The sequence below is a fragment of the Varanus komodoensis genome, unplaced genomic scaffold (genome assembly GCF_004798865.1).
Source record: "Varanus komodoensis strain SLA01 unplaced genomic scaffold, ASM479886v1 scaffold6_4, whole genome shotgun sequence".
Classification (NCBI taxonomy): domain Eukaryota; kingdom Metazoa; phylum Chordata; class Lepidosauria; order Squamata; family Varanidae; genus Varanus; species Varanus komodoensis.
This window is the reverse complement of record NW_025336347.1, coordinates 20,894,898-21,031,645: the sequence shown is the minus strand read 5'-3', so window position 1 is coordinate 21,031,645 and position 136,748 is coordinate 20,894,898. Positions and strand designations below refer to the sequence as shown.

At 46.2% G+C, this 136,748-nt stretch overlaps 8 protein-coding genes and 3 non-coding genes across 13 annotated transcripts; 7 read left to right on the top strand and 4 right to left on the bottom strand.

The window, feature by feature from the left end:
• The first annotated feature begins 6,036 nt into the window (after nucleotides 1–6,036).
• LOC123034416 (vespryn-like) lies at nucleotides 6,037–7,370 on the top strand. Its single transcript, XM_044451739.1, has 3 exons — nucleotides 6,037–6,106; nucleotides 6,638–6,733; nucleotides 6,880–7,370. The coding sequence occupies exons 1-3, from the start codon at nucleotides 6,037–6,039 to the stop codon at nucleotides 7,368–7,370; spliced, it is 657 nt and encodes a 218-aa protein (XP_044307674.1).
• Nucleotides 7,371–17,039: 9,669 nt separating this feature from the next.
• On the bottom strand, nucleotides 17,040–18,019 carry LOC123034591 (histone H1-like). The gene has a single exon (XM_044452046.1). The coding sequence runs from the start codon at nucleotides 18,010–18,012 to the stop codon at nucleotides 17,503–17,505; it is 510 nt and encodes a 169-aa protein (XP_044307981.1). The 5' UTR covers nucleotides 18,013–18,019; the 3' UTR covers nucleotides 17,040–17,502.
• A 4,217-nt stretch (nucleotides 18,020–22,236) lies between these two features.
• TRNAV-CAC lies at nucleotides 22,237–22,309 on the bottom strand. Its single transcript has one exon. It is a non-coding gene; the product is annotated as a tRNA-Val (tRNA).
• Nucleotides 22,310–25,158: 2,849 nt separating this feature from the next.
• RACK1 (receptor for activated C kinase 1) lies at nucleotides 25,159–34,996 on the top strand. Its single transcript, XM_044452045.1, has 8 exons — nucleotides 25,159–25,393; nucleotides 27,163–27,334; nucleotides 28,340–28,487; nucleotides 30,368–30,463; nucleotides 31,573–31,683; nucleotides 33,171–33,311; nucleotides 34,066–34,176; nucleotides 34,862–34,996. The coding sequence occupies exons 1-8, from the start codon at nucleotides 25,285–25,287 to the stop codon at nucleotides 34,925–34,927; spliced, it is 954 nt and encodes a 317-aa protein (XP_044307980.1). The 5' UTR covers nucleotides 25,159–25,284; the 3' UTR covers nucleotides 34,928–34,996.
• A 4,349-nt stretch (nucleotides 34,997–39,345) lies between these two features.
• TRIM41 (tripartite motif containing 41) lies at nucleotides 39,346–48,736 on the bottom strand. The gene is made up of 6 exons (XM_044452032.1): nucleotides 47,386–48,736; nucleotides 45,838–45,933; nucleotides 44,004–44,234; nucleotides 43,548–43,570; nucleotides 42,803–42,930; nucleotides 39,346–41,170 (listed from the first exon to the last, which is right to left on the bottom strand). Exons 1-6 carry the CDS (start codon nucleotides 48,331–48,333, stop codon nucleotides 40,650–40,652), a joined length of 1,947 nt encoding a protein of 648 aa, XP_044307967.1. The 5' UTR covers nucleotides 48,334–48,736; the 3' UTR covers nucleotides 39,346–40,649.
• Nucleotides 48,737–53,597: 4,861 nt separating this feature from the next.
• TRNAV-CAC lies at nucleotides 53,598–53,670 on the top strand. The gene has a single exon. It is a non-coding gene; the product is annotated as a tRNA-Val (tRNA).
• A 485-nt stretch (nucleotides 53,671–54,155) lies between these two features.
• On the top strand, nucleotides 54,156–54,228 carry TRNAK-CUU. The gene has a single exon. It is a non-coding gene; the product is annotated as a tRNA-Lys (tRNA).
• Nucleotides 54,229–55,723: 1,495 nt separating this feature from the next.
• LOC123034464 (zinc finger protein OZF-like) lies at nucleotides 55,724–58,376 on the top strand. 2 transcript variants are annotated; one of them, XM_044451823.1, is made up of 2 exons: nucleotides 55,724–55,810; nucleotides 56,815–58,376. In XM_044451823.1, the coding sequence occupies exons 1-2, from the start codon at nucleotides 55,801–55,803 to the stop codon at nucleotides 57,942–57,944; spliced, it is 1,140 nt and encodes a 379-aa protein (XP_044307758.1). In that variant the 5' UTR covers nucleotides 55,724–55,800; the 3' UTR covers nucleotides 57,945–58,376. The 2 variants fall into 2 exon arrangements, with proteins under 2 accessions (XP_044307758.1, XP_044307757.1); XM_044451822.1 differs by having other exon boundaries at nucleotides 56,812–58,376.
• A 13,471-nt stretch (nucleotides 58,377–71,847) lies between these two features.
• On the bottom strand, nucleotides 71,848–97,067 carry LOC123034415 (zinc finger protein RFP-like). Its single transcript, XM_044451738.1, has 16 exons — nucleotides 96,604–97,067; nucleotides 95,729–95,824; nucleotides 95,420–95,635; nucleotides 94,109–94,131; nucleotides 93,504–93,616; nucleotides 92,963–93,028; nucleotides 91,303–91,500; nucleotides 91,087–91,146; nucleotides 88,963–89,008; nucleotides 81,728–82,160; nucleotides 81,283–81,378; nucleotides 77,904–78,134; nucleotides 76,864–76,886; nucleotides 75,007–75,122; nucleotides 73,483–73,602; nucleotides 71,848–72,660 (listed from the first exon to the last, which is right to left on the bottom strand). Exons 1-16 carry the CDS (start codon nucleotides 97,003–97,005, stop codon nucleotides 72,146–72,148), a joined length of 2,754 nt encoding a protein of 917 aa, XP_044307673.1. The 5' UTR covers nucleotides 97,006–97,067; the 3' UTR covers nucleotides 71,848–72,145.
• A 2,399-nt stretch (nucleotides 97,068–99,466) lies between these two features.
• Nucleotides 99,467–115,723, top strand: LOC123034414 (zinc finger protein RFP-like). The gene is made up of 7 exons (XM_044451737.1): nucleotides 99,467–99,877; nucleotides 107,332–107,427; nucleotides 109,429–109,659; nucleotides 111,227–111,249; nucleotides 112,939–113,054; nucleotides 113,455–113,487; nucleotides 114,378–115,723. Exons 1-7 carry the CDS (start codon nucleotides 99,467–99,469, stop codon nucleotides 114,887–114,889), a joined length of 1,422 nt encoding a protein of 473 aa, XP_044307672.1. The 3' UTR covers nucleotides 114,890–115,723.
• A 2,249-nt stretch (nucleotides 115,724–117,972) lies between these two features.
• On the top strand, nucleotides 117,973–132,013 carry LOC123034462 (zinc finger protein RFP-like). 2 transcript variants are annotated; one of them, XM_044451820.1, is made up of 7 exons: nucleotides 117,973–118,392; nucleotides 119,884–119,979; nucleotides 122,409–122,639; nucleotides 124,862–124,884; nucleotides 126,028–126,152; nucleotides 127,092–127,148; nucleotides 128,890–132,013. In XM_044451820.1, the coding sequence occupies exons 1-7, from the start codon at nucleotides 117,973–117,975 to the stop codon at nucleotides 129,405–129,407; spliced, it is 1,470 nt and encodes a 489-aa protein (XP_044307755.1). In that variant the 3' UTR covers nucleotides 129,408–132,013. The 2 variants fall into 2 exon arrangements, with proteins under 2 accessions (XP_044307755.1, XP_044307756.1); XM_044451821.1 differs by lacking the exon at nucleotides 122,409–122,639.
• Nucleotides 132,014–136,748: the final 4,735 nt, after the last annotated feature.

Genomic DNA, 136,748 nt, shown 5'->3' with positions numbered 1-136,748 from the left:
AGAGTTCAATCATCTGCACCTAGCTATCTGGAAATAAGTCTCATTGAATTGAATAAGCCTCTTGAGCTTACTCCTGCTGCCCAGTCAGCAATTAAGTCTCATTGAACTTAAATAGATTGCTCTGTCCCCACCCAAAGCCCCAACACATGGAACTGGAGTTCTGTCAAAGAGAACTTTAGCTGTCTGTAGAACGACTCAAGCTTCGTCCTATGACAGAGACAAATAAGATAGGCTCCTTTCCCCAAACTTTTTCTTTCTCTACATTTCTATATATTCCACTGCAACTACCACTGTGATATACTGTGGCTGTGCAAATCCATGAGGGTTTCATGCTGCCATTTGGGGGTGTGCCAGACTTTCCTCCTTAGGGGAAAAATTCCACAGAGAGAGGGCCTGGATCATGTCAAGCACCCACCAACCAGCACGATGTTATTGACCGTCTTAAGTGTTTGTGTGTCCAACTCTTGACTCAGTATGTATAATTGTACCAGTTTTGTTACAGTAAATAAGCAAAAAACAAATCTTGCCTGACATTTCAGTATGACCTATACCCAAGGTACAGAGAGTTATCTTATCCTGTAATGGTATCTGGGTTTGAGAGGGATCTAATTATGTGCAGCTAGGCAGGTAATTTGAGGTTGCCTATCTAGTGAGATGGAATGTGAAGTCAAATGAGCCTTAGAAAGTCTGAGCAACAACAAAGCTAGTGGAGGTGACAGTAATCCAGCTGAGCTATTCAAAATCTTAAAAGACAATGCAGTAAAAGTGCTACACTCAATATGCCAGCAAATTTGGAAAACTCAGCAGTGGCCGCAGGATTGGAAAAGGTCAGTTTACATTCCCATCCCAAAGAAGGGCAATGCCAAAGAATGTTCTGACTACCGCACCGTTGCACTCATTTCACATGCTAGCAAAGTGATGCTCAAAATCCTACAAGATAGGCTCCAGCAGTATGTGGACCAAGAACTACCAGAAGTACAGGCAGGGTTTTGAAGAGGGAGAGGAACTAGAGATCAAATTGCCAACATACGCTGGATCATGGAGAAAGCTAGGGAGTTCCAGAAAAACATCTGCTTCTGCTTCATTGACTATGCTAAAGCCTTTGATTGTGTGGATCACAGCAAATTGTGGCAAGTTCTTAAAGAGATGGGAGTAGCTGACCATCTTATTTGTCTTTTGAGAAACCTACATGTGGGTCAAGAAGCAACAGTGAGAACTGGACATGGAACCACTGATTGGTTCAAAATTGAGAAAGGAGTTCAGCAAGGCTGTATACTGTTGCCCTGCCTATTTAACTTATATGCAGAGCACATCATGAGAAAGGCGGGGCGAGATGAATCACCAGTTGGAATTAAGATTGCTGGGAGAAATATCAACAACCTCAGATATGCAGATGATACCACTCTCATGGCAGAAAGTGAAGAGGAACTAAAGAGCCTCTTGATGCGGGTGAAGGAGGAGAGCACAAAAGTTGGCTTAAAACTCAACATTAAGAAAACTAAGACCGTGGCATCCGGTCCTCTCACTTCCTGGCAAATAGATGGGGAAGAAATGGAGGTAGTGACAGATTTTATTTTCCTGGGCTCCAAGATCACCGCAGATGGGGATTGCAGCCAAGAAATTTCAATGTATTTTATCATGTTGTAAGCCGCCCCGAGGTTTCGGCAACGGGCGGCATAGAAATGTTATAATAATAATAATAATAATAAAAAATTAAAAAATGCTTGCTCCTGGGGAGGAAAGCTATGGCAAATCTAGACAGCATACTAAAAAGCAGAGACATCACCCTGCCGACAAAAGTGCATATAGTCAAGGCTATGGTTTCCCAGTTGCAATGTATGGCTGTGAAAGTTGGATTTAAGGAAGGCTGAGCACCAAAGAATTGAGGCCTTTAAATTGTGGTGCTGGCGGAGACTTCTGTGAGTCCCTTGGACTGCAAGGTGATCAAACCGGTCAGTCCTAGAGGAGATCAACCCTGACTGCTCTTTAGAAGGCCAGATCCTGAAGATGAAACTCAAGTACTTTGGCCACCTAATGGGAAGAAAGGACTCCCTGGAGAAGAGCCTAATGCTGGGAACAATAGATGGCAAAAGAAGAAGGGGATGGCAGAGGATGAGGTGGCTGAATGGAGTCACTGAAGCAGTTGGTGTGAGCTTGAGTGGACTCCGGGGGACGGTGGAGGACAGGAAGGCCTGGAGGAATGTTGTCCATGGGGTCGCGATGGGTTGGACATGAGTTCGCGACTAACAACAACAATCTACTGAGAACATACTTTGAGAGCACCTCTGGACCAGGTCATGTGCCACAAGCGGTGTTGAACCTCTTCAGCTCAAGGGCTGAATGCAAGTTTCAAGGAGCCATGACCTATTGCTTTGCAAGGTCGATGGCAAAAAGGCTGATGGCAAAAGGGCAGGGCCAAAACTATCAGTATATTTTGGCCTAAAGCTCTTACCCCCAGAATCTAAGCCTTGTCAGAGGAATTTCAACATGTTTGAACGGGAGAAAACAAACAATTGCACCAAAGCTGGGAACACACCAAATAAAAGGGGGTTTGGCCATCTGGGCCATCTGATGTATGAACCTGAAGTTCAACACCCATTTTAAGGATTTCCCTTTAACCCAGATAATGGTTCTTTTGTGCTCTTGCTGCCCTTAAGTTTCATCTGCTAATGGTTCTGATTTGTGTTACCTCTACTTTTCCTTATACATAAACTTTAAGGTGGCATGGAGGTCTCTGTAATAAAAAAATTATAGGTGTCATCTGCAGCACAGAAATTTGCTCTATTGAGGATGGAGGAGATGGGACATTAAAGGAGACAGGAAGAACCTGTTACCTTACTGTTACCGGCTTCCAGTAACACTTGTAATGTGAATTGGGAGGCCAACTCTGTTTTTCTTCCCCCAGTAGCAACAGAGCACGCAGTTTGCCAATCATTCTCAGCAACCACTAGAGTTGCTATACATTGTGCTAACAGGAAAGGATTTAAATTAAGCTTATAAACAGGTTTACAAACATTGGGAGCTGCCTTATGCTAAACCAGAGCAATGATGCACCTTCAAGCAGGGGATACTTCAGGCAGGGGAGTCAACCAGGGGTCTTAGCCCTATTTTGGGCTGCTGCCTTGAATCTAGAACTTTCTACATGCAACAGCTGTGCTCCAAACTGGGCTTTTGACCTGTCATTCCATGATGGATCACATGCTTGGCATACAGAAGGTGCCAGTTCAATTCCTGACTTATTCAAGGATCTCAGGTAGGGCTGGAAAGGATGCCCTACCTGCTTGTGACCAGAGAAGGTTGGTACTCGGAGCTGGGTGGAACGACGTTTTATCTTGGTTCTTCACCAGCCATCCCCACAGGCTCCAACCATAGCCATCGCTTCATGTGAAGGTGGCTGATAAATGGTCTGATGATGCTTCCTTTTGGTAGGTAGATTACAGGCCGATAGCCTGGATGCTTGAGTGATGTTTCCTCCATGGGAACCCTGCTTTCCGTAATCGCCACAGCTTGAACAAGCTACTGCGGATTGTTTAAGCCACCATGCTGGCTGCAGTCTGAGTAATGATCATCCAGGCATGCCTTCTTGAGTTGTCCGCAACACAACAAACCTGGGTGGAATGGCTTGTGAGAGGGTTTAGCAACACTCTAAAAAGCCATGGACTGCTGTGTGGTTAACTGAGAGTGACTGAACCCCCAAACAAGCCATGCCATCCAACATGAGTAGCCACACTTGACCAGTGATGATTCAAATCACGCCCAGCACATGCCGTGGCTTTAAAAAGCTGTCGCTGAAATAAGTCAGAGTGATTATGCCAACTGCCCCGCCAAGTCAGAGCTTTGGTCCATCCAGCCCAAAATTGTTGGCCGTGACCGGCAATGACTCCCCAATGGTTTGGATGGGAGTGTCCCCAACTGTAGTTGCAGATGCAGGGACTGGATTTGGCATCTTCTGCATGCAAAGGAGATCCTCTGCCCCTGAACCACAACCCCTTCCATCCCGGCAGCAGGGTGGGAGTGCCGATAGAGTCTGGAAGAGGTGAGGACTGCATCCCATCTCATCACACTTGAGGGTGGGGAAAGAGGTGAGTGCATATGTATGCACATGGGAATGCAGCTTACAGCACTGTGGGCATCTCTGGCTGGAGATCTATTGTCCAGTAGGATTGCTTTTGCTGTCCCAGAATATTTGTAAATCAAGTCTTCGATACCCTGCCTTCTAAAAGAACTCAAAGTCCAAACTAAACCCTGAAACATCTCACTACTTGGAGAACTGGGGAGCTAGTGCTGTAACCATACCATCAATCAGCAATTGGTGCACCTCTTGAAAGAAATGGCATCTCTCTTCCTAGGTAATGTAGCTTGGTCACCAGAATGCAACATCTTTGGAAATTTCATCAACCGTGATTTGGATAAAGGAAAGAAAAAAGCAAACCACACCCCCCTGCATTCCCTCCCTCCCTCCCAGCATGGAGAATGCTGCAATTCAGGTCAGACAGTTGAGTTTGGAGTCTTGCAAAAGAGGAAATACAAATCTACCTCCTTGTCAGGAGCCTATAAGAGCCATCCATGAAGTGGGTTGAAACCATTAGCCACAGAGAAGCTCCATCATCGCAGAGTCCCCCTTGTGCTATCAGTGCAGGATACTTTTCTGGACAGCAAGGTAAGACCTTATGCTCAGCATTCTTTTCAAAAGTGCTGCTTGCCCAGCAAATGCTCATGAAATGACAAGCAGTCTCTGCGGAGCATCCTGAAGGGGTCTTTTCTGTGTTTCCTCTTTGATGGGAATGGGGTGGCTTCAAAGCCTTCTCAACCACTGCCAAATAGCAAAGTTCCCCACCCAGCACAGCAGAAGTTGGCTTTTGGAATGCTGAAGGCTTTTGCTGCTCACCCTTTGAGAAGAATGAGGGATCATCTCTTCAGAAGAATGTCAGTGCATCATCTATCCATACACTGCAAGAGTCACCAGCACCATTTGCATGTGTGAAGGTGAACTTGCACCTTAAAACCTGAATCCTGATGATTAAGAGAGGTATTGAATTACCAAACTTGGTCTGTCTTCCTTACTTTTAATTCTTTTATTATTTTTTATTGCTATTTCCTCCACAGCAGGAAAAAAGCTGTCGTGGTGAAGAATTCATACTGGGGGAAAGGGGTAGACATAAATTTGAATTATTGAAAGACATCTGAATTAGAAAAACTGTAGGCTGCTCTTCTCTTTCACACATGTGCAAATACACACACACACACACACACACACACACACACACACACACACACACAAAGCTTCATTTCATTCCCAGCTCTGAGTTTCCTAAAACTGCAGTTTGGATCCAAAGATGTGCAAGCAGCCATACAGCCGTTCCATGCACTGTTGTGTAAGGGCTCCTAAAAGACACTGTGGCAGTGTGCAAAGATTTGCACGAGCGTTAACCTTGAAACATTATAGATGACCTTGTGCAAGAAAATATGCAAGCAAGACATAGTGCAAGGGAACTGACACCTCTTGGAACACACGCTGTGTCAGGAGAAGCCCTTCTGCGTGCAGAAGGGGCCTTCTGCTCATGGGCAGGCATCTCTGGCTCTAAGCCTGGGTCCCAAGTGATCCACCCTCCCCATAAACACAAAGGAACAGGAGGCAGTGAAATCCAACACGTACTCCTGGGTTAATTGGGCACATGTCGGGGGGGGAGGGTATCCCTCCACCCTGCAGTGAAGTTCTGAGTCAGATATCTCCCTGGCAATTGCTATTCGCTGCTTCATAATCTCCTGCAGCTCCATCTGCAGAACACACAAGGGTTCTTCTCCAGCTGTGGAGCCACAAATGATGGGGAAAGCACAGCCCTCCATTAGGATCCCCCGAGGATGGACCCCCGTCTGCTCCACAGCCTGGTGCTCTAAACTTCAGAACAAGAAGGGATCTGCGTGCTCTTCACCCATGAAGTTTGAAGATAATATCAAGGTTGATATGAACCACTGGACAGAAAATCTGCTTTTTTCTTTCTCTCCCTCCTTCAGAAGGAAGATCTTCTGGCTGCCATGCCTGCAGGCTCTCATCTCAGGTTCCTGAATATCCCACCAACAAGCCATGTCCTGCAGAAATTCACAGGTAATGAATAAAAACTCTGCCATTCCTTCCCTCCCCACTGCTTCACAGTGCAGTGCTGGCACGGTCCCAGTGGGGGTGAACATGCCAGGCCTGGCCTTGGGGATGATAGACACAATTCCACCCACAGTCAAGCAAGCTGAGGACCCTTGTGTCCTGCAGTGAGCCCAGTGTCTGATGGCTTCAAGATTTGGGGGAGCACAAGCAAATTATCCCCCTTAAACTGAAAGAGGGGGTTGTGCAAGCTGGAACACTTCTTGCATAGCCCCTGAACATCTTGTGTGCCCCAAGCAAAATGAGCCGCAACTGGTGCTGGACTTGTGGTCTCTTTGCTGATCTTGAGAGCACAACCAACGCCAGGTCCCACTGCCCCCTGGAGACAGCAGTGGACGAGTTGCCAAGTCTCAGCTCACTCTCTCTGTAGTCTAGGGAAAAATAGTGACCCACCTCACAGGGTTGGCGTGAAGGCAACCACCATAAAGATGGCAGAGCACTCGCAAAGCCCGTGACTTGCTTCTCTCTATCCCTCCACAGGACTCGGCTTCCTCCTGTGGCTGTCGTCGTGCTTTCTTGCGGCGCAGGAAGGTGGCGGAAAGGCCCTGGCTGCAGCACCGCTGAAAGCCTACACGAGTAAAGGATGGGCCTGATAAGATGGGGCTGAGGGGAGCTGGAGAAGGGCCCTGAGGACGGGCTTGCTCCTCCCGCACTGGCGTCGCCACACTCCCTCCCGGGCTCGGCTTGGCTTCTAACAGGCCGCTCTTCTGTCTCCCCTGCAGCTGACGTGACTTTCGACCCAGAAACGGCGCATCCCTCCCTTGCCGTCACGGAAAATAACAAGAAGGTGGAGAATGTCCCTAGACCGGAGCATGTGCCTGACAATCCAGAGAGATTCAACAGCACGCCCTGCTTGCTGGGGTCTCCCGGGTTCACGTCAGGGAAACACTACTGGGAGGTGGTGTATGGGAATCAGAGGGAGTGGGCCGTGGGGGTGGCCCGGAAGTCCGTGAAAAGGAAAGAGTACCTCCGCCTCTCCCCCGAGGAAGGGATTTGGCAAAAGGGTCTCTGGTGGCTTTCTCGGGCAGAAAGTGGCTTGTCCAGGCCTCCCCCTCCAAATCCAACTGGAACCATCGGGGTCTTCTTGGATTATGATGAGCAATTAGTGACTTTTTACATGGGAAACCAAGTCACTGAAGTGCAGGCCTCTTTCAATGGGGAAAAAGTTTTTCCCTTCTTCTATGTAGGGGGAACGGTTGTCCTCTCCTTGTAACGCTGACATGTTAGAAGTGATGTGCCAAGCAGGAATGGAGTCTGAGTTTCCCTAGAACTCCATGCAGCTTCATAGTCAAGAGCTTCACAGCCCCTTTGCCATTCGGAGGGCAAAGAAATTTGCCTAAGAAATGTTAGTCTTCTTAATTAGCTGTACTTTACACCTTACCCTTTGCAGACCTGGGCACCTCCTTTGACATCCCTTTCATGCTTCCTTGTATAAGTTCTGCCAGAACTGTAGGCAGGAGTGCATTTTCCCAGAAAGTTGACTTCAGTACAGAACAGGAATTGTGGCCTGTTTAACCAGTGGGACAAAATGGGTGAATGCAAACATCACGCACAGCAAAAGTCCGTGTTATATCACCGTCAGCTCCTAGGAGTGTTTGTCCACCACCTGGGGTGATCCTGCAAATGCAGCAGGGCTCCTCAATACCTTTGAATACTCTGAGGGGCTTTCCATACCCGACACGCATAACCTGCTCCTGAGCTATTCTCCTTATTTATAAAGGCTTCACCATTTTGCTCCCAGTCAGTCTTCTGGCTTCTCTGCAGGAGGAGTTTAATCCACTGATTTATTGAGGCTGCTTCCCCTCTTTGCAGGAGGAAAAATGGGTCCTTTACACAGCTTTCCCCCCCAGAGTATGACTTTCTGGGCCTTTTAATGTTTTCTGTTAACCAACCACAAGATAGCATTGCACTGCACCATAACAGATTTGCAATTTCTCAGGAGGCTTTTCTTCCAATGTGATGCAGTTTAAAATTTAACACCAGGCTTCAAAAGAAAAAGGCTGGAAACCACAGGAGATGCTCTGTAGGGCAAAGATGTTGTGAAAAGGCCCCACAAACTCCAGTGAGTGCGGGGTCATGAGAACACAATAGATGCTTTGTGGAGTGAAGCCCCCCAGAAAAGGCAGATGAGACACTAGGAATGCCGAGCATGTGTATAAAATGAGAAATGTTAGGCTTCTTAATTAGCTGTACTTTACTTCTCTGAAAAATGCAATGTTAAAGTCCTTAAACTCTTGTGTTTGGGTTCCTTTATTTCTGAAGTCCTTCAGCTACTGGAATATGACTCATGTGGGGACATGAGGAACAGCTCTCCCATGCCCCTCAGGCCATAGGCGAGTGGTGCTGCTTGCCCCTTTCCCACTGGGGCATTTGCCCACAGGGAGAGCCAAGAGGAAATGGTGCTCCAGAGGGCTCCAGAAGCCCCTGTGGCCCCACTGCTCCCCTGAGGCAGGTGCCACAGGATGGGGGCACCAGCAGAGCTCTCCAGTGTAGCCTGCCCACTTCGGCTTGGCCTCAGATGCCCTCTTCAGAGCGCCCACCCACTGCCCGGGAAGATGCAGCAGGGGCCTGGGGGAAACACTGGGAAAGGGGGAGCAGGGCTTGCTCTGGCCCTCCGAGATGGAAATGAGCGTTTGTGGGTTCTGTCCACAAGCTGAACAAGCTGAGACATTAATAAACAGCTTGTTTATTGAGCTGATGAAATACATTCTTTGAACCCTGTCCACTTCATCAGATAGAGGCACGACATGTCAGCCTCAAACAGGTCTGTCCAATTTCAGTTGCTTTATGGACAAATATATAGGCAGAGCATAAGTGCTGCTCCCAGGTGGAGGAAGTGGAATGTGTGGCTCACCTTCTTGAAGCACTGATGGCTCTCACATTCAAAGCACTCAAGAGAGAAATTCCATAAGCTCCTACTGAGGAAACATCTTCCAACCATCCTGACTACCACACAGTAATTTTAGTGAGAAAAGGAATTGTGTGGACCAACCAGAGATCAGATGTATTCCCTGTCCACAGGGCACACGAAATGACACAGTTAAGAAGAATCTTAAAACATTCAGCCAGTTCCAACAAAGCCTTCTTGTAGGGCTTCAACTTTCCCTAGAAGCAAAAATGATAAAATTGAGGCTGTTGGCCTGTGGACACACTGTAAAAAGGCAAAACTCCCTGGAGAAGACAATTGTGCTAGGGAAAATCAAAGGCAGAAGAAAAGGAAGACTAAACATGCGATGGATTGATTCCATAAAGGAAGCCACAACCTTGATTTTGCAAGAACTATGCAGGGCTGTCAAGGACAGGCCATTGTGTGGTGGCAGTGGGGGAGAACCTTGCCAATCCATCAGCTGACAGGGGAGGAAGGGATGGGGCTTGGACCTTCCCCTCCAAATGACTGGATTGCGGTGTTGCTTTGCAGGCGCACAGCTTCCTGCTAAACAGGACAGAGCAATCGTGTGTGCAGGCAGCTATATGTGCACCTGGCTGCGTCAGACTGTTGCAGCAAGAACAACAAAAGTTCTCAGTCTGCATTTCTGCATTTGAGTTCCCTGACAGTATAGTTCACATCTCTCCCCATAACCCCAGCATGTGTGTCTAAGTTTGCCATTTGAAGGACAGAGTTCATGCATCTGATCGAGGCTCCACGAAAGATTATGCTGCAATAAATTTGACAGGGTGCAATCTGATGGGGATGCCCCCCAGAATCCGAATTTGGAGGATTATGAGCATCCTGTGCAGAGGAAGGTCCACCAAGGCCATTTGCTCTGCTGCCCCCACCTTGTCAATCAGCTAAATGGCCAACCTTGCCCACCTCGCTGTGGCGCTTCAGATGGGGTGGGAAGGAGGATGGTGCACCATGGCAATAGGCTGTATCCTGTCAGACCCAATTTCTGCCCTTCCCACCCCCAGAGCATGCTCTTCACTACCCCTCTATGGTCACCTCTATGACCTCCGAGAAGCAGCTGGTGCGGTTCTTTCTGCACAAGCTGCAAGGAGAGAAAAACGATCCAAGCGGCTCCTCCATTGCTGTGGGTGAATTAAAGCTGACATTTCTGCTAGAAGATTACACTTTGTAATGCCACCTTCCCATTCAATAAAATTGATGAAACCTCCCAGCAGCTGAGAAACTCTTAGGGGCCTGAGAGACCGGACTTCTAAGGCTTCTCTATGTGGGACATTTAATGTGCACTTGTGATTCCTCGGTAACAGTGGTTTGTGGGTGCTTTACATGGCGTCCTCCTCCAGGGCCTCTCCAGAAATGTTGGCCTACAACTCACAACATCTCTTACTGTTGCTTATGCTTGCTAAAGCTGGCGGGAGTTGTGGTCCAAAACATCTGGAAGGCCACAGGTTGCCCACCCCTACCAACTCTAGCCTGGCTAATCTGCACACCTGTAGCCCAGCTGACTATTTATTGAACCACAGACAGAGATACTGCCCAGATGACTGCATCACAATCAACATTATGATGATACAATTACTCCTAGCAACAAGGCACATGTCTTCAGTTGCTGAAATTAGGGGCTCCTTTTCTTTATATAAAACTTTTATTATCATCATTGTGCCATTTCAGAGCAAAATGAGATTGTTGGTGTGGGTGACGAACAACAGAATTGTGCTTGCTGGACCTGTATACACCATCAACACTGAAAGGTCCTGCAAAGAACCAGGAGAATACGTGAAGGTCAGAGAAGGGGCCAGTGAATGCAATTCTGCCCCTCCCTGGCTAACACACATTGAGAGACCCTCATGTTGGTCAACTGAACACGGTTTCCATATCATTTCATTTCTGTACGGCTCAATAGACAAAGATCTCTGAGAGGTTTCCAAAGCTTGATGAAGACTGATGAGATTTATACTTGTTTCCTTTACAGCATTAAACCTCAAGCCTGCAGTCCAAATCTGGTCTACCTGGGTGCCTACCAAGTCCATCCCAGACGGCCATGCCCTTTCTCCTGACTATGGATCATTTGGTGATTTCCCAGCTCTTGCACTGTCACAGTGCCTCTGCTGGGGCTTGGTTGCTTGGAAGTAAGAGGTCTGCTGATATTTTTGGTACTTTGGTCCTGCCTCATTTTGCCTTTGCCCCTGCCCACCACTGGAATGTGGTCTCTGAGAACTTCTCCAAAATGGCATTTGGCTTTTGGGCTGAAAGGTTTTGACACCCCTGCTTTAAATGGAAGCAGGAAGAAAAAACATTTCTAAAGGGTTCTCAAGCATGTAAGCAGGAAGCAGAGTTGTTTCGAGAAAGGCATTAACACCATAATCCACACTCAAGGGTTGAGTAAGGGTTGTGTGTGGGTTATTGTTGAAATGTGGGTTATCATGTGCCTGAACCCAGCTATGCTAAGAAGCCAAGGCTTGTGAACCACTAATAACCCATGATTTGTGGACATATTGTGAACAGTGGGTTGTTCACCATTGTTTGTTAGGGTGGCTGGGTTCAGACAATGCAATAACCCATGTTTCAACAGCAGCCCATGGTTGAACCTCAACCCATATTCAACCCTTGACTGTGGGTTAGTGCGTTGTCTGAACCTAGTCACTGTCTTCCCAGCTGCTGAAGACCCCCTTCTTGCAGGAGGGCCTATTAGAGGAAGGCTAGTGGCTCCCATGCAGGGCTGCTATAATTCCCCTGGATTTGCTACAGGTTTAAAGAAGCCTATTTTCTTGGTAGGGAGATAAGGAAACATAGCGCCTATTCAATGGCTGTTCTGATAGGATGAAAATAATGTGGGCGGGGTAGGTTTCTGAAAGGAGAGTTCTCAAGAACAGAATAGAGCGAGGTGATTGGCTCTTGGTAACAGACGCTAGAGAGGTGGGTTCCATTGTGTTTGCTGCAGAGACATAAATTGTTCAGGTAGGAGGCCCAGAGCTCAGTCTCAGCAGAGGCAGCAGATGGTGAGCAATGGAGGGGGCGGTGGCAGCAACCTCGGGAGAAGAAATGGCAGTGCAGGAGGTGATGGTGCCTGCAGGAACGCAGACCCCAGACCCTGGAGGAAGGGAGCCCGGTCGGAAGAAGAAAAGAGCAACGAATTTCATTGGAGTGCCAACAGTAACTACCAGATCGATGGAAAAACAGAAAAGTCTGATTCCTTGTAAGTCGATTGAGACCCTCCCTAGTATCTCAGGGGTCCTTGTCCGAGCTATTGCCTCGTGTGAGTCGGACAAGGGCTTCAGCTTTGCAGAGCTGAAGGAAGTGCTCAGCACAAAGGGCTACAACGTGAGCAAGCACTGCCCCAACGTTAAGAAGAGGCTACACTCACTGGTGTCAAAGGGGGCCTTGGTGCGTATGACGCGGAGCAAGGGCTCCACCTTTTTTGTAGTCAGAAAGTATCTGGAATCAGACCGCAAAACATTTGAAAGCTCTGAGAAAATCGTAGGGATAAAGAAGGCGGGAGCAGAGAAAAGTACCTTGTGTGCTTCAGAAAACATAAGAGGACAAGCCAAACAAGGAAGGAGCTCTAGAAGGAAGATTGGAGAAGCTCGTGGAAAGAAGCTGCAGCCAGGAGAAACGCAGCCAAAACAATCCACCAGCAAGGGCGGCTCTGCGAAAAGATTGCAGATGCTCCTCAAAAGAGCCGTTTCTACTGCTAAAAGATCAGTCAGTGCTGGTAGCAATGCTGTGTCCAAAACAAAACGACCCCACCACTCCAGTGGACAGACTGCTTCTGCAACTAAGAGAGCCAGGAACACCAAAGGCAGAGGAGCATCGTCTTCAAAGAAAGCAGGAAGGCCTGCGGGCAAAACAACTTCCAAAAGTTCTAGGTGTCCCAGCAGCCAGGTCACGGCCTCAGCACTGGGGCAGGGAAGTCCCTACAGCAAAGAAAAGCTCAACGTGAAGAAGACTGGCTATTGCAAGGGTAAGAAGGCAGCAGCAGCTCAGGGGCACAGGAGTGCCAGGGGGAAGGCGGCTTTTCCTCAGCAAAGGCTCAAGGCCAGTGCTTCCTCCAGTACTAAACGGCTCAGCAGGAGCTAGGGTCACCCCATTCCAAGGCAGACGACCTTAGAGTGCATTTTTTTTATTAAAAAGCAAACAAATGATATCCAGAACCACAAAAATGCTTAATAAAGATAACTACTATGTCCACGTAGCAGTGTGCAACTGGTAATTTTGTCTTGTGATTAGAAGCCTGGCAGTGTGATGCACTGCAACAAAATATTGCAGCATTGCTGTCTGTGTATTAGGGATGCTCATCTCCTTGGTTTTTCTTATCCACCAGACAGCATTTCATGACTAGTGGACAGGCTCAGTCTGCATTTCACTGTTTTAGGGTTGCTGCTTTGTCACTATAAGGGTTTTTGTTTTTGCCTGCATGCACATTGCAAACCTTGGTGTTTCCCCTGAGCGTGCAATACCTCTCTCTCGTTTCTCAATGGTCCCCCTCTGTGGTGCAACTTCTGTCATCACATAGCAGGGAAAAACTGCCACATAGATAATATCTCTTAAAAGTGGAATAGTTACTTTGCAGGTTTTCTGCCATTATTTGAGTCCTACACTTTGGACCTAACTACACGGGGCATTTAACCCGCAGTTTTCTGCAGCTTCTTCCAAGAGTGCATCTTTACATAGTGGTTTTTCTGGGATGTGTCTTTATCTTGCCTTTCCATATATTTCATTATCCAGACACAAGCTGGTGCTACTGTACAACTGTAATATACTGCATTTGCAGCAACATGAGACTTTCATTCTACTTTCTTGCACAACTGAAATGTAATGGACTTCTGTGAACAAGGCATTTATTATGCACTCATGGAATTTCACCCGGGCCCTTTCACCAGCTCATCTCCAACGGTCTCTCCCAGGTTCTCCAGCCATTTTCACAGTTGTTTTAGAGCAAGGAAAAGCAAAAGTGAGGAGGGAATCTATATTGAGCTGTGGAGGCAAACTTGACCATCAAAGAAAGAGAAAAATGTATAGAGTGAGTGGATTTCATGTGTTAAGAGGTAAACATCTCTCAGAGAGGGGGGAATGTGGATTCAAAGCAGTTTGGTGGTCAGACCACCACCACCCCCCTTCCATGTACTCAGGAATGGTAAGTTGCTTTTCTTTTAAAAACACTAGCTTGCATCCTGTAAAAACAGGTCCAACGGAGAGGAGAACCAGTTTAAAGTATGGGATAGTTAGTGTTGGACTAGGAGTCAGGACATGCAGGTTCTAGCCCCCACACAGCATAACTGGGTGACTTTGCATCAGTCAGTGCCTCTCAGATTAATCTACTTGACAGGACTGCTGTTGTAAGGAAAAGAATCTTGTAAACTGCCTTGGATTTCTTGCAAGAGAAAAAGGTAGGATAGAAATATATTACTACAGATGATGAGGAGGAGGAAGAGAGGTTTTGGGTTCTGGGGCTAAAACCTCACTTCTGGCTCGGTTTCAATTTCCTGCACTTGCCTGTAGACTCACTACAGTGAAATGCGTGCTTTGTGATCAGATGGGCTGCCACGGCAGCCATTTTGTGAGCCTGCCCTGCCAGTGGCATCCATTTTGTAACAACAGACACTACACTTTCTCAAAATTTCAAATGGGTCCATGGGCTGAAAGAGGTGGGGGCTTAGTTCAAGAAGCCGCAACACAGAACCATGTCTGAATTGATTCAGACGTGGTCATGTAAAGGGGCCAGAACATTCCTGCTTGTTCCAACTCATCCAATGACTTGATCCTCCAGGCTAGGCCTGAAAACACTTTAGACGCAGAGCAAGTGTTGTCTAAGCTAAACCTACCTAGATGTTAAAACATATGATCTGGCCTGGGCAACTTCTTCTTCCTTCTCTTTCTCCTCCTATATTTTTATTTTATACTGATAATTTTAATTTTGTATTTGTAAATCAATGTATTTTTTGTATTTTTATATTTAATGGTAATTTATTATGTACTATTGTATTTCAATGTATTTTATCATGTTGTAAGCCGCCCCGAGGTTTCGGCAAGGGGCGGCATAGAAATGTAATAATAATGATAATAATAATAATAATATTCAAATATGAAATGATACATTGAACTCGTCTTTTGAACATTTCATATGTATACTCCAGCTTTTTCCTTCATGGAACTTAAGGCAGAATTCATGGGGTAATCAGGTAGTCTCCTTTGCAGCCATTTTATTTTATTTTGCATTATAGAATTAGTATGGTGTAGTGGTTAGAGTATTGAATTAGGACTTGGGACAAATTCAAAACCCTACTGAGCTATGAAGTTTCTGTGTTTCTGGCCACTTTCTCTATACTATGCATGCTTTGATATGCCTATCACATTCCTCCTCCCTTTTCAGTTCAACTTAAAAGGCTCCATTTTGTAGCCCTTTTCTTTCCAGAATATTCTCCAACCACCTGATTATTCTGGTTTTAACTTTCTACACGAAAACTAAATCTCAGACCAGGAAAAGAAAATCTGTGCCATGCATGCTTTCTTACTTAAATTGCTAGAATTTGCTTGAAAACCTAGGGCAAAAATATTTTATTGCTGCAAATCTTAGACCAATTTAATCTCGCAAAAATCTTACTGGTTTTTGCTTCCCATGGGACAGAACAGGCTCTCCTTCCGTAGTCGTTCATGGGCTCTGCCTAATCATATTTAGGAGGCTTCATTTTCTGGACTATAAAATTAGGCAAAGGCATGTGCTTTTTAAAATTCCTGCACCATCGTAGGCAAAGAACGTCGTACGATTAGGTTGTGGCTAGATCAGAAGTAAAGGGCAAGCCCGGGCTGCAAGAGTGGCCGCTCCTAGTGCACCGATTGCTTCAGAAAAAGAAATGCGTAGGTAGGATCGGAGCTTTCGGATACGGTTCCTGAATACGTCCCTGTCGAAAGCTGGCCGGCAGCGCTGTTGGGGCAACGAGAAGAGCCGGAAAATAGCGCGCTATCTCCACCTGGCGGTGCAGACTTCTGGGGAACGTCTCCGATGGAAGAAGGCGTTCCTGCGCAGAGCGCGTTGCCGCCTAGCTAGCATTAGACTGCGAGTTTGCGAAAGAAAGCTGGGACTACCTGCTGGATCGCTGAGTCTCTGCTCTTGCTAAAGTGACTCAAGTGACTCAAGCTCTTGCTAAAGTGACGGCAAGTAAAGACTTGGCCGCGCGGTATAGAGTAGCGGACCCTCAAGGCCCTTTTCAGGGGCGGCTCGGCTGTTCTTAATAGAGCGCATGCAGGACTGTTGTAAGCGATGTGTCCATAGGGGTAAAGTAGTTTTTAGATAAAATGGGAAGGAAGGAGCTTGTTGGCTGTCCCATTTTTTAATGCTGCTGTCCTACATACAGTGTTTGCTTGTAAATAAGTTGCCGTTATATTTGGTGGACTTAGTTCTGCGTAAAAACCACGGGGTTGAATTTGAGTCAAAATGGTGTAGAATAAATAAGTTTGAGAAAAGATAATAGAAAGTGTTTAGGCCTTGTCCTATTATGTGGAAATGGAGTCCCGGTGATGGAATGGATTCCCCGGAGTGGTCCACCTGGCTGTTGACGTTGGTTGAAAACCGAATTTTAGTGTCAGTCTTGGTTGCTTGGAATCCTTTATTTAAATCTTTGTACTGTTGGTAGAGTTTATTTTATTTTTTGGCTATTTCATACTCTAGTTTTAAATTTTTAAAATTTTACACGTTATTTTGTGCTGTATCTTAAGAGCAGCCCAGACAGCTTCGGCTCCTCAGCAATATAGAATGTACTTTTTGGATCACAGGGCTGATAAATTTGCATACAAGGAAGCTGGGAAGAAGTTAAAACTCCTAATTAAATTTTAGTTTCTGAAAATTATTTAACAAGGGCACTGCAGCTGAAATCAGTCTATTTCTAGGTTTGGAAATTGTGTTTAATTCAGAACAATCTCTTTGCCCCTCAGTGTCCTGTTTAAGCTTGCAATAGAATAGAATACTTTGTTTTGACAATTGGGTTAATTGAGGCTTATTTTTATTCAAGTTTGCAGTTTCAAAGAATGTGTAACCAGTGGAAAAAAAATAAACGGTAAGAATCGAGCCATAGGAACTTTTGTGTCATTTGCCTCAACGGAAGAAAGCATGATTTTCTTTTGAAATAGTTTAAAATCAAAACGGTAATTTTCATTTCTTAATTCTAATATTCCACGAGACTTGTAAAATTACTGGTCAGTATTATTACCACCCAGCTCAGTGAACGTACACCAGCGTATATGGCATGCAACACGCTTAACTAAACTTAGTCAAACAATGTAAAGATCCGGAGGAATACTCGAATTTCAAAAGATTTTTTTAAGTATTAGATTGTAGAAGCCTCGGATGGAGAAAAGGTGTGGGCCTTCGCTAATGCGCCAGCCCTTCCCCAAAGTCGTGAGTGGCTCTTAAAAGAGCCTTTTGGTGACGGCGAAGGGAGGAGGTTGGTTAGCAGACACGCTCCGCTGAGGGATGCTTGTTGAGCAGGCGTTTCCTACCGAGAGCAGCTGATGTTCTGCTCTGGAGACCTTTGGGCTTATTAACCGCTGACTGCGTCTTCCTGGGTTTCTTTGTGGGCTCTTTGTTGCCCGCCGCTTTTTTGCGTTTCCCCTTTTGCGATTTGCCCGTGGCCTTTCTCTCCCGACTGCTGCTGCGCTTGAAGGAGCCCGACGCGCCGCTGCCACTTACGCGGACCAATAATCCGCTAGAAACCAAGTTGTGCAGCTCCCTTTTCAGGCGGCTGTTATTCCTCCTTACATTGTACCCAGCTTCAGCGAGCAACTTCTTGAGCGCTGCCAGCGACAAACCTTTTCGCGACAGATTTTGGGCTTCGAGGGTCTGAAGAATAAGATGAGACAGCGAACCAGAAAGACGGTTCTTCCTTTTCCCCAGCTCAGAAGAGCCCGTGCTTGAAGGTCCCGCCGAAGCCGAGCTTCCCCGCCGCTGTCCGTGGGCCATTCTGCCACCTGCTGGAAGCCCTTCTGAGAAGCCAGCGCGGCGAGTGCTCTTTATATAGCGTTGGGTGTGACGTAGAGCGAATCAGCTTGCTGATGTTCGTTTTCTTCCTCGCTAGTTGGTGAGGTCCATAGTTTTCACTCAGGTCCAGCTCCGCGTACAACCCGAACTTTTATGAAGCCATTAAAAAGGGGGTGAGGTCGCTCTTCCAATCTGGCGGAAACTATTACCTCCTCTGATCATGCACGTTTCACTGGAGTTTTGGGGTGTTCTTCCCCCCCTTTCCAAGTGGAAGAAAATGGAGAAGTGTCATGTGTGATGGTGGCAGTTAATATGAAGGTAGCCAGTGTATATGTATTTATTATTTAAAGTTTTAAACAACAAAAACATAAAATCAAAACATATACATACTAATAAAAAAATAAACCGCATAAACCAAGTCAATAGTAATAACAACAAAAGGACAAGTGATCCACAGCAACTGATTATGACATAATAAACGCCAGCATAAAATTAAGCTACAAGTAAGCAATTAAAATGACTGGCAAATAAAAAGGTACCAAAATGTGAAAAGAGTTGGCATAAAGGGATAAAATACTATAGTGTCATTAAAAGGTATGAGTGTTCCTGAGATGTTATTCTGCATCTCAAGGATGCAGGGACCTTCCCCATTCATGCAGAAATGATAGGAAAAGCAGTTTAACTGCAAAACTCATCTCACCCATTTTCTTTCTTTGTTTCATGTTTTCAGTTATCAGCAATTTTCTACATTGCCATGCAAATACTACTACCAATGAAATCCTGCTCAGACATTCTCAGAAGAAAGCCCCATTAATTTCTGAACTCTTGGCAAACTATTGTAGCTGTACAGTCGATCATACACTGGCCCCACCGTATGCACAGGATGGCAGCTCTCTACTATATAATCAGAAGTAGGTTGCACTGAGTTCAGGGTGTTTTACTCCTATCTAAGTGGTATAGACTGGCCACCCGTTTTGATTAGGAGTGCTAGAGGAGTGCTAAAGTCTAGAATTCTAGCCTTCATTTCATCCAGTAATGTTAGCGTGCTTGGAGGAAGTACCTGATGTTCTGACTACATAGAAGCAGTTTATAGCACGGCAGTCGTGCTGCATTTATATGGACTTTCATCCCATTTTATGCAGGGGGCTGAGGACCGTTTGTGACACCTGACAGCCAGTTGTCCTAAGACGGGGGAGGGGAGGGTTTGTGCGAGCCTATAAAATGTGAGCCATTAATTTACATGCCTATAAAATTAACGAAGCAAAATTTGTAAGTGTAACAGTCTGTTATTTATTTAGTTATTTAAAATATGTTTCCCCCTCTCCTCAACCAAAAAAATATCCCAGAGCAGTTTACATATGATCATTAAAACAACTCTGCCACAGGCTTACAATGTAAACGAACGCACCATAAAAGGAAAAATGAACAGGGGAAAGGGGAAAAAAACTTCCGTCAGAGTTGCTTCTCCCTCATATCTTCTTCAGTTGGAACAGCTTTTTATTTTTATTATTAAAACATGAAGGGGAACACTTAATAGGGCAGATCTTTCAAATTTTTCAGTGCTTCAAATATCAACTCTTAGCTGCAAAATACTACATGTCCCTGTGTGTCAGCTATGTATAACATTATTGGTACTTTAGGTACTTTATAGAAAATGTTCAGGCTTCAAATATTTTCTTATCAAGTAGGCCTACTGGGAAAATAGCCATGTAAACGCCTTTTTATTTCAGTGAAGTTTCTCAAGAAAAGAGAATGTATGGAGCAGAATAAGGAACAGAATGTAGTCCCTGGAGATAAAGAAGCAGAATGGATTAGGTTGTAGAGCAGCTTGAAATTCAGGATGCGTTCTCTGTATGTCTAATAGAATTTTTCATAGAATTTGCTCCAGGAAGGGTGGTTTTCTTTCAGATAAGAAGCAAGGTGTCTGGCTTGGTCTTTTTAATGCCTTCAATATTTATTTACAGTATCTAGATGCCTCCTATAAAAATTAAACAACTAAAAATGTGCAAAGCAACAAGCAGAGAAAGTCTCTGAGCATTTACTGTATTTGAGATTGTAAAAATGTTTTAAACTTCGGGCTGAAAGCATTTCTGTTTGGCTGGCATCCTGTGGTTGAATTTGGAGCCTCTCCATTCCCCCAGACTGACCAAATCGGAGGCCATGACGGATGCACCAGCACTGGGGCTGGCAGAGCAAGCTTCTCTCCACTGCTGGCAGTGTGTGTGTCACAGCTCTGCTGAACTGAACAGCCAGATGGCGCCTGCCACGCACTCCACAGCCAGATTGTGTGGTCTGTATGGGCCATGATGTCCATGGGTGGCAGGTGGTATATGCAGCCCCCACTGGGGGTTGTCTTGTTGCGCAAGCCCTGGGAGCAAGGATTTTAACCCTCCTCACAGAAGCCAGGTTTACACAACACAGCTTGTTCCAAAGGGTAGGCACCTGAGCTGCAGCCTCCCCATGGGGTAAATAATTTGCATGACAGCCCACCAGGGGTTAAAAAACCTGCAGCAAATTGTCCTATGATAGGAACAGCCCCAGTCTGCCCTGGCCAGCAGAAGCAGAGCTAGGAATGAGATGACAGATCCACTTCTTGGTCCCCACAAACAGACTGAACTGTTCATTCCCATTGGAATCAATGGGAGTATGGGCACAGCTAAATTGACTCAATGATTTGGCATCCAAGTCCAGCTAGCTTGGTCTGGAATCAACCCACTGTGTCTCACTCAGTCACATAAACTGAGCTTTGTTTCACTGGCTTATGGGTGCAAAGCAGCCTTTCTCAACCTGCTGCCCTCTGTATGTAGGACTACAACATCCATCATCCACAGTAATGCTGGGCAGCTGAGTCGTGAATTGAAATGAGAGGGATCAAGGTCAAAAACAAAAGGTAGGCGTCGTCAAGGTGATAGGTGAGATCATAGAACAGAGCTTTCAAGAGGTCAGACAGGAAGGGTCATAATTTCAGAATATATTGGAGGGAGAAGTGACTTGAGTTGATTAGATGTTTAGGCAAGAATCAGCCCTGTTGATTTCAGTGAGGTTTAGGACTACAACTTTATAGTGCAGGCCTAAGGATGACAACTCAGAAGTAAGCCCCACTGAGTTCAATAGGACTTTCTTCATATATGCCCGCCCGCCCGCCCCTTGAGATCAGCGGGAGAGGCCCTCCTCCGGGAACCCTCCGGGAACCTTCTATGAAGGATATTAGGAGGGTGCATACTCGGAGGAGGGCTTTCTCTGCAGTGGTGCCCAATCTATGGAATGCGCTCCCCATTCGCCTGGTCCGCCTGGAGAGGTCCGCCTGGCGCTGTCGTTATTTGTTTTTCGGTGCCAGGCGAAGACCTTTGTATTCAAACGCTATTTTAATTGTTGATATTATTTATTTATTTTATTTTTCGGGCCAGGTCGATTCATATTATAGTTTTATACTGTCCTTATTTATTATTGTGAGCCGCCCCGAGGCTTCGGCGAATGGGGCAGCATAGAAGCCTAATTAATTAATTAATTAATTAATTTTAAAAAGTATATTTGGGATTGCAGCTTTTCATAGAAGCCTTCTAAATAAATAAATAAAAGTGTCTTTGGGATTGCAGCTTTTCAGTACAATCCAATGCATGTTTAGACCGAAAAAATGTTCAAGACACGCTGGCTGGAGAATGCTGTGAGTTGCAGGTCTTTGGTCTAAACATGCATAAGATTTCATGCATGAACAAATAAGTGATCGACTTGGTAAGTGAACACACTCAATGAATCAGTCTGTATTCAGAGTTGATTGTGTAGAAGTAATAAAACCATGACTGCAAGTTCTTTCTTTATTACATTTTATACCACCCAATAGCTGAGGCTCTCTGTATGGTTAACAAGTTCTTTAAATTCATACATCTTTTTTACAAAATAAATTCACATATTTTATTTCTTTTTTTCAGATCTTCATCAGAATGCTAGTACAATTAATGTAATTGTTCAATGTCAGAACAAAGTCCTGTATCAAAACATGACAGATTTCTCTTAACGAATTTATAAATTCAAATAATCCTTAGAAAACAATGGAAGAGATGTGTAATTCAAGCACAGTGATGATTTGTCTGTTTAAACTAATCTATACAACACCAGGCATTTTCAAACTAAATTTTCAACCAAAGCTTCATTCTATAGCCTCTATAAGGCAGATGGCAGAAGAGTGGAAAAAAAGCTATCTGTTGTTGTTTCTGCCCGGTTTCGAACCGGGGACCTTTCGCGTGTGAGGCGAACGTGATAACCACTACACTACAGAAACTCAACTATAAGTGTTCTGTGAGCCGGTCTCACTGATAGCAAAGCATGGCTGGAATGCAACCCACAACTGTCAAGAAGACCGCTGACACATCATTCTTAGGTCTGACTCACTCCAATCTAATTCTCAGTGGGGGTTAGGCATGCCTGCACTTAACTGCCTCTAGTGAGATCTTTAGGCTATTAGCCGTGCGCTTATGGTATATATCAGAGTGAAGCTTGAGCCTAACCTTAGAACAGCTCAGTAGTATCGACATGCAGCTGTAACACTGCAGAAGGACAATTCTGTGAATCCATAGCGGCGGCATGTATATGTTTGTGTGCTAAATGTACAGCATAGTGTGGCAAGAACAGGGACTCTGCACTATTGTTTTCTTTTTTGTCTGTATTTGGAAATGGAATACATTCTTATTTTATAAAAACGGGCCATATCAAAATTCCAAAGTAATGTGGTAAAGGTTGTTTTTCCAATGGTGATTTTGGCCTAGAAAATCGCTCTCTCTCCCCCCCACCCCTTATTTTTTATGATCCATTTTTATGGATCACCTAGAAATCCTAAACCTCCCTTGTACTCAACAACTCATTTAGTAGCTCTATGTGAAAAGGAATTACATGCAGGCAAGGAAGCAGGTTGGCAGATAGAGCACTGAACCCAGAGGAAGAAAACCTCTTCTGAGGCAGCTGGTAGGAGGAGGACAGATGGCTCCATCCCAGCCAGCTTGATGGAAGGCCTTCAAAAGAATAACAGCCTGTGTTTCCATACCAGCCATGGGAGACAGGGCCTCTTTCCTTCCTCTGCAACCAGTATCAAAACATCAGGCTAAAAACAGGGTAGTGAAGAGGTCAGTAAAAAGAAAATGCAGGTTGGTGCCCTGTGTGAGCTTATTGACAAGGTTGCCCTCATGGTGCAATCCTATATATGTATATTCTACAACTCCCAGCATGTCTCAGCTGGCTGTGCCTAAGATTTATCCATATACCAATGAAATATTGCTTTTAGTCAGAAATCACCTGTTGCCTCCAATTCCTTGTTACATAACCAGTGTGAGCCTAAATATTTTTACTCTGACATCGCTCCCAGAGTTATCAATGGGACTTTTTAGTAAGTATGCTTTAAAATTCATACACACATACAGAACATTCCCAATGTGGTTCCCTGGAACACAAGATTCCAGCATCTCATTTCTGGATCCCAACATGACTCTCTGTGTGTGTTTAATTCCTGTTTAGAGACAGAGGCCCAGCTTTTCAGAAGTCATCAATATATGTCAGAACAACCTAGACAGCATCCTGGACTCACTAAACACATAAGCACAATGTGTTCCACTTGAATCACCACCTGTTCTAAACCAGCCTGATGTACACTAGTCTCCAACTTCCCCAGCTATCCATTGTTTGCCAACCGCCATGAAGCCCTAAATGGTGAAAAGGAAAAGCCAGAAACCAATTAAAACAGCATTATTTTAACTAACAGTATTGCTTGAATGACTTGTATTCCATTTTTTACCTAAACAAGTTTTGAAGGCAGCTTCCACCACTATTAATTACATGGAAACAGCAATAATACAACTAATATATCATACTAAAACCTAGCTGATAAAATTAAAGAGCAGCAAATGAAAATTAAAGATTAGCAGCAGCAGTTAAAGCAGCATTATTATTCACTAAAAGCATGGGTCAAAATTTAGCAAAGTAGGCACCAGGTGAATTTTCCTGGGGAAGGTCTGAAGTACCACAGATAATGCCCTACCTTAGGTTGCAAAGAGCTTTCAAAAGCACTCCAAAAAAGGTCTCCAATAGCCTTACCCATGCAAGTGCTTTCCAGATGTATTACAACTTCCATCATCCCCAGCCTGCACATAGCCCACATCTGGAGCACACTAGATTAAACTAAGGTGAATTGGAGTAAGATTATCTACCTAAGGCTGCAATCTTCAGTCCTCTTTACTGGAAGTTAGTTTCACTGAAATCAATGGGTCTTTCTTCAGAATAGCCACGCATAGACTTGCATTTGTAAAACAAATACAGACCACACACAGGTTTAAGTTCCTGATTTCCACCTGCCCTAGAGAGCTCCATTTTTCAAACTTAATCGGCAATTTGTACACGTCTACTCAAAGTAAACTCTATGGCACTCACTAGGAATTGTTCCCAGGAGGCTGCTTATCCATTGCAGGCTTTACTCTGATCTTAATAAAAGCTCTCCATGGTGTTGGATCTATTTGGGGGATGGAGTTCAGCAACATGCACAACTCCTACAAAGCTCAGCCTAAAAATTGCTTTGGATCAGGAGCCCTTCTGACACAGGAGTCAACAGCCCCACCCAATGGGTCTAGGAATGCAGCTGCAGCGCTTCCAAGCCGCTAAACGTAGACACGTCTAAAGGGAAAAAGCGCCGATCCCGATTGGCGACGAGCCGGGTCTTTGTGGGACGGGGCAACCGGGACGCCCTTCCGGGCAGCCCGGAGTCAGAGCAGCCCATCAACCCGCCGCTTCCCGTCCGCCACGAGCCTCTCCGGGAGGACGCCTTGTGCTCGTCGTGCACTGCGATGTCACGTGCCAGAACGTCGCGATGCGTAAGACACCGCCGCGCCGCCATGCCCGCCGTCTCGGAGGCTCTAATTCCAGCGCCACCGCCTGATGGAAGAAGCGTGTCGCCCAGTGTTGCACTTATGGCGGGCAAAGATTAGAGAATTGCAATCGCCATGTGACTCCGAGTCGTTGACAAAGTGCTTTCCGCGGCGGGGGCAGGGAGGCTTCTCAGGCCTTCCGCACCGATGCGGTCGGTGGAAGCGGCCATGTTGTTGTACGGAGACGGCAAGCGAGCGGGCGCGAAGCTATTTCCGCTTCCGGAACGGGCTGCCGCTTCCTTTCCCTCTCTGGGCCTGAGCGAGCTGGCAGGTCCGGGCTAAGGGCCGCCACCGAATCCGCCGCCATCCTCCGTCCGCCGCGGGAGCTCGAGCCTTCTCAGCCGCCGCCATGACGGAGCAGATGACCCTGCGTGGCACCCTCAAGGGCCACAACGGCTGGGTGACCCAGATCGCCACCACGCCGCAGTTCCCGGACATGATTCTCTCCGCCTCGCGCGGTAAGCAGCAAGGCGAGGCCAGCTCACAAGGCGGCTTGGGAAGTTGGCTGTAGGAAAGGAGCAGGAGAGAGCACTGTGCGAGGGAGCGGGGACTGAGCTGCCTCTTAGTCGACTTGGCGGGGTGGAGGTGCCCCGCTCCGGCGCGATGGGGTGCGATGCTTCCAGAGACGAGCAAAGGCCAGTGTGGCTAACTCATCTTTATGGGGGGAAAGGGCCTCATTTATAATGGGAGGCAGTTTGAGAGAGCCACCATCATCTTTGGGGAAGTTATTGTGGGTAGTAAAGTTTGGAGCATTGGAACAAACCAGATAATAGCCGGGAATCTCTCAACCTATAACAGTTCCACGTGAAAAAGCAAATGGAAATGTGTGTGTTCAGCTTCACCCCATCTGCTTTTTTTTTCTCAGTCCCGATGATTAAATCTGACATTGTCTACTGATCTTGCTTGAGGTCTGAAGACATGTCCTGCAATTATGATGGGACAGGCGAGGATTTGCTTAGAAAACAGATGGCTTCGTTTGGGTCCAGTGTATTCTTCAAAACCTTCAATTGGAAATTTGCCAGCCCAAAAATTAACAGATAGGGCCTCCAGTGCAGACACTGCACAGACCTCTCAGGCTTTGGTGAACTATTCTGTGTTTTATTACAACCCTGAAGTCAACATCCAGAGGCAAGTATAACCTAGTACTTGCAAGTGGACATAAACTGAGAATTAAGGAAGAGTGCCTCTGATCATATGCTCAACCCAGGAATTTGTGAGCAGTGCTAGAAATGAACTCACAAGTCCCTTCATACAAAAATCTATTCCTGTTTTCTGTTTCAAACAGTTCTGTGTCAGAAGCCTCGTAGGAGGGATTATTGATCTTAGGGGGGATAATGTAAGACCTTAGGCCAGCCTTCCCCAGTGTAATGTTCTTCAAATATATTGGACTTTATTGCCTGTCAGCCCCAGCCAAGATAGGAGCTGTGGTCCAGAAGGTTCAAAAAGGCTGTTGTAGGTTCTTTGCTACAGAAAAGGGTGACCAATTCGGTCAATTCGTTCAGCATCGAATGCCACACTAGGAAGAGGAGGCAAATGCTAAATTGTTAGCAGTAGGCCAGAGGCATTCCTGCAACTCTTGACAGGCTCTTGAGGTTGCTTTTCACTGGGCCTCTGCCTGTGCTTTCCTGGTCTGCACATAGAAGGCTTCAGGGGGTCAGGTTAACACTGGCATGTACAGGAGCGTATTGTTTCTCAGTCACAGGATGTCGAGGCCTTTTGCAAGACAAGAAGGAAGGCTCTGGAGTTAGATCCTGGTACAGCAGCTAAGGTGTAAAACATGGATCATAACCATGTTTGTGTACAGAATAGCTAATTGTTTTAAGAAAATTGTGATTATGATTGCAGCTCTGAGGTAGATTCAAGTGCAAGTATCTTACAGTTCTTACTGAGGTGGTAAAGCTGTGCCTGGAATATAACTCATCAGACTACAGGTGGGGATTGAATTCTGCCCCAGACAAGAATTTCCCTTTACGTAGAGAAGTAGATGGCAAGGAGGAGGGTTCTGTCTGTATCAAGATTCCCTTGTGCTTGTTTTTTGTATTAACAAATGTATTTGTGCAAGGTTTCTGCCAGGGACAAAATCATGATGAAATGTAGGTTCTTGGGCACAGTCCTCTTTCTGTCCAAGGGAGCAGGTGGTAAGACGGGAAAGCCTGCCACACAAATCGCTCTCTGAATTTCTGAGGAAATCCAGAGGAGAACTGTTTGCTATCTGCTTCTCTTGTAGACAAGACCATCATCATGTGGAAGCTGACCCGGGATGAAACCAACTATGGGATCCCTCAGCGAGCCCTGCGGGGCCACTCCCACTTCGTCAGTGATGTGGTTATCTCGTCTGATGGGCAGTTCGCCCTCTCTGGCTCTTGGGATGGCACCCTGCGTCTCTGGGACCTTACCACGTGAGTCCTGGTTGGGGAGAAGGAAATGGGGGGCACAGCGGGACTTTTGCATGGTGCCAGTTGCCTCCCCGCTAGTTTCCCACTTTCTGGACCAAGCTAATCCAGCCTACCACCCTGCAGATGTGTTGGCCTGCCTTTCCTGTAATCCTGCATGATGGGAGCCATAATTTAATGCTTCTGGAGGGGAACCACATTAGGGAAGTCTAATCCAATTTTTTCTTCCCTGTTCCATGCTGCACTCACACCACATATACTGAGATGCTTTAGAATTAAGGTTGATGTTGGCTTCCTTCTGTCCCAATGATTAGATCCGACACATCAGCTGACTCCGTTGGGGTCTGATGAAAAGTCCTGCAATTATGATGGGACACTACAGAGGAGACTAAAGAAATTGGAAGCTTGCTAGCATTGTTCCTGGGAGTAGTGGTGGGAGGGGGTGGAACTGTTTTGTCTGAAATTTTGGCTACATCCTTGCTGTGCCTGTCAACTGGTTTGAAAGGAGCATGGCTGTCAGTGTTCCCCGATGAGGGAGTCAGACATTCTCAGATCTGTTATGCCCCTTTTGTTTTCCAAAGTTCGGAGCTGGAAAGAGCCATTAAATTGCTTTGCGTGTCTGTCGGGGGCCCATTCATCAGGCAGTGATGGGTGTGAGGTCATAAGCCCTTTCTTGCCATCTTGTTATTTCTCATCCCACCAAAGCTGCATTAGTTGGTAGGATACACTTTGGTCTCCCTCCACCTCAGCGCTCCAGCTGCTGAAATTGCAGTGGGGAGCTCAGTTCCATCAGCGTGGCCCCGCTGCTTCATTCCCTGTCTTCTCCGGGGAATGAAACAGGAGAACCTTTTAGAAAGTTTTCCTTGCTCTCTTCTAGAGAGCCAAACTCAGAGCTGGTGCCATAGAAGCATTGCAGGTAGTGAAATGGCCAGGTAGGGAAAGGAGTGATCTGGCCGCCTCCTTTCCCACCTCGAACCAGAAGGCCACTCAGGTGTGTGTTCTCCTTCATAGAGGCACCACCACCCGGCGTTTTGTGGGCCATACCAAGGATGTGCTGAGTGTGGCTTTCTCCTCTGACAACCGCCAGATCGTCTCGGGCTCCAGGGACAAAACTATCAAGCTCTGGAACACACTGGGGGTCTGCAAGTACACCGTGCAGGTGAGTCCTCCCTTCCTCCCAGAAGGGAGCAACATACCGGTACAGTTTGGCAGGAGGTGGGGTGAAAGCCTCTGGTGTTATGCAAGAGATCGTTGGGTGGGCCGGGCTGCATTTTACTTCAGAAGGGAAGAAAGTGGAGTACCTTGAAATGAAAGGAACAGCATCCTTTCTTTGGTGCTCCCTTTGATGCTGTTACAGTTTAGCTGGAGGTGCCTGAGCTGCCCTGGATTTTGTAAGGCATGGAAGGAAGGCGAGGAAAAGCTCTGCCAATGTTAGCAGTGCTCTTGGGGGACCGGATAAGCCCTGGGTAGATGGCTGGGTGCCACTGCGCTAGTCCCACCTTCGTGCACAAGAAAAGCAGGCAGGGGAGCCCTGTGGTTCTTTGGAATCGGGCTTGGTGTTGTGCGTGTTCCACGGTGCAGCAGGCTGAGCCACGGCTGCCCACGCAGGGTCCAGCACATGCGTGGGTACCCAGGGCTCATCTCCAGGCACAGCCCCACGGATTCTGTGGCTAGCCACGGGCAACTCTGCCATTGACACGCAGCAGCCTCTGTGAGGAAAGCAAGGTGGCTTTGGGTCTGTTGACGGGTGGGCATGCTGGGAGCCCCCTTTATGCAAAATCAGCAGGATGACACCACAGTGTAGATTCTTCTTAGAAGCCCACCCTTCCCCAGGCCAGAGCCCTACAGATACTTTGGACTTCACTTCCCATCAGCCCCTAGCCAGCAGTCAGGAATCCTGGGAGTTGTAGTCTGAAAGCGTCTGGAGGACACCTGCCAGAGGAGGGCTGCTCCAATCTTACAGGATTCCTTAAGCAAGTGATCCACTTGAGCTTAAGCTAGCAGGCTTTTCAAAAGTGTGAGCTAAAGGACTGGGTTTGCAGAATCGCTGCAACCCACCGTAGTTTACTTAAGCCACTGTAGATTTTGGTGAGTGTCAACTGCTGTTTTGAGTGTGCAAGCTGAGGCACATGGTAGGGCTTCCTCGGTCATGGGAACCCAGGCAGTGTGGGTTTTACGAGGGTTGTGCCACTGTCATATAACCCATGGCTGGTTCTAGGGTTATCCTAGGATAAGCTTAACCCTTGCTTAACACACGCTGCCTTGGTTGTGTGAAATGCTAGTTCATAAGCAATTTGTGTTCAAAATAGCAGCTAGCACGCGATGCAAAGCCCCTCGGGTTAAGTACCCTGTGTGACTTAGCATTACATGCAAACATCCCCAAAGCGCACTCCTTTCAGGTGGCTTTTAGCAATCCTTTTGTTGCTGTTTCACCAGGCATGTACACGGCACTTTACTGAAGTTCTTACTTAGGGCAAACAAAGTGCAACCCTGAGGAACTTGCATGCTAAGCTTTGACAGGAGATTGATTGATTTTATTCATTTATTTAGGGGACTTCTATGCCGCCCCATTCGCCAAAGCCTCGGGGCGGCTCACAAACTATAAATAAATAGAATTCAATAAAACAATATAAATTAACAATATAAATTAAGTCGCCCTGGCCAAAGAATAAAATGAATAAATAATACTAACAATTAAAATAACATTTGAATAAAAAGGTCTTCGCCTGGTGCCGAAAAACAAATAACAACGGCGCCAGGCGGACCTCTCTGGGGAGCGCATTCCATGGATGACAGGAGAGGGGCAAGAGCAACGGGAGGAATGTGTGTGAATGTAGTACATGGGTGGAGTCTTGCATTTCATAGACTGTGAGGTCTGGAAGTCTAAGCTTGTAAAGAAAAAAAAAAACTTGCTTAAATGCTGATTTCTTGAAAGTGTCGTGTGTCCCCCCCCCCCCATTCATCATAAGATCGTGTGGCCATCTTGTATGGAGAATTGTCGGGTTCCCCCTGATCTTTTCCCCTTTCCCTCTCCTCCAGGATGAAAGCCACTCTGAGTGGGTGTCGTGCGTGCGCTTTTCTCCCAACAGCAGCAACCCCATCATTGTTTCCTGTGGCTGGGACAAGCTGGTCAAGGTGAGTTGAGGATCTGGCTCCACAGCCCCACGTTCCCCCCCGCCTTTGAAAAGTTCCGAGAAGTTGCAATCAGCCCAGTGAACCTTGGCACACAGAGAGCTCTTCTGCGTTTGAGGGCAAGGTGGGATGCTCTCCTCTCCCTCCGCTGACTGCGGGCTGAGCTAGGGCATGGAGCCTTCAGGGGCCCGTCGGGTCTGTGCGACAGGCACACAGAGGAAGCGCAGTTTGTGAGCCAGGGCTGGGCACCTTGTCCCCTCCTCCCCACATTTGGGCCTACAGCTCCCGTTAACCCCTTGGTTGGCTGCACTGGGTAGGACTTTCAGGAACTGTGGCCTTCCGGATGCTTTGGGCTCACAAGTTCCCTGCCCCTGCTGTAAACAGAAGGAAGTTCTGGTGGCAAGCCCTCTACCCCCAGCTCCGACAGCCTTGTGAACAGCACGGCCTCTTGTGAGCATTAGCTGGCAGTGGGGCAGGGATAGGGAGTTTTGCCGGTCTTTTTCTGTACAGGGGAGATGCATTGGAGAACTCCATCTCTGTTAACTGGCCCACATCAATCTGTAAATGCCCTTGTTCAACGCAGGGCAGTACAAATAAAGGGAAACGGATTAAGTCTTGGAGTTGCTACAGGACAACATAGTGAAAAGCTTTTCTAACAGTCCAGTTGCTTTTCACATGCATGTCCTAGTTGTGTATTTCCAGGCTTTCCTCTGTAGTTGGAAGTCACTTCTTTCCTGGCTGATTCAGGGGCCATGATGCACTGGCCAGGTGCTTGGTTCAAGGAGTCTGTTTTGGGTAGGCAAACTTCATAGAACTCGTAACCAAGACGTACTCATTTCCAAGTATTCGAAAAACGGAATTCCATACTATTGTGGCTTTCTCTACCAATATGAGGTCCGAATTGTTCTTTTAATGCAAACTATCTTGGGATGCTAGGATTCTCATTTCCAGTTGTCTGAAGCTGCTGATTTTCATGGAAGTATGATTGTGCAGATTCCTGAAGCGCGCAGTTGGCCAGGTCTCTGACCTTAAATGATCGCACACAGCCTGTGGAACCCCCAAGCATTTGTGTCACGGCTCCCTGATCTGCTTCTGTGTCCTCCAACCTGCAGGTGTGGAATTTGGCCAATTGCAAGCTGAAGACCAACCACATTGGGCACACCGGCTACCTGAACACTGTGACCGTCTCACCCGATGGCTCCCTGTGTGCTTCCGGTGGCAAGGTAAGCCTCCGGCATAACGGGGGAGCAGGGCAGGACTGCCCCTTTGTCTGCATTTCTGCTCATCTCGAGTTTTGCTCAGCTCTTCCACTCAAGGCTGCCTTGGCATTTGCTTACTGGAAAGAGAAAAAAGGTTGGGTTCATATCTTGGAGCCAGGCATAGCGTGACTCGAGACACCCATGGTTAGCGTTTTCGTGGGATGTGGAAATGATGTGGAAATGTGCCCTGTGGCACATTTGCTAAATGCGATCCTTGCTGAGGTGGAGAAATAGGAAATGCACTTTTCTACATAGCTATTACGCACAGCAGGAGAATGGTGCAGTTCCCTGAGCTCTCTTCAGAACAGAAATGCACGGCTTGGGAGTTCGACTTGAGCGTGTAGATGACAGTAAGAACGGGACATGCTCTTTAAGAGAGTGCAGTGAGAGAGTGAGAAAAAGGATACATGTGCATGCAGAATGCACATCGTTGTTGGTACTACTACATTATATTTCTGTACCATCCATAGTCGAAGCTCCCTGCATTTCAAGACACCCATCCAGATTTCAACCAGGCCTGATGCTGCTTTCCTTTCAAGATACATACATGTATCCCCAGACTAAGCAAAAGCTTCAAAAGGAGACGCTAAAAATAGGATTAGGGGAAATCTGAATTTTTTAAGTTATTTTGAAGCTTTGCAGCAAGCCATGCTGTGAGGTCTTGGCAGTTGTTCAAGAAAAAGTTCAGTAGTTCTCTGTTGGGGATACTGCACAGAGGCTGATGGCTCTGTCCACCCAGCACAAGCAAGAAGCAACAGGGTTTAGCTGGGATGGCAAGTAATAAGAGAGATTGCTGTGGACTTCATTCTAGTCTACCTGCCAGAAACAGTTCCAAGTGATCCCGGGAGTGGTGGTTTTGAGGTAGCTGATAATTTCAGTTACTGCGTGCGGTGTTTGTAACATTAATGAATCTTAGTACAAATAGCCAAAAAAGAAAGTTGCAAGAACAATTTAGGATCAGAACAAGCTTCCCAGGCAAGTTAGGAAATCCCATTTGAGGAAGGTTTGCTTGATGTGCCTTGGGGTTGAATGTCCCATCCCCTTCCCCGTAGGAGCTGTGGCTCTTCTTGGTGATGCTTGCTCCCTGCCTGTCTTAAGTCTACTGCCAAGAGATCTTGGCTCAGCTGTGATGAAACTTACGAGCGCCATCTGAATTGATTAATATGCTGATTCTCAGAGGCTGTTTCTGAGCTGCCCAAACTTCAGATGGGAGTTGTATTTCTTTGAAGGAGGGTGTCTTTTGGCAATTGAATTAGATCATTAAGTTAAATAATTAACCAGACTCCAGACTTGTTTTGTGATTTAAGCGACTAATATGCTTGCTGGACTGGGGGAAGGGACAGTGCTATGCTGTTTGAAGCTCTGCTTAAAAGGAACAGGGAGCTGCTGTGTCACGTGCTTTTGCCCTATTTTGCTGAAAATGGTGTTTTGCCTGGTGACTTCCATTCCAGGATGGCCAAGCCATGCTATGGGACTTGAACGAAGGCAAGCATCTGTACACGCTGGATGGTGGGGACATCATCAACGCCTTGTGCTTCAGCCCCAACCGCTACTGGCTATGTGCTGCCACTGGGCCCAGCATCAAGATTTGGGTGCGTTACAATTACTCTTCGTGTGCCTTTATCCCAAGAGAGTGTGAGGAGAGAGAACTGTGTTTATTCCATCTCTGAAATAAACAGATAAGACCCTCCCTGCCTGCTGGTTCACCATCTAATGGATACAGTACAAAAAGGAAAAGCACCAAGGAAGAAAGCGAGCAGTGCAGCAGGAGCCCTTGTCTAGTTGAAGGGAGTGTACAGTCTGCCTGTGTCAGTAGAGGGAATGGGAATGGGGGGAAGAAGGGAGGGAGGCAAGGAAATGCTAACAGAACAGAAGTGCAGTTAATCTGTGTTGAGGCTCAGTTATAGTTGGTGATGGGGCAGTGGCCTTTGAAATGAGCACTGTAGAAGACTGACCCGCTCATGTGATGGGGAGGATTTACTGTGATTTCTTGGGCTTGTTTGCTTTGATGAAACACACTGTGCCGTCTGACATTGCTTCCATGTGGAAACCCAGAGGCTGTTTCTGAGCCTGTTGCCCAGATGAGGTTGGAAGTACGAATGAGAATCACTGGTGTGCTGAGCAGAATGTTGGACTGGGATTCAGGAGGTGGCGATGTTGCTCGGTGGTGACTTTGGGCGGCTCGGTTGCACTCTCGCACAAAGCCTGGCTGTTGTGAGGGTAGAACAGGGAGAAGCGTGCAAGCCACCTCGGGTTCATTGCAAAAGGGGAGAAAAGGCAGGGTAGAAATGACTGGTTGGTGAAACGAGAAGCCTGTGACTTGATTGTGACCTTTCTTGTGCTCAGGACCTGGAAGGCAAGATCATTGTGGATGAGCTCAAGCAGGAGGTGATCAGCACCAGCAGCAAAGCAGAACCTCCCCAGTGCACCTCATTGGCTTGGTCTGCTGACGGACAGGTAAGAGGCGGCACGTGCAAAATCGTAGCTTCATTTGCCCAAGAAAGCAGGGTCTGCCCCCGTCTGCCCTTGGACAAGTGGTGCAGTATGGAGGCTGTGGCATATTCTCAAGGTAAAGTGCAGGGTGTTACCCTGCAGCTCCAGGTAGCAATGACAGGAGGTGTTAGTACCTGACTGCTAGGCTTCTACACCTGGACAGTGACCGACTTTGGTGGATGGAGGGATTGATGTGTTGGGATTGGCATTTTTCAGTGTTGGAAGGAAGTCTTAAATGGGCGGAGGGGCATGAGGGCAAAGCCCTCGCACTTAGTGCCTCTTCTGGGTAGGAATGTTTGTATCTTACCCCTTTTCACTTTACTCATCTCAAGTTTAAGTAGTTTCCTGTCAATTGTCACCTGCCTCTAATCCTGGGCATCTGTTAGCCTGAACAGTTGCAGGAGTGATGTGCTGAGCAGTTTTGTGTTGGGCTGAGGCAGGCAGACCACAGTTTATTAATAGGTTTCCATAGTTAGGAAGGATTTTAAAGTGGCCATTGCGTGCCTTGGTTTGCCCAAATCAGCCTTTTTTCCCCTTGCAAGTGGTGATTTCTGCTAAGTATTGATGGTGCCTTGCCAGTGTTTCACTGACTCAGTTGTTAACTTTGCTTCTCTCTTTGTCCGTTTCCCTCCCCTCCTCCCACAATCAGACTCTGTTTGCAGGCTACACAGATAATCTGGTTCGGGTCTGGCAGGTCACGATCGGGACTAGATGAAAGAGTGCTACTGACCACAGGACACACGCTTCTTACTATGTAAAAAAAATAAAATCAATAAATACCTTTTTTCTGTGTGCTGAAGGTGATTTGCTTCCTCCTTGCAAAGTGGCAGGAAGTCTGTTCAGTTGATAGAGGCTCCTAGCCATTGTAAAATGGCCCCTTCACCGGGAAAATGTGTTGGCTTCTAAAGTAATCTTACCCAGCCTGCTGCTCTTTAGACGGGTTGGAATAACAACTCCCAACATCCTTAGCTGGACTGCTGCAGGACACCAGGTTAAGAAGCCTCTCTTAAGTGACTTGGCAGTAGAACGTAATCCTGCTTATCTTGGATGAACAAAGTGGATGAATCACAACAAGCCCAGCTTGATGCTCTGGTACATATTTATATGCTCCTGCCAGAAGCCTCAGCAGTAACATTAGGGACTTGGAACTGTTGAATCCAAAAAAGAACACAGATAATGGAAAATGAGAATCGGTCTGTTCACAAGTGGCAAAATATCCAGAAAAATTTAACATTTTTATATTTATATTTTGTTCTCTAAAATAAGGGCTTGGCTTCAAATGAAGCTGAAAGGGAGAAGCACTCGGTTAATTAAAACCTTGCTCGTACTCTCCACTACAATACACACTAAAGATACACAACATCTAAGATGATTCCAAGACAATTAAGCAGAATGTAAATGGTGCTATAAAAGCCAATGTGGCATAGTGGTTAGACCAGGATTTGGGACATGTGGGTTCTAGTCCTCGGTCTTCCAGGAAGAAGCTTACTGGGCAACTTTGAGCCAGTCACTAATTCAGGGAGTATTGTGAGGATGAAATGAAGAGGATCATGTAATCTGTCTGAAAGGTAAAAGTGGGTGTACATGTAATACAAATTCAGAAAGCTTCCATTGAGAAGACAAAGTTACCCTGGTGAGAACAAAAGAGCAGGAAACCTTTGGAAAATGTTAAAACATGTATATAGACATAGATCTATGCCTAGTAGCAGGTTCTAGTTGGCGAATTGCCAGATCCTTTCAAAATGGTCCTGCAGTCTTGGCATCTAACACAGGGTTAGGTTGTTGAGATGATGGAGGGGAACATAGCTAAACACATGGGGCACCTTTGCATGACACAAAAAGTCACGATGGCGTCTTGTGCGGGGTGGCCTGCTGTGATGTCCGATCCCTGTTCTAATATTCCAGTGTGGTACATTCGGCTTTTTGAAAAAAGACACAGTGGTCAGTTACATGATTTTTCCATGGCTTCACCATGGTTTACCTGGTTATCTGGAGCCGGCATCATGAGCTCCATGGTCTCGGTATGCAGCTACCACAGAGCCCCTGGAAGGATGACAGCCACGGACACTACTGCAGCTTCCCAGCATGGGACTGAACCACAGTGTGAGTGACCAAGATGAAAACCACGCCAGCACAGAAACCGCTTGATCATCTGTCAGGCACTTCTGGGAGGAAAAAACCTTGCACAGCAGAAATAGCACACAGCTGCTTTTCCTGACACGCAGCCAGCCTGCTTGCCAGTCATTGGGTTGGATCCAGTTCCTTCTCACGGTAAATAGCACAAGCTGTAAACAAAGGCTAGCAAAGTGGCCAAGACTAGGTGACTTCTCTTCCAGCACTTCAGGATATGAAACTACCTTCAGGTGCAAGGGGTGCTGCTGTTTTGAGTCCAGCCCCCAAAATAACAGGAAACATCTTGAAATGCATCAGAAAGTGAAAAACGAGGTTAGAGGATCCTGCTGCATACCAAAACACTGCTAAGCTGAACAAGCAACAAAACGGTCAGTGAGACTTAGTACAAGTCAAAAAAGTGAAGCCTACGGGAATTAAAAATCCCCAATAAATACCGACTGGATTGGAACCAGTCGCAGTTAACTAGCGAGAGAATAGGAAATTAATAACCTATATGGGTTTCTGAGCTTCTTACACTTCATACCAATTTTCATTAGCAAGATGTTTCTACTCATCACTACAAAAAGTTTAGAGTGAGGGCCCACCTGTCATAACAGGTACCTCATTTTCATTTTGCAAGTGTAACTGGGTACAAAAGTGGCATGCTTAAAGAGAAGATTCTCCTCTGGAAACCTAGTTTGTGCATGCCACGCTGCCTTGTGTTTGTGTGGCTTTTCTACTATTGCCTATATACTACACTTTGTGCCAAAACACTCAAGGAAGGTTGAGGGGGAGGGTCAGCAAGACTAGCTCCTCCTGTGACTTCTCCTCCTGAACTGTTTCCTATAGGAATTCTGTAAACTTGAGAACGGGTGCCTAAGCTGATTTACTCTCCTCTTCCTGCTCCAGTCCCCTTTTTGTTGTGTCTTTAGAGAGGAAGCCAGAGGGCAGGGACTGTCTTGTGTGTTTTCAACTGCTCTGGGAGCCTTTGCAGTTTAAAAGCAGGATAAAACTTATATTAAATATTAAAACACACACAAGCAGGATAGAACCGTGTTGAGTGCATATTGCCCAGAGGGGAAGAGTGGAATGCTTGACTTCGCCTGCCCGTGACGTGGCTTTGGGCCGTTAGCTCTTGTGGGGGCCACTTGTTGATGAGTTCCTCCATAATTTACTTCTTTCCCTCCCCTCAGGTGTGCCAGTAACAAGTCAGACTCCTTCCAGTTCATAGCATAGAGTAACCCTGGAGTGTGGATGGCTGCATTTAAATAGAGGCAACTCTGTGATGGGCATAGTAGCAGCATCCCAGACTACACCACCCTCAGCGAGATCAGATTTCCACAATTTAATGCTTTCTAGATGCTCTGAAATACAGCTCCAGAAGTCTGTCCACTAGAGCCTGGTAGGAAACATAGATCTTCATCTACCTATCCATTTGTTTTTCGAAAGAATTTTCTGCGTATTTTTCGTTCTCACTCAGGCAAGATTTTTTATTTATTATTATTATTTTATTAGAACATTTCTATGCCGCCCCTTGCCGAAGCCTTATCTTTCCTTATTACACCCCTTTTTGCTTACAAGAGCCTCTTCATTTTATCTGAGGTAAACTAGGCTGAATCGGTGGCTAGCCCAAAGTTGTCTAGCAGAGTGGCTTTCAACCTTTCCGCAGCAGGGGACCAGGAAAACCACCTCAGGAACTGCTGAGGCAGAAACAAAAAGCACCATACACACAATACAGAATTTTGTGTATTAGTTTCCAAACATAATGCCAAAAAATGAACGTTCTCCAAAACAACCGGAAACCGAGCAACACAAACTGCCAACAAAAGAACAAGATACCGAAATGGGCATGGCGTGGTACCCAGCTGGTTCTCACCAAGTTGGTGTCTCCCCACCAGCCCCCGCTGCCCCAGTGGCACCAGCACCCCCCCCCCATGAACACCCTGCCAACTGAGGAAGAGGTGGTGGAGCACAGGCAGCCCCTGTGCCAGTCTGCGGCAAGCAGGATGCCCCCACCCCCGACCTGTGGGAAAATCTCCCTTGCACTGGTGCCGGTCCACAGACTGGTGGCTGAAAACCACTCCTCTAGTGAGCTTCCTGGCAGAGTGGGAACTAGAACCAGTTTCCCAAAACCTGGTCTACCCCGTGCAGCACACTGGCTCTTATACTGCCCTTCACCTGTCTTCTATCTTTGATGTCTTCTTAGAAGTGGTACAACTTGAAAAGGCAGTATTTTAAGGTGAGCCTGTCGCTGAATCTTGAGCAAGCCACTGCAGAGTTTCCTTTTCGAACAGGCCTTAGCAGCTGCCTCCCCCTTCGCAAGATTCTGCTTGGAAAAAACAATCTTCTTTACAGAATGGTCCTGGCATGAGGGGGGGAGGAGATCGTCTCCAGCAGCTCCCTCTCCCCACCACCCTCGCTCTCGCCAGTCCAGAGGGACTCTGAAGCCTCTAGGCATGAACACAGCAGGATAGGGTACCATCTACAAAGACCATCCTGGCCCATTCTGCCAGCGGTATCTCACCAGTGAATGAGAAGCCAATGGTGCGGGAGATATATGCAGCTCCGACCCACTAGGTATCAACATTCACTGTCAGCTGCTTGCAGGACACGTTTTAAAGGAATGCTGCCATTTTGGTCGGCGGCACTTGCAGAAACCTGTTCCTCCTGTCAGGTCATCTGTTTCGCAGGAAACGGCGAGGGACTTCCTCTCCTACCCCTTCCAGTATGATTGGTATGAGGCCCCGGACTAGGCCTGGGAGGCCACAGCTGGGAAAAGGCACCTGGGAAAGGGATGTGGCTTCATGGCAGAGCAGCTCGTTTCTCACACATGGGTGGTCTCAGCTCCTGTTGCTGGCATTTCCAAATAAAACCGAGAAGAACATTGGCGATACTGAACCAGGCTGACTTGTTGGCTGATTCAGCGTGAAGCTCCTCCCTTCAGGGGCACCAGCTCCATCTTGAGTCTCCCCCTCTACCCATTTTCAACATTAGGACAAATCATAGAAGCAAGACAACTTGTACAATTGTTTATGTATTTATTTCTCTCAACATTTCCCAAAAAACTAGATCTCCATTTTAAGTCTTTTTTTTTTCTTTTTTAGCGAAAAATAGTTCAAAAGGAGCTCTGTAATGCCAAAAGGAATCAGAAAAAACATATACAGCTGGCACAACTAAAGCCTCCAGTGGTCTGCAGGACAAAGAGGATTCCACACTGCAAGTCTGTGGAGTGACGGGGAAGCTAGTTAAAATAAGTTAGCTACAGCAGGGGTTGTGGGCAGGGCAGTGGGGACGCCGAGCAATCGCCACAGCTCTGGGGTTGGGGTTACACTCGTCTCTGGAGCCAGGGCCCTCCAACGAGCACAGACGCATCTGCATGTGTCATTAATTAACAGTATTAATAAAGATCTCCTGCTCCAGGAAAAATGGGTGGGGTCAACATCAAGATATGAGAGACAAACAGGATGAGACATTACATCAAACCACATTCATGAAGCAGTGGGACCGAACTGGCGGGCTGGATCATTTTCTTAAAATCGGACATTAATAAAGAGCAAAAAGGAGATCAGAAAAAAGACATCGGGGTGACCGAAGAAGCTTCTATCTGGAAACCAGGTAAGATGCTTGCATAAAGTTGCATTCAGATGTAGGCAGCACCATGAAGTTTTCAGAGGGCTGCAGGAAGAACATCAGTCTTGGGGAAAGACAGAAACAAGTTTTACAGCATGGATTGGATCCTTCTCCACGGACATGTTGGGACCACTTATCCTGTTTGGGCATCAACATTCAAAGAAGACAGCCAGGCACTCGCAGGTCAAGTGCCTGGCTTAAGAAGATCCAGGTGGCTTTGGAATGTCAAAGACTAACCCTGGGCAGCTCTGTCCCAGTCCCTGTGCTATCACAGATCCCACCAAGCAGAGAGCCAGAGAACCACAGGCTGAATCAGCTTCAATTCACACCCTTTCTGAATTAAGAAAGGGCAGGTACTCAAAAGATCCTCAAGCAGAGGGAGAAAGAGTGATTTAGTCAACTGCCAAAAGTGGGGGGAGCATAAATTATTCTTGTTAGGGTGGATCTGAGCCAATAAAGAAAATTAGATCTGGTCAAGTACCATACAAAGACAACTGTGCAATGATTGGTACATAAAAGGGGAGAATCCCTGCCAGGATAATTTCACAGAGAGAGAGAAATCGGGAATCCAAAGTCCAAGAGTTATGAGGATTAGGGATCTCTCATTGAAGATGATCAACTGGGACAAGAGGACTTGTGGGACCCTCATGGGGAAGAAAATCCAGCTACGTGCAAGGGCAAAACCAGGGCTGGTTTCAGTTGCAGATTTTGATGCGGGTCCCCTTGGAGAGGATGCGGAAGAAAGGGAAGATGCGCTCACGGAATGAGGCATTGAAGGTGTGGATGTGGGCCATGCTCTCTGCGTTGTAGAAGCCCAGCTGGCCCCGCTCATAGTCCAGGTAGACGCAGAACCGACGGACCTTCTCGGCGGGAGAGAGGGACGTCTGCTCAGTGGGGGTCAGGGCCTGGTACTTCTTGCCATTAGTCCCCACGCACCAGATCTCCCGCTTCTGGTGGGGGCCTCCACTGGACCTCTCCTTGCGCCGGGCTGATTCACGGGCTGCACCCACGGCCCACCCCCGCCGGCCACCCACTTCCACCTCCCAGTAGTGGCGGCCATAGGTGAACCCTTGCAAGGCCAGCACACAGTAGTCGGAGTCAAAGCGCTTGGGGTTCTCGGGCAGGTCCCGCCAGCGCTCTCCCAGCCGGACGCTGCGGCAGTCTGAGGAAAGGGTGAGCCGCGGATGGGCCGTCTCTGGGTCCAGGGTCAAATCAGCTGCAGGTGAGAGGAGAAGCACATGAAAACCCACGTTAAAGGCTGTGTATTTATTCCAGGAGGAGACAACGTGGGGTGAACATGGAGGTTTTCAGATTCACAGCAGCACACATGAAAATACATTTTCTGCTTAGCTCAGAACAAGGTGGTCCAGGTGGGGATTCTCTTGGGCAGAGATTCCTAGGCACGCCTCACCCGCTTAGCATTCCTCAAGGGCCCGCATTCCTGACTACAGGAACTGCTGACCCTGCTTTTGCATCTTTTCCTTCCTCTTCAGCTAGACAAATGTACAGCTGCCATGTATAACCACATTAAGCATATGAATGGTTTAGTGTACAAAGTAACCATGTGGCCTCATGCAAGAAACAGCAGTTCCAGGTATAGCTCACATCCATCCATCTAATGCACATTAGCGGCTGTCAGGACTTAGCCCGGACACCACTGCTTCAACATTAACCCTTCCTGCCTTCAGTCTTTCTGTAGGCATCTGATCCGAGTTTTGTTTGGAAGAATGCAGGATCGCGACCCCCATGTACAACAGAACAGATTTTTTAATGAGCAGGACGACATCAGGAAAATGTGCTGGCTCTTTAAACTATGGAATCACGTTGTTTACATGCAGATGGAAGAGGAACAAGCAGACATCCTTGTACAGCTGTCCATCTGTAGTTCATTAGTGACGACAGAACCGGGAACTCTGATTCATTTCTTCCCAGAGTAGCCAGAGACATAAACCAAGAACAAACCATGGCTCAGGAGTCTGGTTTGTGCAGGGAGAAACATGCCTGAGTTCCTGATTCAGACATCACAGACAAAATCCATGGACAGAACGATGGATGGATGTACACGTGGCGGCTCTGGCTAACAGCTGGTGCCTAGAGGACGGAGCAAACCAGCAGCAGATGACAAGTCAGGAAGCTTCAGAGCGCTGGGAGCACTCTGCACGCGTTCTCCGTACCCAAGCCCCAGTAACAGGGGCCAGGGGTCCTTATGCAGCCATTGCTGTGGTAGGGCTGAGGCTTGCAGAGGCACCCCTTGCCTCAGCCCGTCAGGGCAGCTCGTGGCACAGGTAACGCTCGCTGACTCTCCTCTCAGCCAGGCCGCTACATTGCCCCCGCAAGAGGGGTTCTGCATTGTGAACTTGGTGCCCTTATGCTTGAACTGCATCAGCTCTCCTCCCCACACCTGGCCCTCCAGCCAGCACTGCCTTTGCCTCTCCTTCTCACTCAGACACCCCCCCCCACTTTCTGCACAACATCACGCCTAGAATGACCCTCTTGTCCCTCCATCAGACCTTTCCACCCTTCCACATTTGCTTCTTTACTGCAGCCTCCCCATAACCTCCTTAGACCAGGTCTCTCACTCCCTGCCCCACCCAAACCTCTCAGTGTCAATGACCAGCCCCACCTCCTCCCCATCCAAAGTCAGGTCCAGCTAATAGTTTTAGGCCCTCTGGGCAAGGACTAGAACACACTGAGAAGCGCTAGTCATTTTCTGAATTTCATGATGCTGTTGCACAGAGAAGATTTCTAGCCTTCAGAGACCACAGGACAGATGGCAGCACCACATTCTGCAATGGCATCCCTAACCTGCAGCATCAGGAGGAAGGGAGCCAGACCCCGCCCCCCTTACCTTGAGGAGCTTTGCAGAAGACCTTCTCCATCTTCCTCATTAAGACGTCTATAAGGAAGTAGTTTCGGTATTTCTTTCCTGTATCCACTGACACCATTTCTGGGTCCTGGAACTTAATATTCTCACACCTGGCAAGGTGATCATGTAAAAAACCCACATGTAAGGAATGGAAATGGCAACAAGGAGAGGAAAACACAAGACAATGATACAGGAAACTATTCCAAACTCAGTTCTTCCAGTCTCCTCTCTAGTGCTACTACATTTAGATTGGCTTACTGTGAAAAAAGTTTGAAGCAGAAAGCAGTTTTACAGTGCAGCAGATAGACTCCATTCTGGCAAACATTACAATTCTATTTGCACTTTACTGATTTCATGATGGTTCCATTTCACAGCAGCTAAAAATAATAAATTATACACTAACATTTTTCCATGAAAGAACTTAAGGGTATGAAGGATTCCCAGGATGGATGCTTGGTGAAAAAAATAAAAAAAACTTCAGTTTATATAATGCTAAGCAAGCTAAAATTACCTTAAAGTTTAGTGCAACTTCCTTTGAGAAAGCAGTACTGTGGTATTTATTGGTTCTCTGGAATATCAGATCTTTATCACCCATAGAACTTATTTAAAGGAGTCTGTTGCAAACGACAATGTCACAAGGACACTTTCCAAAGGTACCCATGCTACCCACAAAGCACAAAATCAGTGAGAAATTTAAAACAAAAGCAGTATAAGAAATTCAACCAACCTGACTAAAGTGCCTTTGAAATCCTATAAGGAAGAAGAAGAATAGATTAAAAAGGCAAGCAATGTGGGAACAACAAAAGAAAATGTAAACATTCACAGCCTCTTTTAAGAAATATTAATCCGACTAAGAGGACTGGACACAGGATTATATGCCCGTGGAGGTTGTAAAATCTACTAAATTAGAATTTACGTATCTCTAGCATTACTGTTTCCCATTCATATCTAGGACAGGGGTCAGGGGAAATAAGTCTTCGACATCAGTCTTTCCAAGGCAACCTCATCACACGAAACTAGCCAGGCAGCTCTTTGGAGACTGACAAGTCCTAGAAGGGACACTGGCTTTTTAAAAGACCCCAAAGGTTAGAGACTCACATCTGAAGCCCCTACACCACTTATAAACCAGTGCCACAATTCCTGGTCAGACGCTATCCCAAACCCGGGCAAACAGGGAAGGCACCTTGAGCAGCTGCAAGCCATCCTGTTTGCTCTTGTCTTCAGCCTCGGCGATGAGGCGGCTGAGCGCGGCCCCTTGATCCTCAAGATGGGTGACGTTGCTGCTCTGGTTGGCCAGCAGCACCTCATAGCGATCCTCCAGCTGGTGCAGCAGCAACGCCTGCTCCCCAACGAGGAACTGGTGGAGCCGCTCAAAGTCTGACTCAAACTCTTTCATGTCCAGCTTCATCTTGTTCTGTGGAAGGTAGAAGACAGCCAGGAAGGCAAGGCTGAGAGCGGCTGCAGCAGAGGTCTGAGACTGCGCCAGCTCATGGCAAGGCAGAGCAATACTGCACGTGGCCTTCTTGAGCAGGTATTAGGATCTGTCGGTATGGGCATCAGTGCTCATTGTAAATATAGGGATCCTGTATTCTCCACTGAAACCAAGCAATTAGGGCCACAGCGTCCAACTGTTAGCCAATTAACATTTTGATCAACTAAACGTTAAAGCGTTGTCAATACAACAGCCAAGAAAGACAAACGGGACAGGGACACCTTAAGAAAGGCATTTACAAGCTGCCCAGAGAACCTTTAGGTTATGAGAGCGGCATAAAAATGGAAATAAATAAATCCCCTTTTTCTCCCACACATAAGGACATGCCTTTTCCTAGAGGTCAACCAGAAGAAAGGAGTTCATCCTGTATGAAGCAAGGACCTTTTCCCTGTTATTCCACTCCCCTACTGCTACCTATTCCAGGGCAACTTGTTTCTGAATATTTGAGCTTTTCTTTTAGCAGATCAAACCTGTAAGATTCCTAGCAGGTGCAATTAAAATAAGGTATACTTTTGTTTCAGAGTTCTAACTTCTGCAGGTTCTGAGAGAATATGTATAATGAATTATCCAATAATTTTGGTATTGCTATCTAATATAAATTATGGAATGTATTAAGTTTATTTTAACTATGTACATGTTATCTGTTTTTATTTAAATATATATTTTAACACATATTTTATATGCTATGGCTAATACAAATAAAGATTGACTTGACTTGCCCCTTCAGAAGTCTTGCTTTAGCTGAACATAACTTTAGGATGCAATCCTATGCAATTTTAGAAAGAAATAAGTCCAGTGGCTGGAGGAAATGCTAAAAATTGGAGAACTTATTTCTGTCAACTGGACAATATGCCTAAAGATTACAAATTTACATGTTACAGTGAGAAAGCTCCATAGTCAACAAAAACAATATAATATGTAGATCTGACCTATTTCATTCCATCATTTATTGGTAGTTTTTCCCTGAGCCAGAATATGAAAGGTTGTTGTAAGGCTACCACTGGGTAGGCAATGAAGGGAAAATTAAAACAGAAAACTATTGTGTTTGAACTGAAACATCTACACCAGTTCCAGTCCCTTTGATTCCACCCACTATTAAGATTAACAGCTAGTACCTGGAGGTGTTCCCATGGTGCCTTCATGCACATGAATCTTACAATCCTTGACGTTAGCAGAAACAGCTTGGTGTCTCCCGTGAGCCACTCCCCACAGAATACAAGTAAGAGAGGCCTGTTTAGCGAGCACAGAGTTTGCCTATAGTGCAGATCAAGACCCAGGTGTGTCAGTTAGGAATCCGGGTTTTCCACCACTGGGAACCCAGTCTCAAGTCATATCCCCAAAGACAATATTCTTGTGAAAGATGTTACATGTGCCTCAGGCCAAAAAAAAGAGACTCTTACACCTTTTCCTCAAGGATTCATCTGCTCAAATGAACAACACACCAAATACAAGGTGGTCAGCTATCAAACAAGAGACTGACTGGTCCAAATTGTAGATAGAGAAATAAGGGATACTTGGCATATACCTTGAGATCTGCTATCTTCTCCTCTTCACTTGATTTCTGCTTCATAACAGTCTCCAGTTTCTTCTTGAGAGGATCCAAGTGACCCTGGAGTTTGGCCTTAAAACAAAAATCAGCTTAACAGAACAGTTCATTTTGAAGAAACAACCATGAAAGCTGTTGTAGCATTTCAATTAGGAAAGCACAGCATGTAGGATAAAAATGCAACTAAGTGCTATTATAATCGTCAGGACTCCCCCCCACACCCTGGATTATAAGCAGTAAGAACTTGGGTAGAATCTTTTTTACTTCATACAAATCCCTTTTGGGGGAAGTTGCATCATGCCTCTGCTTCCTGGCCACCAAGTGTCACATTTGAATACAACTAGTATAAATAGATTTCATACGCAGACCATAAATTGCACCAGCTTCTGAAAAATCTTGAATCTCTCACCTTATGTATGAAGTGAGAACCCATTTTTTCTATAATTGAGGGAGAGGGAATACCCCAAAGAGTTTATTTTGCATGTTTGCTAAAGAACAGGAAACCAGAGAGCATCCATTAGAAAGCCTCCTGGCCTATCTTTCAGGCTCATATTGATCTACATGCACGCACACATGCATAAAGATGTATCATCTTTCAGAAGACTTAAAAAAAATCTGATTTACAAAATTCTAAACTTTATAAGTGTTGGACTACCCTCGCTGAGTGTCTGGGTTCTAGCCCCCACTTAGCCCACTATTATTATTCTCATTTCTATACCACCCCACAGCCAAAGCTCTCTCAGTAGTTCAAAACAGTCCAGCAAAAGGACAGCCATGAAACTCACTGGGTGACTGGGCCAATCACTGATTCTCAGCCTCACCTCCCCCACGGGGATGTTTTTGTGAGGATAAAATGGAGCTATGTAAGCTGCCTTGGGTTCTTCCCAAGCAGAAAAAAGGCTGGATAGAAGTACAATATAATAATAATAATAATAATCCCTTAAGCATTTAATGGTTACACACACACACACCTCCCAAACACAACACAAGTATTAAGTGCAAGCAGAATATGCATCCCTAATCTGCAAAGAAATGGAACACAGAATTCCATACATTCTTAGCACAGGTTTTCTTGAAAATATAACTGATCTTCTGGAAGAAAATGCAAAGAAAATGCTTCAGAGATGGTTGGAAGTTTAACAAGGGAGCACATATACCCTGCTATTGCTTTTTGTTGACTCCAAAATGCTAATGATTAATATATGAAGCTGCCTCACATGTCACAACCAAGCCCAGTAGGATCTACTGATCTGAGTGGCAGAGGTTCTCCAAGATCTCAAGCAGAAATCTTACCTCTCATGAGATCATACCTTTCAAATCCTTTAACTGGAGATGTTGGAGTTTGAATCCAGGACCTTTTGCAAGCAAACCATGAGCTCCACCACTAGGCTATTCTCCTAACCCCACACATTTGTCAATATTACAAGCACAGACCATAGTTACTTTTATAACCAAGACAGACATACTATGGGCTCCTATAGACAAGATTAAAACCCAACATTCATATTGCTTCATCTGATGACATACCTTGTATTCTTGCACAACTTCTCCCAAGGGCAAAACACTATGGTGTTTATGGGTTCGTGATTCCCTGCATACCACACAGATGGGCTCCTCATCCGTCTCACAGAAAAGCTTGAGGGGCTCCTGATGTTTCTCACACAGGGTGCGCTCAACACATGGAGTCTGACCTGCTGCTAAAGCAGATGGTGCTCCACAGGACTCCCCTGCTGCAGCTAATTCGACAGCCTCAGTTGATGCTGTCACAGACTTGTAGGGCTGCGGATGCAACTGTTGGATGATCTGCACCATATTTGCCAGCTGGAGGTTGGGGCGGAAATTGCGGTGGGGGAAAGTTTTGCGACACTGTGGGCAAGTAAAAGGATGGCGCTGTGGAGGATTAGGTGGGGTTGCCGGCACAGTATACTCTACCTCTTCCTCTGGTTCATCTTCCTCATCCATGACTTCTTCCTCATCATCATAATTATCAAAGAATAATTCACTCCCCATGGCATCATCCCACATCTCATCTGAACCAGGGTCCTGGTCCCAGTACTCTCTGTCATCTTCCTCATCCCACACATCATCTTCATCATCATACTCATCCCTGGACACGTCCTCGCCTTCTTCCCCCATGTCTCCATCCTCCAAGAACTCATCATCCAGATCATCATCATCTTCATCATCCCCATCTTCCTCAAGTCCCAATTCATCTAGCCCTCCGTCATCAACAGCCCCCTCAGAGTCTGGCCCATACCCTCCATCCGAGCCAGATGCTCCCACATCATCTTCTCCTTCACCCTGACTTTCTTCCGAGCCCCACAGCTGGGTGATGCAGACACGGCAGAAATTGTGACCACAACCAATGGACACCGGGTCTACGAAGTAGTCCAGGCAGATAGCACAGACAGCCTCCTCGCGTAGGGTCGTCACGGGGTTCAGGAGGCCCCCATGGCCACCGCCTGCTGCTGCCATGGGATCCCGAATTCCTTCCGAGCAAGCTCCGACGCCTCCCTCGCTGAAAGCGGCCCCTCAAGGAGCCCCTTCCTTCCCGAACAGGTCGCCTCTCTCTGCCCTGCTAGGACGGCCGAGCTCCCTCCTTCCTCCTCCGCACGACCCCTCGGCCAGTCCAGGGACCCTCGAGAGGAAGGGATGGAGCACTTACCGGCCTTCTGCCGGCGGAGGTGCTTTCCTGCACTTCCCTATAGCTGCTTTCCTCGTCCCTGCCTTCCCAGCCGGCGGCCCAGGTCCGCCAGCCCCCTCCTGCCCTGGCGGACTCGCTCTCCCCCGCGGGGCAACAGCAGCCTCGAGTACCCAAACGGAACGTCCCCCGACCCAACTCCCACCGCCAAAGTAGCCACACAGGCGCTCTACCACTCTCCGCACCTGCGACTCTATTGTGGTTAAGAACGGCTTCGGACCGGAACTGAGGGGGGAATGCTAGGCGCCTCCAGCTGCTCGCCTCTATGGTCCGAGGGCGACCGGCCGAGGGGGCTCGGGAACGCCCCGGGCCGTTGGAACCTCGAGCGCAGCTCTGCGGTCCGGGGCTGCGGGCGAGGCCGGCAGCACATATTTTAAACAGGCCTCGCGTACAGAACGGGCGGCTCTCGAGCCGCAAACAACAAGCGTTAATAACGCCACCACCATTCACGTCGCTATGGTCTCTAACAAGGAAACTTGCCGGAAATGCACCGGAAGGCTGAAAGACGCTCTGCATTTATCTTTGTCTCTATGGTTCCCGAGATGCCAGGTCCAGGCTAGAGCGTCTTCATGGAGATAGAAGACGCCTTTTATATAATTATGGTCGTGCCCTGGAAGTATCGTTTCATTTGTCCTACGCTGCGCTTCCCCTCCCTCCTGCTGCTCTCTTCCCAGTTGCGGATTTTAAAGATGGCATTAACTAGGGGAGAGACCCGTCAATGTCTTGCTTAAGAAACTGTTTAATCCGGATGTTTAAATATTATTGCTTAAAATAAATTATTGTTTATTCTTCAACTACACCCCCCTCAAAGCAACAACCCACACCCTCCTTAAAGATGTAATATGTGGTAGGAAGGAAGAGGACAACGGAAAGGAGGGGAAAACATGGACTGTGGGAACAGGAGAGGGAGATGGGTATATAGAGAACCGTTTTCTTTTTATATCTCAGAACGCTTTGTTGTTTTTCAAGCAATGAACCAAGAAGCAAGTTACAATTATTATGGTGTTTGTGATGCAATAGTATTAATGTGGTTGCCTTAGATTATTTATGGAGGACGTATTATTATCTGTAAACATTTATAGTTAGGACAGAAAGGGAATATGTGAAACCATCTCTAACCATCTGCCAGTGATGCATCCTTTGGCACAGTAAAAGTGAACAAATGTAAGAACATCAGAATAGAGACCATCTAGTCCACAATTCTGTTCAAACAGTGGCTCATGTGTAACCTACAAGCAGGTCATGAGTGCAGTGATGCCCTCCTGCCCAAGTCCCCAACAACTGGGATACTTTGCTTCTACAGAAGATAGCATAGAGCAATTAGTACTGGTAATCTTCTCCATAAAATTTGTCCAGTTCTGTTTGAAGCCACTCAGATTGTCACCATGACTCTATCACATGGAAGTGAATTCCACAGTTTAACTTCACTGTGTGAAGAAGTACTCCTATGGATCTGACCTGAATCTCCCACCAATAAAATTCAGCACTTAGCCCTGCATTGTAGTACTGTAGGAGAGGAAGGAAATGTCTCCCTTTCCACTTTCTTCACACTAGGCAAAATTCTGTACACCCCTCTTATGTCTCTACTACTCACCATTTTTCTAAGCTAAGCAATCTCAGCTGTTCGTACCATTTCCACATAGCAGAGTTGCTCCAAACCCTTGAGCATTTTAGTTGCCCTTTGCTGCACTTTTTCAGATGCAAAGACCAGAACTGTGCACACTATTCTACCTGCAGCTGCGCCATAGATTTGTATAAAGGCAATATAACATTGGCAAGTTTATTTTCAGTGCCTTTCCAAATTATGCCTAACATGGAGTTTGTCTTTTTTACAACCATTTGGGATTGATTTATTTGCCCCAGATGTGCATCTTTTACACTTACTAACACTGATTTTAGCCACAAGATTCAAGACATTTTGCTGCAACAGACTTAACACAAATATCCCAATGGGAATATTAAAAATTTTCCAGCGATCTGGTCAATTTGCAATATTAGTCTGTAGGTGTTCAGTTAGAATAACCTCTTCAATAGTCTTTGTCCTGCAGGTGCAAAACTGTCTTGTGTAGAATTCTACTGCTATTTCAGCCTGAGCATCTGTTAGAAGTATGCGTTCTTGTTCAGTCGCAAAGTCGTGCCCGACTCTCCATAACCCCATGGACCACAGCACACGGTGCTCTCTTGTCCTCCACTATCCCCCAGAGTCCACCCAAACCCACAAGTCCAAAAGTTCTGAGGCAGGCCGGAAAAATGAGCATGGCAGGCCATATCCGGACCACGGGCCATAGTTTGAGGACCTATGCCATAGTGGTTATCAGGGACATTAAGGTCTTTCTTGTGTAGTTCCTCTGTGTAATCTTGCCACTTCTTCTTAATCTCTTCTGCCTCTGTTAGGTTCCTGGTATTTTTGTCCTTTATCATGCCCATCTTTGAATGAAACATTCCATTGATATCTCCAGTTTTCTTGAAGCTATCTCTAGTCTTTTCCAGTCTATTGGTTCACCCTGTTTCTTTGTACTGATCATTTAAGTAGGCCTTCTTATCTCTTCTAGCTATTCTCTGAAATTCTGCAATCAGTTGAGTATATCTTTTCCTATCTCCCTTGCCTTTCACTTCCCTTCCTTCCTCAGCTATTTGTAGAACCTTCTCAGACAGCCACTTTGCTTTCTTGCATTTCTTTTTCTCTGGGATGGTTTTAGTTGCTACCTTTATGTTGCGAACCTTGTTCCATACTTCTTCAGGTACTCTGTCTATCAGATCTGATCCCTTAAATCTATTTGTCACCTCCACTGTATATTCATTAGGAATATGATTTAGGTCATACCTGAGTGGCCTAGTGGTTTCCCCTACTTTCTTCAATTTAAGCCTGGATTTTGCAACAAGAAGCTCATGATCTGAGCCACAGGCAGCTCCAGGTCCTCTTTTTACCGACTGTATAGAGCAGGGGGGTCCAAACTTTTGGCTTCTCTGGGCCATATTGGAAGAAAAAAATGTTTTGGGTTTTACATTAAATACATAAACGCTAACAAAAGCTGATAAGCAAAAGAAAAAGAAAAAAAAAGGCTGTGCATCTTTTTCATGATATCTGCCACCACAGATAAGCAGAAAAGTCCTCACATAATCCTAATTATGTGGCACCCTGCTCAGAAAATCTTTTAAAATTGTCGAGCAAGTCCAAAGTTTGTGATCGCTAATAGAGAAAATGAACATATCTAAGTAATAAAACTTCATTGATTTTTATGATTTTTAATATAAATCTAAAAGAAAAGAGGGCAACATGAAACTAGTGAGATATTTGACATTGTATTTGAGAAACTAAAATATCAGTAGTTGCAATTCTCAGTGAGTTCTCAAGGTGCTCATAAGACATTCTGGTTCTAATTTTACTCTTAGTGTGCTTCATTCTTGAAAATAGTTGCTCACAAATATATGTGAAAATCATGAGATGCTTCTTCCACTTCCTGGGAAATTGTGGTTAGCAGCGAGTTGTATGACAAAAGGGTTATGTATGCAGGTTTCACAGACTTTTGCCTAACACATTTGTGGAGGCGAGCAACACTGCACGCTGACTCCTCCCACCCCTATGCCAAGTATGCCCCATTGAACTTAGTATATTAAGGTGAAAATTCACAGACAGTAAGGAAAGGCAATTGTAGGGTCAGGAGCCAGTGGTGGTGGTGGGGCCTCCTATTGGAGTGTGGGTCTCATCTGGTGCCCTGTGATGCCAAGCCTTATACTGTCCTACACAAGGCCCTTTTAGGAAGGACAGAAGATCCAAGTGGAAGAAAGTTCTTAATGGTATGTTTGCTAAAGCTGGAAGTAAAACAGAATCTGAGAGCAAGACAGGTAGTTAGAAGCAACAGGGCTTCGTTTACAGCCGGCTTGCCAAAGGTCAGTCCTGGCAGCTGCTTTGAATGCCAGGGCTCCCCTGGGGGAAAAGAGCTTGAGGTCATGGAGGGCAGCATGGTGAAAATCTTAGCCTAGTGAATGAATGATGTGGAAAGGGCAAACCCCATGGCAGGCATGATTGGGAAAGGAACTGAAAATAAAACCGCCGGGATAATACTGCCCCCATACTATGATGAGACTTCACTTGAAATGCTATGTAAAGTTCTGGTCATCTTGGAGAGTTGCAGGGGGAAAGTGCAGTAAAAAGCAGCAAAAATGACCAAAAGGTTGGAGCAGGTACCCAGGAAGAGTGGTTTGAGTTTGGGGGGAAGCAAATCAAGGGAGACATGAGAGAGGGGTTTAAAATTATGCCCAGGGTTGTAGTATGGCACATTTTCTGATGGACACCAGGTTTCTCTGAAGACATCTGCTTATGGGCAAGGGCAGTGCTAACTCTGGAGAAATCTGGGGCTCAAGTCCACAAAATCAACAGAAAGAACAAATTTATATATGCTAATTTACGTGTACTCTGACGTGTGGGTGTTTGTAAAGGACCCTGTCTCCTAAAAGGGATTGTGGACGGAAGAGAGGAGAACATTTGATTGCAGAAGAAAACTCAGGCAGAACGATTCAAGACAAAAGGAGAAGCACCTATTGGTACAAATCAGCTAATCCGGGGGGATCAGGCGTAACCAAGTACCCACAAGGAAAGATTTGGGGGCTCCTGCTCTCGTGGGCCTTCAGCTAAGACCAGCTCTGTTGTGCCAACTTTTCTGCAGGGAAAGAAAGACTCTGCCTTCCGATGCTTTAACAAGAACATTGATGCTCCTGTAGATCACACAGTTTCAGAGAGTTACTCAGAGTTAGTACTATACTGTACCATGATATTAACGACGCTGTTTCTTCATATGCCAAGCCCTGGTCGGACTCTGGCAGCGAGGTAAAATTTGCCACTCGTCATACTCCAGGTCTGCGTTTCCGGCATCTCAGGCACTGATAATTCTCGCTGCCATTATGGCTTGCAGGATACTCTGGGGGCTCTCTATTGCTTAATTGAAATCGAAAACTGCAATGAGAACCATTTTTGCTAGGGCAAATACGTCCATTTGCAGAAAGTTGTAGCTTGTACAGAGCAAATGGGAACCAGCTGGTTTCTGTAGTGTAGTGGTTATCACGTTCGCCTCACACGCGAAAGGTCCCCGGTTCGAAACCGGGCAGAAACAGCCCTAGAATTTTTTTCCCCCGTCTCCAAAGCGATGTTCTTCAAATATTTTCTCGTAAAAAAAGATTGCTCTACATACATCATATGTAAAATCAGCAAGCGAAATTCTAATTGACCTTGTTAAAATAGGCAGTGGTTCACGATTCTACTTATTATTGTTATTATAAAGTTCTTATAGCAACATCAACAAGACGTGGGAATATTTCGGAATACGGTAGACTTAAGAAAAAATAAAAAACGATCTTGGGTTCATCTGAGAAATGGATTTTATTTTGTGGATGAAGTAATTCATCGAAAGCTAAAGAAAAGTGGCGCCATGCAACAATTCGGCACAAGTAATTCATTTATACTATATATATTAGAGTGCATTTTTTGTTATAGTTTATATTATATATAGGACCAACAATAACAGCATTTGAACACAAGGGCAGCGAGGTGGTAATTTTTGCGTACTAACTAGAGTATTTGGAAACCACAGAGTCAGGAGCCCGGCTAGCTCAGTCGGCAGAGCATGAGACTCTTAATCTCAGGGTCGTGGGTTCGAGCCCCACGTTGGGCGCGGCATTCTTTTTCGGGAATGGTTCAGGCAAATAAATAACCAAAGGTGATCCTTTGTTACGGCAGTGACAGAAAGCCTCATATTTGATAACATCGATAAGCTTTGTGACTTTCCACAGCAATTTAAAAGGAGAAGGAAAAAAGGTTGTTTTTAACCTAAAAAAAATCATGTGATAATACATACAGCACAGTTCACACGCAATCCTTCTCCATCTTTGCTTGCAAGCTGAAGCGGTGAGTACGGGAGTATCCAAGAAGATAATACAGGGGCGCTTCCTTGTTTAATTCTGGATTGTTTGGATCAGGCACATAACGAGAAGGCAAGACTGTCTGAAGAAGACAACCATACCAGGGAAAATCGAAGGCAGAAGAAAAAAAGAAGGCTAAATATGAGATGGACTGACTCCATAAGGGAAGCCACAGTCTTCTTGAATTTAGAACACGAAAGCAGGGATGGCATCGATAGGGCATATTGGAGGGCTTTCATTCCTAGGATCATCACAAGTGGAAGACGACCTGACCGCACATAACAACAACTCTTCCATATTCCGTTTTCTCTCTCTCTCCTGCATACAGCCCGAAAGCAGATCAAATGCTGCTCTTGTCCCAGGCTTCATTGTTCCATGGCTTTTCAGAACGTTCTAGATTTTGCCAGGGCTCAGCACAGGGACATATATTCACAATCGAAACGTAGCCTTGGAGCATATTCTTCATACGAATTTTATTTATTACATTTCTATACCATCCAATGGCCAGAACTGTCTGTGCAGTTTACAAAGATGAAAATCTTAATAATAGAATGTTGTACATACTTATTAAAATCGTCTATATACAAACATGTAGACAGAATGCACACCTCAATTTTAACGGTCAAAGTATGAAACAATAATAAAAAAGAAAAAAGGGCTCTTGTGCATGTGTAAAGCGGCCACTAGTACATTCAAAGATTAAGGGAAAGGGATTTCTGAGCAGATCATGTGACCTGCGAAGCTTGCATTTTCTGACAGTGATGCGATTAGGTAATTTTAGACTCTTGAGCTGGGGTGCCATTCTATGCACAGTTAGATACCTAAAAAAGCTCTACAACTTTCATTGGAAAATGCTGGGAAATGTTCCCTTTTCTTGTCAAAACTTCAGAGCGCGTAGGATTGCACCATTGCTTGTCCAATTGCGGTGGGATGGCTTGCCTTTGAACGGAGGAACTTTACAAGGGGATCGTTTCAGATCGCAACATTCATGCCTTCCAACTGTGCTCCATTTGTGGGCGCCCCTGTTCCTTCTGCCGAGCGAGGCCTTTGCGCTTCTGCCCTCCCGTCCTGCCTTCAAGGCACCACCGTCTTCAAAGAGCCCACGACGAGCTCAGGGCCGCGCCGAGCGTGCCATCCCCTGCCGAACTACAATTCCCAGAGTGCCTCGCCGCCAAGACTGCATTTCCCATGGTGCTCATCGGGAGCGACACAAAAGGCCACAGGAATTCGGCCGGAGGCTGAGCGTGCGATGGGTGTTCGTTGTGCAGCTCCGCGCCCCGGATCCTCGTCAGGATAAAAGCCTAAACAAACTCCTGCACACAGGGATGGACCCCGGTAAGTGCCCCAAGCGGGGCTGGAGGGAGAGGAGTGGCGCGGGCAGCTCTGTGGGTGCCCCCCAAGGAATCTGCTTGTCGCTGGAGGGTTTCGCTGGCCGCTCTGCCGCCTCAGTCGGAACCGAGAGAGGAGTGCCTGCGTGGGCGTTGAAGCACCGGGCCAAGGCAGGTGAAACCTCTTGCAAGCAGGCACACGGATCACTGCCCAGTGCTCTTTGTTAACCTTGGCTCCCCCAGAAACTCCCTGTGACCATGTTGTGATACTTTTATTGTATGATATTTACAATATGTCCGTTTTTTCCCTGCAAGGGATCCAGCGTGGCTTACATAAACATCATCTCCATTTATGTTTACAACAGCCCTGTAAGGTTGATTAGGCTAAGAGTCGGTTACTGGCCCGAAGTTACCCAGGTAGCTTCATGACCAAAAGGACTAGAACCCAAGTCCCCTGTTTCCCAGCACTGTGACCACTGTGGTACAACCAGAATGAGTGGCCCAGATACATCTACTGTTCTCACAACTGACTTGGTTTGATTTCCATTCCCAGGCTGTTAACTTTCAACTTGTGAGTTGGGGTAGGACCCTTTGTTCATCTGTTGCCAAGTATTGGAAGGGTTAAAAATTCCATCCCAATTTTTATCCTGCTTTTTAAAACTACCCATATCACAGCAGTGGTACAAAAGGGCTAACTGACTGTGTGCTAAACTAGAGTGTGTGCCTCTTAGAGGAAACAGAGGTTATTTGGAGGTTATTTGGCCCTGTGGGCAAAAATGGAGGAACACAAAACTCTTGATAGAGCAGAAAATAAAGGTAGATAAGGACAGAGTGCATTCTCCATCAGTGTTCGGCTGTCTGTCTGGGGATCTTAAGATTGCTCCCTTAATCTTTTTACACTTGACTCACTCAGACCTGCCACCCTCACAGCCTTACTATCTCAGATTGTCTTTGGCCACATTGTAGAGAGTAAATGGGCTGATGGCACTTTAAAACAAATTGTCATAGCAGGTGAAGATTGGATTAAGAGAGAAAATGAGGAGGAAAGTCCCCAGCAAACAGATCCTGTACCAGTGAATCCTGAACAACCACCTGAGCCGTTGTCAGAGGAGAACGAGGATTTCCTGGATTCTGAGCAGCCAGAAATCTGCCAGAGGGATCTGGCACCCCACGGAGATACGTTTGCAGGAGACATGTGTCTCAGCTACGGGAATGGCCCTCCAAGGATCCACCCAAATGACCGGCCGTTCAAGTGCGACGTCTGCGAGAAGAGCTTCCGCCACAGCTCCAGCCTTCTGACCCATCGACGTCTCCACACTGGGGAGAAACCATACAAGTGCACCGACTGTGGGAAAAGCTTCAACACCAGCTCAGCGCTCATTGTGCACCGCCGGACCCACACCGGGGAGAAGTCGTATGTCTGCTCGGACTGTGGCCGGTGCTTCAGCGAAGGCTCTGTGCTCATCAAGCACTGGCGGATCCACACGGGGGAAAAGCCGTACAAATGCGCCATCTGCGGCCGCGGCTTCCGGCAGAGCTCGCAGCTCCGGGCCCACGAGCGGACGCACACGGGCGAGAAGCCCTACGAATGCCAGGACTGTAGGAAATGCTTCAGCACCAGCTCGAACCTCTCAGCCCACCAGCGGACCCATACAGGTGAAAAGCCCTATATCTGCACTGAGTGCGACCGGCGGTTTGGGCACAAGTCACACCTCATCTCCCACCAGAAGACGCACACGGAGAAGCTGCATGCTTGCCCCGACTGCCCTGCCAGCTTCCGCATGATCCACCAGCTCCTGGTCCACCGCAAATCCCACCAGGAAGACCGGCGCTACAAGTGCCTGCTGTGTGGGAAGACCTTCAGCTACAGCTCTGCCCTGCTGGCCCATCAGCGGATGCACACGGGGGACAGGCCCTTTAAGTGCCTTGAGTGTGGCAGGAGCTTCATCCGGAACTCAGACTTGAACAAGCACCAGAGAATCCACACAGGTGAGAAGCCTTATGAGTGCCCTGAGTGTGGGAAGAGGTTCAACCAGAGCTCCCACCTGGTCAGCCATCGGAGGGTCCACTTCAAAGGTGCTGCAAAAAATCCCAGTGCCAATGCAAGTGTCCCAGTGGAGCAGGAAACAGAGTCTTCCTGAAGATCCTCTTCATAGTCCCCCTCTGCTGAGAGCTGCTTCTGTTATGATCAGTTGTTCAGGTTACAGATCTGTACAAATCCTGGGAACAAATCCTATTTGACACAGCAGGACTTACTTCTGAGAAAAGTTGCACTGACATACAAACGACTGTGTTTTATTCCAAGCTTTGTAACAAAACAAATCTCTGTTTCAAGGTGGTTCAGTTCTTCATCAAAGAAAGCTGAGTTCTGTGGCCTTGGATGCCTTATGCAAATCAAGCAAACATAAATATATTTGAATAATTTGTTCCATTTCTGCAGGTCACAGGAAAGGACAGGGAGAGACACAGGGCACTGAGAAATCCTGCTGGTGGGAGATCCTACTCACCCTTTCTCTGGCTTCGGAGATTTTGCCAGGTGTTGCCTACATGCTTTGGGGTCTATTTTTGTTGTCATGAGTGCTAGAATCTTGGCCTGTTGTTTAAAAAAATAAAAGTGAGTTTCTTGGGCCCTGAAATCTGTGCCCACTGCCACATCCCCCCATGTGAGTGTGGAATCTATAGTGTTGCGTATACCATTTAGGAAAGCAGGCAGAATGGTCATATCTTGGTCAGGCTTCTTAGAATTTCCTTTTGTGTATTTTTTATAATAAGAGAGAAACCTAGCCAATAAAATTAACAGATCAAATTGAAGTTTAAAGGTAAGATAATTTTTTTGGATGAACGGATGGCTTCTCGGTCCATCGAAGGTACAGCAAAACTGAAATAACTTATTTTCTGCTCTTTGTAGGCTCTTTCCAGCTATTTGCTTTCAATTGAATGGAGCTCCAGCCAGCTTTTAATAACCACATTCTGGTAAAGCTTTTTCCTATATCTTAATACAACATTAGTGATAAAGACCAGTCTTAACTAGGAAGTGGAACTCTACTTTTAAAAGAAATTCATTGGTATCTGAGTTTTGTAACTCAGTCATTAAATTAAATGAAAAGATTAGTTGGATGCTGGAAACTAATTCTTGCCACTCCCATCCCCCACCTATGTCCCAAGAAATAATGGTTGGAGTATTAAATAACTGATATGCGTTCATAATATCTTTTTCTCTATAGCTGAGGCAAATGCGGAACAAATAACCCAGCAACAAAGAGTGTGATCCATTTCTCTTGAAAAATAATAATTAAATCATGGGAATGTTGCCACTGACTTGAGTGCAGGGATGGGTACTTCGTAGCCCCGCAAGTGTTTTGGCCCTCATCTCCCAGCATGCCTCACTGCTGACCATGCTGGCTGATAAGAAAAGAAATTACAATATTTGAGTTGTGATTTGAATATTTGAATTGGTCGTATTGCACAGTAAAACTATATATAACAAATAAAAATTGACTGTTGGCTGAGGCTGATGGGCATTGTAGACCAAACTTCTGCTCCACGTTTGCTGTCTAGTTGGATGTAGACTGCAGGCCAAGTGCCTAATCTGTATGTAGACATTTTAAATTCCTTACTTTGACATTTTGGAGACTTTCTTTTATTTTGAGGTAGAGGGTATATGCCCTGGAAACATCTGTGCGTATAGTTTTGGTTCAGCCAAAAAGTGCGTCTGGAACTTGGATAGCTAATTTGACTATCCAAATTAGAATAGGCGCCCCCTTGCTTCTCATTGTCTTTATGCGAGATTTCCCTTGCAGGAGAACTCCTTTTTACTCCCAGTAGTACGTACATAGGGTTAGAGCCAGAGCTGAATACATCTTAGCGTGATGCCAAGGAGACAGCCAAATCTAATAGCCTTTCCCAAATGTTTTGCTAATCGCCATGCAGATTGCAGTTGCTACCCCTTTGCTGAAAGGTCCAAGCACTTCAAGGTGAGTCTTCAGTGGCTACTGAGATGGCTGTGTTGAGAAAGATCGTGAGTTTCACAGGCAGCTGTTGCTTGTTGTCTGTGATTCCTTGATTATGACCTATATCCGAGGTTTAGGACCCCAGAGTTGTAGGTGAGGTATCAAATTGTCCACCTGTGGTTTCCCAGACATTCACACCCCTTTCCTCTAACCACTACCTGTTTGGTGTTTTCCTGGACCTTATACAGGACCCCATTCTTAAAAGCTCAAAATGCCTTTCTGTGGGCTTGGTTACTGGCAGTAGGAGGCTTAAGCTAAGCTCTGCTAGAATGTTTGGCCCCATCCAATGCTTGTATGGACCCCGGAGTTTCTCCAAATGGAATTTGGCCCTTGGGATGGAAGAGGATTAAAGCCCCTGAGGTATGTAATGGCCCTTACATTTTGTGATGGCTTTTCCCATTCCTGTTTCCATCTTACATGCAGTCTCATTGTACAATCCTAACTGTTAGAGCACTCTTCAAGTGCTCGTTTGGTTTGTTAAGTTTGAGAAGTATGAAGGCCGCTATATAAACACACACTTGTATCTCTTCTGGCTTGGAATTTCAAGGACCCTTAAAACAAATATGGGCTGTGTTCTTGAACTGCTGGAGCATTCATCCAATCCCTTTTTTAAAAAAGTTATTCGCAGCAGCTGGTTCTGAAGTCCCACTTGTGGACTTCAGCTGCATCATTGGTGCGCAATCAGTACTTACAGGAATACTGAATCCAACCCTGAACACAGGGGTAATTGCATGATAATGCTACAGCAAATAACTTTGCACTAGTTGTCGTCTTTTCTTTTGGCACGTCCCACACCCTTGGATTGTGGGCAGTAATAGAAAGAGCAGAACCAGACCGCTTGGTGCCTCTGCTGGGAAGGCGATGCCTCTTGAGTTCAGGGAGTCAAAGCTGCTGCTTGGGTCTGACCAGAGCTGCCTGAACTCAAGTGTCAGCCTCTTCACAGGTCTGAATAATGAGGCTTCTCAAGGTTATTTTCATGGAGAAAGAGGGTTCTAGTGGGTAAACATGCTCCCTCATCGAGACCTGAGGACTGGATATGCAGGCATAATGGCGGCCTGAGAGAGACCCAGAAACCAGAGAGCTTTTCTAGTTTTAGAAGTGCTTTTAAAAAAGTCCTTTCCTCTTTGGCACAGTTATCCTTTCTGTTGTTCTTGTATAATTAATTCTGCTTAATAAACATTTTGTTTATGTTTTAAAAGTATTGGGGGAGTCTCTCTTACTTGAAAAGACTGACCACACTATTTATTTATTTATTTATTTATTAAAACATTTTTATGCCGCCCCATTCGCCGAAGCCTCGGGGCGGCTTACAACATAGATAAAACAAGTTAAAATCCATATAAAATAATCTTGATTAAAACCCACATTATAAAATAAGCCGCCCTGGCCAGATAAAATTCAATTGTATTTAGCATTTAAAATGTTGCTTAAATAAAAAGGTCTTAGCCTGGCGCCGAAAAACAAATAACGAGTGAATGGATTGATTTTTAACACAAAAGTATTATTTGTCCCTGTAAAAAGACACAGCTAGAGATTGATATTCAAGGTGCAGAAAACTTGAAAACTATCTTTAAAAAAATTACTTAAAAAAACTTTAAATACTTAAAAACTTTTTTTTTTAAACTTAAAAACTTTAAAAAATTCTGTACAGACAGAAATCTTGAATGATACCCAACAACTCTCAGGTTTTGCCAAGTATCTGAATTATACAGTTGTGTGGTGAACTTGGATGGAGGCTGTTTGTTTCAGTTAGAAGATGGACTAGTCGTCCTCGACCTCGGGTCCCCAGAATTTGCTGGACTGCAGCCTTCATCATGCCTAGCCAGCAGTGGCAGTGATCAAGCATGATGAGAGTTGTAGTCCACATTTGGGAATGACCAGACTAGTCAAAGTAATCCTTGAAGTTTTATCTACCTGTTCAATGCTATACCAGAGACAGATACTGGCTTGTTTTTCCACTGTGTCATGCACACTTATTTAACATAAAATGTTCTGATTTTACCCCAGTATTATGCAGTGGTAAAGATTATTCAGCTGTCTACAAGTATGAGTTGGTTTTGCATCTTGGTGTAATCCCAGAAGGACAAGGTGATTTCCAGTCCAAAAGACATAAATGAACTTGGTACTGATGATGAAGGATATGTTGGAAACACTACGGTGTTCCCTAGAACTGATTCTCCCCTTGCTGCACTTCCTTCCAAAGATTACGTGTAGATTATCATGCTTCTCTGTACCTGTTATAAATAGGAATTCTCCCTAGTAAATTTGCCACTCCAGTTCCCTCTGGGGGGATGGCCCGTAACCTAATAGACTTTTTCCTTAAGATCTACTATGCAAACACAGCATTCTGATAATATATTACGCCTCTGTTTTTCATTCATTGAATCTTGCAACTGAAAAGGCTGAAAGAGTCAAAGAGCTGTTACTTAGAACCTTGATGAGATATTTTATTTGCATATCTCCTTGACTAGGGGGCCAATCTGTCTCTGATCTTGAAATCAGTGTGTGTTAAACAAAAACCTGGAAGAGCTGCTTTAGTCTGGGTCCTCTTGGGCAGAGTCTAGATTTAAAAAAAAAGATGCAGATCTTGGCACACGTTGCAATTTATAGAATGCTGAGTCACCTGTTCCTAGCTAATTTCTGGTGTTCCTATCATCAGATTTTGTAAATAGCCAAGAGTTGCCTTATGTATGGGGAATGTAGCTTCTCCCTCATCTGCATAGATTGTCATGTATTGGTGTTGCAACTTAAGAATTGTATAGATTCTCAGTCGGCTAGTGGAGGTAGGTGCCCCTTGGTTCTCAGGAGTAAATTCTCTTGTAGCATTTAGAACATATGCTTGAAATAACAGAGGTGCTCACATTTAAACCAGAGGTGGAGTGTCCTCATATCACTGCCAATCCCTGGAAAGGAATAGATCTGAAACACACGGAGGAATGGACAAACTACAGCATGTTTTTCTCTGCTTCTCCAGGGCCAGTTTTTGTACAAAAACAGTAAAGGGGCAACTACTCCAGGTTGTTTCTGGTTTTAAAAAACGGTCTGTGCAAATCTAGGGACTTAGGCTCAGCTTGGATCTGAGTCCTACCCACAGCGAAGCACAAATTCCTCCACAAAAAGGCCAAAAAGGCTTGATGGGAATGGGAAGATCACGTTGTCCTTCACAGCATCAGAATTACAACCTTGTAGTCCAGACACACTTGGACTTGTTTATAGGCCTGGCTCAGAGGACAGAAGGTTGGAGGGGAGGTCAGAGCCCGGTAACGATCAGACCTTGAGTGATCTAAACACCAGGTGCTCTCTTCAGGTGGAAGCTGAGTCTTCCTCCGTCACAGTCTCCCTGGCTATGCCCACTGCCCAAAGCCCCATTTCCACCACTCCAAGTCCCCAAGTACCTTCCCCAGGTAAACCCTTTGCAGCTTAGCACACAAGGGTACAAGTTAAACCAGGTCTGAGCATAAGAGCATTTCTGCCGCATGTCTCCCAACTGCAGGGTTTTCCCATGGTCGGTCAGGATGAGGGAGGGCTGCTGTGCCCATATCCAGCGTCACTTCTGTTGGGAAGGGGCAAGAGAGGAACAGGGTAAGGCTGGGTGGTCTGCACCACTAGTTTGCCACAGGGTGCAGTGACAAAACCCGGGCACGCTGGGGGTGCACAATCAAATACAGCTTATTCAGACACACAGGAAATACATGCAGCAAAATACAACCCACAGGGGACTACAAGAAATTGAACTGAACGGGATGCTTTTATAATATCAAAGTCAATAGGCAGTGTGCAAGAGTCAAGTGACAGTGCAAACGATGGCTGAATGCATTAAGACAAGGGGCAAAAGGAGAAGAGGTTTTAGGGCAGACATGCATTGGCATATGTATGGCTGAGGAATCGGGATTAGCAACAGTTTTCTGATCAGATCAGGTTTGCCTGTGTTGACTTTTTCAGGCTTTCTGGGGAAATTAGGGCAGAGCTTCGGCCTAGTCACACTGCTCCCCATCTTGCAAAGCTGGCTAACCCAAGTTTGCTGACCAGAAGAGATGGCGGCCTCAGGAGATTCATCATCATAAGGGCCTCAGAGGATGAAATTCTTAGGCTATTATGGGTCAGGAGAGGCCTGTTGTTGTTAGTCACAAAGACAACATTCCTCCAGGCCTTCCTGTCCTCCACCATCCCTCAGAGTCCACGTAAGCTTAAGACCCCTTTCTTCTTCACAGCAATTCAGAGTCTGGGAGCCTTGTCCTCTTTTGTATCTGGCAACCAAGCTATGATTAAAGGATTCAGCCAGTCAACCCTTCTTCTGGGATTCTCTGTTCCATTTCTACTGGTTTTGGCTTTTCTTCTCAGCAGTTTTGTACTGCTGCAAACCTGGGGTTCCCACTAAGCCTAATGATAGTTCCCCTCACAAATGTTGCTGTTAGTTGTGAAGTCGTGTCCGACCCATCGCAACCCCATGGACAACATTGCTCCAGGCCTTCCTGTCCTCCACCATCTCCCAGAGTCCATTTAAGCTCACACCAACTGCTTCAGGGACTCCATCTAGCCACCTCATCCTCTGCCGTCCCCTTGTTCTTTTGCCATCTAGTGTTCCCAGCATTAGGCTCTTCTCCAGGGAGTCCTTCCTTCTCATTAGGTGGCCAAAGTACTTGAGTTTCACCTTCAGTATCTGGCCTTCTAAAGAGCAGTCAGGGTTGATCTCCTCTAAGACTGACTGGTTCAATCTCCTTGCAGTCCAAGGGACTCACAGGAGTATCCTCCAGCACCACAGTTCAAAGGCCTCAATTATTCGGCGCTCAGCCTTCCTTATGGTCAGAAGAGGCCTAGAGAGTCAGAAAACCAGGCCTCAGAATAGATTGGGTGGCATTACTGCAGAGAAGTGGAGGAGCAGGTGGGGATGAGAGCTGGCTGGCACTTTCCTTGCAGCCAAAGGGGGGCAAAAGGGCCAAGGGGCTTCCTAACAGGGCTGGTAGCATTGGGGTTGCATATCTTGTGTTTTTGGGTTTTCTTATTCTCTTTACGTTCTCTTTCCTTGCAATTTTTTTCCAATTGTTTCCCTTTTCCCTACCCTTTGAACTCTCAGCAAAGAAATTCTCTCCATTGTATGCAATTAATTTCTCCTCATACCAGTTTAGTCTTGAGATGGAAGCTGCTCTCTGAGAAGGAGGAAGTTTGGAACAGGATTTATCTGGGCTGACTCACTTCTTTGTGTCTCATAGCTGCACTAGTGACAAAGGGGGGAGGGGTTGTTGGGAAAATTCAGATAAATCCTGGCAGAAAAGGGTTGCTTATATGGGCCTTTGTGTTATAACATCATATGTGCACCCCTTTCTCAGAAAGCACCCAATTTCCAAGCCAGGTTACTGTTTTGCATTTGCTGCTGGTTTAAGAAGTGGGAACTGATAGCTTCCCCGAGAAGCTGCCAGGGCTATTGTTTTCGTTGATCAGTAAGAACTGATAAGGCTGCCAGGTTAACAGCATTGCAATCACCCTTATTTTCATACCAAGACTCACAATAATTCCTGTGCCTCAGTGATTCTAATGTTAATCTCCTGCAACCAAATGCCATTGTATTGAGCCCCCTCTGCAGACCTCTCACTTTCTTCTGACTGTGATCACCTTATTTCTTCATGGACTGCCCAGCTGCTGGGCCCATGTGACTCAGAATCTACAAAACACTCTGTGTATGTTCTAAAAGCTTGCAGTTGGCGGTGAGATGCACTACCCAGCCACATGCTGTCATAAGTAACTGCAGGGGTCCTGGATGATCTTTCAAAAAACTGCTGAGGCTCAAGGGGTCTTTCCTAACTGAACCTGGTTATCTTTGTTGCGACTGCCATCGCGGTTTCCCGACAGTTTCCAGATGCCAGTGGGACATCAGGAAGAACATGGCTGTGGTAGCAATTCCCTAGGGAGGTGGTGGGCTCTCCCACACTGGAGGCATTCGGGAGGCAGCTGGACGGCCATCTCTCTGGGATGCTTTAACTGGAGCCCTGCACCGAGCAGGGAGTGGGACTCGAGGGCCTTATAGGTCCTCTACCCTTCTGTAATTCCCCGATTCTGAAGGGAAGGAGCAAGCAAAGCCACTGCAATTTACCCTCACCCTCATTACTTCAAAACTCTTCTGGGCACCACAGACGTTCTGCCCGGGCCTAGAGATTTCCTGAGGTTCTGAAGGTGGCAGCAGCTACTACAAATCATCTTGGTACCGAACTGTATGGAATGCATGAGAAACCAGAAAAGGCAGCTCCTCATTTGTCTTTCTTCCTCCTTCATGGGCATCTTGCTTGCAGCCTCACCTTTCATGCTTCTGCTTCACCTGTGTCAGAATCCCGGAATCTCAATTTGAGAAGAGGAAATAAAACTCGGGGTCGTAGGAAAGATCAATCATTATGAACCTCCGCGTCTTTATTGTCTATCCCAGGTTCCCACGGTTGACTCACGATAATGCATTACCGGGCTAGCCGAGATGAACTCGCTGCAAAGCTTTAATTCATCTACCAACAGTTTTTATACTCTCTCTGTCACGTACACCCGTACAGAGCCATTAAGGACAGAATACCTGTATTAAAATAAAGTTCGGTGATCAGCATATGGAGAAAAGATACAGGAATGTCAGTCAACCATACAGACAATAAGATTACACTATCTCACAAGGTGATTTTTGACGTACCAGTGGAGTAATTTCCAGAGGCGTGGATCCATCTCCGGGTCTACTTAGATATGTAAATTTGGGCTATCCTAAGTTCTTGTATTGCATTCAGGAAGTCTGAGACCCTGAGTAAAGTATAACAAATAGCTACTTGTCAAGCGGTAAATTCCAAAAGAGATTAGCTAGCTACAATGTGAATGAATTTGACTGAATGAGGACCTCCAATTCTTTCTGTCTGCTCTTGCCCCATAGCCAGGGGCGGGGGAATGCCATTTTAAACAGTGACAGCTTGGTTTTCAGAAGGAAGACAGGATTTGATCCCACAAATGCAAAGGCACACAGGAGTAATGCTTTTCAGACAGGATTTACCCAAATTTTCCCAACACCCGTAAAAAGCAGGCACATTTTGGATGCCAGGAAAGAAACTCAAGGAGACGATGGCTGGAGTGGTTACAGCAGGACACTCCACACAAGGGGCAAAGGCGCTGGGCAGCCAGTGCCAGACCTTCTAGCGCAGGGCAGCCTCCTTTGGGCAAAGCACAGTGTGTAGTCGGTGATCCTTGAATCTGTCACATGCTACCCAAATGAGCGCCCTGTCATCTTGAAAAAGGGGCAGCTGGAGGGGCTCTTGGTGCCTGCTACGGGCTCCCTGGCTTCCTGCAGCTGTTTTGGCCTGCAGCTTGAACCGTTGGCTGTTTCAGCCGCACTCGCCAGTTCCCTGTTTGGTCTGCAATCTCCCTAGCCAGCTCGTCAGACATCAGCAGTGCAGACAACAGAGCAGTCCCCTGGATGCCTCACGGCACCGCATGATGCGGCCCAGGCAGGAATCGTGCCCACGCTCAGTGGAGACTGGGCCCTTGAAATATTCTGGCCCGATGGAGCTCGCAGCAGCCTGTCGCAGGGCTCGCATGGGGCTCCCCGTCCTGCATCAAAGCTGTCCTGTGGCCCCAGGCAATACGAGGCAGCAGCCGATTGATGTGTCTGCTTGCAGAGGGACAGGAGCAAAGAATGCAACTTCCTTCCCCAATCTTTTTCTGGTCGGTTTCCAGCAAGCATCATAGTAGAGGAACTGGCAGAAACTTTCTTGTGCAAGAGGCGTTGCCAAAGCTGAATGTCAACACTCTGGAGCCAGAGGGCCGTTTGAGGGCCACTTCTGTGCCTTCGATGGAACAGACTGGGAAGGACTGTTGCATGGAATTCAGAGAAAGAGGGTTTTCTTTTGAATGCAGAGACAGAGGAATGCAGAGACAGGATTTAGGAACAAAGTACAGTAACCACAACAGTTCCACATCTAATCTCCTCCAATCCTGAGCTGCTTCCAGCCTCACTCCATGTATTACAACCATTGGACATACAAAAGCACCTGGAGCTTTGCCACCTCTATTATAAGGTCATATCTGGGCAGAATCTTGCCTTTAACAAAGGAGTGTTAATAGGCTGAGGTATTCAGGTGATGTCATTCAATGGGAGCTCATTGTCTGAAGGCTGGTTTTTGATAAAAGGTCATTCTGGGATGTTTAGAATAGGAACAGACCCTGTGATGTCCTTGTCCTTGTGATATGGATTCACTGTGTCCCTTTGAGGGTCTGGTCAATTGGCACCCTGCAAGGGAACCTGAATGGCTTGAACTCGCTTTATCTTGCTTTTTTGTCCTCCAAAATACAATCCAACCCTTAATCCCCTCTTGTGAACAGGGGCACCTTGGATGCCTGATAAGTTAATTTACAGTAGTTCATTTTCTGAATTGTTGGTTAGACCACTGACATCAGAAATGAAGGATATCATATTTCTGGACAAACCAGAGGAGGTGCAAAGACGTTGGTCTTTACTGAGCTGAGATCCCCATATAAAGAAAGGTTCATCCAGTCATTGTAGAGATTTCCATATAGCATCAACCTGGAAGTCAAATGTCTGCTGCCTCAGAACATCCTTTCTGCAGCAAATTCAACATTATGCCCTTAGACCAAGTAGGTAATGTGACTATATAACATAGAAGGAGTTTTTGATTTTGTTTGGAATTGTGTGAGTGTGATTTGTTACTTTCCTTGATTCCCAGCCACTAACCAAATTCTCTCTTTTCTCTATTTTGTTTTTGCAAGAGGAGGACATTTGGCTGTGTGACTTTAAAAGGGATTTCTCAGTAAAACCTTAGCCATGTGAAAGTTCACTCGGTTACAGAGCTACTACTTGTGTTTTAGGATTTTTAAAAGGGTTTTGTTACATATTCTGTTTCTGGACTTTGGTAAGTAAAGTCCAAAGCACCTTTTCCGTTTCCCTTTCTCCCCCTTTCCTTTCCCCTTTCCCACTCCAAGCCTGGGCTGAAAGGGAGGGGTTGTCAGCACTCGAACTTAGAAACTAGGACAAAGTAGGCTGTGCCAGGAGGTCCAGCCTGCCTAGTGGTGGTCTGTCAGAATTCTGAGAGAGGTGCCCTGAATTGTGGTGTGTTGACAGCAGATTGAGAGATATTTTTCTCCCTTTCTCATAATATTAGGACCCAAAGGGGTCACCCCATGAAGTTGATTGGTGGCAGATTCAGGACAGATCAAAGGAAAGACTTCTTCACACAGCACATAGTTACACTTTGGAATTCGCTTCCCAGGGATGTGGCAATGACCGCCATCTTGGATGGTGTTAGAAGTGAATTGGACAAATTCGTGGAGAGGGCTCTCCTTGGCTACTACCAGAGAGGGTGTGGTGCATGTGGTGGTTGCTGGGGAACTTGAGGGGCAGGCATGCCCTGTTTGTGGATTTCCTGTGGGCAGCTGGGCAGCTGCTGTGTGAACAGGATGCTGGGCTAGGTGATCCCTTGCCTGATCCCACAGAAATCTTCTGATGCTCTTTTCTAGTGGGAACAAAATCATTTTCCCTCCCCGTCTTGTAACACTCCCACAGCTAAGAACGCTGCAGCATGGAACTACTTGCAAAAATTAATGACAGAAACTTCAGTTCAGCATTCAGGGAGTACCACAGATCTGAGAGAACTCCTGTGACCATTCAGCAGGCGATTCCAAGAGCCATTTGTGCTTCTGTGGCCATTCCATGGAGTACCACACCTCACGCTCTTGGCACCCCCATTTCCTTCCATAGCTCCTGTGGAATCCTCTACACAGAAAACATCCCTGACTGGAGGAGATGATAATCTGACAAGCTTGTTCCTGGAAGCCCCCAGGTTAGCATTTTCTTTGTGCCACAGCTCCCGCCTGGTTCCTTCTAGGTAAGCTAGAGTACCAAGGGGTCATCCAGCCTTCCCTTTGCTCTGGATCAAGTGCACTGCTAATGCTGAGGCATCCTCCTCATCCCATTTGTCTCAGCAGACGGAAGTTTCCCCGGCACACTCAGCCCTCCCCAGGCAGGAGTCTCCAGAAGCTGTTGGAATACAAGTATCATCATCCCTGACCGCTTGCTGTGCCAGCTGGAACGGTCATCCAACCACATCTGGAGACCAAAAGCCTGGAAAGACTGAGCTGTGACCCACAGGACACGGAACCAGGTCCAGACATAAGGAAAGTGCCCTTAGCACACACAGTAAGAAAACCTTTTCGTTTGTTTGGATGTTTTTAAGCAAAAGTCATTGCATTTAAGCTGCTCAGTATCTCGTATGAGCTACACTGGGAGTACAGATTACGGTTATGTTTAAAATAATAATACATAAAACCAATATGTGAATGATGTTGGGGAAATCCAGAATAAATCCTGGTAGAAAAAGGTTGCTTATATGTGCCTTTGTGTTATAAAATCAAACCTACGCCCCTTTCTCAGAAAGCAGCAGAATCCCAAGCCCGGTTACTGTTTAGTGTTGCTGCTGCCTTAAGAAGATGGAATTCTTAGCTGGACTGAGAAACTGCTGGAGGCTGGTTTAGAGCATCATTTCATGTATGAAGGCATCAAGATGCTATTGTACTAACATTATCTGGGAATTTAATACTCTGTATTTGTGTACATGACTGGCAGGTTACAAAACACTCTGTATATGGGCTGGGACCTTGTAGCTGAGTTACCTCTCCCTGGGAGTGCACTGTCATTAGGGATTGCAGGAACTGGGGTACTGATTCAATAAAGCCGCAGAGGTTCAAGAGGTTTAGATCTTCCCCACAAGTCCGAGTGTTCATTCCTCACAAATTGAAAACCGAGATTCGGTCAACAGCTACTCATTTTTAGTGATCGTCTCAGATTCCAAAGTGGTGGGATGTAACGAGCACGCCGGAAAGGAAGCTGAAGAACATGGTAGCCCATTAGATGTTTTTGGACTGCACCTCTCTTCATCCCTCATGATTGAGTATGGCTGATGGGTGTTGAAGTCCAAGAACAATCTGGAAGAGCTTGCACTGTAGTTGTTGCCCTGGTATCACACCTTTTTTCTTCCTGGCAAGGAATTCCAGGCAGTTTCCTATTTCACAACAACACTGTGAGTTAGCTTTGACTGGCACAAAAGTCAGTCGGAGCTTCATGACCAAGCAGGGACTAGAACGTGGATCTCTGAGTCCCAAGCCAGTACTCTAACCAGTACAAACTACTTCAGGTGAGTTTTATTTATGAATGTTATATCCCACCTTTTCTTCTTTTTTCAACAAATTGAAGCGACTTACACCATTCTCCTCCAACTCCTCTCAGTCTTATCCCCACAACAACCACCCTGTGAGGTAGGCTGGGCTGAGAGGCTGTGAGTGGCCCAAGTCACCCAGTCGGCTCCATGGCTGAGTGGGGACTAGAACCCAGACCGGTGCTCTTAACCACTACGCCACACTGGCTCTCAGAAACCAAGAGTTATTTTTGTCAGGACCACATGAGGGGAAGACAGGATAAAACACCTGCTACAATCCCAATAATTATCAGCCCCACATGCCATGGCTATCTGCATTTTAAAAAATCTTCAAAGTGCCACTTCTAATAACCCTCTGTCAGTGAGCTCTCCCGGGCTATTGCCAGTACCTACACCAAGATCTATAAAATCCACTGAAGTTTAAATTCTATGAAGAGAGAAAGCCATGGCATGATAAAAGTGGCTAAGGGAACATTTTTCTCCCTCTCTCCAAATACCAGAACTGAGCTCATTCTGTGAAGCTTCTTGGTGGGAGATTCCAGACATATGAAAAGAAACACAACATGGGGTTAAACTGTGGAATTCACTTCCACGGATGTAGTGCTGGCCCGCCTTTTGGACAGCTTGAAAAGGGGATCGGGAAAATTCCTGGAGAGGGCTACCAGTCCCGAGGACTGTCTGCGGCCTCTGGCATCACAGGCTGTGTATCAATGTGCTCTGGTTGCTGGGGAATATGGGGGGTGAGGGCAGGTGTCGTGCACTCATGTCCCGCGGGTGAGTTCATGGATTTTTCCCCAAATGCTGGACCTCAGCCTGATCTGGCACAGCTCTTCTTACTTGCATGATTTCTGTGTTATCTTAACACATTTCATTTATTACCAAGCTAAACATATTTTAAAAATATTATACAATTTCTATAATTTACTGCCATAATTCTGGCACAGAATTTGGATGTTGTCTTAACAGAATTCAGATTCATTTCACAACATAGTATCAACCCTGACTTAGGTTAGGCCACCTGACTCTTCACAGGAAGAACAGAGCCTGTAAAGCCACTCTTCCAGGGTCATAGAAACTACAGCTGTCCAGGGCTAGACATGCTATTTCTGTGTGTATGTGATTTACCATACTGCAAACAGATCAGTATTCTCACTGGTACAACCTTAACTCAGTTCCTGGCCACACACAAAGCCAAGGGAAAATCCTCTCCTGATTGAAAACAGCGGGCGAAAACACGTAGATCAAAGCGGAGGTATCGGCATCAAAAAATGCCACTTGATCCTCTTCGTAGTCCAGAAACACCTGCACCCTCTTGAGGCAGCGGCACGTGGACAGGGTGCTCACGGGGTGGGTGAGCGCCTCGAGGTGATCCCCGTGTTGTTGCAGAGCCCAGACGTGTTCCGCAGGACTAGGGGTGAGCACTCCCTTCCTGTGGACAGACTCCTTGGCAAAGCCCACTGCCCAGAATTGCCCGCCGCCCACCTCCACCTCCCAGTAGTGCCTCCCTGACGTGAGTCCCTGGCAGCCCAGCACGCAGGGGTACGTGTCAAATCTCTCGGGGTGGTCGGGCACGTCCTGCCACACGTCCCCCAGCCGCATGCTCCTCTGGTCCGCCGAGAGGACAAGGAAGGGGTTTGCGGTATCTGGATCCAGAGTCACACTCACTGGAAGGGAAAAAGAAGAGGAAGGAGAGAGAGAGAGTGGCTGTTGCTGTTAATTCCATTTCTAGCCAAAGCCCCCTGGGTGACTGGGGTTCCAGGCGGAGCAGGGAAGGCCTCTGCTAGGGTTGGCCCTACTGTTAGGCAGAGTCCCCTCAAGCAGCAGATTCAGTGGCTGGGGATGCTGGTGAGGCACTGGGAGGCCGAGCTGTTTGCATCACATGATCTGTCCTGCACCCTTTATGCTGAGACTAAACCACACATTGTACGAAATTTGTGGCATGCACTGAGCCTCAGCTTTCTACTTTCCAATAAGCCTATAGTCTCAGTCTGGATCCATGTCACCAGTGTGGACTGGAAATGCTCACACCTTCCCACCCTGCCGCTTTCCCCGCCACCCAGAAAAAGAAGAACTCAGTTGGCACCACAATGGATTCTTTTCTCTTGTTTTAACCCCTGTGAAGTGGGGAAAGGGATGGCTGGGCCGGGGGGGGGGCGGTGTTCAGTGTGTGTGCAGTGGTCCTGCTCCAATCTGGCCTCATTAGCTTATTTAGATGCACAAAAAGAAACGAGGCCCATCTGCATGCTATGTATTTCCAGTAACATGTTTCCAGTCCTTAGCTTGCAGCCTTGCGGTGTGAAGATTTGAGTGCCAGTCTGTTGAACTTCTGTATGTGGAACTGGGTAGGGGCATTTAGTCCCCACCTTAAAACCCAAGATGTTCAGGACCAGCCCTGTTTCTGACCCCAACAGGAGGGCAGGAACACTGGTCCCCCAGTGCCAAACAAACTCCGCTGCTCCACGGGCAGTATCTGAACAAGCACTGACCTCGTCTGCCTCTTTTCTTCACTTCGGCGTAAGGCAACTCGAACCATCTTGCCCTGCCTTTCCTCACTCCCAGTTCCTCTTTTAGCAAAGATGTGCTTTCCAGTTCAATTGACAGAGCAGCTGGAGGCAAGAAAGGAAGAAAAGTAGGAAAATGGACATCAGATTCTACAGGATGAAGTGCCAGGACTCCGACGTGCAAAGTTCTGCTTTCAAAGAAGTCTTTCCTCACCACTGTCTCTGCTGCGTAGTCCCGGTGGATCTGCCGCGACCCCCCTCCTCTCCTGCCTTAATTCATCTGATATATTTATCTAAGACTTACAAGAGCATAAGAAAAGCCATGCTGGACCTGACCAAAGGTCGTTCTGGTCCAGCACCCCACGCACACAGTGCCAAGCCAGCTGCACGCAGGATCCCTCGAGCGGGAGGGGTGCAGGACCTCCTCCTGCCCAGCTCCTCCGCAAGGCAAAGGGCGCGTGCAGGCAAATCACCCCGGCACAGCACGTAGTGAGACAGCACCAGCAAGGCTAGTGGCCACTGATAGCCGCCAGTCCTCTTTTAAAGCCTTCAAATGAGTGGCCATCCTGTGGCAGCAAATTCCACAGTGAAGAAGTACTACCTTGTGTCTGTTCTAAACCTCCCGCCTATCAGCTTTATGGGATGACCTCAGGTTCTAGCGTCATGGCAGAGGGAGAAAAATCTCAGTCTCTCTCATTCTCAGTCTCTCTCTCTCTCTCAATCTCTCGCCCCCCACGCATAATTTTAAGCACCTCTGTCACGTCTCCCCTGACTTGTTTTTCTAAACTATGCAGTCCCAGTTGCTGCAGCTGCTTGTCACAGGAGAGTCACTCCAGCCCTTTGATCATTTTAGTTGCCCTTTAGTTGCACATTTTCCAACTCATTAATGTCCTTCTTCAAGTAAGGAGACCAGAACTACGCACAATATTCTAAGTCTGGCCGCACCAAGGATTTGTATAAGGGGAGTACAATTTTGGTGGTTCCTACCCAGTCCTATATTCCTGTAAATTCTTGACCAGAGGGAAAACTGCAAGTATAGCCAGTGAGTTACTAGAGAGCTAACTAGGGAATGTATACAAGGAATAACCAGCAAAGGGATTTCAAATATGAAAGTAATAGGACAGAGTGTTTTCAGAAACTACTTTTTACAGTTATCATACTTGGCTCAACAATCCTGCAGGCGAGAAGGCTCTTGGAATTGTTGTACATCACAAGTGGAATACGAGTCAACAATGTGATGTGGCTGCAAAAAGGCCAAGTGCTATTTCGGGCTGTGCACTGAGTTTCATCAAGCTGTCCATGACCACCCCAAGCTCCCTTTCTTGATCAGTCATGGCTTAGATCCCATCAGACCATACCTGAAATTGGAATTGCTTGCACCAATATGAATTACTTTACACTTTATCTGTGGCTCCTTGATCCCAAAACTTTCTATCCCATTATCTGGGAACAACTAATGATTCCATTTCTCTCCATTGGTCAGGAATAGTTCTGTTTCTGCCCTGGTACCTTTGAATTCCTTTAGGATCTCTTCAAGACGCATGCTTTTCTCAGAGAAGGTAATCAGTCTCTTCTCCAGATCATGAGAATGCTCAACTGATTGTTGGTTCTTCTGAGCTTCACATCTGGAAGAGGAAAATGACCATTTCAACCAGAGGCCTGGGAATTCTCAAAGCCAAGGTTTTTCCAGTTTTGGAATGAATCATTGCAAAATAAGCATGCCATGACTGAACAAGCCAGTGTTACTGTTAAGTGTAACATGAACATTAACTGTGTTTGGGCAGCCATTGTACTTCTGCAAATGATGATGTCTTATGTAGTGGGTAATAAATGAGGATTTTAAAAGCAAATACAGTGGGTGGGGGCAGGGCAGAAAGAAGTGAAGTGGACTCTCCTTTTGGCCCATGGTGCTCCGGGAGAAGTGGGGCCTTTGTGGTGCTTTCTGGCCCCTTTCTCATCCCCTGTGCCTTGTTCTATCAACCACAGCCTGATCTGCAGGGCACACTGCTGGGGGACGGTTGCGTCAGCAGGACTCTTGCATCCTAGCATAGACCTCACAATCTTAGTTGTGGAGAAAGACTCCACCGCAAGCCCTTGTAGATGTGGGCCTGGATGAGACAACTCATCACAGACTCATAGAACAGTAGAGTGAAAAGGGGCCATGAAGGCCATCGGGTCCAGAGCTCTGCTGTTGCAGGACACCACGTCACACCATCCCTCTCACATGGCCGTCCAGGTTCTTTCTGGAGGCCTCTAGTGTGGGAGAGCCCCCCACCTCTATCAATTGAACGCCCTTTGGTTACGGAATGCCCTCCTCAGAGAGGGTTGCTTGGCACTTACACTGGGGACTTTTTGGTACCAAGTGAGGCCCTTTTCATTCATTCATTCGTTTGTTTGTTTGTGATATGTATATGCCGTCCTATTGCAAAAGCCTCAGCATGGCTTACATCGTTCTCCACACTTTTTGGTTGCTTGGTTTTATAAAGTCCATGCTTTTTAGTTCCCTGTCCTGCTGTTATCGATTTGACTTTGGTCTTACTCCGTGCCTATTTCCATCGGTTCCCTGTTTTACATTATGGTTTATTATATTTTTATTTTACAGCACCATCCTTTGGTTATCAATGCTCTGCACTTGCTGTCCCCTCTGGCACATGATGCTTCCCCAAGCTCAGAAAAGAGGTCCCTTGTGAGGATGGGCTGGCTCTGGGCAAGACGGTGTGCAAGAAGTTTCACCCCCACGCATCATCTTCCCAGAACATTCATGCCCCTGCAAGACAACCAGGCAGCTGAATGGCTGACAGTGACTCAGGAAGGGGGGACTCTGTAGCAGGAGCTTCAGAGCGCAGGGCAGGCTGCATGGAAGGCGTCTGAGGGCAGCATTTGGTCTCCAAGATGCCCAAATGCCCTCTAGGCTGCAAGGCAGATCTTTCCTTCACCTGCTACCTTATTCTTTTGTAAGTGGAGAATATAGAGATTGAACCTGAGACAGCCTGCCTGCAGAACTCCTATTGTGAAGCTGAGACCCTTCTCTTCCAGGCAGGATGTTAAGCTCCCCCCCCCCCCCCCCCCAAATGAGAAAGCAATAAAAAGAGATGCTCCTGGATGTGGTGGGAGAAACCCCGATCTGCCCTTGAAATATTAAACAGAGGAGACCTTGTGCAGAGTGAAGCAGATGTGATCATGCTAGGCACAAAACGTTCTTGAGTAAGTCGCACCAAAAGGTATTAGGGAAAAATTAAGAGCTCTCTTATCTTTCTCTGGCACAGAAGAACCAGTTGCCCAAGCCAGCTTTAATATTCAAGCAGGCAACCGTCCTCTTTAGGCCTGCTGTGCTAAAGGTTCAAGGACTATGGAGGAATCACATACCTGCTTAAGATGTTTTTGAGATCCTGAGAATGGGAGAGAGAACAGAAAGTGAGATCATGCTAATCATTCAAAACAATTTCTGAGCTTACTTCCCTTTGAACAGGGACTTTCCAGATGATGTTTTGTATGAGGGAGTCCCTTGCATCTTTTTCACATAGCTTTCAACTGAAGCCCTTTAATTACTTATGCACAGGTGACATAAAATGTCTCACTGTACAGGTTCCTACTTACTAAAGTCTGTTTTCCCCCGTAATGCTAACAGTGGATGCTTCCAGAGGAGGTTTTCATTGGACTACCCTGATGCATGAAATGAGGCTCTTGTGTTTTTACTCCACTATTTCTGTCTTTTTTCTTACTTTGTGTGGGGGGGGGGGATCTGTTAAGATAGAAAGAAAAGAGTAGATCATCTGGAAGCACCTAAGGACACCTACTGCCCATTTCTCTGAGTGACTAGAAGTTGTTGTTGTTGTTACATTCCTACACCAGCCATAGCCAAAGCTCTTGAACAGTCCACAACATTTAAGTCACCCATCCAGATTTCAACCAGGCCTGACCCTGCTTAGCTTCCAGGATTAGGCAGGATCAGGCACTTCAGGCTAGAGCTAGCAGTAAATGCATTATTTTTTCTTTGGACGAGAGGCATTGCGGTGCTTTTGCTAACATGTCCTTTGTCTAGAAATCTACAGCTTCTTCAAGGAAGCAGATCTGGTACCTGACAACCCATGCTCAGAAAAAGACCCGCAACCTCAACATTCCTTCCTTCTACCCACCCACAGTGGTGGAAGACCATCCCCTGCAGATTTGCCAGGGCTCTGTGAGCTCCAGTTAATTCAGGCAAGAAAAACCCAAGGTCATGTGAAGTGAAAAGATGGCTTCACTTAATCAGTGTCCCTGGGGTCAGGCCTTTTCTAGTTTGAGCCTGAGTGTAAGAAAAATCCATAAGAATTCAAAAGAAGCTTTGGGGGTAACTTCATACCATTCAACCACTTGCCTAGTTGTGACACTTCTTGATTTCTCAGAGGAAAAACCCATGTCCTCACCTGGAGGAATTTGCTCATTGGCTGCTTATGCTTCTCTTCGATCTCACTGAGGAGGTCGCTAAGGCTGGAAATCTCCCTGGACAGCCAAGAAGTGATTGTCTTCTCTTCCTTTATCACATCCTTCTCCAGCTCTTCCAGCTTACCCAGCAAGAGTTCTTCTTGATTGTCCAGAAACTGGTGCAGCCTCTCGAATTCAGACACAATCTTCTTCCCTTCATTGTCTAGCTTTTCCTTTAATGAGCAGGTTAAAAACAGAGGTTGGGCAGGACAACAGAAATACACATACAGCCATTCCCAAGCACAGCAAAAGGACCCAGGAAGCACCCCAGTGTATGGAGAAAGGATCACGTTATGCTTTAGGTAAATATCCGTGGTCATGACAAGAGAGGATGGTGCACCATCCAGATTGCTAGACCACCGTTCCTTAGACACACGAGCAAATGTATTCATAAAATCAGTTAAGAGAGATAAGTAATCCCTAAGCTGTCACAATCAGGGACTTTTAATGTTATAATGTTATACATAATGTTTTAATGTTATATCTATGCATAGCCACACTTCAAGCTCTATGTGTAGCCTGATGTGCCTGAGCCTGCCTAATTTTGGAAGCTAAGTAAGGCCAGTCCTGGTTAGAATCTGGATGGGAGACTTGAGACCTTCATGAAGCAGGGGGTTGGACCAAATGGTCTTCCAGGCCTCTTCCAAATATGGTTCCATCAGCAAAGGGCCATAGCTCAGCAGCAAAGCACATGCCTTCCCAGGTTTGATCCCTGACAGCTCCATGTAAGGCCAGGAAAGAACCCTGCCTGAAAACCCGGAGAGCCCCTCAGCGCCAAGAGGGCAAGGTGCACTAGTGATCGGATGCTGTGCAAGGGGCCGATCCAAAAACGAAAGCCACAACAGAGCATCAGAAAGAGCTCTAGGGAACTGGGACGGGACATCTTGCATGGCGTGCGATGACACGATTGCGACCATTTCCTAAAGCGAGGTCAGCTGAGTGAACTGCAACATTGGATAAGGACTCTACTTGAGAGTGAAGACAGATATAGCATGAAGAGAGAGCTTGTAGCAGGTTCCTTAGCCATAGGAACCAATTCAGCATCTTTCTGGCCTTCCAACTAATGTGGCAGCTTTGCATAGTAGTGCCCAACCCCTATGGAGTGGAGCAGGGGAGTAACTGCCACGGGAATGTTTCTCTTCATCCCCCCTTAAAGCAGTGAACTTAAAGCTGTCCAGAGAGCTTCATGGCTATGGGAGCAGGATACAAGTGTTGCAAGAAAATACATAAATAAAATGGCAAAACATTTCAAGGCCTGTAGGGCAGTCAGTTCAGGCTTGTACACAGTTGGCTTCTGTCCCAGATTTGCAATTCTTCCCCCTCTCCCCTCAGAACACAACCCTGGAGAAAAAAAGATAGGATTGGAATGGAAACGGTGGAGGTACTTCCGGAGCAGCCCTGATGCTCTACAAATGTAACATCTGCCTTCCCCCTGTGAATGATATGGCCAAGGGAGGGGTTGTGGCTGAGAGAGTGTGGCACCCCTTGTCAGTATAAAGCAGACTCCAAAAGGTGAGGTTCTTGACTTGGAAGATAACATTTTTAAACTATATTTGTATGGTTGTCCAATAAAACATATTCTCTAAGCAAACTGGCTCTAGGATATTTTTGACCATCTACAGCAGGACCTCCTAACATAGAAACACAGAAATTAAGCAAGTCAGAAGGGGTCTCCTGGGTCATTTAGTCTGAGCTCCGACTCCAGCCAGCTGCATTCATGGCATGCCTACCATGTGCAACCTCACTCACTAAGAGGCTGTTGGACTACAACATTCATCCTCCTCTGCTAGCATAGCTACTGGTCAGGGTGAAGGGAGTGGAACAGCCGAGGTAGTGGAAGCGAGGGCCACTGAGGTGGGTTATGGGACCCAGTGGAAAAATGCCTGGCGCTTTCTCCCAGAGATTATGGAAAGTGCTCCTTGGAGAGGAGCGCCTGGCACTGAGTTTATATTCTTTTCGGCGCCAGGTCAAACCTTTTTATTTAATCACTATTTTAAAAACATTAATATTTTGATTTTGATTTTGTCCTTTATGTAAATTTTATTGAATTATGTGATTTATGTGAATTTTTATTGAATTGTGATTGAATTATGTGATCACAAAATACTTGTGATTTTATTGTATTTCAGTCTTAAGGATTGTTAGCCATCCCGAGATGCCAAGGCATAAGGGATGGCATACAAAAGTTTTAAATAAATAAATAAATAAACAAACCACCCAAGCCTGTGGCTGGAAGCATTAGGAGTATCACAGAGGGTGCTGGCAATGGCCCCTCTGTGACTCATTATTCCTGCCTTCATGATGAGATGTGCTACTGCACCTGTCATGACCTTCAGACACCAAATGCTGGGAGCTCCTGCTCTGGCGGCAACACAACCAAGAGGCAGGTGATGGTTAACAGAGATGTGTTGGTGCATCAGCTTGGCAGAGGTGGGGGAAGCAGCCTGCCAAGTTTGTTCTGAGATAAAAGTTGCTAGAAGAGCAACAGACTTTCCTTCTATGTTTCCTGGCAGTTATTGCAAGACACGCTGTCCATTTGAGAAGGTAATCTTGGGGCTTTTGTTACACATGAGTATATGCGCTTGCAGGTAAGGTGCCGTAGCTGACCCTTGAGAGGCCAAAGGTTTCCCAATCCTGCTTTACGACAATAAACCAAGGCAGAACTAGCAAGAACTTCTCCTAAGTAAGCATAAAAGCCCTCTGTGGTTGGAAAAGGAGACTGGCACATGTACCAACTGCTGAAAAGTTAGCAGTGGGCCAGGCACTTCCCTGGATGCACAATTACTGTGTTGCTCTTGCACGCATGAATTGCACGCAGGCAAAGCTGCGGCACCAAGCCGTCCCAAGGAGAAGCAGAAGAAAGAGCTGCTTCCTTCTCTTCCTCCTGAAAATGAACCAGCCTTGACATCAAGCACACAGGCTTACATTCAGAGACACAAGCACACCCACTTCAAATTCCCTATGGCACTAATCCCAAATTCCAGTGCTGCAGTGAGTGACAAAGAAAGCTGCCTTCCCAACTTCTTCCTGCCATCCAGACATACGAGCCCCATCTAGGCCAACAGCCATAGCAATTCCTATAGCCTTACTCTTTAAACTCACTCGTGCCAATAGGTCTCCCCACCAGCGCTTCTCCCTGGCAGGGCTCCTGCGCCTTTAACTGGTGCGTCACCCTGCAGATGTAGTCCTCCCAACCACTGGCTATTCACGCTGGGGGAAAAAATATCTGCTCATGTTCTTTCTACTGATGAGCTGTTACAGGCACAGATGGAGAAGAGCAGGAGGGAGAGGGCAACCTTCCCCGTCTACCCTTTGATTTACCAGAGATTTCCTGCTTCTTCCCTCTTCTGCCAGCTTCAGTGCCTGGAGCGTTTCTCTCCTTTGCTTCCAAGTCTGCAATTCCATCTGAAATTGTTCCTTTTGGACAGAAAAATGATTGAACTGGGATTTGGGGGGTTGTATGGGGAGAGGAGAAAAGGAATCTCAAATCGTTCGATGCAATTCAGCCCTGTCCCATTTCCCGGTCTCCAACACGCCTTATAACGGTGGCGCTGTCGATCCTCGCTCGACAATCGCAGTGATCCAAGTTATACTTTCAAGGAACGGCTTCGACTCGCAGCGTCTTCGCGGGCCAATCCCACCGTCCGCGCCTGGGTCACCAACCAGCGCGCTGCGAAGGCGCCCTAGGCTGCGCGCCCGGGCACCGGCCGCGTCTCTCGGCTTCCGCCATCCCCGCCCACTCTCCCACCGCAGGACAACCCCCTACCTTGTATTCCTGGGCCGCTTCCTCCATGGGAATCACGGTGTGGCGCCGGTGCTCACTGGACAGACTGCACACCAGGCAGATGGGGGTCTGATCCTCTTTGCAGAAGACTTTCAGAAGTTCCGCGTGTCTCTCGCACGCCCTCCCGTCCTCCAGCGCGTCCAGATTCAGGCATTTGACAATTTCGACGATTCTCGCCAGATGCTGGTTCTCCCTGGAGCTCTTCCGCTGGCCGCTTTCTCCGCACTGAGGGCAGGAGACATTTGCCTCGAGTTCCCCCCAGCGCTGCGTAACGCAGGCTTGGCAGAAATTGTGGCCGCAGTGGAGGCACACGGGGTCTTTGAAATACTCCTGGCATAAGGAGCACAAGGCTTCCTTGCTCAGCCGGCCCAGCAGGACGCTTGCGTCCATAATTCTCGCCTCCCGGAAGGCAGAACTTGAATTTCACTTTCCTTTTCCCACCTGGATGTGTTGCTGTTTAACCCATTCCCTTCCTCCCCTGGATCGGCTGAGGCTGGGTTTGAGGCAGCGAGTTCCTGCGGATGGTAAGGAGGAAGTTGGGCTTGTTTGCGATATAATTGCGCAGGACATTCAACTAAATCTTGATCCTGAGATCTGGGTTCAGGATCGGAGCTTGCTTTTCCTCCGAGTGGAAGGACCTGTGAGGGAGCCCAACCACATATAAAGTATGAGAATGGTGATAGATGGTCCTCTCTCTCTCTCTCTCTCTCTCTCTCTCTCTCTCTCTCTCTCTCTCTCTCTTTTAGTGACTTTAAAGCAGCAGCGGGGTGCTCTGATTTTGACTGGGGTGATGGTGCAGTGGTCCCTGGAAGAGGACATATACATCTTTTTCCCACACCGTGGATGCCGTCTGAATCATCCCTCTCTCTCGGGATGCTATAGCCACGCCTCCCACGGATCCAGGTCTGATCAAGCCAGCCCAGTCTTTCCTGTTCCGATTGGCAAAAGGGCTCCCAGGTCTCAAGCAGAGGATCTTTCCTATTATTCGCTACCCAGCCTTTTTAAGCAGGGGTGCCAAGGTGTGCACAGGTGTGTGCCAGGTTATTCAAAGGGAGGGGAGTTACTGCTTGCTTTTCTTACTATCCCAGTGCCAGCTGCTCAAAACAAAGTTAGAGTATCCATGGCTGCCTTACAGTGTTTTGTTTCTTTTGAAACTCAGGAAATCTGACTTGCAGATCTGTGAGGCATGTGGTTTGGCTCTTGCCAGAAAATCAAACCAAAAATCTTTCTCACAGTCATAGGCATGGGATAAACAAACGAGATTAATTTAGAAACCTGCATGTGTTGTTTACTTAAACTTGTCTACATTAAAATGCACATTACAAACATTATCAGTATGTTTGAATAAGTTCCTTAAAGGACCTGTGTGTATAAGGAAGCTTTTAATTGCTTATTTTATTTTGCTATTTGAAACCCATTTGCTTTCATAGCTAATTGGTCCTCTAACACTGCAGAGAGAGCTCACCTTCTAGTTTTCCTTCTGATGAGGAGCTTATGGGAATGTAGGGCTGGGCTAAGCTTCTCAGTGGAGCTAGTGTGGGAGTGGGACTGGGGCCCACACTGGCTTCTGGCTCCCAGCTTTGCCTGGCTGCAGCTTGCTTGGACCTGGCCAGCTAATGCATTAATGACAGGCAAGGCTCAGTGGATTTCTTCAAAGGGCAGGTTGCTTCCAGGTAAGTATAGCACTGCCACCATAGTACAGTGAAGCAACATGTCCTCAGTGTTTCTTATATAATCCTAATTATGTCCCAGGCTTGTAACAAAACATATGGATTTTCACAATTTAAATATTTTAGTCTTTCCATTTCTCTTGTCTTAAACCCTTCACTATGTTTTAAAATTGTACTTTTTTTTTTACTTTGGTTTTTACTTTCCTTTTATACTGTCACATTAAACTTTTAGTAGTGTACTTTCTGGTGTATTTTATGATTGTAATCTTTGTGAACAACCCAGAGAGTTTCAGCTATTGGGCAGCATAGAAAAGTAATAAATAAATATTTCTTATTGCAGTTCTAACCCAGCTGGTTAGTGTTTAGAATAATATTTTTGTCTACTTAAAGGCTTCTGTGCTTTGTGTCTGCATCTTCCATGTTGAGTCTGTAGCATCCATCCTCTGAAGGCAATTATAGGTGGCCTATAAATATATGTAAGTAAATGAATAACTTTTATGTGATCTGACTCAGTGAGTGTAGAAGAGTCAAAGAACAGACACATGCCCTCCTTGGCAGCCTTCTGTTGCTAATTAATTAGTTGTCAACATGTAAGCTGGGCCAAGAGCTTGTTAGTGGCACCTGCCTGTACCAACACTCCTTCGAGGCAAGCTCAGTTAGACCAGCCCACAGTTTTAACATTATCAAGCATTCATAACGCCTGTTGCACAGCAATGTTCAGGTTAGGCTACTGATAGGAAGAGGACCATATGCCCAGCCTAGGGCCAACAACAGTATGTAGTGGCAACTGCTAATTAAAATTGGTTACTGACTAGTAGCTGTGCTGGTAAACAACTTGTCTCTGTCAACCGGACGGAGTCCTTTGCCTGCCACTGGGCCACGGATCTCTCAGGCAGCAGACTGAAGCCAGCCTCGCAGTCCAGTTTGCGCCAAGTGCCGTGAGTCGCTTGCTGCTAAATGCCCTGTAAACGAGCTGGCTTGGACTTTGCATTTCATTCCCTTGGAAACCCAGCAAACCCAGTCAGCTCCCTGCAGGGGGCCAGCAAGGGAAACCTTACTGCACAACTTGGAAGAAACTAAGCTTGTTAGTGACTGGACTGAAGGCAACCAAGGGGCCAGAGTATACAAGTTCACCCATGCAAGATAATAAAATAATTAATAAAGAATTCACATTCTAAACCAAATTACCTGTGGTGAATCAAGAAGCCTGAAGTGAAGTATTTACACAACCCAGGAGAAAACAGAATATAGTGTGCAATATTATATCGTCGTGGCAATAAGTGTTGAAGAACGTGATCTCTGCTGAAGCCAACCTGCGCCACCCACTGTCACCTGTTCCTGTTCCAAGGAAGCACTTGGGACCATGTCCCGCTTTACATATTTCTCCAGAGAGCCACCTGTCAGGCTTAATCTGCCAGTTCACAAGCACTCTACAGACAAGTAGTGCTGATAAACATCTAGAGGAAGCCACCCTTTGGAGTGGGCCACTGAGAGACAGTTTTGCTGTGCTCTGTTCACCAAGCCTGGGCAGAAAGAAAACTGCAGGGCCATCACTGCCTCTGCTGTGCCCTCACCCTGCATTTTATCTAAAGGGCTGTTTTCAGCCATCTGTTAGGGCAGATGAAGCAGGAAGGAGGCTGGGACATGGTCGTCTGGCTGTAAGGGGGCATGGCAGGGTGAGGGTCAGCATTTGGAGATGGAGGATCTTGCGATCTGACTCCAAAAAATCTTGTGGTTTCTCAGATAATATCAGCAGAGTATAGGAGGGCACCTTAAGCTAGGAGGCACCTGCCCAATCCTATATCCCTGTAAATTCCTGACCAGAGGCAAAACTGCAAGTATAGCCAATGAGTTACTAGAGAGCTAACTAGGGGATGTATACAAGGAATAAGCAGCAAAGGGATTTCAAATATGAAGTAATAGGAGAAACAGTACTTTTTACAGTTATCATACTTGGCTCAACAATCCTGCAAGCGAGAAGGCTCTTGGAATTGTTGTAGGTCACAAGCAGAATATGATTCAACAATGTGATGTGGCTGTGAAAGGGCAAATGCTATTTTAGGCTGCATTAAGATAAGTAACACTTCCAAATTCTGTAGTTTCCCTCTACTGAGCTCTGGTGAGGACTCATCTGGAGTACCGTGTCCAGTTCTGACCACCACAGTTTAAGAAAAATGCAGACAAGCTGGAAAAGGTTCAGAAGAGGGCAAGAAGGAAGATCCAGGGACTGGAAACCAAGCCCTGTGAGGAGAGATTGAAAGAACTGGGCATGTTTAGCCTAGAGAAGGGAAGTCTGAGGGGAGAGAAGTTAGCACTGCACAAGTCCTTGACAGTTGTGAAGGCCAGAATCTCTTCTCCATCCTCCCAGCGTGCAGGACATGGAATAACAGCCTCAAGTTACAGGAATCCAGATTCCAACTAGATATCAGGAAATAAATTCCTGACAGTTAGAGGAGTATGACAACAGAACCAATGACCTGGGGAGGTGGTGGGCTCTCCCGCACTGGAGGCATTCAGGATGCAACTGGGAGGGAGTCCTGCACCGAGCAGGGGCTTGGCCATGATGGCCTTCTTGGCCCCATCCAGTTCTGCTCTTCTACGACCATGAAAGCAGCAGAGGCAGGTTGGTGCCGCAGGCATAACATTGTCTACCCCTGTGTGAACTTATACTGAAGGATGCACATTCAGAAAGAATTACCATAAGTGAAATAGAAATCCATCTCTCCATAGGGAATGCTGTGACTTGGGTTCTGCCCTGTCCACTGTCCAGGTTCAGGATGTGGTGGAGCAACTCCAAGGCTCAGCTACTCTTCCTTCCGATAGCTTTTTACCTTTAAAGCAACTTGGCTTGGATAGTCCTTTGGACAGAAGGCCATCCCCTACGAATTCAGACACACATCCTCCCCGAGAGCAGAGCCAGCTCTGAAGCACACAGCTGTACTCAACTCCTACTAGCAAACTGGATCTCCAAGTAGAAAACAATAGAATAGGGAGGACCAGAGATCTGTCCAAAAAAATTGGAGATATGAAGGGAACATTTCATGCAAAGATGGGCATGTTAAAGGACTAAAATGGCAGGGACCTAACAGAGGCAGAAGAGTTTAAGAAGAGGTGGCAAGATCACACAGAAGAACTATACAAGAAAGAGCTTAACATCCCTGATAACCACGATGGGGTGGTGGTCACTGACCTCGAGCAAGACATCCTGGAATGTGAAGTCAAATGGGCCTTAGAAAGTCTGAGCAACAACAAAGCTAGTGGAGGCGACAGTATTCTGGCTGAGCTATTCAAAATCCTAAAAGACGATGCAGTAAAAGTGCTACACTCAATATGCCAGCAAATTTGGAAAACTCAGCAGTGGCTGCAGGATTGGAAAAGGTCAGTTTACATTCCCATCCCAAAGAAGGGCAATGCCAAAGAATGTTCTGACTACCACACCAATGCACCCATTTCACATGCTAGCAAAGTGATGCTCAAAATCCTACAAGCCAGGCTCCAGCAGTATGTTGACCGAGAACTACCAGAAGTACAGGCAGGGTTTCAAAGAGGCAGAGGAACTAGAGATCAAACTGCCAACATACGCTGGATCATGGAGAAAGCTACGGCGTTCCAGAAAAACATCTACTTCTTCATTGACTATGTTAAAGCCTTTGATTGTGTGGATCACAACAAATTGTGGCAAGTTCGTAAAGAGATGGGAGTACCAGACCATCCCATTTGTCTATTGAGAAACCTATATGTGGGCCAAGAAGCAACAGTGAGAACTGGACATGGAATCACTGATTAGTTCAAAATTGAGAAAGGAGTTCAGCAAGGCTGTATACTGTCGCCCTGCCTATTTAACTTATATGCAGAGCACATCATGAGAAATGTGGGGCTAGATGAATCACCAGTTGGAATTAAGATTGCTGGAAGAAATATCAACAACCTCAGATACGCAGATGATATCACTCTAATGGCAGAAAGCGAAGAGGAACTAAAGAGCCTCTTGATGCGGGCGAAGGAGGAGAGCACAAAAGTTGGCTTGAAACTCAACATTAAGAAAACTAAGATCATGGCATCTGGTCCTCTCACTTCCTGGCAAGTAGATGGGGAAGAAATGGAGGTAGTGACATATGTTATTTTCCTGGGCTCCAAGATCACCGCAGATGGGGACTGCAGTCAAGAAATTGAAAGACGCTTGCTCCTGGGGAGGAAAGCTATGGCAAATCTAGACAGCATACTAAAAAGCAGAGACATCACCCTGCCAACTGAAGTGTGTATAGTCAAGGCTATGGTTTTCCCAGTTGCAATGTATGGCCGTGAAAGTTGGACCATAAGGAAGGCTGAGTGCTGAAGAATTGAGGCCTTTGAATTGTGGTGCTGGAGGAGACTCCTGCGAGTCCCTTGGACCGCAAGGCGATCAAACCGGTCATTTCTAGAGGAGATCAACCCTGACTGCTCTTTAGAAGGCCAGATACTGAAGATGAAACTCAAGTACTTTGGCCACCTAATGAGAAGGAAGGACTTCCTGGAGAAGAGCCTAATGCTGGGAACAATAGATGGCAAAAGAAGAAGGGGATGGCGGAGAATGAGGTGGCTGGATGGAGTCCCTGAAGCAGTCAGTGTGAGCTTAAGTGGACTCCAGGGGATGGTGGAGGACAGGAAGGCCTGGAGGAATGTTGTCCATGGGGTTGCGATGGGTCGGACATGACTTCACAACTAACAGCAACATTTGTGAGGGGAACTATCGTTAGGCTTAGTGGGAACCCCAGGTTTGCAGCAGTACAAAACTGCTGAGAAGAAAAGCCAAAACCAGTAGAAATGGAACAGAGAATCCCAGAAGAAGGGTTGACTGGCTGAATCCTTTAATCACAGCTTGGCTGCCAGATGCAAAAGAGGACAAGGCTCCCAGACTCTGAATTTCTGTGAAGAAGAAATCTTAGCAGCTGCAGCTATGTTCCCTCTTGCATATGACCACCCAGCTGAAGAGGGCACAATACACTACAACCTGTTACTTCTGTTGCACAGTCCTGTTTGTCTCGCCCAGTCTTTCTTTAATTCAGGTCTTGCTTCTGCTGATTTCCACCATGGGCTTTGAGATGACAATACGTATGCTGAGAGCTGGACACACTACCCTCTCTCCAGAAGGATGCAAATTAACCATGAAGAAGAGCCTTTATTAAACGAAGGCCTTGCATACTATTTTTCAAATAGACATTATGAAATGTTTTAGGAAAGCGGAAAAAAATGGTGCAACAAGCTAATAGACTCAAACTTCTCAAATAGGTTCCTGCTTCAAGTCAATCTTCCCTCGAGTCGCTTGTCACCGTTCTCTTCTTTCCATGCTGGCAAAGTGGTTCAGGAAGAGAAGACCCACAGGGAGATTCAACAAGGTGCTGAGCATTGCAATGTATTTCCTTGGGATGGAAAGCATGCAGGACCTGCTACCGGTAAAATGGCTGAATTGCTGGTGTTCTTGCAGCACTAATGGTCTAAGAGTGGTTTAGAAAGTGGTCCCAGAGGCCAAACATGATGGAAAGGAAACATCCTTCGGCTTAGGAAAGCGAGCACTGAAGAAAAGACCTTGCTTGCTGATCTTTTTTCACATTTGCTAGACAAAGAGAGGAGACAGAAAAGGCGTTAGAGACAAAGTTGCACCTGGAGGCCTCCACCTCCCGGAAGCCACGCTGCGGCTGGGACCCTGCTTGGAAAGACCTCCGTCTGATCTGGGACCAAAACTGCTTCTTTGCTGCAAGTCGGAAAGTATTTGGCAAGAGGTTTCTATCTTTTCACATGAGGTATTACTCCCAGTATTTGTGGAAATGAAAAGAGGATGCTTGACCCTCGGTGACATCAACAATACAGTGGTACCTTGGCTCACAAACTTAATCCGTTCCAGGACTCTGGTCATGACCTAAACTGGTCATGAGCCAAGTCAAATTTCCCCATAAGGTTCAATGTAAAGAAGGTTAATCCATTCTGTAACTACTTTTTTAATCAGAAAAAGATGAAGCAAAATGGCAACAACAAAGCTCGTGGCCATCTCCCCCTCACTCCCGCACCCCAACCACAAGCGTGGCCATCTTCCCACCCCACAGCATGACTGCAATTGCACCCGTCATCCCTGCAGGTGCCCGTCATCCCGGCGCACTGCAGGCACGCTGGAGGAAGGAGAGCCGGGCGCAAACGGTGCGCTGGGGGTGGGGAGGTGGCCGCGATCACAGTTCCATTCATGCAGGGAAGGGGTGCCTGATCAGAGGTGCGCTCCTGCAGGAAAGACAGGCGGCATCTCAGCCATCTCCCCCGCGGCTTTGCTTTGCTGCTCCCGTCTTTCCTGCAGCAGCGCACCTCTGATCACGCACGCCTTCCCTGCATGAAAGCAACTGTGATTCATGATCAGAGGCGCGCAGCGGCACGAATGACAAGCGGATTCTCGGCAATCTCCCCCACGGCTCTGCTTTGCTGCACCCATCTTTAGTGCAGCAACACGCCTCTGACCACAGAAATTTGGGTGGAACACCACCCAAAGCAGTGTTTGCAACCCAAGTAAAAAATTTTCAGTAATTTTTGTTCATGACCCAATTTGTTCGTGACCCAAGGTGTTCGTGAGCCGAGGTACCACTGTATTAGGAGATTGTTGAGGTTTCCCATACCCAAAGTTTGTAGGAGGAAAGAGAACACACACACACACACAGAGAGAATAAAGAAAAGTGAGTGTAAAGCCCTCATGCATATGGAGAATAATCTGGAAAGTCATGGGCACATGCTAGAAATTCTTACCGATTCTATGCATGTTCACTCAAAGGTAAGCCCCTCTCCATTCCATGGGGCCCACCCCCAGGCGAGTATGCATAGAAGGGCAACTTTTGTGTTCTGTTCTTTGCTGTGCCCTCATGGTAATGTCTTTCTCCCTCCTTTGGGTCTCCATTTCAGTCTTTTTCCTGGCTCTTCAGACGCAGCACTAGCGCCCCCTTCTGCTCAGTTTTTAGTGGCCGTGTCAGGGAAGAGTGACAGGCCTCTGCCTAAGCCCTGGTCCATCCTTGGTTGCATGGAAGATGTCGCTGCAACCGCGGCTCAGCTGGAACTCCCCTGACCTGCCCCTGCTGTCCCGACCTGCAGCCTCAACCCGGTAGCCACTTGGGTGGTTCAGTGACAAAAGAAACCCGCTTACAGTGGGAATGGGGTGGGTGCCAGGGGCTGGGGAAGGACACCAAGGGCCAGTCTGCACCACCCAACACCTTGCGGATTATTCAGCCCACAGTGGGCTGCAGCGTGCGCAGCTGCCGTTTTGACAATGCAGCCCCCAGTGGAGGGGATCTGGCGTTGCACCGTATCACAGGAGCCCAGCCGTCAGGGTTTCTTCAAGCCTTCAGCAGCCCTCGCACAGTCCTACCAGTAAGCCAGGAGGACCTGGCTTTGTTGATGGCAGCTCACACTTTAAATTTACATCCCCAGCATTTCTAAGAAAGCACTGAATTAGGAGTGCTAGAAAGTACTGTGCCCTCTCTTGGAATTTCCCACAGGCACAAACAATTGATCAGTAGAAATCAGAAGGCGGAAGATGGTTGGCAGGACATGAAGAGGAATATGATCCCCTGCTAATGTTTGCAGAAGCTGCTGTTATGCACTGGAATCTGCAAAAAGGCAAGCAAGCAAGGTGAACAAACAAAATTTGCAACCATTGCTTACTTCCTGCTGAGTGTCTGAATACAACTCCCCCTGTGCTCTTGTCCTCATCACTAAAGGGCCCTAAGAATAAGTAATAGAAAAAATAAGAATACAAATAGAAAGCTGAAGAGGTCAAGAAAGGGCTCCAAAAGGATCTGGGGTGGCCAGCCCCCCACAGCCCCCTTCCCCCAGCTCAGTGTGACCCCAGCAAAGCCACATGTCCTCTTCACGGCTTACTACCGTTCCCCGCAGGCTCTGGAGCAGGTGCTGAAGGCTTTCCACTGCAGAAGTCCAAAGGCTGCCAAGGGCACTCCTTGTCTCCTGGGTTTTGCTGCGGATAGTGATTTCCAGCTGGGTCAACAGGGTGCATTAGCTTTCTCCTTTTTGCAGCAAGAGAACTGGACTCGTCTTTCTCCACTTTAAAGGGTGAAGCATCTAAATAAAGGACACAGGACACACGACATCTCAAGGGGCAGGACTAACGGCTGCCTCCTCTTAGTTCTACTTAGTGAAAGGGTTGTGGGGTGAGGTTAGGGGTATAAAGGCAGTCTTATAAAGGCACTTGTTCCAGGCCAGCTGTTATTTATTTACTTACTAAGTCCTGCCTATATCTTGTAAAGAACTCACCGTGGCTTACACTGTACAATCCTCCTCTGCCCTCACAACAACCCTGTGAGGTAGGTGAGGCTGCGAGTCAGTGATTGGCTTAAAGCCACTCAGCGAACTCCATGGCTGAGTGATGTCTAGAAGCAGGCCCCCCTGAAGCTCAGTCCACTCCTCTGACCGCTACTCAGCACTGTCTTTTCTTAAAGGTTATAATCAGCACTTTGATAACCAATTTGTTTCAGGGCTAACTTCACAAAAGAAGTGAGTTATGCTCAGAGGGTTTGGCTGCTGCCCTTTGTTTCCAAGCCAGCCTCAAAGACAATCCAATATACAGTGTATTTCAGGAGTCAGGTCAGAGATAACTAGAGGCTGGGCTATTGTGAGGAGGCCCAAACACAGTGCTTGTAGTGGCAGCCACCTGGGCTTCCCCAGGGAGCATCAGGCCCAGGAAAACTCCCAGGCTGTTTGCCTGATCTCTGAAGAGGAACGATCCCCTTTAGAGATCAGGCTGATTGCATCAGTCCCCCACAAATCCAGGACTGATGCAATGGTACCCCCTTTTCCCCCCAGCCCACAAACTTTCATCTTATCTAGACAACATTTTAGTTAGTTTATTCAGAAGATGTATAAGCCATGTTTTAGGGTAAGCCCTCCCACGGTGGTGCACAACTAAACTGAACACAACAAAATGATGATAAAAGGGTTTTGTAAGAACAAAAGATCAGAATGAGCACCACCAAAAAGCAGCAGGTGCTGCTTCACTGCCACCCCTGTCCAATTCGAAGCCGCACCAGCTCCTCATCTGTCAGCTTACTGGTGACAAGGCAGCCCAAAGCTCTGGGTGATGCTACCCAACTGCTTCAATTGGATATTGAAAAGCATACAAGATCAGGCGGGACCCTGAGGCACCCCACACGTCTAAGGCCCTGGGGTGCCACAGAATTCACTCCGCATCTGTGATCTGTGCTTCAGCCAGAACTGGAGCCACTGCAACCCAAAGCCCCTGCCCAAAAGGATGCCGCAATCCATGGTGCCAACACCACCAGGCATCCAGGACAGAGAGGGCTGCATTCCTGCCATCTCATCTCCGGCAAATGTCATCCACACAGTCAAGGCCGCTTCTGTCCTCAGACATGGTGGGAATCCTCGACGATGTGCACAACTGCCTTCACACTCAGCTTGTGCCCCGTGGTCGTGGAGCACGGGACACATGTGCAAAACATGCTGTTGTGTTCAAAGATGCTTGTAACAAACCCCACATTACAGAGAAGTCTCAGCAGACAAATGCTACCTGTTGATGTTGGCACATGCTTTGGAGAGTCCAGCTGAACTTTTCCCAGTTCCAAAGCCAGAATATCTAAAGAAAGAAGAAAGAGTCATTTTATGAGCACAGAGGAGAGAGTTTTGACACTTTGTAGGAGCAAAACAGCCCACCCTACAAGCAGGCAGGCACAACTTGTCATGGCTGCCTTAAAAACAGAGGCTTTAGTTTCTGGTATATAATCTGATAGGCCCCAGAAGAAAGCTGAAAGTCACAGCTTCAAAAAATGTGCATAGGGTTGCTGGCTTTAAAAAATGAATCAATTGGCAAGTGAGGTTAGATTATTGTAAAAATGTGAAGTTCTAAGCTGCTTTGAAGGCTCAAAGATCACAGTGGCAAGATACAGATTTCTGACATAAGTACAGGTCAGCTTTAATGTGTGAAAAACAAAAGTGTGTCTATAGGCTCCCATGCATGTTGGATGCACACAAGTCCTTCTAGATATCCTGAAAACTCAATCAGCCCCTCTCCCTGGTTGGGAATTAATCACAGGAGACATACCCAGATGTACCTTCAATTTTCCGCAGAGTCTGTGCAGTGACAACATTTTGTCTAATCAAAAAATCAAGCCTTTGTTCCAGTTCAGGAAATATTGACACTGGCTTACGTGTCCTGTTTTTGAACCTAAAAGAGGAATAATTGTGCTCAAACATCAACTGGAATGTTATGTACAATTGCCTGTTTTCTTGGCTCTTGTATTCAGAAGCTTAATATTTCACTCTTTATTGTGTGCATTTACACTCACATCCCAGCCTCATTTTCTCTTGCCAAAATCCCAAGGCAACTCACATGGTCATTGTCTTCTCCATTTTATAATTACAACAGTCCTGTGAGGCAGGTTAGGCTGAGAATTCCAGACTGGCCTAAAGTCGCACAGTGGGCTTCGTGGCTGAGTGTGGAATAGGGTTCGAACCGCCTGAGCCCCAGTCCAATCCACCAACCGCTTGCCACAGTGAATCACGCCCCACATTAGTTGCTAGGGGGTGCGTGAAAGGAACTGACTATTGCACACAATGTGATGTCCACACTGTTTCATCTGCTGGCCCAGTGACATCTTCAGCTTAAGAATTCCCTACACTGTGCAGCACAAGTAGAAGGAAGAAGGCAAGTAAATACCTTGTCAAAGTGACGTTCACCTCCTAGAGGGGAGAGAGGGGAGAGTTCAGCATTACATACGAGTGGGAACCGCAGCAACATGGAGGACTTCCACCCAAGTTTCCAGGGACTCATGTCCTCCCAGATATTCTCTTCCCTTTCCCCTTTCCAGTTTTCCATTCCATTCCTACACCCGCCAACAGAAATGCTGCATTCCATATAACATGAAATGCCTGACCCTGCCTAATCTTAGAAGCTAAGCAGAGTCGGGCCTGGTTGAAAGCTGGAAGGGTGACTTAAATGCTGTGAACTGTGAACTTAAATGCTGTGAGCTTTGGCTACAGATGGTATAAAAATGTAATATAATAACAACAATAATAATAATAATAATAATTCTGTAGCTGCAGGCTTGGTCAGTCCTCCTCAAGCTGTACAGAGGGTTGGGTGTATTTGCCCCTTTTCCCTAAAGGCTTTTTTTTGGGGGGGAGGGGGTTAATTTTAAAATAATAAGCTTAGGAGGAAGGGAAATGCAAAGGAGGCTGATTTCTTATACTAGTAAGTGCACGCACTTGACAAATTTACCATTCCATGAACTAATAAAAGTGGATCACTTCCTTATAATTGAATTTCTTACATTTGGTGTTCAAAAAGACAAATTCAATGTGTAACTTTATGCATTCTGGCTATATCCCAAATACTACAGAAGAAATGTGAAAAAAAGTCTCCACTTTCTTTTTGCCATTACACAGCAACTTACATCTTATTTGTTGTTAATAAATGCATAACCACCTCAGTATCACTTATATTGTTACATCCATATTTTAAGAATATTCTTCCGGGACGCTTCCTTTATTTCTCACTTCCGGTTTTCCATTCGATCCCATGCCCTTCAACGGATGCACCTACTGAGCATGCTGAGTCTTCAAGGAGCTGTTTTGGGGGTGGGGCCCCTCTTAGAAGTGGCCCCCAAGGACAAAATTTGCAGGACATTTTAAAAGCCTGAGTTCCCCCTGGCTGGTCAGTGTCTCTCTCTTGTGGATGGACAGCACTTCAAGGCTCAGGGTCTACTTCCAAATAATTTCATTGGGTAACCCTGCCTTCGACTGTGAGGGGTGAAGGAGTCAAACGTTCTCCATACCATGCGTTTTAGAAACCTCTCCACGGTGAGTCCACCATGGGAAGCACTGCCCCTCCAGCCTGCCAGCTTTGGGCCTTCCACAACCATTTTCTGCCCCTCCCCTTGCTCTCTCACTCCTGTTTCAGGAGCTCCTCTCGACGTCTATGCCAATCCAGGACTCTCGTGCACCATGGAAGGAACCAGTGTCATAGTACCTCTGGCTGACCCCGTTTTCCTTCCACCCCTGCGATGATGTGGTCCAGCTGGGAAATGTTCCTTGAAAGCCAGGCAGCTTGCTGTTCCTGTTCCTCCTCAACTGCAGCTTGTAGGAATTTCCACTGGGCCACCTGTACCTGCAGCTGTTCATCAAGAAGCTGACGGGTCTGCTGAAAGGCAGCCGCGGTTTTCTGCATCCCAGACTGTATCATTTCCTGAAACAGATTCCAGAAGGGGAGTGTGCCATTACCAGTAAATAGGCAGAGGGGAGAAATTCTTCCTGCTGGTCAATAGGGATGAGCACCCACCAGAGTCTCCTTGCTCCTTGCTGCTCCCATCGCCTTCAATCCAAGGAGCTTGTCTTTTTCTTTCCTTACTAACTCCAGCTGCACCTGCATTTGTCTCTGAAGAAAGAACAGACATTTTGTGTCACCTTCTCACTCTCTGCCTTCTTCACAGATAAACAGGAAGACACTGAATCACAATGTCAAAATTCAGACTCCAGCTAACTCAACACAGCGCTTTCCTGATGTTGTAAGACTTCAGTTCCCATCATCCCTAGCCAACATGGCTCCCCCTCACAGAAATGCCTCCATTAGCAGTCAGAGGTTGCTTATTCTCCTTTTCTCCTCTGTATCTCTTTCTTTCGTATTATGTCTCATAACTTGTTGGCTTTTATTTTAAACCGTGTGGAATATGCTTGGGCAGGAAGTCAAAGGCACAGGGGACAGAAAATCAGTTTTTCTGATTCCCCGGAGAAGGACTCAGAAAAACAATCAAGGGCAGAAGGGATGGGGAGACTGAAATGTATATAGTAGTTTGAACCACTAAATGAACCGGATCCTGGAAGGTGTCCCCCAGGTATCATTCACATTATAGGCTTAAGTCATAAAAAGCAAAATGCATATGTAGGAGAAAGAAAACTCCATACTCGGCCAGTGAACTCCATTTATGTTTCTGCTGCAACACTTCTGGCTGCTGAAGAGAGACTCCTGTGCCACAGCCAACTGCATGCTTGGTTCTCCCCCCTCCATAATGTTGACCCTTCCCTGAGCCTCCAGCCTGGTTCACCAACACGCCTCAGGCAAAGAAACAAGGAAGGGCCAGAAGGAGCGCTGCACGTGTCGGTCCTGCCATGAGTGAGCCTGGAAGCGCCTGGCGTCAGGGACCACTTTCAACTGACCTTGTAGTCCTGCATGGCCTCCTCCAGGGGAAGCACGGCGTGGTTCTGGTGCTCCTTGGATCTGTCGCACACCACGCAGATGGGCGCTCTGTCGTCCTTGCAGAAGAGCTTGAGGGGTTCCCGGTGCCTCTTGCACACTCCCTCTCCCTTCATGATCAGCTTTGAGACTATTTCCACAATGTTCTTCAGGTCCTGGTTTCGCTGAAGGAATTTCTTCTGGCTGGTTTCTCTACATCGAGGGCAGGAGAAGGACTTTTTCTTCCCCATGTTCCAGTACGTAGTGATACATGAGCGACAAAAGCTGTGGCCACAGTGAATCGAGACCGGTTCTTTGAAGCACTGGAAGCAGATGGAGCAAGAAAGTTCTTCCTGGAGTTGCACGGTTGCCTCCGCACTGGACATGGCGACTCTCACCAGGAAATGTTTTATTTCAGCTGGGTGTCAATATGCTGTTGCAAGACCTGAGGAACGGGTCTTTCGCTGGCAGCTTTCTCTGAACAAGGAAAAAGAATTCTTGGTTTATTCCCAGGATTCATTAAAGTGGAAACAAATCTCTTTAATAAGAGAGAGAGAGATATACTTCCAAACTACTGTCCTGAAGGAACAGATCTGCCAGTCTATTCGTTTTACTTTTTGTTTGCCCAAGACATCAAGGTCAAAGGAAATTAACAATGTGATTCAAATTGGAAGGGAAATGGTGATTCACGCCCTTAGTGGCACACCAATCAACAGGAAGGTCAGACTTCCCTGAGTTGGGAGACAAAGTTCCAGGAGTTCCTAGCAAAATAAAATCCTGGGAGGGTCTAATGGAAAAAAATGTCAAACAGGAAACCTAATTTGCTCCAGAACTTTGGGACAACAGAATAGGAGAGATCAGAGCAACTGTACCCCCCCCCACATAGTTTTTCTATTAGTAGTCATAGAAAAGGTTCTAATTCGCCTGGCACCAACTTTATTTTCATTTCAGTGCCAGGCAAAGACGTTTCTTTTCTCTAACTACTTTTAAGGACAGTCTTAAATTGTTATTTAATTTTGACAGTTGCTCTGCTTACTTGGTATAATTGTGATATCTATTTTTTTCTTGTGATTGGTTTTATTGTTTTTAGTATTTTACTGTAAGCTGTCTAGAGAATCCATCTGGATTAGTGGGTGACATACAAATTCAAAAATAAATATATATATAAAAATAAAGTTCACTGTTCGTCCTACAAGTAAATGGGACAAATCTGTCCATTCACTTGTATGGAGCTAGGAAAGAAAGCTGCAGTTGGGAAACCCCACTGGGAGAAAGGAAACATGACCCTTCCCTGCACCACACCTTGTTGTTCAAGTGGGACAGGAAATTTCCCACCCCATTTTCCTTTGCTAGATTAATTTCTATGGAATAGGGAAACCAGGAGAAACCTCACGGAATAGCTGCCTGTTCCTATACAGCAAAATGCAAGGCAGTGGAAAAATTAATTTCACACTCAAATGGCGCAAGAGAGGTGCACAGCACCCTACAAAACTAGTAGACAGTTCACTGTGATGGATGCACATGGCAATCTGAACCGATAAATGAGCAGCCGCCAGCACACAGTTCCCACATTAACCCACCTGGGCCCTCTTTCAGAATCCCTCCTCTGCATGGCTGGCTCCAGCTTGAAGGAATCTGGGCGCTTCTTCTGATACTGCCCTTCCCTCCAAATAGCTGGGCAGAAACAGGGAACAACAACATGTCAGTGTCTTTTGTACCATTAACCTGATGGAGAATTCTAGAGAAGTTGAACGCTTCCCCAAATTTTCCTGGCATTTTGCTTGGCCCTAATAAAGGTATCGCCTAATGGTGGTGTTTGAATTCCCCCACACCCAGCTAATTTTACTCAGTATGTAGTTTGTTCATTTGCTTTACACTTAGGAGTGTACCCAAGGGGTGGGGGGAGAAACATGTACAGGCCTTTCAAAGGGGTGTCATGTTAACCTGCTGCAGTAAAGCAGCAAAGAATGTTGTCACACCCTAAAACATATTTATCCTTACTGGTAGGCAGCATGCACAAAAGCTGATGCCTGAATAAATTGGCATGTCTTCAAGGTGTCACAAAACATTTTATAATTTTGCATTGTACTCAGAAAAGCAATTCTTACCATCCCACCCCACTGCCCTGCTATAAACACATCAAAAGATGCCTCGGTGTCTGGTGGTAAAGACCAGATGACCCCACTCCATTAGGGGGTAACTGTCAAAGTGTAATCTCTGTGTTTTAGAGGCTTGCTAAAGTGCCCCCCTAACCCTGTAAGTTCACACATGTAGCCTTTTTGTTTACTTAACTTGGCCAGCCTGTTCAAGGTAACTTTAACTAAGAAGGCCTGTCAAAGGCATCTAATTAGAGTGAAAGGTAACTTTTCTTTATGGTGCTGTGACGTGTATCCAGTCACTTTCCTATCCATATCAAAGTATCCAATCACCTTCCTGTGTATTGTGTTCACTCCCCTTTTGTGTATTCTATGTAACCCTAGGGAAATTAGCATTGGGTGTTCCTGTCTTGGGCACCCACGGATCCATGCATTTAATTGTAAATAAACCTAATTGCCCTCGCAAGAAACTGACCATTTGAGCCTTAATTGCGGATCGGTGTGACAGCATATAGAGCATAAAGAATCCTATTCCCTTAACAAATTGGCATGTCTTGTTATCTTAAAAAAATCCATGCGTTGGAAGGAGGGGAACCCACTTCGTTCAGCATGCACAGGGTTAAGTTTCCCAGCAAGCGGAGCGCTGGGCTGTGAATCCTTCCTCTGGCTCAGCCAATCAGCCCGCGTGACGAAAGAGAATTGGTCGCGGCAGGGGGCCGGGGGGGTAGGACCAGGGGCTGCGCCTGCCACCATGGAGAACCCCGTGGAGAGCCTGCATAAGGAAGCCACCTGCTCCATCTGCCTGGAGTACTTCCGAGACCCGGTCTCCATCCCTTGCGGGCACAGCTTCTGCCGCACCTGCATCACGCAGTGCTGGAAAGAGCGCAATACCAATTTCTCCTGCCCGCAGTGCAGGGAAGTCGCCCTGCAGAGGAACTTCAGGCCCAACAGGGAGCTGGGAAATGTAGTGGAGATAACCAAACGGCTGAGTCTGCATGCCTTCCAGGAGGGAGAAGACGGGGAGGTGTGCGAGAAGCACGGGGAGGCGCTGAAGCTCTTCTGCAGCGAGGAAGAGAGCCTCATCTGCTGCATCTGCAGGGAGTCCCGCGCCCACAGGACCCACCGCGTGTTTCCCGTCGAGGAAGCCGCCCAGGATTACAAGGTCACGCTCGCATGGGGCGCCGCGGGTCAGAAGGAGGGGAGAACGCGCGCCGCCGTGGAGCGGAACGGTGTAAACGCTGGAGGGGCGCTCAGGGACCCAGGAAGGCCCCCCGGGCATGTTAGAGACATCCGAGAACAGTATTTTAGGACCGAAGCCCTTGCAATGTCATAGTATTCTTAACCCCATAAAAGCCCGATGCCAAAGCATGGTTTCTGTGGAAGTTTTGCTGCTTATTTTCAGCTCTCTAGGAAGGTAGTGTTCCGGGCACGATGAGGTATCGCTATCCCATTGCAAGGGGTTTCCGTTCTGAAATATTGCTCTCAACCTGCCACTGTTTTTGGCATGTTTCGGATTTTTAAAAAATGGCCCTTTCCCCTCCAAGTTGTGCAGGATTTTACGCCATCCCTTTTAACCAAGGCTGGGTAGACTTCAGGCAATTCTCCCCCCCCCCTTTTTTTTAAGTTAGAACCCCAAAGTCCACCATGACTGGAGTAAAAGGCACACCCTGAGAATTAAAGAATTTCAGACCAGGAATGGATCACTCCTTCGTGGATCACTGCCTTGTTGTGGCGAGGGGGCTTGCATAGCACAATGAAGCTATGAGCTATGCCGTGCAGGGCCACCCAAGACGGACAGGTCATAGCAGAGAGCTCTGACAAAACGTGATCCACTGGAGAAGGAAATGGCAACCCTCTCCAGTATCTTTGCCATGAAAACCCCATGGACAGTACCAAAAGGCAAAAAGATAGGGCGCCGGAAGATGAGCCCCTCAGGTCGGAAGGTGTCCAATATGCTACTGGGGAAGAGTGGAGGGCGAGTACTAGTAGCGCCAGAAAGAATGAAGCGACTGGGTCAAAGCCGAAAGGACACTCAGTTGCTGATGTATCTGCTGGTGAAAGGAGAGTCCGATGCTGCAAAGATCTATACTCCATAGGAACCTGGAATGTAAGATCCATGAATCAAGGCAAGCTGGATGTCGTCAAACAAGAGATGACAAGACTGAATATCGACATCTTGGGAATCAGTGAACTAAAATGGACAGGAATGGGTGAATTTAATTCATATGACCATCAGGTATACTGCTGTAGGCAAGAATCCCTCAGAAGAAATGGAGTAGCCTTCATAGTCAATAAAAGAGTAGGAAAAGCAGTACTGGGATACAATCTCCAAAATGACAGAATGATCTCAGTTCGAATCCAAGGCAAACCATTCAACATCACAGGAGTCCAAGTCTATGCCCCAACCACTGGTGCTGAAGAGGCTGAAGTTGACCAGGTCTATGAAGGCCTACAACACCTTCTAGAATTAACACCAAAAATGATGTCCTTATCATCATGGGGGATTGGAATGCTAAAGTAGGAAGCCAAAAGATAACCGGAATAGCAGGCAAGTTTGGCCTTGGAGTACAAAATGAAGTAGGGCACAGGCTGGCCTGTTATTCCGGTTATCTTTTCTCTTGAATTTTGTCTCTTGAATTTTGTCAAGAGAATACAATGGTAGTAGCAGACAGTCTTTTCCAGCAACCCACACATTACACATGGACATCACCAGATGGTCAACACAGAAATAAGATTGACTGTGTGCTCTGCAGCCAAAGATGGAGAAGTTCTATACAGTTAATAAGACCAGGAGCTGACTGTGGCTCAGATCATGAGCTTCTTGTTGCAAAATTTAGGCTTTAATTGAAGAAAGTAGGGTAAAGCACTAGACCACTCAGGTATGACCTAAATCATATCTCTGATGAATATATAGTAGAGGTGACAAACAGATTTAAGGAATTAGTTCTGATAGACAGAGTGCCTGCAGAACTATGGATGGAAGTTCACAACATTGTACAAAAGATAACAACTAAATCCATCCCAAGGAAAAAGAAATGCAAGAAAGCAAAATGGTTGTCTGAGGAAGTTTTACAAATAACTGGGGATAGAAGAAGCGAAAGGCAAGGGAGAAAGGGAAAGATACACCCAATTGAATGTAGAATTCCAGAGAATAGCTAGAAGAGATAAGAATGCCTTCTTAAATGAGCAGTGTAAAGAAATAATAGAATAGGGAGGAACAGAGATCTCTTCAAGAAAATTGGAGATATGAAGGGAACGTTTCATGCAAAGATGGGCATGATAAAGGACCAAAGTGGCAGGAACCGAATAGAGGCAGAAGAACTATACAAGAAAGAGCTTAACGTCCCTGATAACCACGATGGGGTGGTCACTGATCACGAACCAGACATCCTGGAATATGAAGTCAAATGGGCCTTAGGAAGCCTGAGCAACAGCAAAGCTAGGGGAGGTGACAGTATTCCGGCTGAGCTATTCAAAATCCTAAAAGACAATGCAGTAAAAGTGCTACACTCAATATGCCAGCAAATTTGGAAAACTCAACCGTGGCCACAGGATTGGAAAAGGTCAGTTTACATTCCCATCCCAAAGAAGGGCAATGCCAAAGAATGTTCTGACTACCACACCATTGCACTCATTTCACATGCTAGCAAAGTTTGTTTGTTTGTTTGTTTGTTTGTTTAAACCATTTCTATGCCGTCCCATTCTCAAAATCCTACAAGCAAGGCTCCAGCAGTATGTGGACCGAGAACTACCAGAAGTACAGGCAGGGTTTCGAAGAGGGAGATGAACTAGAGATCAAATTGCCAACATATGCTGGATCATGGAGAAAGCTAGGGAGTTCCAGAAAAACATCTACTTCTGCTTCATTGACTATGCTAAAGCCTTTGATTGTGTGGATCACATCAAACTGGCAGATTCTTAAAGAGATGGGAGTTCCAGACCATCTTATTTGTCTCTTGAGAAACCTATACATGTGTCAGGAAGCAACAGTGAGAACTGGGCACGGAACCACTGATTGGTTCAAAATTGAGAAAGGAGTTTGGCAAGGCTGTATACTGTCACCCTGCCTATTTAACTTATATGCAGAGCACATCATGAGAAAGTTGGGCCTAGATGAATCTTCAGTTGGAATTAAGATTGCTGGGAGAAATATCAACAACCTCAGATACGCAGATGATATCACTCTAATGGCAGAAAGTGAAGAAGAACTAAAGAGCCTCTTGATGCGGGTGAAGGAGGAGAGAGCAACAGTTGGCTTGAAACGCAACATTAAGAAAACTAAAATCATGGCATCCGATCCTCTCACTTCCTGGCAAATAGATGGAGAAGAAATGGAGGTAGTGACAGATGTTATTTTCCTGGGCTCCAAGATCACCGCAGATGGGGACTACAGCCAAGAAATTGAAAGACGCTTGCTCCTGGGGAGGAAAGCTATGGCAAATCTAGACAGCATACTAAAAAGCAGAGACATCACCCTGCCAACTAAAGTGCGTATAGTCAAGGCTATGGTTTTCCCAGTTGCAATGTATGGCCGTGAAAGTTGGACCATAAGGAAGGCTGAGCTCCGAAGAATTGAGGCCTTTGAATTGTGATGCTGGAGGAGACTCCTGCGAGTCCCTTGGACCGCAAGGCGATCAAACTGGTCAGTCCTAGAGGAGATCAACCTTGACTGCTCTTTAGAAGGCCAGATACTGAAGGTGAAACTCAAATACTTTGGCCACCTAATGAGAAGGAAGGACTCCCTGGAGAAGAGCCTAATGCTGGGAACAATAGATGGCAAAAGAAGAAGGGGACGGCAGAGGATGAGGTGGCTAGATGGAGTCAGTGAAGCAGTCGGTGTGAGCTTAGGTGGACTCCGGGGGATGGTGGAGGACATGAAGGCCTGGAGGAATGTTGTCCATGGGGTCGCAATGGGTTGAACACGACTTCCAATTAACAACAACAACAAACCAGGAATCCAATTTGAGTATCGGGACTGAACTCAGGAGCTTATACAGAAAACTGCCCTGGTTACCCAAGTTTTCTTCCTCTCAACAGTGGGGCAGGGCTGGAGAACCTTTTTCAGCTGAGGGGTGGTATACAAGCCAAGGCAAAATTCTGTCTACTCGAAAGTAAGCCATAGCACGATAAGCTTTCAGGCATGCAACTGCAGCTCAACACCAACATTTTTTTGCTGCTGTTAAGCAGGAGGAGTCAGAAATCCATGCCGATCCTCTGTAGCTCTCAGAGTTGTACCTAGTGCCAGACATGGTCACCCTGCTTTGGAGGAGAGCGGCATAGAGGCTTATTCCTGCTGTATCAGGACCTTTAAATCTTGTGATACTACTTTTTCCCAAACCCCCTGGTGAGTGGGACCAGGGTTGGGCAGATTTTTTTTGGTATTTGTGGCAGATCCATTAGAAATACCCACAGAACAGCTAAAACCTAAATAGAAGCATTCCAATATTTTGAAATTAACTCTGCAATCCAGGCACCAGGGAGTAAGCTCCATTAAACTCAATGGCTTAGATCTGGATGTGGACATCCCATTGAAATTAATGAGACAAAGTCACCCATGTGACAAAGTCACCCATGTGAGTTTAATTTATACTGTTAATTTATATTATTTTAATTGAAGTTATTTATGTTTGTGAGCCGCCCCGAGGCTTCGGCGAATGGGGCGGCATAGAAATTTTCTAAATAAATAAATAATAAATAAATGTCTTACTGGTTATGATGGACCTGCTCTAAGCTCTCACCTTGGAGATGGAACCTCATTGTTTTCAACCTGGCTGACATGTTTCCGTGAGTCTACTCTAGCAATTCAAACATACTCCGTAGCTGGCATAGTAAAGTGCTGAGGGGAATGTAGGCCAAAACATGTGGGAGGCCACAAGCTGCCTACCCTTGAAACAGGGACAAATGTGAACTGTGGCACCCGGTTGTGTGAGCTCATACACGGTCAGGTCCTTGTGACAAAAGGGAAGCCTCATGCATCTCCAGCCCTGACCCCAAGGCACATTGGTCCTCTGTTTCCGAGGTGGATGTATTACCACTCGTTCATGGGATGAATAACTCTTAACACGGGCATTTGGAAATCCAGGCTAATGGATTTTTTATTTATAAACATCTTTATTAAGAAGCTTTTCTAGACCTCCTTAAAAGCCAGTTTAGCATGTGTGCCAAATGGTTTAGGTGTGACTAAATTGCAGCTTTAGGGTTGGCAAAAAGTTAAATCTAGGCTAGTTTCCAGTGGAGTGGACCTATTCGAGAACTAAAGTTCAGCTGCGGCTGATTGCTTTTAAAACAAGACGAAACAGAATAATCCAACTGCAACTTCCTTAGCAAGGTCCTAAGAATAACTCACCAAAGCAACTTTTGGTAATGTCGGGGACTCTGCGATATGGAGGAATTTCCTCTTGACTCTGCCAGCTCCTCAAAGGGAAAGGCTTTTCTCTGATGGGTGGGAAGTGTGGGCCTGGAAATTCAAACAGGAGCGACCAGATCATGTGTTCTCCAGGTGATTTCTTCATTAACTTAAGACTGAAACAAGCGGGTGCGGGGGGGGGGGGGGACTCACTGAGCCGCCAGTGAGTATTAATAACAGTTTAGTGCCTTCAAGGTGCCTGGCCATGTTCTTTTAGATATTCTAGCGGTGCTGGGGGAGACTGGACTTGTCACTGTCCCTTTCACTCTATCTGCCATCCCTCCCAGTCAACAACAACAGACAGACTGGGGGGATTAGTACAGGGAAGCATTTGGATGGAGCCCTGTAAGGCATGCTTTCCTCTGTGCATGAGAGGAGCCAGATCCGGAAATGAGTTCTCCTGCGTTCTGTGGGGCCCTGCTGTCAGGAAGAACTTTTCCCAGTCTGGTGCCTTCCAGATGTGTGGGATTGCAGTTCCCACAATCCCTCCAGCAGCTGTTGCAGGTAAACACACCTAGAGAGGACTAGGCTACGATGGCTGCACCATGAAGTGGGTCTAAGTTTATTCTTTACATGAGAGGTGAAAAATACACATGGTGCTTTGGATGATACAAATGATAGGTCCCTGCTCCAAGGAGTCTACAATCTAAATTTCCGAGAGGGAGAAACAGTGACAAAGTAGAAAGACGTGAAGGCAGCGTAAACAGGGAAGGAATAGGTAGGGTGGCCATGTGCCTTACTTTACAGAGATCACTCCTCTATTTTGGAGAGAAGCAGAAGACAGACCTCTGTTTGAAGAGGCGTCCAGTCTAAGCCTGGTTTATTGTTGTTTATTTCTCCAGTGGGAGAGCAGCAGGGGTCTTGAGGTTGTCCATAAGCGGTTTAGTACTTGGACGGCAGAGTGAGCAAGTGCACCACTCAGCTGCTTGTGGAAAAATGCATTTTGAGGAGGGAGTGGAAGGGAAGGAGAGAGGGAGGGAGCCGGCAAAGGAGGAGGCAACATCTTGGGGAAATGGCACTTGGGATGAAGAACTGAGCGACACCTGATGATAGTGGCTGCGGACTTGTGCCAAGAGGCTGCACATCTCCTTTGCATAGTGCAATCTGCACATATTATAGGATATCTCAGGATAAAATTGGAGGTCTCTTAGTACATACTACTAATTGAAAGACGACATACAGTTATCCTGCCCTTTTTGCTTAGGATGCAGTGCTATGCATGTGCAGGCAGAAAAAAAGGTCTATAATTATCTATTAATTTCTATACTGCCCAATAGCTTAAGCTCTCTGGGCAGTTCACAACAGCACATTTAAAATAACACTAAAAGATACAACATATTAAAACATACTAAAACCTCATAAAAAGTTTACAATGCAAAATTTAAAACCCAATTTAAAGAATCTTAACTGTTTAACAAATAGCAAGTCCCAGTAAACTACTTGAATGCCCTGCAGTGGAAGATAGTGAAGTTGGCTCCAGGAGGGCTTCAGTGCGGAGACTGTCCCTTAACTGAGGGACCATCACTGAAAAGGCCCTTCTCCTAGTTCCCACCACCCAGGTTCCCTTCAGAGGAAGCCCCCAGAATGTGATTGTAGTGTCTGAGTAGATGGAACACCTCTTCTGACTTTCATCAGTTATTGTGGTCCCAAGCCATGTAGGACTTCATAATTTCCAGCATTGCCCTGCCAGCTGGACTGAACCCACCCCCAATAAAATTCTGTGAATGTGGCAGAGGGATTACACAAGGAAATCCTCCTTCAGATCATTGTGAGTGGAAAAGGTGCCACTAGAAACAACAACTTGTGCAGCCAGATTCAAGAACTTTAAACTAGCTTTCTAACAAAAGCATCTTTCTTTCCCAAAGAATCTTGTTGGTTGACTTTTGTTCCCTTTCTCGGGTACTTTAGGAATTACATGTTGAAGAAATAGAATGCTGGAAATGCTCAGAGATGGAGAGGATTTTATTGCTATGATTGGAGCATTATAGAAACATAGAAACAGAGTGAGTCAGAAGGGGCCTCCTAGGCCACCTAGTCTTGACCCCCGGCTCCAGCCGGCTCCGCTCATGACATGCCCACCAAGTGCATGTCCAAAAATTATATTTTTATGCTTCTTCTTGCTAAATTAGATGCAGTCTGTTATGGGGGTAGACAGGATGGAACAGTTTATGATCATAAGCATATTTCAAAATTAGTTTCTCTTTGCTTAGAAAGAAGCCCAGAGCCGTCTGCAGAGCTTGAAGAAAGAGACAGAAAAGCTCCAGGAATTAAAACAGGCTGGAGAACTTAAACATCAGGAATATCTGGTTTGTATAGAATCCGACGGTGTGACTGAGCAAGGGATGTGGGCACATGTACATCCCAGGTCCCCACATGCAGCATATATGATCGTTTCCTGAGCATCTGGTTGGTGGCGATGGTGCACACAAGAAACCAGATGAATTACGAGACCTCAGATAGAGGATAATTGTATCCAATGTTAGGCCTTCTTAGAGAAGACCTATTGAAAGGATTGGGACTTTAGTTAGTCTAATATTGGATCTACCCCTAGAGTCCTCCTGGAGAGGTGTTCTGCGAAACCCAGCTCAAACATGGTACCTTGCCATCCCAGTGCTGTCTCTGCCCTGCCTGTTCCCATTAAATTATGCGAATGGGCTTTGGACAAGTCCAGCCTGAAAGCAAGTAAGCTTGACTCTGTGTTTCAGTCCACCCTTCCCCACCCCTTTGCCCTCCTAGGATAGCTGGGTGCAGCGTTGGGAAATGCGTTACAGCGCAATCAGAAGCCATAGGCTGGGGGAAGGCTGCTGCGGGACACGTGACTAAACAGAAAATGTTGCCGGAATATGACTAGGATCCTGTGTGACAATCTGTGGAGGGCACCGATGTGCTGGTCCCTCTTACAAACACTTTCCAGAATGCTCAGAAACGGGATCTGACTGCATCACACTTGCAACACTTTATTTTATATTGTTATCTTTTGTCTTTTAATTTATGTTGTGAGCCGCCCCGAGGCTTCGGCAAATGGGGCGGCATAGAAATGTTTTAATAAATAATAAATAAATAAATAAATAAATAAATAAACAAACACAGGAACAGAGCCCAGGATAAAGAGAACGGAGGCTACTGTGATAAGAGGCAGGACCTGTTGATAGTGGTCGGAGTTGCCAGAGACAGGGAACATACTTGGATCCAGTGCTATTTGAAAGTACACCTTTTCTCTCATAATAGTAAATGGGAGTCATTCACTGCATTGGAGAGAGGGAGATGGTGAGAGCCAAACTTACATTCCAATTCTGAAATGGTCAGGTCCTCACTGATAAGACTCCCTCAGAAGGCGAAACATGCATCTGTATGCCAAGCATGTTTAAACAAAGGCGCTCCCTCTTCCAATAGTCTCCAATAGCATAACCGTATAATGTTTTTTTGGGTTTTTTTAGTAAAAGCAAAAAAATAAATGCTGTAATGTGATCAGAAGTGTGCTCAGTGCAAGGAAAAGATGTATCTTCTGCTGAGAAACCTCTGCAATTTTAAGTTTTTGTCTCATGCTGTAGTATGTGATGTTTCGTGTGCTTCTACTTTCTAGCTTTTTGTTACTTTTGTTTTCCCTGCATTGCATTTTAGTTTATCAAAAAGAAACTTTGCATACACCGAGAGGTAAAATACATGACTGAATTACACAATTTGAATTTAATTACAGATTGCATTAAACATGTCAAGATATAAGAATGTGTAGAAATTCGTTCGAAGAAAAACCCCACAGGATCACATGATGAATTCCAGTATTAGGTCAGATGTCAGCGGTTCCGTTCACTCATAACAATAATTGGGATTGTTGTGAACGAGCCAGCGTGCCAGTACTGCTGAGATGTTCACCCTGCCAGCAGGAGCATCCAGACAACCAGGGATGCTCAGTGAACATGAAGTCTGAATGTGTATTTCAGAGTTATTTCTCTGGCTTGTTTCAGGAGAAACACGCCAGATTTCTGGGTTCAGACGTCACACTGAAGATTGGCGAGTCCCTGGGTTGTTTAGCTGGGTCCACTCGCTGGAGGTGCTAAAAGGAAGAGGTTGAGCGGTGTAAAATAGCAAGTTCTGCTGGCTCTGTGTAAACCGGGCCATTGATCCACCTTGAATGGTGCTGCCCAATCTTGAAATTGGTCCTTTGGATATTTTGGTCTTCCCAAAATACTGCCAATAGTTCAGGTTCAGTTCCCCACCTTTGAGCACTTTCATCCCATAACCTGAGCTCCTGTTGGGGGTCCCGGTGCTCTGGCCCATCTCTCTGCTGTTCCATCTCTTCACGACAGAGGCGGACAGAGGCTGAGAGGCAGAAGACTGTGTCTGAATTTAAGCAAGCTCATCACTTTCTGGAGGAGCAGGAGAGCCTCCTGCTGGCCCAGCTGAATGAACTGGAGAGAGAGATCGTCCGGCACCAGAAGAAGCACAAGACAATATTCGGTGAGGAGATCATCTTCTACAGCGCCCTGATCAGCGCGGGAGAAGAAAAGTGCAAACTGTCTCACCGTGAGTTTCTGCAGGTGAGACCAGGTGGACTCTTGAAAAAGGAATGTGCCACGTGCATTGCATAAATGGCAGGCTGAGGGCCTTTTCAGCGATGGCAGCCCGTCCTTGGAATGCCCTCCCCAGAGACGCCTGCCTGGTGCCAGCCCGTCCCTGCCACTGCCCTCTCCCTCCACAGCGGCGACGATGCTGGTTGGCTGCCCACAATTCAGAGAATGGTCGCCATGGCAGCGGCACTGTCGCTTTCCCTCCCCCTGCTGCCCCCTCCTCCCCCTCCACAGGCCACAACTGCAGCTCCTATCATCCACAGCATTCTTAGTGGTCATGCTGCTTGGGAACTGTAGGCTAACACATCACATGCTGGGGAAGGGGACCCCAGGCGTCGTGATTCTGCCACACTGGCTGGCCTTAGGCTGTAAGCAGCAGGAAGGTCATCCTGTTTAGACTGGGGCTTTGCCTGGGCATCTATGGCGCTCACTGGCTCCTGTCCTCAGCTGCCTCTGGCTGCAGGCCCAGATGCTGAAGAGGACTCTTGTATCTGAGACACACATGCAAAATTTCAGGCCCGGAGCCATCTATCCTTTGGTAATTTCCTGAATTTTATTCAGTTTTCCCCCTTAAAGTGTGAAATGCCCTTCCTCAGGTTCTGTTATGGACTGTAAGATCTTTAAAACTATACCATGCTGGCATTTTTCTTCGTTTAGGCCTGCCCCCTTTCCTTTGTCCCCACCCATCACCAGAATGTGGGCCCCTGGGAGCTGCCCTGAAACGGCATGCGGCCCCAGGCCGAGCGAGGTTCTGCACCTTTGCTTTGAGAGCAACACAGAACAAGAATGCTGTTCGTGTAACTTATCCCACCACAGCAGACTTGTGATAGGTCAAGGTGCAGCTTGTGACACTTCTGCTTTTGTGCACCTCTGAAAGCAGCATGAGTCCTCCCAGGTTCTTGATCTGGCGGCTTTTCCTGATTGGAGTCTTCCTACGTTCATGTAACCAAAGCTGCAGCAGCTACGTATAAGAGGCATGTAATGGAGGGGGCTGATTGTACTGGTTGGATCTGTATAGAATCCCCTTGGCACTTTTATTGTATTTATACCTCTATTATAGCTTGCTTTGTCTATTTTAGCTGCTTTGTACATCACAACTGTTCTGTCCAGAGACTTAGTAATGGGACAGCATAGAAAAACTTTAAATAAATAAAAATAATAAAAATAAAAATTATTATTTTTAAAGGAGACATGTGATGGCCAGCTTGAGGTAATCTTATTGTGTGGAGACAGCATGACACACGTGCTGTTTTAAAATACCCCCAAAGTTTTCCTCTGCCCAAAACAATTAGAACATACCCAGTAATTCAAGACATTTAGGGACCAATCAGATGCTCCCTGGTCGTGTCTGCAGGGCCATGGAATAGTTCAGATTCCCAGATCCCAGGCCAGAAGGGAAGAACCAGACCGGCTGCTTTCCAAGGCTAGGAATGCAATTTCGGGCGGGCGGGGGGGGTGGCATGGAGACCGGAAAGGGCAGGGAATTAAGTATCCTACACCTCCACATTTCACTTTTCTTTTCTTCCTCTCTCTTTAGGACATCAGAGGCACCTTAGGCAGGTATGTGGCCCTGATACCTACAACGTGAATCCTTGTCTTCTCTGAAAAGTGCCCTGCTTGACCCTAATGTAGCGGGCTTGCCTTAAAACATGTACAGCACTGCTGTCAGTTTTTAATGGGCAGTTCTGTACTTTTAACTGCTGCAAAATTAAGCCACCCCGAGGCTTTTTGTGAATGGGGTGGCATAGAAATTGTTTAGATAAAACTGTTTAAATAAATAAATAAAATAAACAGAAGATGTTTTTCTGGGCATGCAAAGATTTTAAAACTGTCAAAATTGTCCTTAATATTCTATTTTAAATGTGATTTCAGTATTTAAATGTAAACTGCTTAAGAGTGTTATTATCCTTAGCAGTATGTAAATACTACAAGTAAATCATAAAATAGAAAATAATAAGCAAAGGCTTAAAAGTAGATGCTTAGGAGTCTTAGTGTAATAGTGTTTCACAGGATGGTCATAATGCTTTCACAAAAGTTGCACTAAATAATAACTTAGATATCAAAGAATTCTGTTGCTTCCTTGTTAAAACAGATACTAGATTCAAAAGGAATCAGCTTCTTTTGCCTTGGTGGGGCAGCAAGGGAGAAGGCCAAGCCTCACTGTGCCTAGAACCACGCCTGGATGCCAAATCCAACCAAAATTTAGGGGCCCCTGTTCTACCCAGAGAAAGGACATTTGTTTAAACCGCTGTGCTGCTGGGCTGGTTGATCGGAAGGTCGCTGGCTCGAATCTGCACAACGGGGTGAGTTCCCGTTGCTCCGTCCCAGCTCCTGCCACACTTGCAGTTCGAAAGCATGCAAATGCAAGTAGATGAAAAGGTACCACTTCGGTGGGCAGGTAACAGGGTTCCGGGCACTTCGGAGTTTAGTCATGCAGGCCACTTGAGCACGGAGACTGTCTGCAGACAAGCGCTGGCTCCCTCGGCTAGGAAACAGAGATGAGCACCGCCCCCTAGACTGGACTTAATGTCAAGGGGAAACATTTACCTTTACCTTTAATTCATGTAGGACTTGAAAGTACTTTATGATTAATTCAGCAGCCGTGAATTTCAGTGGGTCTGCTCTGAGCACAACTAAGCCTGGCTCCATCTCAGAGAGTTAAAAGGAAACTTGAGCAAAATTAGTGCATAGCATCAGTTTAACTTCCTTTTCCCCTTAATGCAGTCAGTCTCTGGATTGCCCTGTTGTTTTTCTTACGACACAGGCTTCCAAACTTAGCTTTAATAAGTTAGTGATGTGAGAGGTCACATGGACTAAGCTCTGCCTGGTCATCTCTTGTCATCAGTGCTCTCAGGATTAGCAGCACTTCAAAACGTCTGGAAATTCAGTGTGATTAGAAGACACACAGGTGTATGTGACAGGTTGTGCTATCCATATTATACCAACTCTGTGCCTGAAAAAAGTGGTTGCAGTGGTCACTTTTTGGTCTTTCTCTACCAATTAAGGGGTAATAATTGACCAATTGAGCGAAAGACTAATCAGCAGCAAAGGGCCCTCTGTAGTCAGGGAATACTTATGGAATAATACAAGTACCTTCGTACTACTTCACATGCCCCAGGGCTTCCAGATTGGCCCTGGCTTGATTATGCCTCCCTCCGAGGTCATGCAAGCTTTATGAGGAGTACTAGTCATAAGGACGACCAGATACCAACAAAACAGTGGATAATGGGCATGATTGTTTGTTTTTAGGTTTGATAAGCAGCCGTTTCAGCCTCCAGAGGAGATGCCACAGAAGGTGGAAAAGAGGCTACGTGAATTCTCTGAGAAAACTGTTCTACTCACAGAGATCCTGAAGAACCTCAGAGGTACTCAAGATTTCTTTTGGACATTAGAAACAGAGCCTGCAATAAAATGTTGCAGTATGCAGTGTTTCTGTTCAGGCTCGTAAATGACAAAAGCAGCAAGATGACTTTGAGCCAAAGTTCAGCCTTTGAACCCAATAAGGAAACATCTGAGCATTCATCTCAGATGCGTAGGGGGCAGGGCAGGAAACAACTGCAGTTATATACCTTTCTTCTTTCATGTAGCTATACTTTGCTGCACTTACACGTGGGATTAATTAGGTAAGCAGTGCCCCCTGTAGTAAGCAGTCAGAAGCTGTAGTCAGAAGCTGTAGCTCGTAAGTGCATTCAAGTTCTGAAAACAATATTGTTTTTAAATTATGCTTCTCTTCTTTCCCCCTCTCCCCACCCCAAACACTTTTAGATTCTCTGCCATTACAATTGGGAACAGAATGGGGTAAGTAACTAGTGTAAACATTTAAGAAAACCTTGATTCATGCAGGTGTAGTTCTATAAGAAAACACTTACAGAAAGATATAAACTAACCATTCTGGCTGAAAAGGTGGTAGATCAAGCTTGAAGCATTTAGGTTTGACTTTTCTTCTCCTCTTTAAGCTACACTTAGAAACCATCATACAGCTTTGACTGTATGCCCAATACCACAAATGCCCAAGATTCTCTCATCTGAATTAGAATACTGACCAAAAATATCAAGTCATTGTATTGGCATCGATACCTGGAAGACCTGCTGAGAGGAGCTACTGTGAAACGCCCACATTGTTGATCACAGGCCTTTAGTGTGGCCATAAAAGAAACAGGTGTATGTTAACCTTAATAGCTGTGAGATACCTGCAGGGTCGCGAGGAGCCTCCGTGAAGTAGGACACCACCAGCTACCGGCCGCTATGAACCCCTCACTGTCCTTGAGATAGGGATCTGTGCACATCTTGCTGGGACTTTTCCCACCCACCCTCCTTTCCACTGCTGACAACTTCTAGAATGGAGGGAGGCACCTACAGAACCTGTTATGGGCTCATTTGTCCCTTGGCTTTCTGGCTGGGACCAGGCATGCCCAGATGCACAGGCAACTTGGAGCCCCGGGGCAGCTTCTGTTGAATGAGGAAGCCTGCAACTGGAACGGGGTGTGGAAGCTTTGCTTTGCTTTTGTACTGATCATCTACATTCGTGTGCTAAGTTTGATTCAATAAATGGTATCCTTCACACATGTTGTCTCATTTCCTCCAATTATCCTTAAGTCTGACATGAGGTGCCTTGGCTGGACTAGGCCCTTGAGGGAGTCCTTGATGACAGAAGTCCCCTTTCCTTCCTCCTCTCTTTCTCTCTGCAGTCAACGTTAACCTGGATGCTGAAACGGCAAACCCGCAAGTCATAATCTCCGAGGATCGGAAATGTGCCAGGTGGGACGTCACCCGGACTGATGTGCTGCATAACCCGAAGCGCTTTAAGTCCTCGTGCTGCGTGCTGGGCTGCGAAGGATATGCTTCTGGGAGGCATTTCTGGGATGTCAGTGTGGAGGATGGAGGCATCTGGGCTATAGGGGTGGCCAGAGGCTCTGTGAGGAGGAAAGTGGATCTCAAACTGACCCCGGAGGAAGGGATTTGGGCCCTCCAAGGAGATTTTGGTCAGTACCAGGCTCTCACATCTCCTGTGACCCCTCTGCCCATCTCCTGCACTCCCAAAAAGATCCGGGTATTTCTGGACTATGAAAGAGGGCAGGTGGAGTTTCTAAATGCCGAAACAAAGGATTCCGTCTTTGTCTTCCCATCAGCTTCCTTCTCCGGTGAGAGAGTTTTCCCTTTCTTCAAGGTGTTGCTTGCCCAGCTAACACTGGATAGCTGAAGGTTACCTATCCAAGTTCTCTTAAGGCAGATTAGTTACCCCTTTAATCCCCACTAAATTGTACTTGAAATCCAAAGGGGCCAAAGTGAGGATCATACTCACCCTTCCATGCATGCTGGTGAATGAAGTTTGGGGTCTGGTGGCTGAAAGTACAAGCCCAAAATGGTGGTGGTAGCTTACTCCAGATTTAGTTAATGTTGGTCACACTGGTGCAGGTTTTTGCATGCAACATAGACATGGATGAAGGTGCTAAAGTAGGCCTCTGGCTACAGCAGAGCTTTGAACAGTTGGCTTCAGACACACAGCGGTTCATGTGTGATGGGAGCTCTTGTCAAGTCACTCAACTCCACTCTTGTCAAGAAGTCAGCACTGAAAAGTCATTGGGTTTTGCTAACTAAGGCAGGGCCAAATCATCACCAAAAGTAGCCAAGATGGAAATGAGTTAGTTTTTACACCTGTCACTTTCTTAATGTTTTAAATGGTGAATGTTATTTATGTTTGAACATTGTATTTTAATGGTGTAATATATGTTGTATCTTCTTGGACAGAAAGGTGGGGAAAAAGTAATAACTCAGACCAAATTCAAATAGCAGCAAAGAGGCACTTCAGCATTCTGGACTTCATTGATGGTCAAGCATCGTGTAACAAACTTTGAGCAACCAATCAGAAGGTTCCCCCTTTCTGCTGCAAAGCACATCCTAAACTTTGTTTTTCAGGAGCAGATTTAAATTACCTGTGTCAATATAAGATGAGAATAACACTGAAGTCTTAGACAGGATTGTTGTGAGACTAATAACATTATAAAGCACTTTGAGCATTAATAAAATGTGACCTGTTTAATGAAAGTCTGTTTTTAATTATTCTGCAAGGGATGATGATCTTGCAGGAAAGGGTCACTAACAGTGACTCCATTGTGAAATTATACCAGTGGCAGAGGAGCTGAACTGACACAGCCTCTCTTACACAACAGGTGCTCAGCTGGGAAGTAAAAAAATACTCAGCACAGAAAATACCAAAATGGCAGGCCCAGTCACAGTATCCTTGGAGACACGGCAAGCAAAGGCTGTGTTGGCAAATGAGCCCCCATGCCACCCATACTTTTAGGCCAATGGACAACATAATTCACACTCATTGACTGGCTATGGGTTGAGTGTGGCTTCTTATTGAGTCATGAGTTGTTGCTGGAACATGAGTTATCCGAACCCATCCACACTAACCAACATGAAGGGAACCCATAGTTGTGTTGTGATCTGTGGGCTGTTCACCATGGTTTGTAAGTTGGTTCAGACAACTTAATAGCCACGGTTTATTAACAACTCATGTTTCAATGACAACCCACACTCAACCCATATTGGGTTATTGTGTTGTCTGAACCCAGACTCTATGATAGGGGCACATTATTAGCATTCTCCCTTGCAGCAGACAAGGTAACCCTACAGTACTCCGTTCATCAGCTGCACTATCAAGTCAGGCTTCCTCCTGGAAAGGAATTCAAATGCTTTTATGCTCTTGCCAGGGTTTAGAAGCACAATACACAAAGGAAAGGAAGATGAGCCCTTACAGCTTAGCACTCACCTAGCTCCTTAGGCAGGATGCCTGGGCAGAACCAAGACTGTCCTCCAGGCACCAGCTCATCTGCGGTTGGAAGATTTCTTTGACCACCAGTCAAAGAGAAAGAACCAGGACAAGCCAAGAAGGGCAGTGAAAGACACATGCTAACAGCAGGGCCTTCAGGGTACAAGGTAAGGCCCTGGTGGAGTAAGCACAGAGGCTAGGAATCCCCCACTGACCTTTGCATGTCTGGAAAAAAATATGGCAGGGGAAAAAGAAGGGAAGCTTTGCCATTCAGACGGCAAATGCGGCAAAGCCATTCCAGAGCCCTTCAGCTGCAGCAGCAGACAGCAACTGGACCAGTCTTGGCCCATTCAGCTGCTTCCCTCCCTGCAACCTCTAAATTCCATCACAGGACGGAGAGAATGAAGAGTCTTAGGCTGAGCAGCTCATGGTTTTACCTGCAGCCCAACTCTGGTTAGAGCTCTGGTTCAGAGACTTCTTTGCATGAAGCAAAACAGTCCCCGCGAGCAAGTTTTACATTCTGTTTACTAAACAGATATATACCACCTTCCAATATATTCAGCCATTACACCAAATTCTAAATATAGGTGTCTAAGTATATATTCTGTTTGTTATCCAAGGACAATATAAGATTTTTACTTGCTGTATTTTTAACAAGCCAATTTCCATTTATGATTGGCAGGTTTGTGACCAAACCCTGAAACTTTTGTGTTCTCACAGCACCTCTGCAATAAGATGTACACTTAGTAAGTTGCCTTGAGTGCCATATTTTTAATAGAAAGGCAGGACATAAACCAGGGCAACCAATAAACAGAACCTCATTGATTTATTTCTGAATAAACTTGGTAAAGGTATAATCTGGTGCATGTTTAGACAGAAAAGCTTTCCAACACCTAGCTTTATTCTAAATATGCATTAGATTATTTCCTAAGGTAGGTAGACAAATCTGCCAATTTAAAAACAGTTTTGGATTGGGTTTAACTGGCTCTTTCTTTTAAAAATGTTTCAAATTAGTGTGCAATTTTATGAACTGTTTTGTGAAATTGTGTTATCTATCATGAGGCATCTTGGGAAAATTGCAGGCTTGCGGTTTCACTGGAATCCTGAGATGTGCAAGGAGCAAAAGGCTGCACATACTTAGCATTAAAGCTTTCTAAGGCCAGGAATCTGTTTTGAGTGCCCGGAAAGAACTGAGCTCGCAGTTCTTCCATGCAAAATAAGATCGAGTTTTCAGCAGTACAACTGGGGAGCGGGTACGAAGAAAGAAAGTCGTTTTGGTTTTGCAGTTGCTACAGAATTGGGGGCCAGCCAAGCAGACCAATCTGCTGCGAAGCCGGCACCGATGCCCGTCGTGGCCCTCGGTTCCACCCCCCCCCCCCCCCCCCTGGTCGGCTCAGTGTTTTGGTAGGGACTCATCCAGCCTCTTTGCCCCATGCAGCCAATCGGGCTCACGCAGGAAACCACGCGGTGCGAGGCGGCCGCGACACACCAGCACTCTCCTCCCCGACATGGCCACCGAGAGCCCCTTGGAAACTCTGCAGCGGGAGATCACCTGCTCCATCTGCCTGAGCTACTTCAAAGAGCCGGTGTCCATCGACTGCGGCCACAACTTCTGCCAGTCGTGCATCACGCAGTGCTGGGGGCGATCGGACGACGAGAACACCTCCTGCCCCCAGTGCAGGCGGTGGTCTCGGAAGAGGAGCTTCAGGCCCAACCGGGAGCTGGGCAATGTGGTGGAAGTGGCTAAGCGGCTGAGGCTGGAGGCGGCCACCTCGCTGGCGGGCCAGAGGCTGTGCGAGAAGCACCAGGAGCCGCTGAAGCTCTTCTGCGAGGAGGACGAGACGCCCGTCTGCGTCATCTGCAGGGAATCCCGAGCGCACAAAGCGCACCCCATGCTGCCCATCGAGGAGGCGGCTCAGGATTACAAGGTACGCGCGTCCCCCGGGGCTGTTCGCCTGGGGGCCGCGCCCGGCAGTCATCCGCGGCTCTCCCGGGGCGGATCGCTGCGAAGCCGACCCGCTTGCTTTCTGGAAGCGGGGCGGTAAGCCTGTGCTTAGTCATCTGCCCTTGAGGCTTTGGACGACATCCCCACCACTATGCAAGCGGACTCGTGTTGATGGGAGTTGTAGTCGGGGGGAACCACGTTGGCCAAGGCGGATCTGTGCAATAAACAGGAACTTAGCATGCCTCCAATCTCTCTTCCATGGGTGGGTTTGCATGACATAGGATGCAGTGTGGCCTGTTTGCCCACGGGCTTGTGAAGTGCCTCAGAAGAGCAGCACAGCAGGAGACCTGCGCCCGCCCCCCCCCCCGTGGTCCTTCTGCAGGTATCTCGGGGGACACTGCAGGAACACGGAGTTCCCCTCGCCCACGGCCACTGCTTGGCAGCAGTGCTAAGAAGGGGAGGGCGCCTGTTGATTCAGCTTACTCGCAGGCGGGCTGATGCAAAGGGTGCCGCTTGTCACCACAACCAGTTGGCCGTGGGGGCGCACAACCGCTGACAACCTGAAACAGCAGGTACAGTTGGTGGCGATGATTCTTGCAGTGAAGTTTCGCAGAGCCTCTTCCTCAACCACTCATCCTTTGACAACTTCCTGGCTTTGGTGCTGCCCACCCCAATCCACTCTAAAAGGCCGAAATGCTTCTCCCTAAGCTTAGTTACTGGCAAGCAAGAGCCGTAAGCCACAATATGCTGTGGGGGGGGGGCTATTTTTGACATCACCCCTTTTGTCTTTGGGCCTGCCCATTGCTAACGGGACCTTTTCCAATACTGAATTCAGCCTTCCTGCTGAAAGAGCTGCCTCACATTTACCAAGCCAGTGGCAACTCTGGATAGATGAGTGATGGTTCTGTGTGCATTTATTTATTTCATCTCTGCACTGCTCCAATAGCCAGAGCTCTCTGAGCAGTTTACAGTAGCTTTATTTCATCAAGGCCCCAGTGCTGATTTCGTGCTGAAATTTTAGGTGCCAGGCGAAAAGCACCCTCTTTGCCTGAGGCTTTGGTCGTGAGGGCTTTGGGGTTGTTTCCTTCAGTTTCTGAGCCTTGCATTGTTTTATGGTTGGGTACTACTGATTCATGTTGATGCTTTTAATTAACTGCTAGCTAGATTGGGGCATTCTTGTTTTTTGCTATTATTCATTCTTTGTTTATGAATAATAGCAAGCTGCCACCGAGCTGGGGTGGGCAGGTTTCAGGTTTGTGGGGATTTACTTTTAGTTTTTGCTTGACCCCTGCAACCCACCAGCTGGTGCACAAGACAAACCACGCACATTAAAGAATTCAGAACCCAGCAATGTGTTTAATGCACCGCAACTGAACCGAACTGAAGATAGAAAGTGCTTCTTGCAATTTATCTGGGGTGGGGGTAAGGAAAGATAACTAATTACCTCTTGAATGTTTTGTTTGTCTGTGTTCAGAAACAAGTTGCCACACATGTGAAAGCTCTAAAGGAAAGGAGAGAGAAGCTGAAGGAATCCAAAGAAGACTTGGAGTGCAGAAGTCAGGCTGATCAGGTAGGAGCTTGTCTCTTCTAACAGGGAATGGCTGAGAGGTAAAGGATGCTTTTTCTGCTGTTGAAAGGAGGGTATTTTAGTACCTTAAATCGATTGAGATCTACCAGTTGGCAGGATATGTAGACTCCTGCCATCTCCCAGAGAGGTTAGATTTTAACTCTCATCATCCCTAGGTCATACTAGCTAGGGATTATGGAAACTGCAGGCTAACACTCCTGGAGGGGAAGGTTGGAGCGCCAGGCTGGAGAAGGCTGATTTAAGCTCACATACCTTGCAGGCTTTGTGTAAAGATTGAAAGGGGATGGAGAGAACTGTGTGCAACACTTCAGGCTTTGGCTGGACATGCCCATAGTAGGCATGTCATGTATGGAACCAGCTGGAGCCGGGGGTCAGACTAGATGGCCTGGGAGACCCCTTCTGACTCACTCTGTTTCTGTGTTTCTAAGGTCTTTGGAGGAAAGATGGTACAGCCAGATGGGGATGTTTCCAATCTGATGTGGCTTAATCTTTCTTCATGTCTAGGATGTGTGTGTCAGTTTCTTACAGCATGGATATAGACCAGAGCTGCAAAAAGTCTGGGCACCCTCAACACCTGCTGTTGCTCCACAGAAGTGCATGGTGGGGAGGGCAGGTTCCTGCTATAGAAGTCTTGCTCCTAGAATGTCCTTTAGATGCGCTTAATGTGCTTAATGGTTCCTGCTTGTTTCTTCTTCGGCAGGAACCATAGAGCTCTTTCTGCAGTATATTTTCCCTCTTTTTTGTGATTAGGTTGGGATGCTGTGTGTGAGCTGCATGTGCATATGTATGCATGTGTGTATACATCTGGGTGGATTTGATTTAAATCACTAGTCAGTAATTCGGCGAGGCTTCGGCGAATGGGGCGGCATAAAAATGTTTTAATAAATAAATAAATAAGGTTAGATTTAAATCATAGTTTTCTACATAATTTGTACACAAGCCTGCCTTTCTGGTAGTGAGAAAAAATTCATTAAAATATTACCAAACTGGGTCTCTTTCACAGCCTGCTGCCATTATAGGTTTTCTCCTCCAGGGAAAGAATAATATGATAAACCTCAGGCTGCACACAAAAAGATCCAAAGGAGTATTCTGCTCAAAAGGTTTCACTTTCATTTCTACTGCGTACCCCTCCCTTCTCACACTTAGCTTCTTGTGCAGATTGATTCTACTCCCAACAATCCTCTCCTATACATTGAATATTTTGAAACGTAGCGCTTAAGAGGTAAGGGGTTGAGTCTGTGTACATAGATTTGCAAAGGAACAATGGGATTGAGGTCTTTTTCTCAACTCTGTATGTTTATTTTATAACATTTTTGCTGTGAAGAAGAGGCACATGATCTCTGCAGACACAAATTCAAAGTTCTGAGAACTGTAAAACTAAGCATCTGTGATAATATCTTCTAAACAGAAAAAATGCCCAATAATCTTACAGAAACCTCTGAAAGAGCATGAATGGATTAATGGAATTCTTTTACCAAAAAATTTAAACATTGCATGAATTTATAACCTCATGCCACATAATTAAAAATAATTCTTATTTCATGATGAATAACCTTTGGACTATAATGTATCTTAAACAGAAAACTATCTTTAGATAGATTTTTTTCCTTCAAAAAGCATTTTATTTAAAAACATCCAATTTAAATTTTTAAAAAATGATTTGAATTAAAAAACAGTTTTAAAAAATTATTGATTTTTATCCACCCTGGAATAGGTGTACATGCATGTGGCTTCTGTCACCCCAGCAAAACCCAGTGAGGACTTTGGGACTGAAAAGTTTGTACACCCTGATAGAGGCAGACAATTTGCTCCACTGCAAACACCAAAACTATTAAAAATGTTTTCCAGTGGAATAGCAAATTGCCTGGCAGTCCCTAATGGCACAGCTTTGTGAAAGCTAGGCAGTGCACCCTTAATCAAACGCTTGGATGGAAGACCCAATAATAGCATTTTTACATGAGACTGAGACTATTTTAAAAACAATTACTAGATTTATATACCACTTATATTAAGATATTGAAGTGGTTTTTATATTTACTAAGTATTTATTACATTACTAACAATTAATTTAAAATTATTTAGATGCAGCTTTTCATTAAATGTCACAGAATCTTACAAATTATTCACCACGGTTTACAGATTTACTGCGTGTCCCTATACCTTGCCCCTTGCCCCTTCTCTCACCAAACGGAGCAACATACAATGTTCAAAACTGCATCTGTGACACATCGCACCCTCTGGAAACCACCCAGTTGTGTGTGGCATCTCCAGCCACTGGGTACCATGGGCAGGGTGGACGTCCAGCCCCGTGTAAGCATCTGCGGTAATAGCATCAGAGCTATTTCAGTTTCCCTGTCTTTGGTTGTTTCCCCCCCCTGCCATCTTGGCTGGCCCTGCCCTGTTCGTCACAGGATGATGTACAAACAGAGAAGCAGAAGGTGGAGGCAGAATTTAATCAAATCCATGAGTTCCTGGAAAAAATCGAGCGATTCCTGATTATCATGTTGAAGAAATTTGACAAGGAGATTGTACAGAAGAGAGACGGGGTGGCTACCAAACTGACAGAGGAGATTGATCGCCTCAATGCATTGATCAGTGAGGTGGAGGAGAAGTGCCAGCAGCCCGCAAGTGAATTTCTGCAGGTGAGACTGTCTTAGAGCCCCATGTTCCTGTGTCTCAGTGCTTAACCCAGAAATGTAGGACCCAGCGCCTTTGAGAAAGAGTTGCTCAGCATCGCATTGCCTTACCAGTACCTTTCCTGTCCCCTGTACTTATTCTCCTCATGCACAGCTTCTGTGTGGCTTCTGGATCTCATGAGTGATGCAGCTAAAAGCCCAGTCCTTTGCAGAGCACGAAGTGCCTTAGACTGAAAGCAACAAACTCTCTGGCACACCTAATTCTGCGTAAGATCTCTAAGACTACAAAGGGAAATAATCTTTTGTGGGCAGTGCTTTAAATGGAAAGAGCCTGTGCAGCCCAGTTTGGTCTTCCAGGAAATAATTCTAGGATGTAAATGCATATAAAATGGCTGTCATTGTGTAAAATGTTTTAGAAAATGATGTGAGCAAAAAAATAGTTATTTAACAAGGTTCCAAGGTACTTAATAAGTTAAATTTCAACAGCATGGGAGATGGAAGTGGAGAGGGCAGGTGACACTGAATGTAAGCAAAGTTGTATGAGCTTTGACCGTTTCAGCTGAGTGTGGGGTTTAAGGAATTAAACTTGAGGCTTCATGGAATCTATGAGCTTTGAGGACAGAGCTGAACATTTTGGCATCAGAGAAAATTCTTTTCATCTATGTATGTATGTACATTTTTGGCTTTCAAAAATTATCATTATTTGCATTATATGCACCTAATAATAAAATGTTGCTCTGAGATGCAAGAAAATAAAACGAGTCATGACTGGCATTCTTTACATATTTTAATGTAGGATTTGGAGTCTGGAGCTTGGGACAGAAATCTTTTGTACAGTGGGAGCATCTCACAGGAGTATGGCTCTTAATCACATCCTCTTGGATATGAATTTCCTCTTTCCCTTCCCATTGTTAACTGTGGTGCAGCGTGTAGTCTGCACATATTTTAAAACCTCTCATGGCAGGCCCCAAATGAGAGTTTTTTGCCATGGTGAGGAGTTTTCAAACTTTAGTCTGAAGCTAACCAAGGGGATCATTAAGGTGGTACAGACTAAATACTGTACTATCATTGACTCTGGGAAGAAAAAGTGCAAAGGAAAGAGCATTTAAGATGGTGAGATGTTCCCAATCTCTTAACGATAGCCAGAAGTTCAGGGCGATATTTATTTAGAACCCTAAACCAGGCTTCTCCAGTCTGGTGCCCTTCAGCATTTTTGACTTCAACTCATCAGCTCCAGCTAGCTGGGAATTGTCATCAGGTGGGTACCAGGTTGTGGAAGTCTGCCCTAAACAGCCTGAGGACTAGAGGACTTCAGGAATCACGTCTCACAAATCTGTCCAGAAATTCCACCCAGTTTCTAAGGCTCTTCTTGTCCCCACATTGACAGATAGTTGGTGAGTGGAAATAAGGGAAGACCTTTTTGACTATTCTAGATTCTGGAGTGACATACCCAGAGAGATGTTTGGTCCCCTTGTTGTCCGCTTTAAGTCACTGCTTAAGTTTGTGTATTGAGCATTCTGTGCTAACAGGCAGCTTTCAAATAAATCCAATAAATAAATATTGTTTTGATGATTGACCTTTTTAGTGTTATTTTTATTATTGTTGCTAAAAGCTGTCTTAAGGCTGTTTTGTGCAAGTAAAGTGAAAATTACGTTTTTAAGATCTCCATCAGGATTGTGTATTGGAGAAATTGCCCCATGCAAATCTTATAAGCTGTTAGTGAATTTGAATTGTATAGCATATTAAAAATGCAGGAAGACGTGATATGGATGGTCCTTTGTAGTTTTACTTTGAGATGAATTTTATGGTACTCAGTGAGAGTTTACTTCCAGAAAAATGTGCAAAGGATTGCAGTCCTAATGTGCTGTTACTGTATATTTTTGAAGAACATTTAACTTTATAGTCATGTGGACTAGAAGCTTGAATTAGAAAGTGGGAACATCAGTCTTCAGGATCAATGTTCATGGCTTACATGGTGCAGAGGCACAGAAATACTCCCAGGCCTGGTTCCTAATGCTTCTTTCGTTCAGCTTTACAACCTTGCAAGTAGGTCATCTTGAATTCCCTTGTTGTTTGGCCACAGAACTGAATCTGGGAGTGCTTGACCACAGCTATGCAATGGAATTTAACCCAGATGCTAGTAAAAATAATGTGTTGTGCTCTATGGCATAAGAAATATAAGACTGCTCTTTTTCTCTCTTCCTCCTGTCCGCTTCCTCCTTCCGCAGGACATCAGGACCATTTTGAGCAGGTAGGTAGTTCTGCAGAATTCATCACTCTTTGTGGCAGCTGGCAGGACTGAGGACACCAAGGCTACTGCTGTGGACAGAGCAAAGGGCAGGGACAGGCCCAGATCATGTGGTCTCAGCACTACTCTAGAGATGCTCCAGCAGTGGCGAGGGAGAGGCCCTGGAGCTCCTGCTGAGGAAAAGTTCTTTCCCTGTTTTCACCCCAAAAATGCAGCAGTGAAATTTCAGTGCTACATCCCAGAGTGGCCTCTCCCTCCCCCCTTCCCTCCCTCTCAAAGCAAACTCTGGCAGTGTGTGTGTGTGCGCGCGTGTGTGCCAGAAACAGAGAACCTTCCTGGGACAGTGGTTTCACTTAGTTATTCACTGGAAGAGAGGCGATGGGGGGGCCACAAGTGCATCAAAATGCCTCCCCCGGTGTATGACGTGCTAACATACGTAATTGCAATGTAGTCCAAGTCGCTAAACTGGATGCACAGAGCTGCAAGCGGAGAGGCCAGAGCCAGGCCTGGGGGTTCCCTGACAACCCCCCCGCACCCTTTGCCTATCCTAATTCTTCAACTCTTGAACAATCAGTTGGTGGTTTCTTTGGTTTTGGGCATTTTTTTTTTTTTTTCTTCCTTCTGAACAGTTGAAAGGTCTCCCGTAAGGCTTATGTACTAGCGGAAGAGCTCAAACAAGTTTGTTTTTTAACCTGCCCTGTTTGCCTTCGTCCGCACCCACCAGTGGAATGCTAGCTCTGAGAACTTCTCTGCCCCTGGAGGCAGCCCTCGGGATGAAAGAGGCTCTGCAGCCTTGCCCTGGACCGAGATGTTCCTTGGTGCTCAAGCCCCCGAGTGGCCTTCCTCTCAGCCCTGGAAATGCCACACTTGCCTCACCTCTTGGGCCCAGGGTGCAAACTCGGTTGCAGCAAACTTTTCCGTAGGGCAAACAAATGCTCCTTATTTCAGCTGGCGGCAAGACTTCATGGGCCTTTAAGAGTGTTTGTGAATATTCTGTGGCCTCACATTATCTTACCCAATTGGTTAGGAACATGGTAGGTTGGTCGTGGTGGGATTTCAGGTAGCAACTGTTAAGGCAATGGCTTAATGAAGAGATTGTATGCAAGATGCACAGACTGCAGTACAATAATGTGATTTCTTTTGTAGATGTAAGGATGGACAGCTGCCACGATTGGTAGAAGTTTCTTCCTCTCCGACTGACCTGGAAAAGAAGCTTGGGCACTTCAGTCTGAAAAATATTGTTATCAAGGAGGCCCTGGAGAAATGTCGAGGTACCGAAAAGAGAAATGAGAGCTCACAACCACTTAAAATACTGAAGCGTTACCTTATGGCAACTGTGTTTGCGAAAAGGGGTGGAGGATTTGGCAATTTATTTTATTTTAGTTATTTAAAACTTTTATATGCCGTGCCAATACTAAAAGTCTCTGGAAGACTTACAAAAAAGTGCAGTGCACATTCTGTAAAGACCTGCGCATTGTGAGCTGTGCTTGAAATACACTCAGATTTTTGAATGTAATTCAAATTACATTCAAAGAGCAAATTTAAAAAAATATCAAAGTTTGGAGTAGTAGATTTAGGGGGGAAAGGAGAGCTGGAAGGAATGGAGAGGAGCACAAAATGGATTTTGCTCAAGGGGTTAAGAGCCATAAAAGGACTGTATGGGACTGTGCAAAGCACTTGAAGCAACATCTGCCAACTCGTAGTTTCCATGCACCCCACACATGTTGCCCCTTGCAGTACATGCAGCACAGCCCTCCTGTTCTTGAGCTTCTCTAAGGTTCTTCCCTGGCTGTTTCAGCCAGACTAACAGTTGCTTTACCCATAGCAGCTACATGGTTCAATAATATATTTAATTACAAGAAAATAAACCATGATGAAATTTTTACCTCAGCAGTTGGAAGGTTACAATGTCCATCAGCATTACAGGTTTCTCCTTATTTAGCAATTTCCCTATTATCTCTGTAGCATTTTTTCCATGAGGGCTAGAATCCTGAAAGATGAAAGTGTTGCCCTTCTAAATGCCAGATTTAGTTCTATAGTATCAGATTGTATAACTGATGAGGTGCCTTCCCTTGCTGACTGCTTACACATTCATCCTCCCTGAATCCCCATCTCAAATAAAGAACTCAAATGCTTTACTTCTCTTCATGTTGAACAGCAGTGGACAGAGGGATTCCTGCCTCATAAATCCTTCCCTTCTCTCCCTTTAGAAACTATGATATCTGAATTAGCAAAAGCAAGGTCGATGGAAACATCTGCTAAAAAGGGTGAGTTTGTTCGTTTGTATTGGAAACAAGTAAAACAAAGATAACCAGTTTTATTTGGGCCTTCTAGGCACATAATGTGACTTCACGTGGCGTGGAAAGAGACAGTGGGAGCCATGGCCCCCTGCTCTGGGGAAAGAATTTCACAGGAAAGGGGAAGGAACATGGGTACTTGTGTCACTAACCTGCGTGCCTCCCTCCTTTTCCCTTCCTGCTTTTAGCGGGTGGAAGGGAGTTGTTGCTATGGTAGCACACCGGCCCAAGTCCATGTTATGAGAGAAAACAAACAAAGGAAGCCATTGCGCTTGTTGAATTCATTAGGAGGACCTGGAATTTGGGGGAGGGCTAGCTGTATGTCAGGATGCCCATGGTTTTGGTCGGCTTTGATGTGGTCTTGAAGCCTCTCGCTTGTTCTGCATGGGGAAATTGAATCCACCCATTTTCAGGCATCCCTGTTACCGCTGCCGCCGCCATTACCCACCCCCTTGCCGAAAGCCGGGCAGCAGGGAAGGCTTTGCTCTCGCTGAGCCCAGGGGAGCTCCTGCCAGTCCAAGCAGACAAGAATGGACTCGCCCCCATTCAGCTTCCAGTGCCCCAAACCGGGTGTGCTGCTTTCTGACCATAGCAGCTTGGGAACTGGGATTTCACCCCCACACCCTTGCCCGAAGGCTCTCAGCTCCTGTGGCGGGGGAGGCCTTCACTGTGCATGCACATATGTTCATTGCTACATTTTAGCCCTCCTTTCTCTCAGGGAGTGAAGACAGTTTGTTCATTCATTCATTATTCTGCCATTTTTTCCTCCAAGGAACCCATGAGCCTCCTCCTCCTCCATTTTATCTGTATAAGAACCCTGGAAGGGAGCTAGGCTGAGCATCGGTGACTGGCCCAGTTAGCTTCACGATAGGGTGGCAACTAGAAACTGGATCTCCTGGATCCCAGTCTGGCCCACTGACCCCTATGCCGCATCGGCTTGTGGTTCCTCCTCCTCCATTTTACCCTCATAACAACCCTATGAGGAAGATGAGGCTGGAGAGGGAAACTGGCCCAAGCTCACCCACTGCGCTTGGGGGCTGGTTAGGAACCCAAGTCTTCCCAGCTTTAGCCACAATGGTGTTCATTCATTTCCTGCTCTGCCAGGTCAATGCTAGACTTCTATCAGCTTCTCACTGTGCAGCCGGTCCAGACAATAGAAAGTAGTGCTTAGCCAGTAGTATTCTGGTCAAATGATAGCCCTTTTCTATCATCTACTCTTTCCTTTATTTATTTTATTTTATTTAAAGTTTTTCTTTGCCGTCTCTTTACCAAAAGACTCTGGACAGTTTGCAAAGAACAAAAAACCAAAGAACAAAAAAAAAAAAAACATAACAGCAACACACAACACGCTGCATCCGATAAATTATGGTAAAGACAAGGATAAAACTAATTAATTATTAAAATGCCAGGAAAATGAAAAATGCTGGGAAAATTACTTCTCTTAGTCCCTACTTTGGCTTGCAGTGAAATGTTCTGAACCTACTTGTAAAATATTGGCGGTAGGAAGCTGCCTTAAATGGAATCAGACGTATGGTCCGCCTAGCCAGTGCTGTTGACACTGACTGGCAGCAGCTCCTCAGGGTTTCAGGCAAGAGTTTTTCCTGCCTTAAGTGGAGATGCTGCATATTGAGGTTGGAACCATCTCCATGTGAAACGGTGCTCCACCATTGTGGTCCAGCTCTCCTGACCTCTGCTTTTTGTTTCTCCCCAGCAAGCATTACATTGGATCCAAACACAGCTCATCCCCTGTTTGTGGTGAGTGAAGATAAGAAGAATGTGAAACGTGGGGACATGGTCCAGCCGCTCCCCAACAACCCGGAGAGATTTGATGCCACACTCATTTTGCTGGGCACTGAGAGATTCTCCTCGGGGATCCATTACTGGGAGGTGGAAGTAGGCGATGGGCAAAACTGGGCTGTCGGTGTTGCCAGGGAATCCGTGAAGAGAAAGGGACCTGTTATCACTTGCCCTGACGAGGGGATCTGGGCTCTGGGGCTGTGTGGGGAAGAGTACAAGGCTTTCACTTCTTCCGACACTCGCCTGACCCTAGATGAAGCCCCTGAGAAAATCCAAGTATTTGTGCATTATGAAAGGGGTTGGGTGGCATTCTTTGATGCTGATTATATGTCCCTAATTTTTATTTTTCGGTCAGCCAATTTCTGTGGAGAGAAAATTTGTCCTTTCTTTAAATTGTGGGGTCTAACTACAGAACTTAGAATGTGTCCCTGAAAAACTTCCTGCAGTACATTGATCAGCTTTTACGATCTGCGATGCCATCTGTGCATACTTTGAACGGAATCTTACAAATGGAACGGAGTGTTGATGTTAAAAGAAGAAAGAAAAAGGCTTGGATCCTACCTCTGCACTCCATGGGCAGAAGCAGCCTGCATTGCACTCACAGAAGGGAACCTTCTGTGAACAGAAACTTCCATTCATGGAGTTAAAAGTTAGGATCCATTCCAGAGACCTCCACCTTTCCAAGTAAGTAGAGGAATATGTTCCTCCATTCTCCATTTGTATTTCTTTTTTAAAACTTCCATTGTACATAATTTGCATCTTTACCGATATTTCATTACAGGCCGCATATAATATATTTCATTTTCCTTTAATCTTGTGTCACCTCATCTAGCTTTTGTGTTATTCATCCTTCTATTTAAGTTATACTTTATTTAGAAGCAAGTCCGGATCGTTTCAGTGGTTCCACCTCAGAATATTTAGGATTATGGTATTGGTAAAGAATGCTTCATTTTAAAAAAGTGTTTTATGCTGCATTTCAACAACGTATCTCTTAATGGATAATTTTATGTATTTCTTTCGATCACTGCAACCCCAGTCTTCCTCAGCCAGAAAAGGCTTCCAGGATGACATGCCAGAATAGGATCATCCCTGCGATCTAATGCATGACAGAAAAGAAAGAGAGATTGAGAGGGAGGAGGGTAGAAGGAGATGGAGGGAGGAGTGCCACGTTCTTAGCTTCAGAGTTCTTGTAAGGGCCAGTTGGGATATAAACATCAAGAACAGGAGCTGAATGTTGCTGATCTGTCAGCAGGGTTGGTGCAATGGCCCTGTTTCCTTTCTCTATCTCACCTCAGTGATGGAAGAGCTTGATAAAACTGGCTTCTGAGCAATGCTGACGGAGTGACCCTGCTTCCCTTTTCATGCTCAGCCGGATGGAATGGCTGCTCTTCCATTTTCTCCTTTACTGTATATTAACCTTTTGCTGGTTCACACATTTTCCTCTTTCTCTTTGCCAAGGTTGGAACATGGTGGGCAGAATGCTGCTAACTGGTGGGGGGCAGGCAGTGTCTCTTCAGTGCGTTGCCTCTCCCATCCCAGTCTCAGCCCAGCAGCACAGGGAGGAAGGGGGGGTGATGCAGTGCACAGTCCCTCTGGCTCATGAGCAGGCTTGTAGAAGGAGATGAGAAGAAGAGAAGAGGAGGTGGGAGAAAAGAATCCTCACTGCTAGAAGAACATACCTCTGAAGCTCTACAGTCCTCCCTTAATGATACCCTTTCCGCTTTCCACCTTAACCTTCCTGTTTCTTCTATGTAATGTCTTGTAATTAGGAAAATGCTTCCCTTTAATATGTAATTGGTAATTTGCAGCACAATACCAGGCACATTTGCTCAGAAGTAAGTTCAGTGAGTCTGTGTAGCACTGCAATCTGAGATAAGGCAGTGGGTCTGAAGCTTTGATTGCCCCCTCTCCACCCCATCCCCGATAGCAGAGCTCTTATTAATATTACAGCTGTTATTTATTTCTTTGTATCTGTACTATTTCTGCATCACTATTTTTAAAGCCCCATGTGGTAATTCTAAGCTTCTGTTCTAGAAGTCATTGGTTCATTTCAATATGCCTCAAAAGAGAGAGATACTCTCTGCATCCCCACTGTGGGGTGGCATCTTTACATTTCGTATTTACACAGTCCCTTTCACTTCCCTTGGTCAGCTTCTAAGCTTTCGCTAGGCTTTGACCCAGTACTATCAATACTTCCTTTGTAGCCCTAAGGGCTAGGAACTTCCTTTTTAAAGAAAACTTGAGATTTTCCAGGTTGCTGAGTTCTGTGTTCTTTGTACCCATTTCTGTTTGTGGAAACTTTGTAGAATATATGCTTCCCTACATCTGCTGCCCTCACCCATACTGCTTCTGCTTGGAAAACATGCTACCTGAAAAGCTCAAATATCTGATTCAGGTACATAATTTTCTTCACCATGAACTCAAATACCCAAAAGCAGGAGGAGCATAATTCAGGATCAGCAAGATAAGCCCAAAAATGTAAGGATGGTTGTATGGAGAACTTCCAGGCAGTGGTCCTTGGCTGTATCTGTGCTCTAATCCTAAAATAAATTATATGCTGTGGCTTCCCAGGTAGACCACTGCAATTCATAGCCTTTCTTAAAGAATGTGAACATAATTTAGTCCCCTTTCTGCGTTCCTTGTAAAAGACATGACAGCTAGTCTGACTTAGTCTAAGGTACTCTGGCAGCAATAACAACAATCAAGAAACCACATAAGCTGCAGTTAGTTTGCTCTTGTATTGCTTTTGGACCCACTGACTTCAAGTGCACAAAATAGATGCATGGGAAACCTTGTTGTAGAAAGGATGCAATTCTACATGACATACACACTCACCTGAGATAACTCTTCTTGAGTGCACAGGGATCTACTTCTGAGTCAATATGCGAAGGATTGCACTGTAAGCAACCTGTTGTGACAAACCTTGCACTTTTGGAAGAGGTGTTTTCTTCTTTGATAAGCCTCAACAGATATGTATATACTTTGATCTAGAAAAATGTGTTGTTGTTGCATTAAAAATCTCTTAAGTGAACAGAAAATTCTTGTGTGGGTTCCTGTTGTGAAGAAAGCCCCTTTTCTCAGCTGATTTGACCGAAGGACTTAGCACCAGATCTGGATCTCTGAAAAATACTATTCCCCCTGCCCTACCTCTTAGGCAGGAGAGATGTGTGGAAGGGCTGGTGACTGCAACAGGGGAACTTTCTGAGAAGCTTCTTGGACTGCCACCCCCATTCTTTCTTCCAAGTGGCTTTCTTAAAAACCAAATTGCCAAACAGAAACTAGACATGTGTGAGTAGCTTCCAGTGTAAAGGATCTGGATGGCATGAAGATGTGGGCTTTTCTTACTAGGATGTGGTGAAATAGCCTCAGATATGATCACTGGATTTCTGATGAGGAAAGGACCAGTTCCTGCAGCTGCCCTTCTCATACGTTGGATATTTTTAATTTATTTAAAACCTATACCATTCCTATTGAGTCAATGACTCTCAGGACATTTTACAGTATCTTAAAATTTTAAAAAGATAGCAAACACTACCATACATATTTAAACAAAACCAATTAAAAATCAGAATTACAAGAAAATATACAACCAAAATATAATCTAGTAGAAATAATTATAAAAATAATGGAGTTAAAATATACAAACTACCTGAGTGTCATATAAAATAAATAGGATAAAAATACTTTTTTCACAATTAATGTGAAAATAAAAAAGGTTTTTGCCTGGTGCTGAAAGGTATTTAGTGTTGGCACCAGGCACACACCTCTAGGGAGCTGGTTCCATAACCAGGGGGCTATGGTTGAAAAGGCCCTTCTTCACCGTCTTTATAGACATGCACATGGTAGGCATGTCATGAGGAGCTGGCTGGAGCCGGGGGTCAGACTAGATGGCCTGGGAGGCCCCTTCTGACTCACTCTGTTTCTGTGTCCTTTACAGCAAGCTCCCAAAGAAGAAGGACCTATGCTGATGACCTTAGGGTCTGGGCAGGTATATATAGAAGAAGACATTCCATTAGATATCCAGGTCCTAAACTGTTTAGGGCCTTATAAGTTATTTAAAGTGGGTCCTGAATTCAACTGGCAGCCAGTGAAGATGCTTTAACACTGGAGCGTGTCAATGCCTCGGTGTTCTCGTTAAGAGGAGAACTGCTCTATTCCGCAGAGTTGCAATTTCCAGGCTGTTTTCAAGGGCAGACCCACATCGAGTGCATTGCAGTAGTCCAAGCAAGAGGTCACCAGGGCATGGGTCACTGTTGCTAGGTTTTGCCTGTCCAGATAGGTGTGAAGTTGGAAAATCAGCCGAAGCTGCGGACAGATGCTCCTGCTCACAGAGCTCACCTGGTGTTCTAAGGTCAGCTCTGGGTCAAGAAGCACCCCCAAACTTTGAATCCTGTCCTTTAGGGAGAGTGCAACAGGACAGATGTCATCCAACTGGACAAGGGACCCACCTACCAACAGGACCTTCGTCTTGTATAGATTAAGTCTCATTGTATTAGTCCTCAACCAATCTATCACCTTGCTCAGACCCTGGTTTAGCACTGAGACAGCCACACCTAGATCAGATGAAAAAGGTAGAGCTGAGTATCATCAGCGTGATGAAACTTCAGCCCAAACCTCTGGATGACCTCTCTCAGCAGTAACATGTAGTTGTTGAATAGCATGGGGAAAGGTATGGATCCCGGCAGCACTCCATGGCACTGATCCATCCCCCCCCCCCACCTCCTGGAAATGGCTGGCCAGGTAGGAGCAGAATCCCCACTAAGCGGTGCCTCCCACTCCCAATCCAGGAGATACCATGGTCAATGATATCAAAAGCTGCCAACTGGACACACTCCCCATCTTTCTCCCTGCAAAGGTCATCGTACAAGGCAACCAGGACTGACTCCATGCCAAACCCAGTACTAAAGCCAGACTGAAATGGGTTAAGATGGCCAGTTTCCTCCAAGAGTACCTGGGGTTGCTGGGCCACCATCTGCTCAAGCATCTTGCCCAGGAACGGGATTTGGCCCTATAGCCTCCAGATCCAGGGAAGCCTTCTTCGGGAGGGCCTGATCACTGCCTCCTTTAAAGGAGCTGGGACCAAGCCCTCTTTCAGAAAGCCATTTATAATCTGGATCCAGGCATTCGCCCCCTTCTTGGCCTGGATGATCACCCATGAAGGTAAGGGTTGAGCAAGCAGGTGGTTGAGCAAACGTCTCCAAGTATCTTGTCCACATCCTCAGGCTTCAATAATTGAAACTCATCCAGTTAAATAGATCTAGATGGTGCAACGGACACCTCTGCTTTATGGACTACATTAAATACAGGTTGCAATTTGTGATGAATCCGAGCAACTTTATTCTCAAAGTGCTGAGCAACTTGTCACAGCAGGCCACTAGAATGAGGGTTCTAGATGTTTTCTTTTAGGGCAGTTCGAAGTAAGCCTCAAACCACTTAGAACAGCTCTGTTGGGTGGCACTCTGGGGATGTGATGCTGGTGGAATTGAAATTTCTCTTTGCCACCTTCCCTGCCACTTACTTACTTACTTTATTTATTTATTTAAAATGGATATGCCATCCCCCATATAAACCCAGACGTGGGTTTATCTGGGGCTGTCCGAGATGTAAGGCATCTCGGGATGGCTCACAATCTCTGGACGGCTCACAATAAGCTTGATAATGAACTCTAAGCCGTGTTTGGTCAGATTCATCCCGGGTTTTCCTCCACCTCCACTTTAGCCATCTGCCCACTTTAGCCATCATTGCCCACAATTCAGTCGTATACCAAGGAGCTGAGCAGGCTCTGCACAGGGCAAGGGGTGTTAACGGGCAATCCTGTCAACTGCCCAGGCCACTGCCATCTTCCACAACGTGACCTGGGCTTCTACAGAAGCACCAACCATATCAGCCAGAAAATCCCCCAGGGCCCTCTGGAAACCATCTGGCTCCATTGGACTCTGGGGGTGGACCAATCCAATGGGTCCCTCGCCCTTACAGAGGGGGGAAGTGGTTGCCAGTCTAAACTTCACCAGGAAGTGATCTGACCTGACCCAAAGGGGTTAGTATTACACTCTGCACCTCCAGATCACCATCCTCTTGCCCTGTCGAAAAGACCAGGTCGAGAGTGTGACCCTTTTCATGTGTTGCACCAGTGATGTATTGAGACAGCTCCATGGCTGTCATGGTGGCCATGAAGTCCTGAGCTGCCCCAGGCAAGGTCGCCTCAGTGTGGATGGCTGAAGTCCCCCAGAACGAGCAATCTGGGATCCCTCAACGCCAGGTCCAAAAACACCTCTGTCAGCTCAGGCGAGGGGTCTGCTGTGCAGTAAGGTAGGAGGTACACCGGCAGAACTCATACTCTGTCTCAATGGCCCACCACCAGGTGTAAACACTCAAGACCTGTCTCTAAGAGAACAGAAAACCTCATGAGAGGCAAAGCACTCCTACGGATGACCGCCACACCTTCTCCCCAACCTCCAGGTCAATGTTAGTGCTGTACGGAGTACCTGGGTGGACATAGCTGTGAAAGAGTGACATTGCCTAACTCCCCCATCCAGGTTTCAATAATACAAGCCAGGTCAGCTCCTCATCTATTATCAAATCAGGTATTATTTATTTATTTATTTATTTAAACATTTTTATGCCGCCCCATTTGCCGAAGCCTCGGGGCGGCTTACAACAATAAATTGAAAATAATTATAATATTAAATTACAAAAAATATAAACATTAAATTAAAAATACAATATAAAATGAGCCGCCCTGGCCAGATAAAATCCAGTAAAATTAACAGTTAAAATGCCGCTTAAATAAAAAGGTCTTCGCCTGGCGCCGAAAAACAAATAACGGCGCCAGGCGGACCTCTCTGGGGAGTATTAGAGGGATTTTGTTTTGGACTGACCTGGCATTTAACAGCAAAACCACCAGGCCTGGGGGTAGGAGATGGGTTACCTGGCATTGTCTGGCTGGGGAAGGAGCCAGAAGAGGGGATAGGCGTGAGATACCTAACCTCCCTTCTCCTTTGCTGGCTAGCTAAATCCCCAATGTCATACCTCTCCCTGTCCATGATCACAGTAATAGGGGCATCCTGGTGCTGCCAGAGTCTCCCAAAAGCATACCTAAGTAAGTAAACACTGGCGGGAGACTTCTTCCCTCTATTCCATACCAACCTTCCTCTCAGTTCCTATAGCCAACTTAATCATCTGCCCTCCATCTCTTAATCTACTATTTCCTCCACCTACTGTCTAGCATCCAACATCCTTGCTACCTACCTATCTCTCTTGTAAACCCACCTAAATTCATGTCGCCTCTAACACATCCTAAAATCATCATCACTACCTTCTCATGTCCTCTCAGATATCCAAACTAGGAGGATGGAAGGGTGGGGAGGGGAAGAAAACAAAAAACAGAAAACAAAGCACCCCCCCCCCACACACACACAACTCCAAGCACCACCAAGAGGCCGCTGAATGGGTGCCAAATGTGTGGTGCCCTTTGGTGGCTGCCTAGGCAGCAGAAGCAGGCGCCTGCCAAGGTCGGCCCCGTCTCCCCAGTCATCTGTTGATCCCATCTGATATAGCCAATGCTCAGGAATGCTAGGGGCTCTGCTTAAAAATATCAGGAGGGCACCAGGCTGGAAAAAGCGAATTGAGGTAATACTTAATCCCAAACTGATAAACCCCTAATCTTTACCAAGAAGCCAATCTGAAGCTTTGATACTGAATTCAAAGTGAAGTTTAGAACTTAAAATACCAAAAGAGTGATTTGGAGTCTTAATTTTGGCACTGCTGCAAAAT

Bases quoted from the DNA above. Each gene is read 5' to 3' on its own strand.
- LOC123034416 (XM_044451739.1), top strand. From the start codon at position 6,037: ATGCCTGCAGGCTCTCATCTCAGGTTCCTGAATATCCCACCAACAAGC. The intron at 6,107-6,637 runs GTAATGAATAAA...ATCCCTCCACAG, and splicing joins TGTCCTGCAGAAATTCACAG to GACTCGGCTTCCTCCTGTGG. The intron at 6,734-6,879 runs GTAAAGGATGGG...TCTCCCCTGCAG, and splicing joins ACCGCTGAAAGCCTACACGA to CTGACGTGACTTTCGACCCA.
- LOC123034591 (XM_044452046.1), bottom strand. From the start codon at position 18,012: ATGGCCCACGGACAGCGGCGGGGAAGCTCGGCTTCGGCGGGACCTTCA.
- RACK1 (XM_044452045.1), top strand. From the start codon at position 25,285: ATGACGGAGCAGATGACCCTGCGTGGCACCCTCAAGGGCCACAACGGC. The intron at 30,464-31,572 runs GTGAGTTGAGGA...TCCAACCTGCAG, and splicing joins GCTGGGACAAGCTGGTCAAG to GTGTGGAATTTGGCCAATTG. The intron at 33,312-34,065 runs GTGCGTTACAAT...TCTTGTGCTCAG, and splicing joins GGCCCAGCATCAAGATTTGG to GACCTGGAAGGCAAGATCAT.
- TRIM41 (XM_044452032.1), bottom strand. From the start codon at position 48,333: ATGGCAGCAGCAGGCGGTGGCCATGGGGGCCTCCTGAACCCCGTGACG. The intron at 45,934-47,385 runs GTATGTCATCAG...TTTTGTTTTAAG, and splicing joins AAGTTGTGCAAGAATACAAG to GCCAAACTCCAGGGTCACTT. The intron at 41,171-42,802 runs GTAAGGGGGGCG...TCTCACCTGCAG, and splicing joins CTTCTGCAAAGCTCCTCAAG to CTGATTTGACCCTGGACCCA.
- LOC123034415 (XM_044451738.1), bottom strand. From the start codon at position 97,005: ATGTCCAGTGCGGAGGCAACCGTGCAACTCCAGGAAGAACTTTCTTGC. The intron at 95,636-95,728 runs GTGGGTGCTCAT...AATCTGTTTCAG, and splicing joins CAAGGAGCAAGGAGACTCTG to GAAATGATACAGTCTGGGAT. The intron at 72,661-73,482 runs GTCAGTGCTTGT...TTTCCCTTCCAG, and splicing joins GAAGAAAAGAGGCAGACGAG to TGAGTGTGACTCTGGATCCA.
- LOC123034414 (XM_044451737.1), top strand. From the start codon at position 99,467: ATGGAGAACCCCGTGGAGAGCCTGCATAAGGAAGCCACCTGCTCCATC. The intron at 109,660-111,226 runs GTGAGACCAGGT...CTCTCTCTTTAG, and splicing joins CTCACCGTGAGTTTCTGCAG to GACATCAGAGGCACCTTAGG. The intron at 113,488-114,377 runs GTAAGTAACTAG...TTCTCTCTGCAG, and splicing joins ACAATTGGGAACAGAATGGG to TCAACGTTAACCTGGATGCT.
- LOC123034462 (XM_044451820.1), top strand. From the start codon at position 117,973: ATGGCCACCGAGAGCCCCTTGGAAACTCTGCAGCGGGAGATCACCTGC. The intron at 122,640-124,861 runs GTGAGACTGTCT...CTCCTTCCGCAG, and splicing joins CCGCAAGTGAATTTCTGCAG to GACATCAGGACCATTTTGAG. The intron at 127,149-128,889 runs GTGAGTTTGTTC...GTTTCTCCCCAG, and splicing joins GGAAACATCTGCTAAAAAGG to CAAGCATTACATTGGATCCA.